The sequence below is a fragment of the Tenrec ecaudatus genome, chromosome 18, assembly GCF_050624435.1.
Source record: "Tenrec ecaudatus isolate mTenEca1 chromosome 18, mTenEca1.hap1, whole genome shotgun sequence".
NCBI classification, from domain to species: domain Eukaryota; kingdom Metazoa; phylum Chordata; class Mammalia; order Afrosoricida; family Tenrecidae; genus Tenrec; species Tenrec ecaudatus.
Window position 1 is genome coordinate 10,845,671 of NC_134547.1, and position 121,811 is coordinate 10,967,481.

General features: G+C 56.4%; 4 protein-coding genes and 1 pseudogene across 7 annotated transcripts; 4 read left to right on the forward strand and 1 right to left on the reverse strand.

The window, feature by feature from the left end:
* The first annotated feature begins 3,231 nt into the window (after positions 1 to 3,231).
* Positions 3,232 to 25,073, forward strand: NAPA (NSF attachment protein alpha). Its single transcript, XM_075536857.1, has 11 exons — positions 3,232 to 3,490; positions 13,132 to 13,211; positions 14,798 to 14,914; positions 18,851 to 18,897; positions 19,709 to 19,786; positions 19,887 to 19,942; positions 20,034 to 20,118; positions 20,706 to 20,810; positions 23,346 to 23,414; positions 23,709 to 23,759; positions 24,404 to 25,073. Exons 1-11 carry the CDS (start codon positions 3,393 to 3,395, stop codon positions 24,503 to 24,505), a joined length of 888 nt encoding a protein of 295 aa, XP_075392972.1. The 5' UTR covers positions 3,232 to 3,392; the 3' UTR covers positions 24,506 to 25,073.
* A 4,663-nt stretch (positions 25,074 to 29,736) lies between these two features.
* Positions 29,737 to 39,317, forward strand: KPTN (kaptin, actin binding protein). Its single transcript, XM_075537100.1, has 12 exons — positions 29,737 to 30,017; positions 30,373 to 30,455; positions 30,565 to 30,649; positions 30,729 to 30,783; positions 32,931 to 33,006; positions 33,111 to 33,184; positions 33,717 to 33,826; positions 33,919 to 33,996; positions 35,056 to 35,131; positions 36,887 to 37,022; positions 37,107 to 37,289; positions 38,963 to 39,317. Exons 1-12 carry the CDS (start codon positions 29,795 to 29,797, stop codon positions 39,065 to 39,067), a joined length of 1,284 nt encoding a protein of 427 aa, XP_075393215.1. The 5' UTR covers positions 29,737 to 29,794; the 3' UTR covers positions 39,068 to 39,317.
* A 2,216-nt stretch (positions 39,318 to 41,533) lies between these two features.
* Positions 41,534 to 83,483, forward strand: SLC8A2 (solute carrier family 8 member A2). The gene is made up of 10 exons (XM_075536278.1): positions 41,534 to 41,663; positions 46,103 to 46,793; positions 52,796 to 53,466; positions 57,540 to 57,962; positions 65,765 to 65,868; positions 66,023 to 66,040; positions 68,207 to 68,331; positions 68,840 to 68,939; positions 79,196 to 79,474; positions 81,718 to 83,483. The coding sequence occupies exons 2-10, from the start codon at positions 46,119 to 46,121 to the stop codon at positions 82,092 to 82,094; spliced, it is 2,772 nt and encodes a 923-aa protein (XP_075392393.1). The 5' UTR covers positions 41,534 to 41,663; positions 46,103 to 46,118; the 3' UTR covers positions 82,095 to 83,483.
* Positions 83,484 to 95,191: 11,708 nt separating this feature from the next.
* LOC142431365 (beta-enolase pseudogene) lies at positions 95,192 to 96,644 on the reverse strand (annotated as a pseudogene).
* A 2,697-nt stretch (positions 96,645 to 99,341) lies between these two features.
* On the forward strand, positions 99,342 to 114,961 carry MEIS3 (Meis homeobox 3). Of its 4 annotated transcripts, none has more exons than XM_075536301.1 (13): positions 99,342 to 99,804; positions 102,265 to 102,434; positions 102,767 to 102,926; positions 103,041 to 103,091; positions 105,317 to 105,367; positions 105,565 to 105,714; positions 107,697 to 107,808; positions 108,007 to 108,155; positions 110,279 to 110,355; positions 110,522 to 110,580; positions 110,680 to 110,763; positions 111,333 to 111,401; positions 114,519 to 114,961. In XM_075536301.1, exons 1-12 carry the CDS (start codon positions 99,793 to 99,795, stop codon positions 111,380 to 111,382), a joined length of 1,125 nt encoding a protein of 374 aa, XP_075392416.1. In that variant the 5' UTR covers positions 99,342 to 99,792; the 3' UTR covers positions 111,383 to 111,401; positions 114,519 to 114,961. The 4 variants fall into 4 exon arrangements, with proteins under 4 accessions (XP_075392416.1, XP_075392418.1, XP_075392417.1 ...); XM_075536303.1 differs by having other exon boundaries at positions 105,616 to 105,714; XM_075536302.1 differs by lacking the exon at positions 103,041 to 103,091.
* Positions 114,962 to 121,811: the final 6,850 nt, after the last annotated feature.

Sequence of the window (121,811 nt, forward strand, 5' to 3'; positions counted from 1 at the left end):
TACATTCATCAATTGTGTCAAGCACATTTGTACACTTGTTGCCACCATCATTCTCAAGACATTTGCTTTCTGCTTGAGCCCTTGGTATCAGCTCATTTTCACCCCTCCCTCCCCACTCCCTCATTATTGCTTGATAATTTATAAATTATTGTCATATTCTACACCATCTGATGTCTCCCTTCACCCACCATTCTGCTGTCCATCCCCTAAGGAAGAATCCACATGCAGATCCCTGTAATCGGTTCCCCTTTCCACCCCACCCTCCCTTCACCCTCTCACCATTGGCCCCAAAGGTATCATCTGTCCTGGATTCCCTGTGCTTCCAGTTCCTATATGTACCAGTGTACATCACCAGATTTGTACAGTAGAATTGGAATCATGATAGTTGGGGGGGGGAGGAAGCATTTAGGAACTAGAGGAAAATAGTATGTTTCATCGTTGCTACATCGCACCCTGACTGGCTCATCTCCTCCCCACAACCCTTCTGTAAGGGATGTCCCGTTGTCTACAGATGAGCCTTGGGTCCCCAATCTGCACTCCCTCTTATTCACAATGATTTGATTTTTTTTGTTCTTTGATGCTTGACACCTGATCCCTTTGACACCTCATGATTACAAGGCTGGTGTGCTTCTTCCATGTGGGCTTTGTTGCTTCTGAGCTAGATGGCCGCTTGTTTACCTTCAAGCCTTTAAGACATCTTTTGATAGCTGAGCATCATCAACTTTCTTTACCACATTGCTTATGCACCCATTTGTCTTCAGAGATTGTATCAGGAAGGTGAGCACACAATGATATGATTTTTCTGTTCTTTGATGCTTGAGACCTGATCCCTTTGACACCTCATGATCACCCAGGCTGGTGTGCTTCTTCCATGTGGGCTTTGTTGCTTCTGAGCTAGATGGCTGCTTGTTTACCTTCAAATCTTTAAGACCCTAGACGCTATATCTTTTGATAGCCGGACTCCATCAGCTTTCTTCACATTTACTCATGCCCCCATTTATCTTCAGCGATCGTGTCAGAAAGGTGAGCATTATGGAATGCCAGTTTAATAGAACAAAGTATTCTTGCATTGAGGGAGTACTTGAGTGGAGCTCCAATGTCCATCTGCTACCTTAATACTAAACCTATAAGTATGTGCACATAAATCTATTTCCCCATCCTCATATAGAAATATATTTACATATGTACATGCCTTTATTTAGACCTCTACAAATGCCCTTTGCCCCCTAGTTCTTTCCTGTACCTCCTTTTATTTTCTCTCTTGTCCCACTACCATGCTCAGCCTTCATCTGCATTTCAGTAATTCCTCTTGGTTACCTAAAATTTCACGATTTCCAGCATTCCATTCAGGTACATGAGTCACCTCCACAGGGTGTGCAGATACCAGCGCTACAGCCCAAAGTGTTCGCTCCTCGCAAACAGAAACTCCACACCCCCCAGCCCTCATTTCCCCAGCCACTGGCAACCACCTGGGTCTCTGTACATCTGACTACCCCAGATAGTTGAAAGTGGACTGTTAACGCTCTTCCCCAGCTATTTTTTTAAGTTTTATTGGCACATAGTCCACATATTATACAATTCAATAGTTCAGTCATATCAAGAAGAGTTGTACAGTCATTACTAAATCAATTTTAAAATATTTTGTTTTACTGTCCTTAGGTCTACACACACACACACACTCTCTCTCTCTCTCTCTCTCTCTCTCTCTCTCTCACCCCTCCCCTTGCCATACTCTCAAGAATTCAGTAATCTAGTTACTGTCTCTAGATTTACCTGTCCTGGAGCCCTGGCGACATGGTGGTTAAGTGTTGGACTGCTCACTCTTGAGGTCAGCAGTTTGAAGTCACTAGCCACTGCGAGGGAGAAAGATGAGGCTTTCTACTCCCATATAGAGTTAAGTCTCTCAAACCCATGGGGGAGTTCTATCCTGTCCTATAGGATCTCCATGAGTCAGAACAGACTTGATGGCAGTGAGTTTGGTTATTTTTGGATGTCATATACAGAAAACCATACAAAGACCAAAACAAAGTAAAACAAAAATCTCAATAGAAAAGAAATATTAAAAACTAGAACAACTTTGAACTGGCCCAAAGGGGAAATAAAATAATAAGTTGTCTAAATTTTAACCTAGTTACATCTTCCACAATCTATTTTTCAATGCACTCTGCATGATCGCAAGGGTATTTCCATCCTTGGTCTGTGGCCAGAAGGATTCACCTGAGTTTAATCCATGTGTATTCTCCTTCACTTTGAAAATATTATTTTTTTTCATTTTATTGGGGGATCATAGAACTCATCGCAATCCATAGATACATCCATTGTGTGTCAAGCCCGTTTGTACATTTGTTGCCATCATCATTCTCAAAACATTTGCTTTCCACTTGAGCCCTTGGAATCAGCTCATTTCTCCCCTCCCTCCCGGCTCCCCGCTCCCTCATGAACCCTTAATAACTTATAAATTACAATTATTGAAAATAATTTTAAATGAAACAACTTTTAAGTGGGTCAAAGGAAGATCAAATAAGAGATTACCTTTAACCTAATTATACCTACCATGATTGACCACAATGTTGATAACTCGACTATTCACATCCCTCCACGATGGTCAGCGGATTCGCCGAAGGCTTAAACTCTGTGTGGACCCTACAAACGGACCTTAGGCTTCCATTGTTCATAGCCATCTGCAAACAATATAAGCTCTGATACCTTCGCATCTGGATTCTATGATTTCCAATCCAATTCTCCCAAGTTCCATTTCCGGTCTCCCCCCCAACCTTTTTCAGCCGTCCTCGGTAGAGGGCGCAAGAAAAGGCAGGATGTTTTCTTCCTTTAACCCCACACGCCCTCCCAATTAAAGAGCAGCGCCGCGCTAATCTCTGCGCAAGACCACTGTGGACTGTCACGTGAGGGCCGGCGGTCAGCTGACTACAGCCCAAGGTCCCCTTTGGAGGGGCGGGGCCCGGCGAGGGCCGCTGATAATTGGTGGGGTAGGACCAGGAAAAGCACGCAAGGGGGCGGGGCCTTCGAGGCGCGCACTCCGATTGGGTTGCGTAGGTCACGTGACGTGGCAGGCGCGTCGGAAGGGGCGTGCCGCGGGCGCTGTACGCGGAAGTGTACGAAGGCGTCCCAGTCTGGGGCGGGCTGGGAGAGGCCGCGGATCACGGGGCCGAGTGCGGCGCCCGGCGGGGGCGTGGCCAGCGGGGCGCGCGTCGCGTTACGAGGCTGCGGGTTGGTCGGCGGGCGTCACGTGGTGCCCGGCCGTCGGCGGCGCGCGCCTGAGCGACGTCAACACATCCCGCTGAGCTGCCCCGACCTGTGTCCTGCGGCTGGGCGGGCACTGAGTCCTCCCAGGGCCCGGGTCGGACGGTTTGCCGAGTCCCTGTGCGGCCGCCATGGACAACTCCGGGAAGGAAGCGGAGGCGATGGCGCTGCTGGCCGAGGCGGAGCGCAAGGTGAAGAATTCGCAGTCCTTCTTCTCCGGCCTCTTCGGGTAAGAACCGGGCCGAGGGCCGGCCGGGACGTCGGCTGAGAGGGAGGACGAAGGTGTCAGGACCAGAGGCGGCGGGGCCGGCACGAAGGACTCGGGCCGACGGGACACGATCTGAGGCAGCAGGGGGACTAAGGGGCCGGCACCTGGCCGAGGCGACACCATCTTGAAGCGGCTTAGGGAACTTGGGCCAAACTCGGGCCGAGGCTTCGAGAGCCAGAGAAAGAGCTTCGGGAGCGCTGGGTGCACCTACCTGAAGGATCCCGGCCGAGGCCACCTGTCCGGGGTGTTGACCCTTGGGGGCCCGCGGTGACGGACTTGCTAGGCGTGGGGGACGGGTCAGGAGTCTGACACCAGGCCGAAGGGACGGGGCTAGTGGTCAGCCCACGACCGAGGTGTGGTGTGCAAGGTGCCTGGGAAGACGGGGTGGCGATCAGGCCAAGGAGATTGCCTGCTTGGGTGGGAGCTGGGCGGCGGGCGATAAATGATACTGGCCTGGCTGAGATAAGGGGACCAGAGAAACAGGAAGGAGCCGGAAGCTGTGTGTGTGTGTGTGTGTGTGTGTGTGTGTGTCTAAGGACAGTGGCTGGGGCAGGCTGAGAACAAGGCTCACAAGTCATTTCTAACACCTGGGCCATCACAGACGCCACCCATAAAGTTTACGGACTCTTAAAAGTAGTCCCCACCCCATCCTTCAAAGGATCTTAGTATTTTGGGAGTGTCAGAAAGCCCAGGTTTGAAGTGTGGTTCTGTCGCCTTATTTTCTGCCTGTGACTGCACCCATGTAAATAATGTGTGGGCACTCATACACACACACACACACATACGACACATAGAAAGCAGGAGGCGGTACATGGTTTGGGGAGATCCTGTGGGACGTTGTGTTGCACCCTATGGAGTCTCGAAGTGAGAACTGACTAGAGCAGTGGGGTTTGTAATGTGCGGCCATAGGGCTAGAGGAGCATGGCCTGGAGGACATCCCGGCCGACATATCATTAGGTGAGGAAGGCAGTTACAGAAACCGGGGTGGGGATGGAGAGGGGGATGAGGATCAAGGGCAGAGCTTCAGAGGTGGGGCCAAGAGCTCTATTTCAGGTAGCTTTTTCCTTCGTGGGTCCCGGTGTCTGGCCCCTTCCGACTAGCAACTGGGGCATTGCTGCTGGGTTGTCTTGGAGGGAACCGTTGAGATCAAAGTCCATGTAGTCGCTGTTGCTTCACTGGGAAGCAGGTGGTGGCGACACTGTCGAGTGGATTCTGGCTCACAGTGACCCCGCGAGGCAGAGCAGAAGCTGTTCCAGAAGCCGTAGTCCTGGGAGCAAGTGGTCAGGTTCTCTGCAGCTGCTGGGGCCTCACTGTGGTTTGCTTAACTTCCCCAGTTAGAGCAAAGCAAACTTGGGTGGGGTGACAGGGGCTGTATTACCCAGAAGCTGTGGGAACTGGCAGAAGGCTCTCTGGGAGGGGTTCCTGGGCAGAGGGACGGTCCTGTCCAGAATGGCGGAGCCCCCAGGTTGGAAGGGCAGGAACAGCTTTCTGGAGAAGGGCCTGACCCAGCTCCAGCGAGAGGCTAAGCAGGAAGCCCCAGGAGCTTAGAGCACGGATTGGGGTCGGGATGGGCACTCCAGGTGCAGGAAGCAAAGGCGTCCCCCGTGTCGTCACCATGTGTTGAGTTGATTCTGATTCATGGCTCAATGGGCCGGGACATGGGGACAGAAAGAGACGCACCTCAGTCTCAGAGGACCTGGGAAGAAAGGGCTGGGACGCAGGCAATACCGGAGCTCCTGGAAGCAGCTGTCATGGGGCTGGCCACTCCGAGCTGTCTTTGCAGCAAGCTGTGTGTGTGTGTGTGTGTGTGTGTGTGTGTGTGTGTGTGTGTGTGTGTGATTGTGTTTGTGTGAGAGAGAGAGAGCAGGTGCGGAGTGAAGGCTGGGGCTGTTGTGCGAATTACAATAATGATAGCTTTTGCTGAAAAGTTAGTTGTGACTCATCCCTCCTGCAGCTGCTGCGCCCCCCTCCACCCCCCATCCTCTAACACACACACACACACTCACTCACTCACTCTCTCTATCTCTCTGCAGTAGGGCTGCCCGGTAGAATATTTGGCTTACTCAGCTGCAGTCTTTCCAGAAGCAAATCCCCAGCCAGGTCTTTCTGCCACCGCTCTGCTGGATGGCTTCAAGCCACCACCCTCCAGGCCAGTCTCAACCCAAACCCACCCCACTGCCCTGCAGTCACCCTGACTCACAGCCACCCCTCCTAGGGTTTTGGAGACTGTGAGTGTTTACAGAGGGCAGTGTGATCGTCCTCTCCAGGAACAGTTGGTGGGGTTGATGTTCGGCCTTGGGGCTCACGAGATCAGCACCTCACCCTCAACACCACCGTGTGCACCGCCCAGGGACCTTCACAGTAAGACTGATGCCAACAAGCCAGGCCTGATGCACAGCTGCCTTGCGGGGCAGGACAGGGCAGGACATCGGGTTTCCAGGGCTGTCCGTCTTCACGGGAACCGTCTTGTTCTTTGGCAGAGCAGCTGGTGGGTTCAAACTGCTGACCTCTGGCTGGCATAACCAGTGTGCCACCAGGGCAGCCGTGTGAAGTGCTCGCTGGGACTCTGGGTCAGGCCAGGCCCAGGCATGGCACCTGACTTCTCTCCTTTCTTGTACCCTGCCATGGAGTAGTGGTTACGTGTTGGGCTGTGGTCCCCGAGGTCAGCAGTTCACAGCCACCAGCGCTCCTTGGGAGAAAGACGGGGCTTTCTACTTCTATAAAGAGTTACAGTCCCGAAATCTCGCAGGGGCGGGTCCACCCTGCCCTTGCAGGGCCGAGCTACCCCTAAGGGCTTCTCAGGCTGCAGTGCTTGTGGGTGGAGATGGCCAGGTCTTTCTCCCAAGGCGCTGCTTCCAGGGTTCTCCCTCCTCCCGTCCTCACAGAATCCCCCTGGAGGTTCCCTCTCCCGTCCCCGGTCCCACAGCGGAGGGCGGGTAGGAGATACAACCAGCTCTCCGCTCCTCCCCAGCCCTGTGCTGGACCTCTCAGCCCTTCCTTGTCAAGGCCCGCACCTGGGGGGAGGGGCACTGCATGGAAGGAGGCTGACAGCAACTCTATTGGGGAGCCCCTGTGTCTGCACTCTCCCCTGCTCCCCAGGCACCACTGGTGTCCCAGGTGTCTGAAAGGAGGGACTCAAGCCATCATATCACTTCCAGCTCCCCACAGGGTAGAGAGGGGCAGGGGTCAGCTTGGAGCCTCCAGCTCAGGTGCACCTGTGTCACAGTCTCTGAAACCCAAAGGGGCAGTGAGTTTGGTTTGTTTTTTGGAGGGGGCGTTATTGGAACTGGTTCCATCCCTGTGGTGGGGGGCCTTGGCCTGCCATTGGCCAGCCCCTCTCTGGATGGCAGCGTGCTGCGGCATCTCTGCCTTCCCCTCTGCTCCCCAGCCCGCAGCCCAAACGCTCCTCCCCAGTTTCCCACATAAAGACCCAAGAGACCTGCTGGGCAGGGGTTTGGTGGAGGGGGAGGGAGTCACCTGCACATTTCTCTTCTCCCTGCCCCGGGGGTCCTCCCACTCTGTCTCTCAGGGTCCTGCAGATTCCAGCACTGCCTCTGATCCCCATGGCCTTTTCTCATCTCCAAAATCCAGTTAGCTAGGACGCAGAAAGTGCCTTCGCCTGTGGAATGAGATTCCAAATGAGGAGTGTAACCGTGCTGAGGCGAGGCAAAGGGCCGGTGTTGGGACTTGGTAGGGTCCACGCCACTGTCGATGCTGTTACTCTGGGGTGTTGTCATTGGAAGTTGAACCCCCAGGAGTGGGGGGTGGGGAACAGAGATGACAGGGTGTTTGTTCTGTGTACAAACCAGATAACCAGGACAGGGCGGCACTCACCAGCCCCTCCGTTTCCCAAGCCTGCCTTCTCTATGAAAGCCGGCGGCTACAGCTTTCTCCCTCTGAGGGGCTGGTGGGTTTGAACCTCGGACCTTTCCGTGAGCAGCTGGGGTGCTCAGCCCCTGTGCCACCAGGCCTCTGTCGTGTGCACACTTACCCAAACAAAGACAAACTCCCTGCCCTGGACTTGATTCTGACTCACGGCAACCCCACTGGGCAAGGTGGGAATGCCCCTGTGGGTTTCCCAGGCCGTCACTCTCTACGGGAGAGGAGAGTAAGGGAGGCCAACAAAATGTGGCAGGGGGGCGCCCAGGAGAACCAGCTGATGCAGCGTGGAGACTGAAGTGGGTGTGAGGTTCTAGAACCTGCTTGCACACACGGGTGGGGTGTGTGTGTGTGTGTGTGTGTGTGTGTGTGTGTGTGGTGTGACCAGTCCCTGCTTGGTGGCAGCGCACTGTGATCCTTTACTGGAGTAGGCTGGTGGATTCAAACTGTTGATCTTGTAATTCGCAGTCCAGTGCACAACCACCGATGCCACCAGGGCTCATGGTAAAAGCCAGGCCTTTCAGTTAGCTGGTCTCTAACCCTCTCCAAAGTCAGGTCTACGGTCTCGCTCTGAGAGACGAGAGACTGAGGCCTGGAGCACCGGCAGCGCTGTTCTTTTCAGGTGACGGCTTTGCGCAGGCCCCGGGGAGCGCTGAGAGAACAGTACCTGGCCGTCACGGCTCAGAGCCACAGCTACATCGGGGTGAAGGGGTGGGCTCCCCTAGTAGGGACAGGTGACTGGTGTCATGGGGACCCTACAGCCTCACAGCTCGGGGTGTGTTGGCCCCCTGTGCCGGATGGACTTCGGGCAACCGGCAGCTTTGTGGTTTAGAGTTCGCTCTGCTTAATCAAGTCGGGGGTCGGTGAAAAAAGAGGAAGCCCCACAAGGAGATAGGGTGACAGAGTGGCTATGGCCGTGGGCTCAGGCATAGCCCCAATGTGAGGCTGGCACACGACGGGTGTCTGTTTCTGAGCCACCTCCCCGACCCCTGACGACAACCCAGTGGGGGCGCCATCGAGCCCATTTCCACTCGTAGGGACCCTGTAGGACAGGAGGACGAACCCATGAGGTTTCCCCGGCGGTCCCACTTCTCTGGCTCTTTCTCTCTGTGTTAGTGGTTTTGTTGTTGAAAACGTGCACAGCGAGAATACACCAGGTCAGCCGCTTTTGCACACACGGGTCAGTAACCCTGCTTCCATCTTTCAAAAGGGGCAGCTATTGTCGCCCTCCTCTGAGTTGAAAAGGAGCCCTGGGTGGCACCATGAATTAGGCTTGAGGGGCTAACCCCAAGGTTACTGGTTCAAACCTCCCCGCCAGTCCATGGGAGAAAGAAGAGACTGCTCGCCCCTATATAGGCGTTGAGTCTCTGAAGCCCTGTGTCGAGTCACTGTGAGCCAGAGTCCACTCCACAGCTGGGAGCTTCCGTGAGTGGAAGGGCCCTGGTGGCAGTGGAGGAAGTGCCAACTGCTGGCCTCGGCAGTTTAAGCCCCCTGGTCGCTCTGCGGAAAGACAGGGCATTTGGCTTCTGTGAAAGGTTGGCAGTCTTGGAAACCTGTGAGCGGCTCCTCTGCCCTGTCGGGTTGCTGTGCATTAGAATATTAGAATGGCATGATGGTCGTGAGGGAGGCAGGTTGCCAGCCATTTCTCCCTGGGCGCCGCTGGTGGGTTCAGATCACCGACCTCTCGTGAGCGACTGAGAGAGCACTCTGCCACTGGATCATCCGGGCTCTTTGTAGCAGGTCTGGGGGGGCCATGCTCCCTGAGTCTGAGCCAGGGGATCTGGGGAGACTGTGGTCGCTTCTGAGAGCTGGGGGCGTGGCTAGGTGGACCCGTGGGATGAGACCTAAAATGGGGAGGTACTATCTGCCTTGCTCTTTGAGGACTTTACCTCTGGGGACAGGGGTGGAGTGCATGTTCCTAGAAGTGAGAAGGGGCCCGGCGGGTGGAGGATGGAGGCTGCACCCAGGCCCCTCCACAGGGTCACCACCACAGGCAGCCCTCGGGCATGGGCAACGGAGCAGAGCTGTGCTGTAATAATAGCCTGCCCGACGCAGCTGGCCCAAATCTGCTCCCCCACAAAGCTGGGCGGGAGCGTAAGCTGAAGCAGCTGTGGGGACCCGCAGGGGAGGACCATCAGCCATCACAGCCACCTGGTGCCCTGCGCATGAGGATTGGGGCAGGAGGCAGAGGGAACAGTCTTGGTTTTGCTTGGGAGGGTGCCCCATCTGGCAGGAAACCCAGGAGTGGCCTTGGCCAGCTGTCCTGTGGCCAGGCGGCCTGCTGGAGTCCTGGAGGACTGTCTGCCTGGCTGGTCTCGTCCCCTGCTCGGAACCCTTCCCCTGGTCTCCACCCGCCTCTGATTCTGCCCATGCCGTGCCCTCTGGCTGGTCTGCCCATCATCCCTTTTCAGTGCCAGCTTTGTCAGGCGTGGCTGAGGTCTAAGCCCAGATCTCCAAGGAGAGCAGGGTCCTTGCTGGTCCCATTCAGAGTAGCGTCGCCCCCAGCATGACTCACTCCGAACTGCCCTGCCCCCAGCTCTGGCGCCCTGCCCTCCTCTCCTCTACCTGGTGCCCCCCCCCCTCTTCAGTTGTTTCTCCCATCTGTGGCTCCTCGCCGTCCTGGGGAACCCTGCTCCTTTCTTCTGAAGAAGTGGGGAATTCTTTGAGTGTGCCCCCTCTCTGCCCTGCCAGGGACCAGGAGGAGGCTGGCCTGGAAGCCCCCTCAATCTGCCCCCCAACCCAAGACGAGGCTGCTGCTGTCTTAGACCCTCAGCCCAGTGTCCGCTCCTCCACTGAGCCAAAACGAGCCCCGGCAGGGGCCACTGACCACTCGTCAGAGTGCCTGGTGAGGCGGGCGGACAGCATTTTGTTGTCCCCGCAGTGAGTGCAGGAAGGGCTGGTGGGTGTTTCTTGGTTGCTGCTTGGGCTTCCTGCCAGATAACGTCCCAGAGAGGGGCCTCTGGAGCAGCTGGGCAGCCAGACCCCAGCAGGGCACCCCTCCCATCCCGCTCCTCACACCCAGGTCCCAGGTGTGTGGGGGAGGCAGTCACAACTCATGGCCACTTCCTGGGGCATCCTGAGAGATGGGGTGGGGGGTGTCGATGTAGTCCCAGCAGGCAGCAGCTGCAGGCTTTCCATCAAGATAAGAACCTCCTTGGTCGCCAGCTCCAGGCCTCCTGATCTGCCTGCCTCTGGACGCTCTGCTGAAACCTGCGCATCAGCACACATCTCCATGGCAGATGGTGATGGCAGAGCTTGAGGGGCTCTGGCTGCACTTCACGCCGGACTCTGCCAGGTGGAAGGCAAGAATTCTACCACCCATTCCACCCAGCCCACAGGGCAAGCTCTGCCTTTCCAGGCGTTCAGTCACTTCCTCTCCTCAGCTTGTCCAGTTACTGGAACCGCCTCTGTTAAAAATTAGGCTCCCGGGCTCTACCCAGACCCCAGAGCAAGCTCTCCCAGGGGCGTGTGGCAGTCCCCTCCTGGGCCCCGCCAGACCCTGCTGCTTCCTGTGGGCAGGTGGCACGGGAGTGAGGGCTGGGACTGGGGACCCGTGTGCTTCCTGATTGGGCAAATAGCCTCTTTGTCAAGACACCGGGGATGCCGGTGAGCTCACTGGAACCCTGCTCCATGCGGTTCTCCTGGCTGCCATCTCTACAGGAGCAGATGGCCAGGCCCGGACCCCCACTGGCTGCTGGGAAGCTGCCAACCGCCAGCCTGTCCGTTGGCAGCCCAAGTGTTCCACCATCGCACCCCCAGGCTCCCTGGTCAGTGAAGAGAGACCCCCAAAGCTTGCCTGGTGGGACTCTGGGTTAGTGGGTTTCTGGGTGCTGGACACAAAAGGGATGGGTGACCGAGACTGGAGGCCCGGTGGCTTACAGGGGGTAGAAGGACCGAACAAACTTGTTAAACCCTTGTGGGATGGTGTGTGTGGTGGGGGGCAGGCGGGTTCCCTGGAAAATGGAGCTAAATGGTAATGGGATTTTCCCCATATCTTCGGATGCCCCTTGGTGTGCGTTTAAGGAGCCCTATGGGTGCTGTGGGTTAAGACTGGACTGCTAACCACAGCGTTCAAGGTTCAGGGGCCCCCACCCTCCAGAAAGCCGAGGTCATCCACTCCTGGAAAGACCCACAGCCTTGGACACCCTCCACAGGGTGCTCTCCGTCAGAATCCGCTTGAATCCGCTCACCGACAGCGAGGGTTTACTGTTGCGCGTGTGTAACTGAACAGACACATCAATGGATGGTTAAAGAACAGGTTCACACCGTGCACGCCATGGGTCGACAGTGCACCTCCAGGCTGGGCACCCTGTCCTGCAGTCCTGCAGACCCCCGATTGGGGGTCTCACCAGGGTGCCATGTAACACAAGGAAACCCGCCTGGTCCTGTGCCCTCCTCACACGCTAATGTTTGAGCCCATCACTGGGCTGCTGGGAGGGACCAGTCCCCCACCTTTCAGCTAGGCACCCACGGTTGACCATTGGCACCACCCAGAAACCCCTGTGGTGGCTCAGAAGTCTGCCATCGAGTCAGCATCGACGCAGGGCAACCCCGTCAGGTTTGGGTTTCGAGTTGGTGACTTTGTGGTCAGCAGCCCAAGGCGTAACCGCTAGGCCACCCGGGCCCCTCCTCTGGATGCTGGGACAGGGAAAGGGGGTGTCACAAGACTGGCAGTCGCTGGCTCCCTCCCTGGTCCTTTCCAGCCTGCGGGGCTCCAGGCCTTCCTCGGCCTCTTCAGGGCCTCCGCTGCCACTGCCTCTGTGTCTGTGTCTTATTTCCACAAGGACCCCGCTCCGGTGGGATCAGGCCCCAACTGGCCCACTAGGATCCCTGGGTTCACTGATAACTCTTCAGAAATCCTATTTCCAATCAAGGTTATCTGCACAGGCCTCAGGGCTGAGAGCTTGAACATAACTGTTTGGTGAGTTGGGCACCTCAGTCCAGAAGAGTCCCCCAGAAGCCCTGACCGGCCGTTGCAGAAGCTGTCCGAGCAGGACATGACCAGGGGGGAGTCATCAGGAGGGCAGTATTTTCCCCGAGCCCCCCAGCCTCCCCGCTGAGGGCCCAGCAGTCAGCCCACCTGACTAAGTAGAGAGCAGGGCCGGGGGCCCAGGTGTTAAGGTGCTTACCTGCTAGCCTGTAGTACGCAGTTTCACATGATGTGGACAAGTGTTCACTGCACATTGGTAAGTAAGCACCTAGAAGCCCTTGCTTACCAGGTCCTCGGTCCTTGTGTGGGTTGTGAGTCTGAAAAGAGGCTGTGATTCTGTAGGCGGGGGACAGACACCAACCAGACCTCACAGGTGGTAGGGACTTTGAAACAGTTTCCTCCTCTGCTCCCCCTTCATATCGGGTGGTTCTAGCCCCTGCCTTGGTGGCACTGTGGCTAAATAAGCACTGGGCTGCTAAGGGGAAGGGGGGCACTTGGAAGCCCCCAGCCACTGGGCAGTAGGAGGTGGCCACTGGCTCCTGGGAACCCTGTGGGAAGTTCCGCTGCCGTGCAGGGTCGCCATTGGTGGGCATCGACTCCGCAGCAGTGGACTTTGTCTAGGGGGTGGGACTGCACAGATGGATGCTCACCAGGCTTGGCCCCAGCTGGCCTCTGGGGGGGGGGGGCAATCAGAGCAGGGTTGGGGGTCCTCACGCAGCAGGGTACCTGTTCCCTCTCTGATCCCAAACTCCCCAGGCGTCATATCTTTTCTTGTTTTTCTCTATCCCCACAGAGGCTCATCCAAAATAGAGGAAGCCTGCGAGATCTACGCCCGAGCTGCAAACATGTTCAAAATGGCCAAAAACTGGAGCGGTACGTGACGCAGCTGCCACCCGCCCTCTCTCTCCCCCCCGACCCCACTCCCAAAGTCCTGGCAGTCCTCCACTGTGCATCCACTGGGGCTCTTACCGCCTGGGCCTAGAGTGGGGCCTTGGAGCTGGGCTGGAGAAAGCTTGTCAGCCCAGACAGGCCCTGGAGGCTTGGAGTCCTGGGTTAGCTCCCCGACTAGGTGCAGAATCGAAGGCTGTTCCCCACCCCCACCTGCTGCTCCTTCAGAGCCAGCTTTCTGGGCCGGTGGAGGGCATGAGAGGGCATCAGGTGGCGGTGTCTCTGGTTTCTGTCAGAGGGACCCCAGCCAAGAAGGGATTGGGGGTTGGCCTGTGGGGTTCATGGTGGTTCCACTCTGACACACGGTGACCCCAGACCTGTCTCTGAGTTCGAACGACTGGCGTTTCGGTGCACGTGGAGGGCTCCCGGGAACCTCCTGGTTGGCCCACAGCGAGCGAGGAGGGAGGGGCTCTGCCCAGCCCCGAGCCCGCCTCCCATCACTGCCCTCCCCACTGTTTAAGATGAGGGACTGAGGCTGGGCCGAGTTTGTCTTGAGTAGTAGGTGGTAGAACCAGGGGAGTGGATGGGGGGGCTTGTAGGGACTGAGGGCCTCAGCTCTGTCACAGCTTGGACTGGCTATGTGGCCCTGGGGACACGGCCTGGTTGACTGCCTCAGGCTGGCAGGGCCACGAGGTGGACTCCTGGCCCTTGGGGCTGAAGAGTGGCAGTGGCTGTGTGTGCCCCCTCCTCGTGGAAGAGGCAGGGGTGGTCCTGGTGACTGTCAGCTGTCACGAGTTGATATTGGTTCCTTCCCAACCCCGTGTGACAGTGCCCGGCTGGCACCTTATAGAAGCAGACGCCAGCCTGTCCTCCCACTGAGTGGGTTTGCACCGCCAGCCTTGGACTGAGTGCCCACCCCTAGGGGTTCCATGTGCCTCTTGGGGCCCAGCCCCTGCCTTCTGCACGCCTTGTGTCAGAGCCACGCCTGGGGCATCTCGCACCACGGGAGTCTGGCTACGGGGATGCACCCGGGGTCCTGCTGTCGGTGGGTGGTGTGTCGGGTGGAGACCTGGCTCACTCAGGTGCCTCTAATGCCCGTGGCTGACGCTGCGTGGAAACCCTCACACTAAGCCCACACGCAGGCAGCCTGTGGGTCAGTGCTCAGCACTACAGGAGCTCGGAACCAGCCAGCTGCGCCTGTTGAGATTTCCGGCTTGGGGCACCTGTAGGCCGAGCTCTTTCGGCCTCCAGGGTGGCCGTGCGTCCCCTGTGGGAACTGTTTCTGTGGGAAACCTGGGGCAGTGTCAGGAGGCTTGCTCAAGGACTTACAGCATGAGTGTGTTTGGGGGAGAAGCTGGAGTGTGGGGTGGGGGCTCAGGACAGCAGGTGTAAGGGCTTTGGGCCTGTCGATGAGCTGTGTGGCAGGAATGGCCTCGTGGTGGGGGTCCTGTTGAACTCTCACCTGTCTGTTTTCTCCCCGGGATTTGGGGCCTGGGCTGTGGCTCTAGATCTCAGCGGCATGCCTGACACCCACCCCATACACCTGGGGCTCACCCATCTCTTCCTTCCAGCCGCCGGGAACGCATTCTGCCAGGCGGCCCAGCTGCACTTGCAGCTTCAGAGCAAGCACGATGCCGCCACCTGCTTCGTGGACGCCGGCAACGCCTTCAAGAAGGCCGACCCACAAGGTGAGGCCGGCCAGCTGGAGGTTGCCACGCAGCTCCCTCCTGGGAGTGCTGTCCCAGGTACTCAGTGCACCAGGACGGGGCCACCATCTGTTCCCGTGGCAGAATCAACCTCATGCCTGCCAGGTAGCAAGTGCTGCCGGAAAGGGAGTGGAAATTCTCCCACCTGGCGTCTCTGTGCCCGGATGGAGGGGGATATCCGGGGGAACAGAGGCCCAGTCAGAGCTGTGAGATCAAGCAGCTGCCACCCAGCAGGAGCAGGGTGTGTGAGGGACGTAGTCTTTGCCCTGCTGGGCTGCATCTGAAACAAGAGCACGGCCCCGGGGGCTCCGACTTTGAGGTTTCTGAATCTCCTTGTCGCAATAGCGACGTGAACCACAGAGGGTGCTCAGTGATACACTCACTGCTCCCCTCCTGCGGTGCAGCTCCACTCGGCCGCGAGCTGCAGTGATGCAGGACATGATTCTTCAGCACTCCGGGGCCACGCTGAACCGAGGAAGAGAGGCCTGGTGATCGACTCCCCAAACCCAGCCTGGGGAAACCCTGTGGCCCTAATGGCCAGGGTGCACCGGGTTGGGCATGTGTCTCCCCGGGGTCAGGCGGAGGCAGCGAGTTGGGAGACCAGCTCCTTGGCAGCCAATGACACATGTCATTATCCTTTGAAGGGAGTGGTGGGAGGTGTGTGGATGTGAGAGAGAGAGAAAGAGAGACAGAGAGATTACAAGTTGCCTTCAGGTTAGTTCTGACTCAGCGACTGTGTGAGCCCAAGTGGGCCAAAGAAACAAATCCAGGGAGACTCACAGGTGTATAAGAAAGAGCTTGATATAAAGAGTAATTGTATGTCAAGAAAACATCCCAGCCCAATGCAGATCAAGTCCATAAGTCTGATATTAGCCCATATGTCGGTATTAGTCCATAAGTTCCTCTTTAGACTCATGCAGTGATGCCAAATGCAGGGAGATCACAGGCTAGGGGGTGGAAAGTCTTGTGGATCCATTGGCAGAAGCATCTCAACACTGGCAGGGGTCTCCACTTGGCTCCTCTAGCTCCTGGGCTCTGGCTCCATAAGCTAGCTCCATATGTCTTGTTAACCACGAAGTAGGGAGAGAGTATACCAGGCCCCCAGTGAGCTGTTTATCTCTGTGTTGCCTGCAGATGAGGTCATCAAGCAGCGACCTGATTGGCAGGCTTAACCCGCCCCTCAGAAAGTTGGCACCAGATGATGTAACTACCACAAGGGTGACCCCAGAGGGAAGTGCACTCCATAGGATTTCAAGGCTGCGCCTTTAGGGAGCGGCGGATCACCAGGCCTTTCTTACCAGGTGCCTCTGACTGGATTTGAACCAATAACCTAGTGGTTAACGGTCAGCACTAAACCTCTGTGCTGCACGGCGAGGCCTCACGAGGCATGATTTTGGGCTGAAGATCAGGAGCAGCCACGCGCAGCTGGGCACTGGGAACCATTACAACCTGGTTCTCAGGCCAGGACTCCAGAATGGCAGGGACCCGTGGTTCCCCCATGGGGACACAGTGGGGTCTGCCCTCCCAGGCCAGGCGGATAGCTCATACTGTGGCTGGGAGGGCCTTGGGTGGAGCTTCCCTGAGGGGGGATCTCCTGGCAGGCTGGGCCTCTCCGCCAACCAGGTACCATGGTGAGGACCCAGGGTGTCCCGGCTTGTTTTCTGCCCAGAGCCCCCTGGGAAACCTGGTTGACCTGGAGACGCCTCTGTGCATCCTGAGTGACCAGAAGGACTGGTTTCTGGTCTGGCCAGCAGAGCCCCTCCCTGTGACGTGTGCTCTTTTGTGATTTGGGCTGCCCTGCTCCGAGGTGACCCTGCGGGGACCTGGTGGCTGTGATGGTTGTCAAGGAGCAGGGCTGCTGCAGCGGGCACGGGAATGACGGCATGCCCAGGTGGCCTGGGCACTGTGGGCTGGTGGGACTGCCCTCTGAAGCTGCAGGAGGGGCAGGCATGCCAAGTGAAGAGCCTAATTTGGGCAGGTTGTGGCTCAAGTGGGGTGCCAGCCCCAGCCACCGGGAGCTCAGCCAGCCTGGGGTGGGGGATGGGCACCTTTGCACCAAGCGGTGGCAGCTGCTTTGTGTCCGAGATCACCCGGGCGTCACAGTGGAGTCTCATGGCAGCCCTGTGCTGGCACCTTCCGGGGCCTCTGCTCGGGGAGCAGCCGCCGCCTCTGAGGCCCAGGACTGGTGCAGGCCTTTCCTGGAGCCTGTTTGCCTACAGGATGAATGTTCCCAGAGGCAGACCTGGGCCTTGCCTCCTACCCCGTCCTGACTCCCAGTCCTCTGCCCCACCCCCTGGCCAGGAACTTTGGGGGATAGAACCTGGAGCCTGGGGGTGCATTTGAACTCCTCCCATGGCTCCACACATGTGGCTGGCTCCCCCAGGCCTGTCTCACCCATGCTGGGCCAGGGGGTGGTGGTGTCCTCCCTCTGTACCCACTCCTGTGCCCCTGCTGCCAGTTCTTGGGCACCTGCTTGCTGCCCCAGATGCTTAAAACCCAGAAAACCAAGCCCGCTACCATGGAGTTGATTCGGACTGAGAGTGACCCCAGGTGTACGACAGAGCAAAGCTGCCCCTGTGGGCTTCCAGGGCTGTGGGTCTTCATAGCGGCGGGCTGCCTCATCTCTCCTGCCGCTGGTAGGCTCCAACTGCTGACCTTGAACCCTTAACTGCTCAGCCACTAGGGCGCCTCGCCTCCCAGATGAGTAGCCTATGCTTTGAACCCATTCAGGTTTCTTGTGAGCCTCGGGGGTGTGGGGGTCACAGAAGGCTCAGAGAGGCAGGACCCCATTGCAGGGCAGGCCAGTGCCCTCCCTCCTTTGCCCAACCCTCTTGCAGGGTAGCTGGAGGAGGGGTGGAGCTGGGGTGGGGAGTCTGCCCCTCAGGGCCCTTTCTTGTGTGTCCTGAGACCCGAGCTGTTCCTGGGGTTTAGCTGCCTGGGCCCTGCCACCCTCCCACACACATTCAGGGTGTCCCCTCTGAGCAGCAGGGGGAGACAGGGAGCAGTGAGGGAGGGGGAGGCAGCACCTTCTCACCCCTCACACCCCACCACCCTCCCCACCTGCTGGCCCTCCACGCCTCAGAATGTGCTCTGCTGGGGCTGGGGTGAGGTGGTGTGTGTGTGTGTGTGTGTGTGTCACATCTTTGGGGCTTGACTTTGTGCTCACCCCCCCCACCCACCTGTGTTCCTTACCTCCGACCCCACTTCCTGCTGCACGCAGCCCCTCCCCCACCATACGTCAACATCACAGTCAGGACTGTGCACGTGCTCAGAGCTCCTCTCAGGCCCCACATTGGTCCCCTCTCCGCAGGATGACGCACACACCCAATTTGGGGGCTTGAGAATTAGGGAGGAGCTGTAAACCCAGCCCAGGCCAGCAGCCCCATCAGGTGTCCCAGTCATCTGAGCAGGCTCCAGACCTGGTGGCACCCCATCTCTGGGAGCCCAGTTGGGGGGGGGTGCAGTGCAGCCTCCCCCATGGCCTGCCCCCGGCGGTAAAACAAGCCTGCCTGAGCTCAACTCTGCAGGAAGATGCCGCCCACTCTGCCGTCTCTCCTCCAAATAATGTGTCAAAACCAGCCGCCGCCACCGCCTTCCAGATCAGTTTCTGCTGGAGGCTGCTCTGCCACAGGGCCTCCCCTTTCCCCTGCTCGCCCCCACCCCCGCTGCCCCGTCTGAGTAGTGACTTCCCACGGAAAGGGGCGAGGGGGGTGTGGGCTGGAGAGGTGGTAGCCCTGACCCTAGCCAGCTGCTCCGGGCCCTCCAGGGCAAAGAGGGGGTGGCCGGATGGCCCTGCCTTGCCCCTGCAGTGTGGGAGTGGGCAGCCTCCTGAGGCACCGACTGGCACCAGTGTTAGGTCAGCGGAGTCGTGATCCCCTCCCACTGCAGGGGCTGATCTCCTCCCTTTCTTCCCCCCAGAGGCCATTAACTGTCTCATGAGAGCCATCGAGATTTACACGGACATGGTAAGTCAGGGCACCAAGTGGAAGGGGCGGAGCTCCGGGACCCTCACTGGAAGCGCCACATGGCCTCCTGGGTGGTTTGTGTGCCCAGCACTTATCCCCACGCGGTGCCCCATCTGACGGCTCTGCGCCTCAACACCGGAGGGGGACAGGACCTCGTCTCAGACAGGAGGGCCCCTCCCTCCCACCCCACCCCCACCCTCCACTTCCAGCTCCTGGATTCCTGCCTCTCGTCACGCACACACAGTCACTCACACACACACCTGTCCGCACCCCTCTGCAGGGGCCCTGCCCCAGACTGTGCCCTGGTGGTGTGTGTCTGGGCTGAGGGATAGCAGTCGGGGCAGGTGCAGGAAGGGGTTGTGCTCAGGGCCAGTGGGGCTGTCAGTCAGCGGGCGCCCTCAGTGGACCAGCCCTGTGTGCAGCCCCTGAGGGCCAGAGGGATACAAACCTTCCTGCCCGTGAGCTGGTGACCTCCTTGGAGAAGCACTGGACACCCCTGGGGAAGGCCCAGCCATGTGGCCACCCGGGGACATGTGGGGACTCCAGCTCACAGTCCTATGCTGCCCGGTGCCTGGGCTGCATTCCACCTCTCGACGGCAATTGACCACTTCCTGTGGGCAGGCCTGAGCCCAGCCTGCCGGGGACACATGCACAGGCCGCCCTCCTCTCAGCCCTCGGCCGCTCGCCTCACCTCATGGGGGCTGTGGACCCCAGTCTGCCAGCATCGGGGGCCTGAGGGTAGAGGCCTCACTGGGTCAGGGCGGGCCTGCAGGTGTCACTAGTCACAATGCTGTGTCCGGTGTCCCTGCAGGGCCGCTTCACGATCGCAGCCAAGCATCACATCTCCATCGCGGAAGTCTACGAGACAGAGCTGGTGGACATCGAGAAGGTGGGGCCAGGCAGGCAGAGCCGGGCTAGGTCCCGGGCCCGAGGTGGGTGCCCCTCCCTCCCCGCTCCTCCACACAGCCCGCTCTCCCATGTCTCCCCAGGCCATTGCGCACTACGAGCAGTCCGCGGACTACTACAAGGGCGAGGAGTCCAACAGGTACGTCTGTGGCAGCCCCCGAGCCCTGCTGCCCCAAGCCCCTCGGGGGGTCGCAGGCCCAGCCAACACGCACCTCTTCCCCGCCCTACAGCTCAGCCAACAAGTGTCTGCTGAAGGTGGCCGGCTACGCCGCACAGCTGGAGCAGTACCAGAAGGCCGTGGACATCTACGAGCAGGTCCCGTCCCCCCGCCCCCTCGCCTCCCACTGCCCCCTCACCCAGCCTTCACGCTCAACCTGGCGTGACACCTTCTCCCCTGCCCACTGCCCTGGGAGGCACTGCTGTCACATACAGACACATGCACACCCGCCACCCCCACTTCCTGAGCCGCCTCAGTGAGACAGCGTTCCAGACCAGAGTTGGAAACGGCAAGGGTTGCCGAGGCCCGCGGTGGGTGGGTGCTGGGAGCAGGGCCCCCTGTCAGTCTGTGGGAAGTGGAGAGTATGACATGGGTGTCTGACTTCTCTTACTGCGTGGGGGGCGCTGGGTGGGACCAGGCAACCCCAGCAGCTGGCCTTGGAGGAGAGGGGGGCGGGCACCCCCTCACATGTTCCCAACACTGCCGCTCCCTGCCCACCAATATGCCAGCTTCCTGAGACCACCTGTGCCCACCCCGGGTGCTGGCTGTGTGGTGGAGCCGCCGTGCCCTGGGGCACGTGCTCCGGACATTGCTGACTTCCCAGAGAGGCCCCAGCCCAGGCTAACAGTTATCACCCCACCCCCCGCCCCACTGAGCTCATGGTGCCACCTCCACACGGCCACAGGTGGGGACCAACGCCATGGACAGCCCCCTCCTCAAGTACAGCGCCAAGGACTACTTCTTCAAGGCGGCCCTCTGCCACTTCTGCATCGACATGCTCAACGCCAAGGTGAGCCCCGCTGGGCCCCGGTGTGCCCTGCCTGCCACCCTGTGCCCTACCCTTAGCAGGGAGGTCAGCTCCCCCCAGCACCTCCCATCATCAGCCTGGGGTCAGGATGTGTGCTTAGGTGGTGTGCACGTGCCGCACCCCTCCCCTACCTGCCAGGCCTCGGGGCATTTGAGTTTGGGACCCTAGCTGGCTTGTGGCAGGCTCCGGGGCAGCATTTTCTCTGGGTGCACCCCATGCAGGCAGAGACAGGAGTCCCTGTGCAGGGCCCCTGGCTGGGAAGCTGCAGCCTTAAGGTTCCAGATCTTCCCGGTCCACGTCCATGGCCTTCTTCACGTCTGCATTCACACCCCACCTGCGCTCCGGGCTTCTTGTCTCCAAGGGAGGGTGGGGGCATGTCCCCAAGGGGAATGGAAAGGAAGATGGAGGAGATGGGACAGATGGTGGATGAGTTGAAGCAAAATGTGCACACACTGTTGAATGGAAACCTATGTCGGCCTCCAGGAGCGAGTGGACCCGAGATGGTTTTCAGTGGAGGTTGTTTTCGGTGCTGCCTCGGGGTAGTGAGAATGGCCTGGCGGAGGCGGCCAATGACTTGTAACTTCACAAGAGGGCGCGGCCAGCCCCCTCCCTCCCGGGACACCCTGACTTCTCTTCCAGGCCCATATTTGGTTGCTCTGGCCACACACAGCTTCCAGACAAGGTGGGATCTCTTGGGGAAGTCACAGGTCAGGATTCAGCCAGACTCAGGACACTTCTCTTCAGCTGGGACACCCTTTCCCAGCCAGGGCCTGTAGACGGTGCCCTCCCTTCCCTCGGGCCACGGGCCATCGAGCCTGTGCCCGTTTTGAGCAAATATCACAGAGCTCTCTGGGTACCAGTAAGTACTTGGTGGTACCCACTCTGCCAGGAAGCTCCAAGGGGCTCAGCCCTCTCGCTTCATGGGCTGGGAAGCCAGCCCACTGCGCACCCCCTGCGTGCGGGTCTCCAGCGTCTGCTGCCATCATGTTGTTTTGTGCTGTCTCTGGTGGAAACAGCTGTCTGTCTCCCAGGTCTAAGAGGTTCCCGGAGGACACACTCCACCCTTATCTCTTCCTGGGGTGGTAGTGAGAGCCTCACTGTCTTACTTTGGGATTGCCCATTTGAAGCCCAGAACTGACCAGTCCCCTCGAGAGGGCAGGATTCCACACATCCTGTTGGTGTGGGTGAGTGGGGTACCTCCCCACTCAAAGATGATGTACTTCACTGTGTCGAAAGGTTTCCAGGAACTGCGGGAGCCTCGGTGCCTGCAGGGGTCCCTGTGAACTGTCCCTGCTGTGTACGTGATAGAGTGGATGGGCCAGTCTTAGGACGTCGTTCTTAGCCAGCAGTCCCTGGTGCCGCAGTGTGAACGCACCACGCTGCCCAGCAGAGAAGGGCCAGGACGGCCATGGAACGCCCTGGGGAGCAGCATTCCACCCCGACACCCAGGGCCACTGTGAGGCAGGGTCTTGCCATGAATCTGTAGTTCACACGGGGGCTCAGCCTGCGTGTTGTCCAATCCTGGGGGTCCTGACAGATACATGCCCCATGCCTCCGTGTTCCAGGAACACACAGTCGTCTTGATAACCGAACGGGGTCCTGCCTCTCCCCTGTCCATCCCCCCCGCACTCCGCCGCCGGGGTCTGCACCGTCTCGGGGCTCTCAGTCAGTGATCCAGTGGGGTCCCCAAGCCGGCGGGCCAGGCCCAGGATCAGGGTTCCTGGATGCCCCCAGCACCACCCCCCGCCCCATACACACCCCCAGAGCAGAAGCGGGAATTCACCTGCATGCTCCATGGGCTGCTGGCAGAATGGTTTGGAGTGTGAGCTTGGGGTCCGGTCAGGTTCAAGTCCTGGTACACCCTACCTGATCCCATGCCTCCTGCAGGTCCATGAGCCACTCTGGGCCAGCGCCCCCACGGTTCTGTGTGACCATTGTTTGTGTGGAGGCTGTACGCAGTGGGGCATGCCCTCCCCCTGCAGGACACCCTCCCCTAGCCCCTCGATTCTGTCTGCCCTTTTGAGCTGCTGGGTTCACAGCGATCGCAAAGAGAGTTCTGGGAAGAACTCGACGCTCAAGGCAGACGGCCTCACTAGCGGCAGCCGCACGTGGCTGGTTCTCAGACAGTGCAGGAGGTGGTTCTGCTGCGAGGCTCCCCCCACACTCGGCGCTCCCAGGGCCCCGTGCACAGCCTGTGTTCTGAGGAAGCGCCCACTGTCATGCACCTGCCCTTCCCTGGCTGGGAGAGAAGGGCCAGCCCAGGAAACTCCCCGCCCCACCCCGCCCCTAGCTGTCTTGGCAGCCAGGGAGAGCACTGAGCTCAGCATCCCCATGGAGGTGCCTGCCAGGCACAGAGCCAAGTGACAGGAGGAGGCAGGGGAAGGCGAGCTGACTCAGGGCAGGCGCCCACCTGCGTCCCCAGGTCCCCTTCCGCAACTGCCCAGCGGCAGCTCTGGCATGGTGTGTCCTTGGTCAATAATGGGTCTCTCCCGCCCCCGCCTGCCCACCCACCCGCAGCTGGCCGTCCAGAAGTATGAGGAGCTGTTCCCCGCCTTCTCTGAGTCCCGCGAGTGCAAGCTGATGAAGGTGAGCGGGTGACGCTGGCACCTGGAGTTTGCGCCTCTAAAGGTTGGCAGTTTGGACACCCCTCCCCTGGTGCTGTGGAAGAAAGGTCTGGTCCCCCCCTCCCTGCCACAATCAAGATCCCAGCCAGGAAGGCTTCCACATGCGGGCTGCCTTGGCAGTACCTGGCAGCAGCAGGTGCCTGCTCCCTCCCTGCTGCCACGTGGGCATCCTTAGTGCGTGTTGTTAACCCACCAGGCGGGAGCTGGGCCCACACCAGGCCAGCCCTGACCCCCACCTGCTCCCCTTTCTTTGCAGAAGCTGCTAGATGCCCATGAGGAGCAGAACGTGGACAGCTACACCGAGGCGGTGAGAGTGCGGGGGCTCGAGTCCTTCAGGGACAGCCACTGGGCAGGCTCCCCTCTCAGATAGCACTCAGGGTGTGGCTGTGGGTACCCTGGTCTCCACCGGACCCTGGCCTTGATGGCCTTTCTCTGGTGGCCCCAAGAACTAAGAATGTGCCTTCCCCATTTCCTGGATGGTGACACTGAGGCTGAGGACAATGAGGGGACTCATGTTGGGGGCAGGACTGGCATGAGATCCCCACCTGTCTGTTTCAGAGGCCCTCTGCCCTCTGAACATTTCCAGAACTGGGCCGTCTCCGGCCTCCTCTCCTACCCCAGAGCGAGCCTGTTGGCATCTTTAGAGAGGACAGAGATGAGCCTGTAGGCTGTCCTGGGCAGGCAGAAAGCTTCTTTCCCAGTCCCCTTTCGGTGGGTCCTGGGACAGGCCTGTCCCATCTCTAAACCAAGGCCCGGACGTCCTGTGCAATCCGCAGTGCCTTCCTTCCCTGCAAGGACTCGTCGGCCAGGGTGCCCTGCCCGACAGCTGGGCTGCCTCAGGGCCGTTCCGACCAGAGACTCACGGAGCGGGAAGCTGGGCTCCGGGGCCTGGGTGGAAGGGCTGTGTCCTCCACATCCCCAACCCGGTCCGGTCCCCGTGGTGTGCCCCAGGTGAAGGAGTACGATGCCATCTCCCGGCTGGACCAGTGGCTCACCACCATGCTGCTGCGCATCAAGAAGACCATCCAGGGCGACGAGGAGGACCTGCGTTAGGCTCCGCCCAGCCTGGACCTGACTCCGCCCCTGCTCCTGGGCCCTGCCCCCACCCCGCTCCAGAGAGGAGCCAGTGGGAGACTTGGGGCCGAGACCTTGGCTCGAGACCACCCCTCCCCATCCCACCCCACCCCAACAGAGGGGTCTCCCAGACCAAAGCCGTGACCATGTGGGCTCAGGAGGCCAGGACTACTGGCCGGCGGTCGCTTTCCGCCCTTGCTTCACCCATGGCCCCTGCCCATTTATTTAAGCCTCCCTGGTGCCCTTCTCTAACCCCCAAAGCCAGCTGTACAGAACCTCCCATACAGAGCAATTTGCTGAGGGGGCTGGCAGAGCCGGGGATCAGCACCTGACCTCCCATTTCCAGATGGCAACCCCCAGCCGAGCTCCGAGCACCGTAGCTGCTGCCCTCCAGAATGGGCTCATGACTGCGCCCTGGACCCCTGCTCCCTTTAGCTCCAGCCTCTCAGGTTAGACTCACGAGGGTCCTCCGGTACCACCACCTCTTCCCCTAATGCTTGGAGGCAGCTGCAGCTCCCCCAGCAAGAAAATAAAAATTGGCACTTTTGCACGAGCCTCTTTGTTCTTCAGCCTGCGGGACCCTCGCTGATCTTGCTGCCTCCTTGGTCACTGCCCTTCTAGGTGCATTTAGTGGGCAAGGGAGGGCATTCTGAGTTTGAACCGCCCCAGGCCAGATCCAGCCTCTGTGGGAGCAGAGGCCCAGCCCCCCTGACTCCAGGCCCTGGGGTGAAAGCCCCGATGTACCGTAGGGAGACGGGGACCAAAGTCCCCATAATACACCCTACCCCCACTCCACAGCCACGTTCCCCCAGAACCAAGGCCAAAACCGCAGTGGCATCTGCCCCAGGACGGGCACAGCTGTTGGGCGGGTGGGGAGCCAGTGGATATGGAGGTGGACAGTGGGGGAGCACCGTGACAGGTCTGATGTATGTGCCACCCCCACCTCCAATTCAGAGAAGACGGGGGGAGGGGGGGAGGGCAGAGGAGAGAGGAGCAGCTGCCAGAAATCAAACAGGTTCCACCTCCCACTGTTCTGTTTGATTGGTAATGGCTGCCCAGTGCCCAGTTCTACGTCTCCTCCAAGACCTGAGATTGATTATCAATGTCTGCTCTGGGAACTGACTGGAGAATTACTCATGTGAGAATCACTACCTGCCCCTCATGACCTCAACGAGCCTTTCACCACGCGGGCTGCACTTTGAAATCATTAGAAGCACTCAGGCACGGGCCACCCGCTAGGAACTTGTTTTGAGTGAGGGTCCCCACCCTTGGGGGATTTTTCTCTGTAAACTCCACAGATGTTTCAAGTGTGTGGCTCGACTGCATAGACCGTTCGTTTTCTCATTTACTCAACACACATCGTGAGTCCGATGAGAGGTCATTGGACGGGGTGCAGGAGTCCAGAAGGACACAGCTCAGAGTGGCAAAACGGGATTCCGCGTTCCGTCCACTACGCGAGCACTTAACAAGTACCTACTGTGTGCCTGTGGAGGGCGCTAGACAGCGGCGGGGCCTTCCGATGCACCGCACGCTCAGCCCCCTGTGCTGCGGAACCGGTTTCACCAGAGCTTCCACAGGAAGAGGGACGAGGAATATAGGCCTGGTCACCCAGTTCCCCAAACCAGCCGGTGAGAACCAGATAGGTCATACCAATGTGGTCTCCGACTGACCAGGAGGGTGCCAGAGGACCGGGCAGGGCAGCGTTCTGTTCTGGGGCTCAGAGAGTCACCAGGAGTCAGGAGCTGCAGAGCCCTGCTCTGGGCCCCGGGACTGCAGGCGTGACACACACACCCAGGCACCAGCCACTCTCGCTACCTGATTCAGAATGCTGCCGTGGGCACAAAACTCTCGCTGCCTTCCTGATCCAATCTGCTTCTGCGGAACCTCCCTTTGCTTTCTTGTGTCCTGGGTGCTTAGCAAAGGGCCTGGGACAGCGGCGTGAGCTTTTAACACATTGAGTCTCCTCCTCGGGGTGGTGTGAATGTGTGTGTCTGCGGAGAGGGGCTGGCTGACAGGTGACTGGAGCTGGATCACTCCTGTTCTCTGGAAATGGTGCTCTGTGGGTGCACCAGTACCCCAAACTCCCCTGTCTTCTAGGGCCTTTGGAGTCAGAAGCACCCATTCACTTCCTGTCTGCACCCCTTCCTTTGTGTTATCGATGAAGGGTCTTACACTCGGGGAGCCTCAGTTTCATCCTCTGTCCATAGGGATAATCAACCTCTTTGTGAGACTATTTCAAGGATTATTGAGACACATTATGAAGGCTATCCTGGCACACAGTAAAAGCTTAATGCTGAATAAGTGGATAGGGGTGGGGTGAGGGGGAGGTAAGACTAGGTCACAAAGCGAGGAGGTTGTGAGGATCTCATGACATGTCGTAGGTGCTCCGCAAAGGTGTGTGGGATGCCTGCCCCACAATCGAATAGGTCCAACTGAGGGGCGGATTGAGACATCAGACAAGGCATGCCAGCATCCGCCTTCGAGGCCATGACGTCAGGAGCCAGGTCACGTAGAGTGTATTTCCAACCAAGGCTATTTACTCGGGGTGTTTGCAAGCCCCCTAATTACAGGTAACCACATATGTAACAGGGCTGTACCCTAACCCTAAAGGTCCCTAAGTACATTGGAGGAGTAACCTGACACCAGTGCGGCGGGGCAGGTAAGGGGGCGTGGCTGTCCTCGGAGCCTGGAGAACAGTAGCTCATGTCTGCTCCTACAGATAGCCATCAGCCCTGTTCTTGTGAGAGGTGATCTTAAGGTAGCACTATGATGGGAGGATATTATGGGCAATAATATTAATTATGAGAATGCGATTGGGCCTCACCTCCGACTCACAAAGGTGAAAGTCTCGTATCCTAGAAAACCCAGCCTGCCAGGCTTCTGAATAGCTGAGAATAAAGGATTCATCCGTATACATTCTCTTCCCATTCTCTGTCTCCCACAAAGGTGGTGACTATTCTTTGCCTGCAGTCCCTTGGTCCTGCAGTTCATAAGCTCTCAGCTGCCAACCAAAAGGTTGAAGGTGCCAGTCCAAATAGAGGCACCTCAGAAGAAAGGCCTGGCAATCTAATTCCAAACCAGCTATGGAGCACAACTGTACTCCGGACAGACAGCTCCGAGTGGATTCTGAGGCAACTGGGAATTATGGGGATTCTGACCCATGAAGGTGCCTAGGGGTTACAGAATCATAACCCGCAAGATCGCCAGCCTTTCTGAGACCTGCCAGGGTAGGCGGCTGGCCCTTTTTCTCTGAACAATGAGTGTACATGGTACCACTTGTGTTAGGCAGGGGTCTCCAGAAAAATGAAACCAGGACATTTATAATATAGATAGGTAGGTTTATACAGTGAGAAGGAATAACAGCTAATTAGTCCACACCGCAGTACAGAGGGCCCACTTCAACTCACATGGGCTGCTGAGTCCAAGGTCAAGGCAGGCAGAGTCTGCCCACAGGCAGCAAGCAGCAGGGTGAGTCGGCAACAGTAGCTCCGGAGCTTAGAGAAGCAGGTCAGGAAAGGATATCGAACACAAGCAATGCCAGGGTCCAGATTCCACCAGCCTCAAGCTCAGGCGATGTACACACCAGCAGCGTGGCAAAGCCTCAAGCGCCAGTGACACGATCCACAAGTTGGCCTGGCCCGCAGGTTGTGTAGCTCACGGGTTAAGGCAGAGAAGTAGCTACAGCAGCAGCGTGCACTCTCTACCCAACTCTATCACCAGAGAGCAAGGGGGGGGGGCAGGCCTTGCCGAGCCATTTATCACTTTGCCCTCCAATCAAACTGCGACCTGATTAATCCCACATATTCCTATTGGCCAGGTTGGCACAAAAACCTCCCGACCACACTCACCATTGTATCTTATATGGTTGCTCTCGTTGGTTTGCATGGTGGGTTAGGTGAGGGCTTACAGCGGAGACCATCAGGCTGACAGGCAACCACCCTGGCACATCCACTGCAGTCCCCTCAATGTTCTGTCCCTTAGCTCACTGCCTCCGTGGGGCTCCTGTCTCTCTCAGTCCTTTGAACTCTGCCCCTGGGGAAATGCTGCCCTTCGGATCTGAAATGGCGATGATTCTATCTGAGCAGCGAGATCCGTTCCAGACCTGGAGGGTGACAAAGGGCCATCACCTTAGGGGTTCCACCAGTCTCTGCTTGACCAGCAAGCCTGATCTCTTTTATGATTTTAGATTATATTTTTTATGTTTTCACCAGTCATTTTATTGGGGGTTGTTACAAATCTTATAGTCATCCATCATTCAATTGTTTTAAGCACACTTGTACATAGGTTGCCATCTGCATTTCCAAAGCCTTCCCTTTCTTTCTGTGTATCAGCTCCTCCTTTTTTACCCTCCCTCCCACCCTAGTGAATCCTTGATCAATGACATATTATTATTATTGTTATTTTGTATCTTACACTGTCCATTGTCTCCTTTCACCCACATTTCTGTTATTCATCCCCCTGGGGGGTGGGCTTAGTATGTATGCAAGCTTGTGACGGGTTCCCCCTTCCTCTGCTACCCTCATGATATCACTACTCCCACTGGGGGTCTTATCTGTCCTGAATCCCCTGTGTCCTGAGCACTTCTCTGTGTCCTGAGCACTACCATGATTTTAGATTGGGATCCACACCGTTCTCCTGTGCTATACAGACTAGAACTTGCTAGTAAGAGTTTTTCCAGAATAGTTATTTAAAGTAGCTGGGCACCATCTATGTTTTCTGGTCTCGGGGCCGAGGTTCGGGCGTGACATTTTAAAGGCGACATGGTTACAACGGTGAGTGTTAGAGTTATCTTGTTTGCATTACACCACCGGTCCTGCTTCTTTGTGATCCTGGGCAAATGACTTACCCTCTCAGTCCCTTCACCTGTAAAATGGTATGGGAAGAGTTCCTACCTCTTGCTGTGGGTGGCCTTTGAATAGCTGGCAGATGGAAAGCACAGTTCCTCGAACGTGAGCTTAATATAAACTTAATTGCGTTATATGATGATTATTACTGTGTTTCCTTTCGCACACCGTACAGCACCTTGTTGGGTCACCGCCTTCTACCTTTCGACCACAGCTCTTGGCATTTGGGACCTGGAGAGGAGACGAGGGGGAGTGCGCAGGCGCCGTGGGGCAATCTTGGCCGGGCCGCCGGGCCGGCCGCCATCTTTGAAAAGGGCAACGAAAGGGGCTTCACGACGTCATCAGTCTGCGCCGTGGGCGGGCACCCGGCGGTCGCAGTTGTTTTCGGGCGGCGGCGAGAGCTACAGAGAGGGTGAGGCTCGCGATGGGGGACGCGGCCGTGGCCGCGGGGCCTTGCCCGCTGCGCGAGGACAGCTTCACGCGCTTCTCGTCGCAGAGCAACGTGTACGGGCTGGCGGGCGGCGCGAGCGGGCGCGGGGAGCTCCTCGCGGCCACCCTTAAAGGCAAGGTCCTCGGCTTCCGCTACCAAGACCTCCGACAGAAAATCCGGCCTGTGGCCAAGGAGCTGCAGTTCAACTACATCCCTGGTGCGTGGCGCTATGGGGCTGGGGAGCTTTACCCCATCCCCCGCCCCCTACTCCCCCATGCATAGCGTTGAGAAGGCTCCCTCGGAGCAGGAGCTCTTAGGGGAATGGCATCGGCGTGTTCGAAGGACGTCAAGAATCATAAAAGTCAGAAGGCACTGGCATCAGGAGTCAGGGGTGTAGGATGCCACAGCCTCAGCTTAGGGCCCCAGACCTTATCAGATCATGCTAATTGCCGTGTCTTGTTCAGAGATTACTGAGCCATAGGGGTTAGGGGTCATGGGGACAGGGGAGGGGAGTACTCCGGGATCAAGAATCTCCCTGAAATAGAAATGTTGAACTGTCTGTCCCCTGGCAGTGGACGCAGAGATTGTCTCCATTGATACCTTCAACAAGTCGCCACCAAAGCGGGGCCTGGTCGTAGGGATCACGTTCATAAAGGTATGCAGGCCCCATGCCACCCATGGGATGTCTGGTGGCCCCTGAGTCCCTGAGCCTGCTCCCACCTGCTGCCCTGCCCCCCCCCCCTGAGGCCTCTCTCCTCCCCCAGGACTCGGGGGACAAGGGTAGCCCCTTCCTCAACATTTACTGCGACTACGAGCCTGGCTCAGAGTACAACCTTGATTCCATCGCCCGTGAGTGTGGCCTGGACAGGAGGGGCTGGGGAGGGGGCCTGCCAGGGTCCCCGACTCATGTGCCCTGTTCCCTTCACAGAGAGCTGCCTGAACCTGGAGCTGCAGTTCACCCCTTTCCAGCTGTGCCACGCGGTGTAAGTCCTCTAGGCACCCACAACCTTAGCGTGGGCGGCACCCTGGAGTCTCCCAATGCCTTGTCGCCCAGAGGGTATCACGGGGTCACAAGTTGGCTAGGTCGGCAGTTTGAACCCACCAGCCTGCGCTTTGGAAGAAAGAGGATGCAGTCAGCTCAGGAAGAGAAGCCACGGTCTCAGAAATGCTAGGGAGCTGTTCCCCTATAGGGCCCCTCAGGAATGGGAATGGACTCGGTGGCTGTGGGTGTGGTTTTCCGGGTTTCCTCACAAAGAGGGTCAGGTTCCTGCCTGGCAAATGAAGGCCTAGATCAGAGGTTAAAAGCAAAAATTGCTTGAGGAACCGGAGAAGCAGCCTGAGCGGATGCAAGTAAAGAGGAGGGAGGGAGGAAGGGCGAGAAGGGGGTGACAGCCAGCCTGCCCAACACACTCAGATTCATCTCTGTTTTAAACCCCGTTCTTTAAGCCCCAGTGATGCATCAGTGAAGTACTGGGCAGTTAAAGGCCAGCTGTGGGCTGTGGCAGCTCCGCCGGAGAAAGGCCTGGCTATCTACTCCCATAAAGGTGACCGTCTGGTGCATTTCGGAATGGCCTGATGACAGTGAGTGAGTCGAGTGTACCCCCGCTAGAATGCTGAGGCTCCAGAAGTTCCTCAAAGTGTGGAGATTCCACTGGATTCCACTAAAGCAGACTGACTGGAGAACCCTGAGTTAGCCGCACAGCCTGGCAAACTTCTTCCCGTGCAGGACCAAACCAACCCCAAACCAAATAAAATAACTCCCTGCCATCGGGTCGGTGCCAACTCACAACGACCATATAGGTCAGGGTAGAACTGTCCCTGTGCGTTTCCAAGACTGTTAACTTTTTTACGGGAGTAGAATGGACCAGGTAGTAAAAAGTGGGTCTTGGGGTGGGATGGGGTGGAGGAGGTGGGCCTGTCCTACAGCCTCCGCCCTCACTCTCCAGCGCTGCTCGTTTTGAGAAAGCAGGCGTTGTTAGCTAGGTGAAAGAGTGGGCACGGTGGGCTCACGAAACAAGGTTATTGTAGCAAGCAGGCAGAGGACGAGGGTTCTGGGGTCCGGTGACAACACACTGCCGATCTGCACCCCAGGATTTAGATGCCCACCGGTGCCTGAGCCTTTGAGAGTCCGTACCAACAAGCTCCTAAAGTTCTAATACTTCCAGGGCTCACGGTTTACCAGGGGGAATCCAGATAGAGAAGAAAGGCAGTAGTGGGCCGGTGGGAGAATTCTCATCTCCCACGCTGGAGACGCAGGTTCGACCCCCGGCCAGTGCGCCACTGCCTGCGATAGAGGCTGGGGATCTGGAGATGAGGCAGTGGGAAGGGAACCCTGTGGGATACCACGGTCTGATGCACCGCTGCCCGTGGGGATGGCTTGGGATCGGGCGGCATTTCGTTCCGCGCTGAGAGGGGACGCCTAGCTGGGAGCCTTCTGCAGTTGCTCCATCCTGCGGTGCTACAGTCCCGGAGCACGGCCCCTCCACTTCCACACACCCGGGCTGCCACGCTCCGCGCTTAGGACCGACGTGCTGCCTTTGCCTCTGAGTTCTCCCCATCTTCCCCGTAGCGCCGCGGTTCTCCACCTGGGGGTCGCGACCCCTTTGGGGAGTCATGGCCCTTTCACAGGGGTCGCCTAAGACCATGGGAAAACACAAAAATTTCACAGTGTACAATTGCGTATTGTTTTGTGATTGATCACTATGCTTATGTTTAATTATGTTCCCTTTGTAACAATAAAAATGCATCCTGCATATCAGATATTTGCGTGACGATTCATCACAGTTGCAAAATGACGGTGATGAAGTAGCAACAAAGTAATTTATGGTTGGGGGGTCACCACCCCCTGAGGAACTGTCTGAAAGGGTCGCAGCCGGAGGAAGGTTGAGAACCACTGAGAGTGTGCATGCTCAGGGTCCAGTGAGTAACTCGCTGATGTCCTGATTCTCAGGACCTCCTTGATCGCATCTGTAAAGAGAACTGAGCAAAAGGGGCACTAGAAATGGGGCAGGGGCGCGTTCTCATCGGAGATTCCAACCCTGCATCCAGTGTCTGGCTTGGGACTAACGCCCCCGGATTGTACCCCATTTGGGTTCGGCGGTGTTGGCGTTCTAGACGGCTCTGTTTTCAGGGTCCAGATTGGGGACCAGCTGGAGACTGTATTTCTTCTGAGTGGGAACAACCCAGCCATACATCTCTACAAGGAGGTGAGGTGGGGGAGGCGAGGGGGGGACCGCCCTTGGGGTCGCTGCAGGGCCCGCGCTGACACCCCCCTCTCCCCCGGGGTTCGGGTGGGTCTTGGTCTCTCCAGAATGAGGGGCTTCATCAGTTCGAGGAACAGCCCGTGGAAAACCTCTTCCCAGAGCTCACGAATCTCACCAGTAGGTAAGAGAGGCCGCTCCCCTCGGCCCCTCCCCACCCCCCAAGGTGGTCAGCGGGGGCCCAGAACATGCCCCTCCGGGTGGGGGAGGGACCTCAGGCGGTGCAGATGCCCTTGGAGAAATTGGGGCGCCGGGATGAGCTGGGGGATAATCAGACCACAGGTAGGACCGACCCTAGAGAAAATGGGGAGTGGGCGCAGAGAAGTCACAGGGCAGGATTGCTCGCCCCCCGCCCCGGCCCCCCCCCAGGCCAGGAAAATCGGACAGCGGGCATTTCTTCACAGAAATTGGGTGACGGGGAGCACATGTCAGCGAAATAGGGAGGGCAGCTAGGAGTTAATTCCCTATAGGGTCGCTCTGAGTTGGCAGTTGACTCGATGGCAGTGAAGTGGGGTTTGGGGGGGGCTTGGGGTTAATTTCCTCGAGAATGTGGGGGTGCTGGGGCCCCTGAGAGGACTCAGCTATGCCCTGGGGAGGTGGGGACGTGGCGATGTGAGCCCAGTACCCTCCAGCCACCCCCTCGGTCTGCTCCCCAGTGTCCTCTGGCTTGATGTCCACAACCTGCCGGACACCTCTCGACGGCTCACGGCCCTCGGCTGTCAGAACGGCTCAGTCCGCGTGGCGCACGTGGACCAGCAGAGTCGTGGTGAGGGCGGGGACTTGTAGGGGTGGGGCTGGGGCGGGGTCAATATGGGGGCAGGCCCTGAGTGCTCCCCCTCCCCTCCCACCCCCGCACAGAGGTTTTGCAGACCTGGACGATCCTGCAGGACGGCCCCATCTCCCGCGTGATTGTGTTCAGCCTTTCAGCCCCCGAGGGTGAGTGCTGGCTGTGGGTTCTGGGGCGCTGGGTGGGGCGCGGGGGGCTGGTACTCTGGAGCCTCAGCGCCCCCACTCAAGTTTCCATCCCTGTCCTACAGTATCCTGTGGTCTAATCTGCAACCTTCAGTCCCACCCGCCCCCCAGCTACACTGCAGTCCCACCTCCCCCTCCGCTCCCACGTCTGTGACCCCATCTCCTTGCCTCACCCCAGCTTCTCTAAAGCTAGGCGCCATCTCGTTATTCCCATTCGCCCCAACCTTCCTGACTCAAACTCCCTGCCATCAAGTCGATTCCACCCTCACACGGATGCAGACCCACAGCGCCCCGACAGAGCAGGGTGGAACTGCCCCTGTGAGTTTCCCAGACAGTAACCCTTCACGCGAGTAGAAAGCCCCCCCTCCGTCCAAGGAGCCGGCTGGTGGTTTCAAACTGCTGACCTTGTGGCTCGCAACCCAAAGCATAACCACTACACCACTAGGGCTCCCTCGGTCAGTCTTTAGACTTGGATAAATCAAAACCCAACCCGATGCACCCCGCCAGTCCATACATTGCGACTCTTCACGCCTGGAGCTCTGTTCCTGCCTTTTTTTTGGGGGGGGGCCTCTGTGGTCTGGCCTTCACCCCTCACCTTGTAATCTCCTGTGATTGCCTTCTTTTCAATCACAAACTGTGACAATCCGGGCATTCCTGTGGACCCCTAATGCTGTCCCTCCCCCGTAGGGGGGTCTAAGCTAACCGTTGTCCTCCACATGTCTCTGTTTTCTGCGGTCAGCCCTCGGTTGCCATTTCCTTGGCCCCTACTTCCTGTCCTCCTAACTGCGGTCCATCATCCATCTCTTGGGCTGGTCTCTCCCCTGCTCCCTCCCACCGTGGTCTAACCTCAGACTTTATAAATCCCAAACTGGCTCCTCTACCCTTTGTCTCACGGTCCAACCTCCAACTCTTTGCAGGTCGAACCTGCAGCCCTCCTGCTCTTAGAGCCCAGTTTGCGAGGAGACCCCCCCCCTTGAACTCATCTCCCGACTGAGCCCTCCCGGGCTGGTGTCTCTTTTTCAGAGACCAAGGAGCACTCACTGAAGGAAGAATACAGCGTCCTTGTGGCCAGCATGTTGGAGCCAGCGGTGGTATATAGGTGAGGAGGGGGCCTGGGCCACGCGGGAGCAGCCTAACCTCAAGACTTTGCCCCAGGGTCCAACCTTGACAGTCTCCGAAGAGAGTTCGTCTGAGGTGGGGGGTGGGTGTTGTTTAGTGTTGGGCTGGGAAGCGTGTGTGAGTGTTGTAGGTCTTTTAAGGGATTCGTAAGGAACCCCTTGAGGCTTTGCTATGTATGGGGACAGAGTTGTCCAGACCCCTTGGAGCAGGTGGACCTCAAAGTGAGCTGGCCAACAGTTAGTGCTGGGCTCTGTGCCAGGGAAAGCCTTGCTCTGCTTGTTTGTTTGCCAACGGTCCTGGTGGAAATGCTCCCACCGTAAGCCGCCAACTTGGTGTCGGCCAGCTGGCCAAATCGCCACGAATGTTACAGGGGCTTCTGGAGACCAGCCCGAGCTCAGTGCAGTGGGCAGTGGAGATGACCCAAGGCTGGCCTCAGCTCTCCAAGCTTCCTGGGCACAGCGTGGGGCTCTAGATACCCAGAAACAACAATGTGGGTTTGCCTTGGGGAGTGAGGTCATCCAGTCTCCGGGGGGGGGGGGGCGGCGTGGGTGCCCACAGGGACATAGTGAGGGTAACAAGCACCCAGAGCAAACACCCCACCACCCCTAATGTCAAGATGGATAGATGTCAATGCCAGGGAGATGTCAGCAGAAACACCTCTCCTATCCAGCTGTCCTACCTGATGGTGGCACCTCAGACGGTCGTTCTGTGCCTTTTCTAGTGGCCCCTTGGACTTGTACCTGGGTAAAGTGACCTTCCCATTTGCCCCCACTCAGTACCCCTCTGTAGCTATACTGTTTGAGGGAAGATATCGGGCTCTGCTGGGTTAATAGAAGCTACTTTGTGGTGCCTTCGATGGTGCCCAGGTGTCTCTGAGTGAAGTGAGGTTCCGTAGCCCAACACACACACACCTTAGATATGCCCCTGAGTGCCCATCTGGGGAATTTGGCGATTGACACCACCACTGCCACCCACCAGAAATGAGCCATCTGAAGGTGTCCCCATTGAGAGTGGTCTTGTACAGCCTTGATGAGCCCTGGTAGGATAGTGGGTGATGTGTTGGGCTGCTAACTGCCGGGGCAGTCATTTGAACCCCACCTGTTTCTCTGCTGGAGCCTCAGAAACCCACGGGCAGTTCTACTCTGTCCTAATGGGTCTCTGTAACTCGATGGCCACGAGCGCTTGGTTTTGCCTAGACTTCAGGAGGAATGGGTGTTTAGAATTAACAAGGGTGGCCCTGTGGGCACATGGGTCAGAGTTTGCCGAGAAAGATGCAAGCCTTCAAACCATTTCTTCCTGGTTTAGCCACAGCCAATGAAGTGAAGCCAGAAGGGACCTGGATTTTGTAAAACCTCCTCTCCCTCCTAGAAAGCAAGGGGAGAAAACATGTGTCGCATAGCAACCAAATCTCCTGCCAGACTGAGTGAGAAACAGTGGTGACCGGCTCAGCAATGGTGGCTGATCACATCAGTTGGCGTGTGTGATGTCCCTCAACAGGCCTGGCCCTAATTCAGCCTCCTGCATCTGGAGGCTCACGACCCCCCTTCCAAGTCTTCCAGTCCAGAGTTTCAACCTGTAATTTTTCCCCTTCTCGATGTCATTCTCCCATTTTGCAAATTTGAGTCTGTTCCGGTTTTACTGTATCAGCCGAGACGGAACCAGTTCAGACCAGCCAGGCACTGATGGTGGGCACTGGAATCTGACTTGATCTTCCTGCTTTGTTGGGGACCCTCAGGGACCTGCTGCACCGGGGTCTCAAGGACCAGCTTCTCCTCCCAGGAAGTGACCAGTTTGACAGCGTCCTCTGTGGCTTGGTCACTGACATAGATTTGGACGGGCGGCTGGAAGTTCTGGTGGCCACTTATGGACAGGTGAGATCTATGGCATGGGGCCACCCCTCCCCTGTCCCCCCTACTCTCACCACCCTGGTGACCCCTTGCCCTCGCCCTCTGCAGGAGCTGCTCTGTTACAAGTACTGGGGCCCAGAGTCCGGGCTGCCCGAGGCTGAGCAGGGGTTCCGCCTGCTATGGCAGCGGAGTTTCTCCAGCCCACTGCTGGCCATGGCTCATGTGGACCTGACGGGGGACGGCCTCCGGGAGCTGGCTGTGGTCTCCCTGAAGGGCGTGCACATCCTTCAGGTGACTGGCGGTGTGTGGGAGGTGGTATCTCTGAGTGAGGTGATGTTTGGTGGACCCCCCATTTTATTAAGGCAAGCGGGATGGGAAGGGGCAGATGCCATGCAAGGCTGTGGTCACTAAAAGTATCCAGTCTCTGACGGATCCATGGGCAGCTCTGGAGCATGGGAGTGGTACCACGGAGCATGGCTACCTTCGGGCAAGGGAGGGCAAACCCCTGTAAAAGTCAATTCATTGGCTGTGGACATCCCCTGGGGAAGGGAGCAAGTCCCAGGTGTTCCTGGAGGAGGTGGTACCTATTAGCCAAATTCAATTCTCAAGAGAAGGGGCAGCTAGGAGTACTTATAGCCGCTGGGGCTTGGGGGGAGACACCAGCTCGGAAAGGGGGTTTAGACTGGCTCACCACCTCCCTGCTCTCAACTTCAGAAAACCCTCCGCGATGTTGTTAGTTCATTTCTCATGCCTGCACCATGCCCGGCTCTACCCACCATGATCTAACCCCTGATCCCTCCACTAATACCTAACTGCGGTGCCCATGGCCACGTCAGATGGGTACCTCCCCCTTTCACGACAGCCAGCTCTCTCCTCTGTGTCTCTAACCAGCTTCCTTCCAGTTACGGACCAACCTTCCTCCTTCTGTTGTGGCTTCTAGCTTTCAGATGTCCCAATAGAATGGTCTACATCAGGGGTGTCAAACTGGTGGCCCACGATGCTCTGAAATAAAGCGAAAACAGGAAAAAAAAATTGTTATGAGGAAAATAGCGCTCAGCCTGTAACAATTTTTTTCAGTTTTCATTTTATTTCAGATCATCGTGGGCCACAAAATAGTACCTCGGGGGCCACACGCGGCCCACGGGCTGCTGGTTTGACACCCCTGGTCTATGTTGCCCTTTAATAGAAAGGGAGTTGGGCCACAGTAGATCAGGTGGCCAAGGTTTAAAAAAAAAAATAGCAACAGGGTTGCTTGAGCAACAGGGTTGGAAACAATGATGGCCGGCTCAGAAAGAGAAAACAAAGTGCCGTTGAATCAATGCCGACTCCCAGTGACCTATAGGACAGGGCAGAACTGCTCCTGTGACTTTCTGAGACTTAACTTTTTTTTTTTTAATTAAAAGATCACTTGATTGGGGGTCCTTACAGTGCTGATAACAATCCACACATCAATTGTATCAAGTATATTTGTACACAGGTTGCTATCATTGTTTTCTTTTTTCTAATACTGTTGGGGGCTCTTACGTACCATCATTGTTTTCTAAGTATTTACTCTCTATTGAGCCCCTAGTATCAGCTCTTCTTTTTTCCCTCCTTCCCAAGACTAACTCTTTTACAGTAGAAAACCCCATCCTGCTGGTAGTTTCTAACGGCCAACCTATGTGTGACCAGTACACCACCAGGGCTCCTTGTGCACCAAGGTTAGACAGAAAGTAAAATGGAATTTTTCTCTCTGCACTAGGGTCTAATGTCCTTTCCATCAGGGTCTAACCTCAGACTTCTCCACTGGTCTGAGCTCCACACCTTCTCGAGCCCCATTGTCCTTAACATTCTGTGGTCTGCTCGCTGCCCCCCAGCTGTGGCCGAGCCCCCAGCCCGAGCAGTTGGGGAACTGCCTGAGCCTCCAGCTCTGGCCTGAGCCCTGCTCTCCTCCTCCTCTTCTTCCTCCTTCCTGCCCCTCGCAGCACAGCCTGATCCAGGCTTCAGAGCTGGTCCTGACCCGGCTTCGGCGCCGAGTGGAGCAGAAGAGACGTCCGCATCATCCAGGCCAGGAGACCCCGGGCTCCTGAGGGCCTGCCACCCACCCGCTTCAGATCTCCGTCCCTGGGGTGGTGTCTTCTCAGAGTGCCCTCTCTGGCTCTGCCACCCCCCGATGTGCCACGTGGGCCTGGCTGACCCGCTGCTGCACCCGGTGCCTCGGTTGCCCCACTCAAAATCAAGATTGCCCTCAGCCGGCCGGACTCCACTCAGGACGAGAATGTGTCAGTGGGCCAATACGTGTACTTCTAGCCCAACAAAGCTTCCCCTGTTTCCCCCCTATGGTCTCCGTCCATTTATTCTCACAGTGTTTGTTAAGCACCAGCTCTGTGCCAGGCTCAGTACTGGGGCTTAGATTTGCCAAGAAGAACCGGGGCTGGGCCGGGGCCGGGATGGGAGTTTGAGAGAAGGGAATCCATGGTTAGACTCAGACACAGGACTGAGTGTGGACCCCAGAGGAAAGAAAGGAAGGGGGCTTCCAGCAGAGCTGCGTGAATTCAACCACCATGGAAAGGGCTATAGAGGAAGGACTGAGGTGAGGCCCCGGTGGGGGGAGGGGGGAATCTGTGGGGGGGAGACCCCCCGGGGGAGTCAAGTGAGGCTAGTGGAGATTGGGGATGGGGGGAATGGCCTGCTTTGGACAAGCTGTGGTTCTAATGGCCACAGAGTCAAAGACTAGACTCCCTAAGAACAGCACTGAGGTGGGGCCCCGGCACCCGTGACTGAAGTCAGACCTCGTGCAATGGGCCAAGGTTAAACCCCGGTAGAGAACAATTGAATTTAAAGCCCTTGTGGCGGTGTGAGTTCAGCGATGAGCAAAGGCAGCAGTTCAAACTCACGGGCTGCTCCGTGGGAGAAAGCTGAGGCTGGCCACTCTCCTAAGGATTTACAGCCTCAGAAAGCCACTGGGGGTGAGGAGTGGGGGGAGATGCACATGTAATTCTACCCCGTCCTGGGTGTCACTAGAAGACAGAACTGATGCTGGGAGTGGGTTTGGGCTAGACCCAGTCAGACTGGGTCTGAGTAAGCCATGCTGCAAAGATTGAAGGTTCGATGTGACCGGAAGCACCCAATATGGGGACCACAGAGTTAGCTGAGGTCTTCTGCCGGTGGGTGCTCCTGTCCCTGTGGGCCCCCTAGGCCATCCACAAGGAACACAAACCTTCATCCCTCCAGCCACTGGCGGGCAGGGACTAGGGGAGCCGTCCCCCTCCCCCAAGGCAGTCCAGGAATAGAATCCAGGTCAGGAGGGTTGAAGAGGAATTCCTGAGTGGTATCTAGGCTGGGCTGGAAGATGGTGTGACTCCTTAGGAGGGGGGGTGTAGGAGGTGGGCAGACAGGAACCCCATCATACTGGTCACCCCTCTGTCTCCTGACATGGAAGTCTGCCCATGAGTCTGACCACTGGCCTGGACAGTGAAGGTGGGGCCACAGATTCTCTACAATCTAATTTAGGGAGCGGAGCTTTCAGCCTTTCCCCACTCCTCCCTTCTCGCCCAGAACCAGGCCCCGGGCGTGGGAAGCCGCCAGGAGCTGGATCTGTGCCCACACCTGGCAGCGCGCCCAGGAGTGTGAGCCCAGGGCGGCGAGTGGGCAGGGCTTTGGCCACCAGTGGGACCTCCTCCTGCCCGCCCCCGCCCGCCCACCTGCAGAGACGGACCAAAGCTGGGAATCTCACCATATTCGATGACAGGGGTGGGAGGGGAGAATTCCATCTTCTGAGTAGTGGCTGGGCAGGGGTTTGGGGTGAGTGCAGTGGGGGCGACCTCTGGTACATGTGCCTCCCGGGAGAGGCTGGGACTCAGATTTGTGCTGTCAGGAGCCTGGTCCACCGCTCTGGCCTGGCCTTCCATCCAGCCTGGGGCAGTTTTTAACGGAGCTGGCCTGCGGGGACAGCCCCGAAGCAGCCTGAATTTCAAACCTGCTCCTGCCATCTCTGGCAAGCCCCTGGGCCTCGGTTTCCCCGGCTGCCACGTGGGGGTTGGTCATTGCAGCCTCCTCCCGGGGGCTCGGTGGGTGAGGGCGGTGCCAACTGCCCCTGGCAGACGGAAACATTCCTCTCGCCTTGCCTGGCACCACGTGGGAAGGGCCGCCTGCGTAGCATCTCTGGCGAGCAGGATGCTGAAGTCCGTCTGTGGTTGTCCCCCGGCTTTCTGGAGGAGGGCCTGTGCGGTGTGAGCCCGGCGGGAGGTCCTGCCCGGCAAATGGGCACGGATCTGAAGCTGTGTGCGCGCGTGCACACGCGTGGGTCGTGCAGGCACCGGCGCGCGCGTGCTGCCGCTGTCCCCGCTCCTGGTGCTGAACCGCCCGCAGGTCGGGTCGGAGGCGGGCGCCCGCGGGCTCCTCCCTTCGCCAGGCCCCTCCCCAAGCCTCCCGCGCCCGCCTCCACCTCCTCCCCTCCCTCTCCGGCTCCTCCTCCCCCCTCCCAGCTCGCCCCCGCCGCTCCCCTCCCTCCCCCGGGTCCCTCCCCCTCCGCCCTCCATCCCCTCTCCCTCCCCGGCTCTCCCTCTCAGTCTCCAGCTTCTCGGCTCTTTCCCTCTTTCTCCCTCTCTCCCTCTCCTTCCCGGGCGGAGTCGCCCACCACGGCCAGCCCAGTTCTGGGGGACCTGCTCCAGGCCGTAGCGGCAGGTAAGAGATCCCTAGTTTTTTGGGGGGTGTCGTGGGAGAAAGACAGGATTCTATCCCCCCTTTTCCCCCACCCCCCGCGGCCCGCCCGGTGAGGGGGTTAGAAGAGCCCTAGGGGGGGCCGCTCTTCCTTATCTCCTTGGGGATGGGTGGGGGGTCTGCGTATCCCAGACTCGGGTTCTAAGGCCACCCCCTTCAGTGGGGTGGGGGGGCACTTGCAGCCCCCAACATCTTCGGCCCCCTCCTGCTGTCCAGTGGGGTGGGGGCTGGGGAAGAAGGGGCTCCTGGACGCTGTCAGGGGGAGCAGAGAACACCCTGTTCCCACCACCTCTGAGGAAGACCCCACCCCACCCCCGCCTGCCGTCACCACCTTTCGCCCCCTCCTTCCTGTGTCTGGGGCTCATCTTTCAGGCTCTCTGGGGTCTCTCCTGTGGAGCGCTTTCCCTCCCTCTCTCCCTTCCCTGGTCTCTCGCTGCCCAGTCTCCTTCTCAGTCTCTCAGCCCCCTCATCAACTGTGTCTGCCTCCTCCCCATCTGCAAGTTGCTTTTCTCTCCCCTGTCTCCCTCGCTGGGTTCTCTTCTCGGGTCTCTGGTCTCCAGCTATCTCCATCTCTGCTTCTTAGACAAGCCTACAGACACTTCTTAGACACCTTTCCCTCCCCAGGGAAGAGGGAGAGAGTCAAAAGAAGATCCTCCCCCCTCAACAAACACACACCTACAGAGGACTCCCCAGGAAAACCTGGAGTCCCCCAAACTCCTCTCTCTCAGCTTAGTGTTCTCTGAGTGCACAGGATCCCCTCTCCCCTTGCCTGGTTTCTGGGATTCTAAAGCCTGTCCTTCTTGCAGGCTAACTAACCTGTATCCTTTGCTGCAGGGATTGGGCCGGTCCTTCCTGCGGTCTGACTTCCCTACCTCTTGCTGTTTGTCTGTTTCCTGGCTTCCATCATCCTTTTGACAGACATCAGGTGCCTTTCCTGTTCCAGGCCAGCCCTTCCTGCAGTCTCACCCCCTTCCCTCTCCCGGTGAGGCAGCGGTGAGGGTGAGGCGGGGGTGAGGTTGAGGGTGAGGCGAGGCTGCGGTGAGGCAGTGTGCAAGTCTTGAGCTCGGTTCCCAGTGGGGGAGTTTCCCTTCCTCTTGGGAAGTGCTACAAGAGGGCCCTGTCGGTCCAGAGGTCCCTGGACATGGTATCCTCTTCCCTGCTTGAGGACCAGGGGGGCTCCGAGAGGAGGGGCGGAGAGTTCAGTGACATGACAGGCCTGTGAGCCTGACAGCGTCTTGGGTGCAGGCTGCCTCCCATGAGTGTGCTCACCAACTCCAGGGCCCTGGACGAGGCGGCCACCACCCTGTGTGACAGTGCCCATGGGGGACTCCATTGGGCTTTGAAGCTTCCTGAGTGAGCAGCCCCTCACCTGGAGTTCCCACCTCTGAGCCCGCAGCTGTGTGGCTTCCCTGGACTTGTCCTCTCTCTGGGCCTCAGCTGACCCACCACGAGCCAGAGGTGTCCCTAGAAGTTCCGAACACGGAAACCCTGGGAGTGGGTGACCCTCTGGCCTGGGGACATGGCTGGGAATGGGCGTGTTTGGCAGCTTGAGCCCCCGCCACCTGGCTCAGGGACACTGGAAACCCCAGCCCCCACCACAAACACCGTCAGAACTGCCACCCATCCTCATTCCAAAAGGTGGCAGCAGCTTCAGGCATGGGATCCCACCTGGCACGTCAGACTGGGCCCACGCCTAAGCCAGAAGCCCCACTCCATCCGGAGGCCCCTCCCCCTTATTGACTCCTTAGGGGCAGGAGAGGTGGAACAGGGGCTCTCACCATGGACCCAGCTGGCCGTCGGGGCCCACCAGGCTGGAGGGAGATGGCTGAGGGAGATGTGTACACGTGTGCCATCTGCCCTGCCGGCTCTCACCCTGAGCTCCATCTGATCTTTTTGCCCCTGCATGCTAAACAGGGATTCGGTTTCAGGACTGCTGGTGGGCAGGCAGGAGGCTGGGCAGTCCCAGCTCCCTGGGGACCAGGCTCACACCTCTTTTCATAGACATTGATCGAATGATTTTTTTTCTCCCGAACCCCCTGCTCTGCCAAAGCCCCAGGGAGAGCAGGCTGGGTTTCTACCGGCAAAAATTGAGCTGGGCCGCCGGCATGAAAGTGCCCCATCCATCACTGTTTCTGCTCCTCTTCTTGGGGAGTGCAGTAGGAGGGACAGGTAGCTGGACTGGAGGGAGGACTTCCTAGGCCGTAGTCCATCCCAGAAATAGGTGTTCTTGACACCGAGGTGTTCCCGCCCATCCTACCCCATACCCTCGTGTTTCTAGAAAGCTGGGAGGCAGAGGGAGAAGCTGAGAGAGCGAGCAAGCAGGGAGTCTTTGCTTTGCATCCTGGTGGGTTTGTAATTATGCCTAAGTTGTTGCTAATTAGGGGGATGCTAATTAGATGTATCATTAGGGGCCTTGCTGAGGGGGCTAATTGTGTGGTGGCCCTTTAAGAATAACCCCCTCCCTTGAGCACACACACACACACACACCTCCCATCCCTTACCCCTTCCCTCTTGAGGAAATTCTGCCAACAATCTGCCTCTCGCCCCCACAGGAGCCAGCTCCCAACCTGCGGGGATGTGGGTGTGTGTACGGAGAAGGTTGTGGGTTAGACTCCAATAAGAACTTTTCAGACAGAAATGGGAGACGTGAGACTGGTGGTCCAGAGAGAGGTCCCAGAGGGTGAGAGGCAAACCCACTTCCTCTCTCTTCTCTTTTTAATTGGCTACTGGGTGGCCATGGCAACGTGAGGGTGGGACAAGAGGAGCTGGGAGTGGGGGCCCCCCTCCCCTCTTTCACCTGAGAGAAACTGGAAGGCGTGGGTTGGGTTTGGCGCTGTGTGACCTTGGACACGTTATTTCCCCTTTCTGAGCTTGGATTTTCTCAACTGCGAAATGGGCGAGGTCTTCCCTAGGGATGTGTGTGTGTGTGTGTGTGTGTGTGTACACGCACGTGTGTGCTTGAGAGAGGGTGGTCTGAAAAGGTTGCACTGAGTGACACCTGGAGACGTGGGGTGGGGGAAGAGGGAGTAGGGTTTGTGGCTGTTTGGGGAAGAGGATTTCAGAAACGGGCACAGAGCATGTGCAAAGGCCGCGAGGTAGGAACGTCGGATGGGGTTGGGGGAAGCCGTTTCAGTTCGGTTTCCTCTTCATCCTCGGTGCATGTGTGTCTGCAGAATCCAGAGTGGTGGGTCCCTGGGCCCGGAGAGCGTGGGCGTTTGCCTAGATGCACGCTCCCATCGGAGGGCCCCAGGGTACGGTGGTGCAGGCTGGGCACCACACGATGGTATTTCACACCAGCGGGCGAGCCAAGAGGGGCTGAGCCAAGGTTGGCAGACCTGCAGGTGTGGCTGCATCCAACGGAGGGTGAGCCAGAAAGGGTAGGAGACGGGGTCAGAAAGCGAGAGGAGGAACAGATAGGATGGTGTCTTGGGGACCAGGCTGGGGACTTGAGGGAGCATCGCAAGCCGGTGTGTTGTGAAGGGGAATGTAGAGGAATGGCTGCTCCACCCCCAAGACCAGAGCAGCGGGGAGCCTTGAGGGAGGAGAGACCCACCCCAGTCCCCAAATGGGACCGAAAAGCCAGACGCAGGGCCTCCTTTATCATCGCTGCTGAGTGATTGTACAACTTACAGAAATCTAGAAAAAGCCCAGATCAGAGACCCAGAAGATGAGAGACAGACAGAGACAGACAGACAGACAGACTGGCCACGATCGCAGAGAGAAATGCTCTCTCTGTGTGGAAGGGAGAGATCTTCCAGCAGCTTCTCTCCGTTCCACCTGTGAGATACGGGCACCCCAATATCCATCACAGCCCCAGGCAGGAGCCCCGAGAGGGCCAGGGTGGAACCCCCTGTGTCTATGTGGCCTCCAGCTCCCAGCCCCGCACAGGGCCGAGTGCAGTCTGTGTCTGCCTGTGCCTGGCTTCGTTCGCCCATCGTCACGCCTGTGAGAGATTCACCTGTGTGTGCTCCTGGGTGCATCCAAAGGCCGCTCCTTGTTCGCTGCTGTGCCGTATTCCACGGTGTGTCCCCACCATGGTGCTCCGTGCAGATCCATCCTTACTGCCTAAGCGGCGTCTGCTCGGAGAGGTGTTTCCAGATGGGAGGCATTAAAAATAAAGCTGGTATGAACATTCTTGGCTGCAGACTTTGGGCGGACATATGGTTCTTGGGGGGTATGTCCTGAGGAGCAGAATTGCTGGCTCACAGTGCGCGCCGCGGGCGGCTGCCATCGAGCCAGCTGAACTTTCCCTCCCGCAAGGCAGGAGGAATTCTCCCTCCTTCCGAATCTTTCTCACCTTCTCTCTGTCTCTGTGTCTCCCCCTCCATCCTGCCCTCCCTGCCTTGGGCCTCATTTCCCTCCTAGTCTTGACTTACCTTCCGCCACCCCCTTCCCCTCCACAGGACCCTTCCACGCTCCATGGCTCCCCTGGCCTTGGTGGGGGTCGCACTCCTCCTGGGAGCCCCCCCCTGCACAGGGATGGCCACCCCGACCCCCTCCCCATCGCCTCCCCCAGCCAATGACAGTGACGCCAGCCTAGGGACCTGCCAGGGATCCAACCGCTGCCAGCCGGGGGTCCTGCTGCCTGTGTGGGAGCCCGACGACCCATCTCTGGGTGACAAGGTGGCCCGGGCCGTGGTCTACTTTGTGGCCATGGTCTACATGTTCCTGGGCGTGTCCATCATCGCCGACCGCTTCATGGCGTCCATCGAGGTGATCACGTCCAAGGAGAAGGAGATCACCATCACCAAGGCCAATGGCGAGACCAGCGTGGGCACCGTCCGCATCTGGAACGAGACCGTGTCCAACCTCACGCTCATGGCCCTGGGCTCCTCGGCCCCCGAGATCCTGCTGTCCGTCATCGAGGTCTGCGGCCACAACTTCCAGGCTGGCGAGCTGGGCCCGGGCACCATCGTGGGCAGCGCCGCCTTCAACATGTTCGTGGTCATCGCCGTGTGCGTCTACGTCATCCCGGCCGGCGAGTGCCGCAAGATTAAGCACCTGAGGGTCTTCTTTGTCACCGCCTCCTGGAGCATCTTCGCCTACGTCTGGCTCTATCTCATCCTTGCCGTCTTCTCCCCGGGCGTGGTGCAGGTGAGCAAGGATCCAGGGACAGACACACACACACACAGACACACACACACAGTAGGGATTCCCTGGGCTTGGGGAGCTTCGTGTGTTTGGCCTCAACGCCGGCTGGCATCCTGGGGCTGCCAGGCGTGGTCATGCAGGTGGCGTGCTGCCCAATGGCACGGCGTTTAAAGAGGGCAAGTCAGGTCGAGCCAGGACAATCTCCCAGAGGCCTGTGCACCTACGGAATCCAGAGTGGGTGGGTAGGGAGGGGTCTCTGGGCTCCAGGTATTTGCACCCAGGCGTGCGCACCTCTGAGGGCCGCTGGGTGTGGTCTTCCAGGTCGCGCACTGTGCATTAATGGGGGCGAAAGGGTACCAGGGATGGTTGGCGTCTGGCGGGCGCTCACAGACCTGTCTCTGGATGTCAGGCCCTGCAGGGCTCCTCTGCACGGAGGGGCCGCTGCTTGCACCGTGCCCACTGGACCTTGGCACCTACCCACGCAGAAGGGCCGTCTCAGAAAGCTGACGATATAGAGACGCTGTCCTGCGTGTACAAGGGGGCTTCACGAAGTTCGGAGGGAGAGAGGAAAAAAGTCTCTTTTATCTGCTCCGTTTGTCTTCCTCTTGGAGAGGCCACCTGCACCCCACCCCACCCCCCTGGTCCCCGTGGTGCCCCCGTGACCTGTATGGTTCATGCTGTGCTGCATGTCACAGCCGAGCCGGGTGTTGGCCAGCGGCGTTCCCCTGTTTTTGCTATGTCGCGGTTGCCTTGTGCCTCATGTCTTCCCTTTCTGCAATGAGCCAGCATCCCCTCTCCTAATTCATCCTCCTACCTAATTCACGCTCTGCGCGCACCATCCTGGCAAGTGTTCCTTGACAGCGATTGGGTCGTTCGGTGTGCTTTGCATAATTTACCCACGGGCTTGGAGGACGACGCCAGGCCCACATCTGCCCCATCACCGGGCTCATTACCCGTCTTTGCCAGAGATGCGGCCACGGTTTGCATAATTCATTCATTACCCTGCCTTGATGGCCGAAGGCCGGATCGCCGATGCCACTCCGATGTCATTTAAACCCACATGTCCTCGGCGCCGCAGGTACAGAACCTGGTGGCCACTTTGCATAATTTATCCCTGTGAGGTTGACATTTTGACCCCGCAGCTGCATCATTTACACCTACATTTGCATAATGATCAGCCCCTCCTCTGTCGGAGAGCCTGAACCTGAAGGTGTGCATAGTTTTCCTTTAAAATATCTGCCCCGCCCCCCCCCAGTTATTTCCCACAAACCCTCCGTCTTTGCATAAAGTCTCGCATGCACATGGTTGGCCTCGTTCATTCGCCCACATGCGTAATTTAATGCAAGGGACGCAGGTCCCATTGGTGTGTGTGTGTGTGTGTCTGTGTTGGTGTGTGTGTGTGTGTTGGTTTCAGTGTCTGTATGTGTTTGTGTGTGTGTCTGTGGTGTGTGTATGTGTGTGTTTGTCTATGTGCATGTATGTATCAGTTTGTGTGTATGTTTGTGTTGGTGTGTGTGTGTTGGTTTCAGTGTCTGTATGTGTTTGTGTGTGTATAGTGTGTGTCTGTATGGTGTGTGTGACTGTGTGTGTTTGTCTGTGTGCATGTATGTATCAGTTTGTGTGTGTCTCTGCGTATATTTGAGTGTGTGTGTGTGTGTGTGTGATTCTTGCCTTTCTGGCAGATTTTTGCTAGTTATAGTTGCTTAGTAGGAAAGACCCGAAGCTGTAGGTATAAAAAGGTTTTGCAGATGAGACAATACATTAAGCCCTGGTCAGCAGATTGAAATTGCCAGCCAGCTTCTCGGGAGAAAGACAGGGCTTCCACAATAAACAGTGACAGTCTTGGAGACCCACAGGGGCAGGTCTGCCCTGTCCTATAGGGTTGCTATGAGTCAGCATTGACTTGATGGCAGTGAGGTTGAATTGGAAGGGATCTGAGATTCCAGGGAGGAGAGGGGGAGATAGTAGTAGCCCCAGAAGACGACTGAGAGAGAGACAGAAAGTTACTACATTTGATGCCTGGCTGTGGGCACTGAGCTTCATGTGCTGTTAAAAAGGACGGTGTTTGGATGAATGAATGAATGCTGTGAGAATTATAAACACCGTGAGTGAAAGGTGGGAATAGCGTTGGGGATGGAGGAGATGTTTTCTGAGAAGGAATTGTGGGAAATACAGAGAGAGAATAAAATGTCACAGCACCGGGTGGGGAAGCAGCCCCCCGGGGACCCCTCTGGGAGTCACATGGGGACCAGAACACATGAGACATTGTCCCTAAAGTCTTGGAAGAACTGGTACTAGACAAATTCACCTCACTGCCACCGAGTCATTTCCAACTCAGAGCAGTCCTACGGGACAAGGGTAGAACTGCCCCTGTGGGGTTCCCAGACTGTTGCTCTTTATTTCTTTATAAATAATTTTATTGGTGGCTCTTACAGTCTTCTAACAATCCATCCGTCCATTGTGTCCAGCACATTTGTCCATAAGTTGCCATCATCGTTTCCCAAACATTTTCTTTTTTTGTATGTATTTTTTCCAAACATTTTCTAACAGCTCCTCTAAAAGCACAAACTAATTAAAATTAAACGTCTATGGGAGTCGAAAGCCTCCTCTCTCTCCCATGGAGTGGCTGGTGATTTTGAACTGCTGATCTTCTGTTAGCAGCCAGTGCATAAGCCAGCAGGGCTCCCTAGATAAAGACGACCTGGAGGCAGGGCCCTGGAGGTGTGAGAGGACAGAAACCCAGTTCCAAGTTCTCCAGAATGGCTGTGTGGCCTTGGGCAAAGCCCTGCCCTCTCTGGGCCTCCATGGTCACACCTGAACCAGGATGGCGCTGATCCAAACCAGTCATCTCTGACTCATCCAGCCAAGGCCCTCTATTTAAAGCAAACGCATTGTTACGGCCCCTTTGCTCTCAGATACTCTGACGCTGAAATTCTTGGCCATAGAAGTCTTGAGTTCGATGCGTAGGTCTTGGCGCCAGAGGGCCTGGCTTCAAATCCCACCCACCTCTGCTGCTTACCGGCTAGGGGACCTGCTTACACGGCAGCTTCTCCTTGCCTCCGTTTGCCCATCTGCCGAATGGGGTCGCCACAGAACCGACCTCAGTCAGGAAGACTGCCGGGAGGAACAACCGAATGGCCCAGTGTGGAACAGGGCCAAGAACATAGATTCCCAAACTTATTGTGGCCTCCTGTTGCCTTTCAGGAAAAATAAAAATCACTCGGCAATCTCCTGGTGATTACAGACATTCATCCTATAACCCAGCATCTGGGATAAAGTGTAGGCATTTGCTTTTGCAGCCCAGCCCCTTTGGGTTATTCCAATGCCCACCCCCCACCCAGGGGGTGCTATCACCCACTCTGGGAAGCACTGGCTTAGCATGGCTTTCCTCAATGAGAGTACATGTTCTGTAACTAATCTTAGCATGGACGAACCTGTCTCTGTACCAGGGACCCTGGTGGCATGGTAGTGGGTTACAAGTTTGCTCCCACCAGCCGCTACTTGGAAGAAAGACGAGGCTGTCTGCTCCTGTCGACATTCACAGCCTCGGAAACCCACAGGGACAGTTGTAGTTTGTCTTCTGAGGTCACCGTGAGTCAGATTCTGCTCGGTGGCATTGAGTTTGGTTTTGGATACTCATGGCGGGGAGGAGTCCTGGTGGCGCCATGGTTAAGTGCTCAGGGACTAACCGGGAGGTCAGCAGTTCAAACCCACCAGATGCTCTGCAGGGAAAAGATGAGGCTTTCTGCTCCATCCAGAGACAGCCAGATTATGAGTCGGAATTGACTTGATGGTGATGGGTGTGGTGTTTGTGGTCTTTGAGGGAGGAGCCCTAGTGGCTCCACAGTTAAGCACTCAGCTGCTGATGGGAAAGGTGGGCGGTTTAAACCCACCCAGCGGCGTGGCTGTGCGCTCTGGTCAAGATGTGACCTGTTGCAGGGGGTCACTGCGCGTCTGAATCTCCACTCATCAGCCTCTCACAACAACAGTACATGAGTGAGTCCCAGGGTGGCTCAGATGGCTTCATCCTCTGTTTGAATTGACACAGAGGCGCTTAGGAAGAGAGGCACGCCCACTGATCCAAGGACCAGCCACTGAAAACGTTACGGAGTGTTTCAGGGGCGCCCCAGGTCACTGGCCCAAACATGTAAGTGTGGTGCTTCTGTCTGGTTCGTTGGATGGTGCCCAGGTCTTAAGCCTTATGAGCACCCCCTGCCCCCAGGTACACGTGACCTCTGTTCACCTGGAACAGCGGAGGAATAAAGAGAGTCAGGAGCAGGAGGGGCACGTGGCATGTGTGGCTCATTGCCCGCCTCCCCCAACAACTGCCTCCTTTGCCATGAGACCAGAAGAACTAGATGGTGCCCGACTACCCTTGCTGACTACTTTGGACGAAGATCCAATAGAGGCACCTTGATCAAAAGGGGATAAATGTAGAACACACTCTCATAAAAACCCATGAAGCTTAGACAAACCTTTAAACCCACAGTCTTAAAATCGAACCATGATTCAGCTTCATGGATCGGCATGGTTCTTTTCGAAGCGGGGTCTGAACTGGGAATGAACCTCCTCTTCTCTGTGAAGAAGCAGCCAGGCCAACGTGGGAGCCGTTTTCTGAGGCCGAGATGGGCGAGACTGAGCTTGTGCTTCTGTCAGGGTGGTCGCCTGATCGAGACCCAGGCCGGCCAATACTGTGGTTACTGGGGAGTAGCAGAGGAGGGGCTTTGGGAGAATGGAGCAGAGAGGGAGTGTGGGACAGTGTGAGCCGACACTGTGTGTGTGTGTGTGTGTGTGTCCGTGGCATAATGGAGGAGGGAGGAAACACAGAGGTAAAGAGATGAAGGAAGGAAGCTGGAGGTTGGCACTGCTGGATGGGGACTTCTGTCACTTGGTGGTGGCTGAGGCCATGTGGGTCCTCGGTGAGAGGTCACTCAGGAGCTAACACGGGCTTGCCAGGCTCTAGTGAGAGGAGCGATCTGCCAGGCTGTCTCACCAGGAGATAGCAGCTGCTGGAGAGCAACAGAATTTCACTTTTAAGAGCTTACAATGGGGGAGCGGCAGGCCGGGGGTACTTGGCAGGTAGCCATTGGTCTGAGGCAATAACATGTCCGTATATGGTCATGTGGGTCAGGTGAACCAGGCGTGGCAGGTTTGGGTGGCTGACTGCTGGAAACTCGCAGAAGCGGGCATGGTGCGTGGCATCCCCGTCATTCCTGTTCTGTCACTGTCACCCGGTGACATAAAATGTGGACGGTGGATGGAGGAAGAGCTAGCTCAAAGGGCAGGGGAAGCCCCAGCAGGGAGAGAGAGGTAGAGGTCGCTCTGGAGAGACGCGTAGTGAACGAGAAGAGACCCCACCGTGGAAGCAGCCGGAATCTACAAGAAGGTGCAACAGAAGGACACGGGGCCAGGAACTAGCAGTTTCAAGAAATGAGAAAAGGGGGTGGTGGGCAAAGAAGCCAAGGCAGCGGAGGAGGAAAGAGGAAAATGAGAGACAGAGGCAGAGACGGAAAGAGGCAGAGACACAGACACTCCCAGCCTGGGGGTGTGTGGGGGGGCAGGGGGAGACAAACAGAAACAAAAGGAGGGACACAGAGAGAAAGATGGGTGGCGGTCCATGGAGAGAGAGGCCATCGGCCAGAAGTGGGGAGAGGCAGAGAAGAAGAGACTGGAGAGGGAGGGAGGGAGAGAGGGAGACAGGTGAGGGGAGAGGGAGAGGAATGGTCAAGAAAGGGAGATGCTGAGAGCCCCCAGAGGCCTTGGGATCCAGTGGGCGCCCCTGCTGGCTGGGAGGAGCAGGTCCAGCGGGTAGAGCAGCAGGAGAGGAAGAGCGAGACTGGGCGGGGCGCAGACACTCCCAGAAGGCCGTGGGGGAGCTGGCGCCCCCTGGCGGCGGGGCGGGGCACAGACACTCCCAGAAGGCCGTGGGGGAGCTGGCGCCCCCTGGCGGCGGGGCGGGGCGGGCGCCCTCTAGCGGCCGGTCCTGACGCCGCGGCCTCCCGCAGGTGTGGGAGGCGCTGCTGACCCTGGTCTTCTTCCCGGTGTGCGTGGTGTTCGCCTGGATGGCCGACAAGCGGCTGCTCTTCTACAAGTACGTGTACAAGCGCTACCGCACCGACCCCCGCAGCGGCATCATCATCGGCGCCGAGGGCGACCCCCCGAAGAGCATCGAGATGGACGGCACGTTCGTGGGCGCCGCCGAGGGGTCAGTGGCCGAGCTGGGCGGCCTGGGCCCCAGCCCGGAAGAGGCCCGCGAGCTGGACGCCAGCCGCCGCGAGGTCATCCAGATCCTCAAGGACCTGAAACAGAAGCACCCGGACAAGGACCTGGAGCAGCTGGTGGGCATCGCCAACTACTACGCCCTGCTCCACCAGCAGAAGAGCCGCGCCTTCTACCGCATCCAGGCCACGCGGCTGATGACCGGCGCGGGCAACGTGCTGCGCAGACACGCGGCGGACGCGTCGCGCAGGGCCACGCCCACCGAGGGCTCAGGTGAGGATGAGGACGATGGGGCCAGCCGCATCTACTTCGAGCCCAGCCTCTACCACTGCCTGGAGAACTGCGGCTCCGTCTTGCTGTCCGTCACCTGCCAGGGCGGCGAGGGCAACAGCACCTTCTACGTGGACTACCGCACCGAGGACGGCTCGGCCAAGGCCGGCTCCGACTATGAGTACAGGTGGGTGCCGGGGCCCCAGCGCGCCACCCCGGGGTGGCTGGGCGGGGAAGGTTGGCTGTTGGCCAGTTGTGGGGTCCCATCATGCTGGTCCATCTCCTGGTTGCTCTCCTAACCTGTTTTTACCGGCAGTCTCCATTCATTCTTCAGGAGCAAATGAATCCATCTCCACCCACCTGGCTTGCTGGTTGAAGTCATCCTCCATCCTCCTGGGGCTTGGAGCCACCTTCATCTCCCACCCCTGCCCGCTGCCTCCCCAGCCGTCCTCAGGGGGCACTGCGGTGCGAAGGTCTTTGCTCTGCCATCAGTCTCATGGGGCATAATTGGCCAACCACCCATGCTCTTCCCTCACCACCCCATGTCTCCCTGCGGTCACTCTTCCCCCTTTCCCTAGGCCTAGAGGACCCTGGCCCTACCTTGAACTCTGAGCCAGCCTCTCATTTGACCTTGGGCCTGAGCTGTCGAGGATCTAGGAGTACCTTCTGCCTGATGGTGGAACCAAAGAGCTCAGGGAAGAGCTGCCCCCTTCCTAACTGTGCCCCTGCGCCCATCCCAGGCAGCATTCACAGGCCCTGGCATCATTGATCAAGGCGTCTGAGAGCTGGGTTCTAGTCTGAGCTTAGTCCTGGGTCCTGTTCGTTTGACTGGGCTCTGCCTCCATCTGAGCAGGTAGGGCTGTCATGAACAGCTGCTGAGGTTGTGCCCGGCATAAACGCACAGTAGCTCAGGAGCCTCTGTTCACAGAGTAGACAAGGTAGAAGAATTCCATGTCTAGGGGGACTCTTGGAAATGTCTTAAAGAAAGATACCTTTGGCTAAATTTACACCGAGGCCCCAGATGGGTTAGAGTGACCCTGTAGGCCTTCGTTTCTCCAGAGTAAGCATGATCTCAAACAGCATGGTGGTCTTAGGGCTCTTTGATTGAAGCCCCTAAGACTCTAAGAGACCAAGAGAGTTCAACATTAAAAAATATCATTTTATTGGAGGCTCGTACAACTCATATCACCATCCATCCATGGTGTCCAATTTGTACACAGGTCGCCATCATCATTTTCAAAAATTTCCTTTCTACTTGAGCCCTGGGGGGTCAGCTCCTTTCCCCTCCCCACCTCCCTCAGTTCAACATTTTGATTGCTTTACCAGGAGTTGAGCAGTTGGTGGTCCAAAGGTTCAGAGGCACCTCAAGACAGACCTTAACCTTTGCTCCAAATCCTTCACGTTGAAAACCACCTGGGGCAGTTGTACACACACAGGGAGGGGATGGGCCATCAAGTCAAGGGCAGCTAGGGACAGGATCAAAGACATTGTTGTTCTAACTGACCTCCGGCTTCGGGATCCTAAGCGTTCGTCTTCTCAGGTTCTTCGTGTCCTTGTTGGAACAGAAGGTCTGTCACTGTGACCCTAGCCTTCTTCTTGTTGATACCTGGCACCTACAATCCTCCATGTTCTTTTTCATCCCCGAGGTTCTATTTGGACTATTTTCCCACCGACAGCAGGCCTGTCAGGACCGTGTTCGTGGACCCCATGACTCCCTTCTCCCAGACTCACCGAATCTTCCCCTCTTGCATCCTCTCTCGCGTAGAGAAGAATACACGTGATCGGGAACCTATCTGAGAGCGGGCTGTGAACAGCAGGGCCCCTCCCCCACGGGATACTTGATTGTCCTCTTCTAAGAAGAATGACCAGCTCCTGCAGAAATGCCCGAGGGCGATCACGCTCCGGAAATTTAACAAAGCATCAATATGAACACTCAGTCCAGTCTTCTGTTCCCATGTCCTCGGCCATCCCACTGATATCCATCAGGGAAGCTTCTTCCCTCCCTTCCTCCTCCCTCCCTCCCTTCCTCTCTCTGTCTCCCCCTCCCTCCTGATTTCCCATCCAAGCTCACTCAGAACCTCCCTTTGCACTTGGTTGCCAGGTCTCTTGAGGATCCTTCTGCCTGGACCAACTCCTCCACGTTCCCATGGCTTTTGTGACCCCTGACCCTTTAGAAGATGGCAGGTCGGTCCCTTCGCCGACCAGTCCTCAACCTGGACTTGTCTTGTTTCAGGTGGGACCCTTTCAGAAGGACTCCTACAAAGCCATGCTTCCTCATTATGTCCTGGAAGCAGGCACACAAGACCCGTCGGTTCTGGTCTAAACCTCACGGCCCAGTGGTAGAATTCTAACCTTCCATGCTTGCACCTGGGTTTGATTCCTGCCCAGTGCACTCATGCCCAGCGTGTGTGTTTCATGATGCCCAACAGGTTTCAGCGGAGCTTCCAGACAGAAATGGACTAGGAAGACAGGCCTGGCCATACACACCCAAAGATCAGCCAACGCCTCACAAGGGTCCAATCCCACGGTGCATGGGGTCGCCCAAACACCACCAACAGTAATAGCAACAACAGTGATCATTTTGACCAATCAAAAGCACATTTAAGAAGCAGTGCTGAGCCCTGCTGTTCCTGGTGAGATGGGGTGGGGCAGAGGTGGGGGCAATGAGATTTCTGAGATTCACAAATGCCCAGAGTCATTTGATGCCCTCAGTGGTGCCCCGAGGAGTTCTCATTCCCCATCCCCTCCCAGAGGCTCACCCCTGACCGTGTTCATGTCACGGCCTCATCCTACCTCCCGGGAAGAGCATCCGCTTTATGCTATCCCTCTTAAAAATGGAAATCAAGTTCTATCATTCACTTGCTCAGGAGCCTCCCTTTGCAGGAAACACCGCAGTGCTCAGCAGGACCAACCGAGGCCCTGGAATAGCTGCCCGTGCCCTTTCTGACGTCCGCTCCCACCTCTTCTTGCTCTTCCCTCCCGAGCCACACTGGTCTCCTCTCTGTTGCTCCCACACTCCAGGCCTGCTCCTACCTCAGGACCTTCGCGTGGGCTGTTCCCTCTGCCAGGATCACCCTACTCCACACAGCCCCTTCCCCTCACTCTCCACGCCCTCACCTCCACAGCTCCATCTCCACCGGGCACCATATCACACAACTGTTTATGGTGCTTGATCAGAAGTGTCACCAGGGCAGGGGCTTTTATCTCATCCCGTTGGGGGGTCGTTTCCCCCAGCAGGACCGTGCCTGGCACCCAGCAGGTGCTCCTCCATCTCTGTTGGGTGAATGCACTAGCATTCAATCATCCTGTGAGTAACTGTCACTGATAGGACTTTCTGATGGGCCGTGAGTTCTTTGAAGCAGGGTCCTGGTCACATGGCTGGGCACCAAACAGACACTTGGGTCGTGTTTGTTGAATACAGGAATGATGTTGAGTTAGGGAGTGTGGGCTTTCTTTTGAGAGACAAAAAGCTTCTTACTGAGAGATGGGGTGGAGAAGTAACAAGGTCCCTTTTGTCTGCTATTCAAAGTAAGATCCACAGCCCCAGAGAACTCACAGCCCAACAAGCGCTTGTGAGAAATGCAGTCTAAGAGTTAGGGACTCAGATCTACATCTTAAAGAGACTCCCAGGGGTTCTTATGCCTGAGGACAGGGAGAAGCTCAGGCTGTGGAACTAACAGCCCAGGCGCTCTGTACCCTGAGAATTTGCATGCGCTGTTCCCTCTTTGAGGATCCCTGGTGGCAGACTAGTCACCGTGAGGTCAGTGGTTTAAAACGACTAGTCCCTTCGTGAGAGAAAGAGGAGGCTTTCTACTCCTGCAAAGAGGACGTCTCGGAAATCCACTGGGGCTGTTCCGCCCCGTCCCGTCCCGCCCGTATCGCTGTGAATGGGCATGAGATCAGTGGTGACGAATCTGGGGTTCTGGTTCCTTTTGCTGCCTCCAGCTGCCTTCTCCATTAAGTCTCCTCCAGGCGGTCTGCCCTGATCTCACCTTCGTTACCTGTTCCCTCCGCCCTCCTCACACATAAGCCTTCCTTGGTGGATGGGGGACCAACTCAGCCTCCTTTGCACTCAGCAGCCCCAGCCACCGGGAAGCTCACCTTGACTGGTGAGCATTCCCCTAACACCTGTTCACCCTCATCGCTGAGCGCTCCTGAGAGCGCCCCCTTTTCCAGGAAGCCTGCCGGGGATCTTCCTGCCTCCCCATACCAGCGTGCACCCCCTCACCCACTCTCCCCACCCGGTTGGTTCCCCTGCAGCGAGGGCACGCTGGTCTTCAAGCCGGGCGAGACGCTGAAGGAGCTGCGCATCGGCGTCATCGACGACGACATCTTCGAGGAGGACGAGCACTTCTTCGTGCGGCTGCTGAACCTGCGCGTGGGCGACGCGCAGGGCATGTTCGAGCCCGACTGCGGCGGGCGGCCCAAGGGGCGGCTGGTGGCGCCGCTGCTGGCCACCGTCACCATCCTGGACGACGACCACGCGGGCATCTTCTCCTTCCAGGACCGCCTGCTGCACGTGAGCGAGTGCATGGGCACCGTGGACGTGCGCGTGGTGCGCAGCTCGGGCGCGCGCGGCACCGTGCGGCTGCCTTACCGCACGGTGGAGGGCACGGCGCGTGGCGGCGGCGTGCACTACGAGGACGCGTGCGGCGAGCTCGAGTTCGGCGACGACGAGACCACGTGAGCGTGAGCGCGCGCGCGCGGGGGTGGCCCCGGGAGCCGGGGCGGGGCCTGGAGCCGGGGCGGGGCCTGGATGGGCGGAGCCTAGGGATAGGGTGTGGCTAGAAGCTAGGGACACGCTAACATGTGGGGTGGGCGGGGCCGGGATGGGGCGGGGCCTAGGGATAGGGTGGGGCTAGAAGCTAGGGACACGCTAACACGTGGGGGGGCGGGGCCGGGATGGGGCGGGGCCTAGGGATAGGGTGGGGCTAGAAGCTAGGGACACGCTAACACGGGTGGGGCGGGGCCTGGGAATGGGACGAGGCTGAGCCGAGGTGAGGCTGGAAGCCCGGGTGGGGTCTGAAAATGGGACGCAGGGAGGGGCTAGAAGCTGACATGCGGTGGGACTAGGACCCTAGGAGCAGCCAGGAGAGGGGGCGGGCCCCCAATTGGGCAGAGCCTGGAAATTGGGGGGTGCTGGTAGTCTTAGCACTGCTGAAAAATTGGGTGGGGCTGAGAGATGAGCCAGTGCGGAGGGGGAGGGTGGAGGGTGGGCGAGGGGGGTGTGTGTGCTCAGAGAGGCATTGCCAGTCGGATACATTGACCTTGAAATGAAGGATGGGGCCAGAGTTGAGTTGGGCAGTACCAGTTTGTGGGTGGAGTCAGGGGTGGTGCCAGGGGCGTGGGCGGGGCCAGAGACAGGGCTACTCGGTTGGCGATCAAGACAGGGCCAGGGGCATGTGGTAGGGCAGTGACTGTAAGGTAAATTGGTCTGGGGACCAGGCTGGGGGAAGGGCAGGGAGGGATGGAGTTGGACCTAGGGATGTTGTTGCTAGGTGCCCAACCTGTAGGATCCACCTCACAGCAACCTCCACGTACAAGACAACCAATCAGCGCTCAGTCTGGGGCCATCCTCACAATCGCGTTATGTTTGAGCCCATTGGTGCAGCTGTCATGTCACTGTCTCCTCGAGGGACTTGCTCATTTTCACTGACCAAGCATGAGGTCCTCCTCATCACGTGTCCAAGGATGTTTGATGACGTCTCACCTTCTTCACTTCCGAGGAGCATTCTGGCTGTACTTCTTCCAAGACTGATTTGTTCTTCTGGTTAACCACAACCAGAACCCCAACCAAACTTACCACCATCCAGTCCATGCGGACTCAGAATGACCCTTATAGGAGGACAGGGTAGAACTGCCCCTGTGGGTTTCCCAAGATTATAGCTCTTTTCAGGAGTCAGAGAAAGTGCTAGCTTTTCTCCCGTGGAGCGACTGGTGGTTTTGAACTGCTAACCCGGTGGTAAGTACCCCAGCACGTAACCATGATGCCACCGGGTCTCCTTCTGGCAGTTCATGGTATTTCAATATTCATTAGCATCACCCTGATTCAACAGCATCAATTCTTCGGTCTTCCTTCTTTGTCACCCAGCTTTTGCATACATGCCAGTCGACTGAAAGTATCCTGCTTTGGGATCAGGCACCCCTTAGTCCTCAAGGTGATATCTTTGCTTTTGAACTCTTTAAAGAAGTCTTTCGCTGTAGACTTGCCCAAGGCAACAGGTTGTCTGAGTTCTTCACTGCTATTTCCAGGGGCAATGTTTGTGGATATATATATAGTCTACCCTGATGTTGCTTGCTGGTCCAGTTGTGAGGTTTGCTGGTGGTTTTCTCTCAGCTGTGGTCTTGACTCTTCTTCACTAAGTGCTGCACGTCCGCTTTGCTCAAGGCGAGCAAGGTGACGCCACCTGCATATCGCGCAGGTTACTTGCTCTAAAGCCTCCCTCTAATCCTGCTACCACGTTCTTCACAGAGCCCAGTTTTTCCGAATATTTGTTCAGCATACGTACGGATCGAATAAGTGCGGCGAAAGGCTACAATCTTCCTCAGTGTTAAACCATGTAGTGTCTTCTTGTTCTGTTTGAACGGCAGCCGCTCGTTCCGCGGATTAGTTCCACAGGAGCACCATGAAGTGCCCTGGAGTCCCCATTCGCAACGGTGTCCAGAGTTTGTTAGGATCCACACAGTCCAATGCCTTTACACACTCAGGAGAACACCGGGAAACATCTTTCTGGCGGTCCCTGCTCTCAGTCAAGACCCACCTGACGACAGCAACGGTACCCCTCATTCTACCTCCTTTTCTGAATCCGGCCTGAATTTGTGGAAGATCCCTGTGGATGTTCTGCTGCCACTGTTAGTTTTCCTCATCAAAAAAAAATTTGGCTTGTGTTTGATATTAACGAGTTATTGTTTGGTCATTTCTATTGGGTCACCTTGCTTCGGAACGGGGCACAGACAGGCATCGCTTCCCCTTGGTTGGCCCAGGAACTGTCTCGCGGATTTCTGGGCGTAAACGAGTGAACGAGGGACGCCAGAGTTGTGTCCGGTTGCTGAAACCTCCCCTCTGGGTTTCCGTCCTTTCCTGGAGCCTGGTTATTCTCCGGTGGGTGCGGTCAGTGCTGCGTGGACGTATCCTTTCAGGACCCCCAGCGTTTATCACATTCAACCTTCTGAAATGGTTGGGCATCGACCAGTTCTCTTCCGTACAGTGACCCTGCCACCTTCTGCGGATGCTTCCTGCACCGTTCAGTGATGTGGCGGATCCAGGGCAAAAGAAGCCCCTTGGAGAAGGCGAAGGGAGAGGCTTGAGGGACAGGGCTGGGGGAGAAGGCAGGGCGTGGTCAAGGGGGGGGTGTTGAAATGGGCGGGGTTGGAGGCAGAGCAGGTTCTGGAGAGGGAGGTGGCCAGGGAGAGAAGAGGGGAGGCAGGATTAGGGAGTGGCAAAGGAGATGGAATGGTGGGGGCAGGGGAAAGTAGGGAGAGATGCCGCTGGGCTGGGGCGGAGGAGCAGGAGGAGGAGGAGGAGGAGACTGGGAGTCTGCGAGGGGCGTGGTCTGTTGGGGAGGAGCCTGTGGAGGGGGCGGGATCTTGGGAGGGTGGGGCCTGCGGACAGGACGCAGGAAAGAGGAGGGAGGGGAGCTGCCAGTCTGAGGGGAGTAAGACCGAGGGGGCATAGTTGGTAACTGGTGGCTCTGGAGTGTGGCTTTAGAAGGGGTCAGCCTCAAGGAGATGAGGGCTGGATGGTGAGGAAGTGGGTGGTGAAGAAGGGGCAGGACCTGGGCCACTAAGGAAGGTGAAGGAGAGGACGGGGCTAGGGAGAGGGGCAGGGTCTGAGAAGTGGAAATGGGGAGGGGGTCCTTATGGTTTGGGGGAAGGTCTTGGGGAAAGGGAGATTTGGGGAAAGCGCCCTAAGGGGTGTGTGGGCGAGGCGGTGGAGAAAGATGTCGTAGGAATAAGGGGGTCTGGAGAGGTGGGGGCTAGTGGCTAAAGGTGGGGTCTGGAATTCGGAGAGATGGAACAGGGGCCTGGGGAGATGGGGCGGGCTAGCAGAGACTGCTCAGGCTGGCCCAAAGATGCTCGCATTGAACATGCAGGGACCGGCAACAGGCGTGCACACACACACACACACACAGACTCGCGCCTCTTGGCTCACCCCTTTACCCAGATGCCTGTAGCCTCCCCTCCCCCGCCGGCCTGGAGCAGACGGCGCCCGCCCCCTGCCCGCCCGCCCCCGCAGGCCCTTCTGTCTCCCTCCTCCCTCCCGCCGCCCACGCGCCTCCCACCCTGCTGAGCCCCCTCCGCTTGCGCTCTCCTTCCCAATCCTCCTCCCCGCTTTTGACTGCGCTTCTCAGCCTCTCCATCTCTCCCCTCATCTCGGTCTTCCCCTCCCGGCCTTCTGCCTCTGTGTTTCTCTGCCTGGCCTTGGCCATGCCATGCTATCTCTGGGTGTCTACCCCTCCCACCCCACCCCACCCAACCCCACCCCCCGGTCTCCCTCGCTCTCTCTGAATCCCGTTAGATTAGCCGCAGTCACGGATTCGCTGACCCCCTCCTTGTTATCTGCCCGTGTCTCTGGCCTGGGCTTGCTGAGAATTTGAGTCCGAGACTGGGGCCACCATCCTGGTTGGGGGGGTGGAGTGGGGGGCCCATCTCTCACACCCAAGTCGCCCTGAGTAAGGGGAAGAGTGGTCTTTCCGCTTGTTCTGGTCCTTCCTGAAGGCCTACTTGCTTCCCTCCTGCTGAAGGGACCCCACAGGCCTGTCCTCCCACGCTCGCTCGCGCGGCTTCCCCAGGCTGGGACACCCTCTGTCCGCCGCCCCCGCCTGAGCCCCCAGCTGTGGCTTCAGGAGGCAGAAAACATGAGGCTAATTAACGTTTAGGGAACGTTTTCCTGCGAAACACATCCTTCCTCTGCCCGGCAGGCGCTAATTAGAGGAGCACCCGGCTGGATGGGGCAGCCCCCAAGGCAGCAACAACACAGAGATGCCGAGAGAGACCCTGAGAGACAGGCGATGTGGAGAGAGTGCGCGAGTAAGGGAGAGACACACAACAGAGGGGCAGGGAGACCATCTTCCTGAGGAGAGGAGACCGATTTGCTGAGATGAGGGAGAGGGAGACAGAAGCAGGGAGTCTGAGATGGAAACACAGCAAGAGAAACAAAAAGATGGGAGACACCCAGAGAGAGACCTGCAGGGAGACACGCCTAGAGAGCCTTAGCGATGGGAGCAGATGGCCAGTCTGACCCGATGAGTACCACTGTCAGGCTGTCATCCAAAGCCCACCAGATGCTCTGAGGGAGACAGACGAAGCTGTTGGCTTCTGTAAAGATGGACGATCTCAGAGACGCCCTGGGAAGCTGGACTCTGCCCTATGGGGTCACGATGAGTCAGGTTAGACTTAAGGGAGTTGGGGGTTTTGTCTGTTCGTTTGTTTTTCGGGGGAGCGGATTGCTAGGTCCTTCTCCCAAGGAGCGGGTTTGAACCTCCAGCCTTTTGGGGAGCAGCCCAGTGGGTAACCACAGTGCCTCTGGGGCCTCTTGACAGAGGGCAAAGGAGAAGGGGACCTAGGGGCAGAGGTGCCCAGCTGGGAGAGGGAGAGACAGAGAGAAACAGACCGGAGGTGGTGAGGAATTCTGGGAGAATGGGCAGAGGAGTCCCTTTATGCTCAGAGAAGAAGGAGGTGGGTGTCAGTGAGTCTTCGAGAGTGCAGGTGCTGGAGGGCAGCAGAGAGTCTGGGTCTGAGCTGACTGGTGTCCCCAGGCCCTCTGGCAGGCAGAGGGAGTGGACGTTCTTGATCAAAAGAGGAGGGCAGGGCATGAGCCTGACAGGATGTCAGGGCCAGAGAAGAAGCCTGCTTCTTGGGATCTCAGGAAGTCCTACCTGTGTCTAGCTCAAGTCCCTCTTGCTGTATTTCCCCTGCCGGCTGAGTTTCTCCCTTTCCTGGTTCTCCTGAGGGCACGCTCGCTCGTCAGGGAGTCTGTTGACGGGTGTGTCACTCACTGGGTCCCTGGGGTGTGCTTGGCGAAGGTGTGTGCGTGTGTGCATGTGTGTCACTCCGTGAGCCTGCCACCCTGTAGGCAGCTGTCTGCCCGCATTGGGGGGGGGGGCTGCAAGGCTCCTGTCCCCGGAGACCCACCTCCGCAACGCACTGGTTCAGCACCGAGGACAGTTCCGGGCCCACTCCCAGGATGGGGGCGGCCTGTTCTTGACACCCACTGAAACTTTAAAATATCCTGAGCGAGGGTGGGGGCGGGCGTGTGTCCCTACATGACCATCCTGTGTTTGCACCGGTAACACCGTGTCCCGGACGTGTCCCCATTGGCTACTGAGCCGCCAGGAGTGTGTTAGCTTTGGGTGTTCAGCTCTCCTGGGGCAAGGTGCTGGGAGGAGGAGGAGGCAGAGAACGCAGAAAAAACGGATCAGACAGAGATACAGGAGGTGGCTGAACCAGAGAGTCAGAGACACAGAGAGACGAGGGAGAAACAAGCATAGAAGGGAGGGCGCAGAAGATTGCACCCCCACCCCCCAATCCCCGGGTTCCTTAGGGAGAAATTTGGAAGGGTTTACGCAAAAACATGAAGTGCCCTGAAGGGCCCCTGCTCTCAGAGAGGCTCTGGGGGGTCTGGGAGTGCTGCCCAGGTTGGGGGGAGGGTGCCGTGCTGCCTGTGAAGTGGCTGTGGGGTGTGGTGCTGCGTGGGCAGCGCGGTCAGCAGCATGGGCTGGCTGTTTGAGTTACTGGATGCCAGAGCCGGGCCTCGTGGGACCACGCGGTCCCTACAGCTGGGGGGCTTGCTGGTGGAGCTAGTGGACATTCCGGGAGTGGGGGTGGGGGGCGATGGCAGGAGGTAGGGGTGGTTTGGGCCAGGCCGGGGAGACCCCAGAGCGGAGGAGTTGCCTGTCAGGCCAGGAGATGGATAACTTCTAGCCGCTTCCCCCTGCCAGCTCCTGGTTACCATAGCAGCGGGGATGCGGAGAAAATCAATTAGCACTCGGTTAACCCTCCCGGTGGGGTTGGGACAGAGGGCAGGAAGCTGAGGGCCTCCCTTCGGAAGGATACCAGTTGACAAATACTCGTGGATGCCCTGTGATAGGCCGAGCCCTGTGCTAAGTGCTGGGGGGGGGGATGTGATGGTGGAAGGGGACAGCCAAGAACACCCATAAGCAGAGATCTCTGCCTTGATGGAAAAGCTCACAGTCGAATGCAGAGAGGCAGATGGCAAACAACAGGGAACGAAGAACCTGTATTAGACTATGCATTAGATGAGATTGCCCCAGTAGGGGCAGTGGGCGGGCCAGGAGCACTGGGTGGGGCGGTAGAAGCAGGACAATCCTAGTACAGTGGTTGGGGTGGTCTTGGTGAAGAATGGAAGGAAGTGGGTGAGAGGCATTCTAAGCAGACAGAGAGCAGCCAGTGCAAAGGTCCTGGGGCACAAGGATCCGGTGTTGCACTGGTGAAGGGAGTGAGGGTAAAGAAGGGGGGGAGACCGAGAGGGAGGAGAGGGAGCAAGGGCCATCTTAGGGGGTGGGAGAGGCAGGGCTGGACTTTGATGTCTCCTCTGGGTGAGAGGGGAGCCAGGCAAAGGTTTGGAGCCCATTGGGGGTCCCTCGGGCAGCCCTTGGAAAGCAGGGCGGCAAGGGCCCAAACGTGGGGGTCCTTGGCACCACAGAGCCAAACATGGGGTGCAGAAACCGAAGGTTAGCAATTCAAACCCACCGAGGTGCCTCAGAAAAAAGGCCTGCTCCTGGAGGGTCCCAGCCGTGGTCCTGCTCGGGGAAGCACAGAGCTGGCTACGAGTTGGCATCAGCCTGATGGCAGGGGTGGACGGGGGGAAGGGGGAGATGGTGGCTGGACAGATTGGGGACAGAGGGGTGGTGATGAGTTTGGGAGAAGGCTCAGACTCTGACAGATAAACCCACACTCACTCACTGCCACCCCATAGGACAGCGTAGAACTGTCCCACGGGGGTTTCCAAGACCATCACTCTTGACGACAGTCAGCGACTCCATTTTTTTTTTTTTTGGCACAGCTGGTTTCAAACCGCTGATGTTGTGGTTTGGCAACCCGAGCCATAACCCGCGACGACACTGGGGCTCCTTTGCAATAGACAGGTCGAAGTTCAAATCCACTCTCAGCCTGGCTCATCTCCCACAGTGCCTGGGACGGTGTCAGTGCACAAATAGAGCTGAAATACCCAAACCAGCTACTGTTGGGGAGACTCTCCCTAGGGAGGAGGGAGCAGAGCCGGGCTTTGGAGGGTTTTCAACGGTTGACTTTCCAGAAGGAAGTTGTCAGGCCTTTACTCTGAGGAACCTCCAGGTTAAACCGAACCACCCACCTTCTGGCCCATAGCTGAGCACGTAGCTGTTGGTGCCATGCGGGCCTCCGGTGCTCAAGAAACTGGGTGTCTGATAGGAGAGTGATCTGGTGAGTTGGGGACGGGCTCTCGCACTGAGCATTCTCCCCCCTCCTGCTCACCCCCATCCCAGGAAAACTCTGCAGGTGAAGATAGTTGATGATGAGGAATATGAGAAGAAGGATAATTTCTTCATCGAACTGGGCCAGCCCCAGTGGTTGAAGCGAGGGATTTCAGGTAAGGGGTTTGTGTGAGCGGGCTGTGGGAGAGGCAAGAGGTCCAGGGTTGGGGGTCCCTTGGGGGCTCACTTGTGGGGACTCCTTCAAGCTAACAATCGGGGCACCCACCCCGGGAAGGATCTCACACTCTCCCTGTCTCTGTCTCTCCCCAGCTCTGCTACTCAATCAAGGTGAGTAAACTCACATGCCCTGGGGTTTGGGAGGGAGGAGGCAGCTGAGAGGGAGACTGGTCGGATCTCAAGCAGCCCTTCCATGTTGGGTGTGATGGGGGTGAGATGAGGTGAGGGCTGATTGGGGGCGGGGTGAGGAGTAGAACCAGCCTTGGAGTGGAGGGTATGATGGGGGAGAAATTGGGGCACACAGGTAGGGGTAGAGTCAGTGTGGGGTTTTGTTTGAGGCCAAGGCTGGGGGTGGGGGTAGAAAGCAAGTCATAGACTCAAGTCTGGGCTTTTGATGGGGTCAGAGGGAATCAGGTATAAGGGATGCCTAGAAGTTCCGGGGGGGGGGGCGGGGTTTAGGATGAGGATTAGGCCTACATCGAGGTTAGAGTTCAGATGGGCTTGTGGTGGGATCAGATGAGAATTGGGATTGTAGTTAGATAAAAACTGAAGTCAGGGGGTTGAGGTGAATAATAGAGTTTGTTGTTGGAAATAGGGCCAGGATCTCTAAGATCGAGGTCAGAATTGGGACCGAGGTCAGGCTTGGAGAGAGAAAGCATGTAGTTTGGGGAGGGGATAAAGATCAGGATGGGGTTGGAATGAAGACTGTGTTAGTTAGGATAAGAGATTCCAGCTGCTGTAACAGCCCCCCCCCCAGACTCCAACCCCCCAGGACTTAACACATGTTATTTCTTGCCCAGGCAAAGTTTTTATGACAGTGCTCCTGGTTAGTGGGTGGTTTCTTCTTCCACGTGGTCACCCCATCTTTGGCTTGCCATCCCCTGGTGTGTTGGCATCCTTGCCCAGAGCCTCTGCACCCCACTGCCAAGAGAGTATGGAAGCACATATGGGATGCACTGGCTGGAAGTACCATCTTTCACTGCCGGCCTCATTCTATTGGCCGTATCTAGTTACATGGTCACACCCAACTGCAAGGAAGGCTGGGAAATGTAGTCCGGCCAAGTGCCCAAGAGCAAATGGAAATGGTGCGGGTGGTGGTGGTTGGGTGTTCCTGTGAAATCCCACACAGAAGCTCTGCTTTCATGGCCAAGCCCTTTGTTAGCGATGATACCAGGGTCGTGGGGAGACGGGGGTTGGGGGCTGGGATTGGGGGATCAGGTTTAGTTAGGACAAGAATTACATCTGGAGTTGGAAGTGTGAGATCTTGGTGTTATTATTGGATCTGATTACAATGAGAGTTAGAGTGGGATTGGGATTTGGGGGCAGGATTGCATTAAGATTGAGAATTGATGATCCGGAGTCAGTGCTGAGGGCTAGGATGTGGACTCAGGGTTGGTGACAGCACGACACGCGGAGTCAGGCACAGTTTGAGAATCAGAGATAGGATCGAATTGGTATTGGGGTTGGAAAAAAGGTCAGTGGACTTTGGGTAAAAAAAAAACCCAACAACCCATAAACCTCAGGACTAGGTTTCAGGTGGCCCTGAGCTCAAGAAAAGACGTGTCTTTCCCTTTCCGCCCCACCCCAGACACACTCTGGAACATTTCCATAGTGCAGGAAGCAGGCCTCCACCCTCCGGATTTTGGTGGCAATGACACTGGTGATGGTTAATAAAAGACACCTAGTGAGAGTCTGTGTGGGCCAGACACTGTCCTAAGGACTTCACACGAATCAGCGCACTTAGCCCTCATAAAAGGTGTGCCGTGGTGAAGCACCCGATTGTGAACCGAAAGGACAGCTGTTCAAACCCACCAGCCACTCCACGGGAGAAAGATGCGGCAGTCTGCTCCCATAAAGTTCACATCCCTGGAAGCCCAATCGATAGGGACAGTTCTACTCTGCCCCATAAGACGCATGTTGAGTCGGGATTGACTCCGTGACCATGGGGGGGGGGGTTTGAATGTTTAACTCTCACGGCCTCCCCATGAGGTAGGTACTGGTATTGTTCCCATTTTACAGATGTGGTGGCTGAGGCACAGAGTGGCTAAGGCATTGCCCAAGACCACAGCCTCACTGCCCGAGCCCCGGAGCACACCATCTCAACTTTCCAGAGCAGCTCATTAGGGGAGAGGCTGGGGGAGCTGGGGGAGCTGGGGAAAGGCACCGAGAAGGCTCCCCAGAGGAGAACAGACAAGAGTTTTCTGAAGGGGAACAGGGAGTGAAAGAAGGGCCCAGTTAGTCCTGGCGGGAGTCTGACTGCCATCCCTCATGCTTCAGGGGACGGGGACCGGAAGCTGACAGCTGAGGAGGAGGAGGCCAGGAGGATAGCGGAGATGGGCAAGCCAGTGCTTGGGGAAAACTGCCGACTGGAGGTCATCATCGAGGAGTCCTATGATTTTAAGGTGACTCTCTTTTAGGGGTGTGGGGTGGAAGCAGCACTTTCCTGGAGTTGTTTCCTTGGGGAGAATCCCGGAGGGGGAGCAAGGGCGGGGAAACCATGGGCCTGATGATAGACAATCTTCGGAGCTCGCTGTCAGCACCACGGACAGCGCACGCCTTTGTCCTCGGTAAGGGCTCCCAGGTGGCGCTCACGGTATGCGATGCGATCCGATCCGCGGCGGCCCACCTACAGGCTGGTGGGTGAAACCCGCCACGCAGTGCTGCGGAGGAAAGGTCCGGCCACCTGCAGCCACACAGACCCCGCTGGAGCGCTTCTGCTCAGTCACACCAGGCTCTCCGTGGGTGGGAACCAGCGGGTTAGGCTTGGTGTTTAGTAGACTCTGGGGTGTGGAAGAGTGAAGACCTCTGAGGATGGGATCTGAACCCCCAAACCCATTGGGAAGCTTCCCTGGGGGGGAGCATGGGAGGCCCACCACGATCACTGCTCTCTCCCCGTTGCCTCACCCCTAGAACACGGTGGATAAACTCATCAAGAAGACAAACTTGGCTTTGGTGATTGGGACCCATTCGTGGCGGGAGCAGTTCTTAGAGGCAATTACGGTGAGCGCAGGTAAGTGGGGAGGGAGGAGAGAGGGGAATGGAGAGGGAGGGAGAGAGGGAGAGGCCTCCAAAGGGGGGTGGGCAAGGAAGGGCCGAGAAAGCATAGAAGATGTGGAAAGAGTGAGCAGGAGGCGAGGAGATAGATCATCAGAGAGGGACCGAGGGAGGGAGCGAGACTATGTTAGAGAGGAAAGGGGACATAAGGAAAAAGCAGGAGAGACATCGAAGGAAAAAATAGATAATGAAGTAAAAGACATAGAAGAGGATAGTGAATGAGTGAGCAGGAGGAGGAGACAGATCGTGGAAGACAGATGGAGAGAGAGTGAGAACTCTAAAGGGGGAAGGGATGAGGAGAGAAGACACTGAAACAGGTGAGGAGCAGGAATCGAGGAGGCAGATAATCAGATCAGGAGGCGCGCACACACACACACACACACACACACACACGAACAGCCAAGTACAGAGAACAGGAGAGAAACGAGGGTAGAGAAAGAGGTGGTGGTGGTGGTGAGACTAGAATTCCAAAGGGAGGGAGACAGGGCAGACAGACAGGCACAAAGAAACATGCAGAGAGAGGGGTGGGGAGGGATTTTCTGCAGTTTTGTTTGCATGTTTGGTTTGTTTTTCGCGCATGTTAGAGTGTATTTCAGAAGCGTCGTTTCAATGGAGGCCACCCTCTTGAAGCAGAGTGAGATGCTTTTCCGTTTTGGGCAGGGGTCTATGCAACTCAGGACAGATGAACGTATAAGAATAGCAAGTAGGTTAAGGGGTATGTGGGGGGCGAGGGGCAGTGGTGGAGATGGGGTAAAAGGGAGACATGTCAGGGAGCCCGTGTAGGAAAAAAGAATGCTTGGAAACGGATTGTGGGAGCAACTGTACAATTCTACTTGACATGATGGAAATATGGAATGATATGAGATATGTATTACATCCCAACTAATAAGAAGAAGGGAGAAAATGAGAGATGGATACCCAGAGAAAGATGGAGAGACATGGCAGAGAGACAGACAGACATCAGCGGGGCCCAGGAGAGGCATCTGAGTCTACAGAGAGACAGCCAGACGGACAAGCCTGGAGCAGAGGCAGAGGGCAGAGCGCAGAGAGCCTGGCTGAGGGGAAGAGGGGTTTTATCAGGTGTTTGGGGGGCTGGGGGACAAAAGTGAAATGGCTGTGGCCTTCCCAGACAGAACCTGGCTCCCTTGTTGCCACGGAGACAGTCTCCAGGGCGCTCAGTTCACTCCCACCTGGTGGAGTCCCACCCACCCTGGACCTCAGATGGTCCCACACTTCCCCCTTGTGGTCTGAGACACTACGGCATTTGGATTCACAGAACTGGCCGTGGTGGAAGCCCAACTAGGGTCCCTGAGGCTTGACGTCTAAGGTGGTTGGCCTGAGATCCCACACTCAGTCCGGAAAGTCGGAACGCTGGGATTCCCATCTTCACTTGGCTCATGTACCCGGTTTCGAGGCCTGGGGAAGACAACAAGCTCACCACAAAACCGAACTCACTGCCATCAAGTCGATCCTGACTCACCGCGACCCCACGGGTCAGGGTAGCACTGTTCCCGTGAGTGTCTAAGGCTGTACATTTTAACGGGAGTTGAAAGCCTCCCATTTCTCCCACAGAACGGCTGGTGGTTTCGAACCGCTGACCTTGCAGTTAGCAGCCCAACGGATGGCCACGACACTGCCAGGACTCCAGCTAGGAGAGGGAAAGCTCCGGAGGAAATGGGGTTGGAGAGGAATTGGGTGGGTGGGTGGGGTCTAGAGAGACCAGGCTTTGAGCAAGGGAGATGCCGGGTAGTAGCCCAGAGACACCAGGTGACAGGCCTGACAGCCTGACAGGATGAAGTACCTTCTCCCAGTGGGGCTGCTGCTGCTGCATTTTTTTTACGGTTTTATTGGCACATAATCCACAAATCATACAATTCAAACGTTCAATCATATCAAGACGAATGGTACAATCATTACCACAATCAGTTTTAGAACATCTCCTTTCCTTTCTCCCCCCTCCATGATTAAATCACCTTTCAAACGAGTTGTGTAATCACATTCCGTGCTAGTGCTCCCTGCCCCCTCCTGCCGTCAAGGTTTGCTCCTGAAATCCTCTCCTCCCACCCCCTCCTCTGCATCTGCTACAAAACCTTGCATCTGTATTGTGTCAAAGCATCCACTCCTGGGCTTCACAAAGGGTAAATCCAACAGAAACTGCAAAGAACAAACATGAAATAACGTGGCGAGCATAAAACAATAGCGACATAATAATACAGACAATGAGTAAGAAAAAAGGACCGGCGTCGATATTGAAGAAGCCAGAGGGGAAGTTTTTGTCATGGAACAAGCAAGGGATCCTTGCACTTAGAGCAAACGCAGGTCCGGCCTAGAGGAAGGTCAAGTGACCAAGTATCAAGCTTGACCCGGCCTAATCAGCATGACCATGATCTCTAATGGATAGTCAGGCTGTCCCAGACCTCTGGCTGAGGTCAGAGGGGATCTGCCAGCGGTTTCATCGGACTAGCTACTCTGCAGATGGGTTTGGGGTTTCCAGGCCCCTCCACAGCCTCCCACAAATTGGGTGTTCACGATTTGGGCCTGCTGCTTTTGATGTCAGCTTCAGCCCTGTGTGGAACGTGATGGTGACCAAGGCAGCCCTGGCCATGACCTCCCCTCCCCTCCGGAGGAGACAGACCCTTATCCTCCCAATAGTGATGATGTAGAATGGGGGGGGGCACCTGGAATTCAGTGGGGGCTGACTTCCTGAGCCGAGTCTTCAGTTGGGAACAGAAAGCAGCCAGGAGGAGGGGGCTGGCAGAGAGGATGTCCAGGCAGAAGGTGAGCCAAGAACATAAATCTAGGCCTGTGAAAACTTGGGGCATATTTAAGGAACCCTGGCGGTGTCATGGTCACGTGTTGGGCTGCCAACCGCAGGTTCTCTGTTTGCACCCACCAGCCGCACCGAGGGAGAAAGACTAGGCTTCTACGCCCGCCAAGAGTGACAGTCTCAGAAACGCACAGGGGCTGCCCTGACAGGGTTGCCATGAATCAGAATGGACTCACTCGATGGCAGCAAGTTTACTGGCAACCGCAGAACCCTGGCGGCTCCGTGGGTGATGCGCTGGGCCTGCGAACCACAGGGCCAGCAGTTCGAAACCAGCAGACACCGTTGGGGAGACAAAGATGAAGCTGTCTGCTCCCGTGGAGACTGACAGCCTTGGAAACGCGCAGGGGCAGTTCTGCCCTGCCCTGTAGGGTGGGCAGCAGCCTGGAGGCAGTGAGGTTTGGCGGTGGCACAACAGGGAGGGGCGTGGCCGCTCACTGAAAGGCCAGTGGCTGGGCGTACCCCGTGGCTGTGTGGGAGAGAAGGCTACCTCATCTGATGACTCCTGTAAAGACCACAGCCTCGGGAACCCAGGGGGCTGCTCTGCTCTGTCCTGTGGCGTGGCTATGAGTCAGAACGGGCTTGGCGACACCCTGCAACGGCGTGGCACATTTGGGAGAAAACGGTTGTTCTTGGGCATGGGGACGAGCCTGGTGGCCAGCAGGATTCAGAGGACAGGTCCTCACCATCCAGCCAGGGAGCTTTTGGAGGTGGCAGTCCTTCTGAGTGGGAGAGTCTCACGAGAGAGAGAAAGAGAGAGAGAGAGATTGATTCTGGAAGAAGGAGCCAGGGGGTAGACTGTAATATAAGAAGGGGCTGGTGGTGGATGGGCCACGTAGATGTGGTGGGAACTAGAGCTTTATTCTGAGCATTAGCAGGGATCTGGAGACAGGCCCTCTTGGGATGGTAGACCATTTCCTCAGGGGGTGGAGGCGTGTATTAGCAGAGTTAGAGGATGCCGCAGGACCCCAAAGAGTAGTCACATGAGAGTCAAACTACCTTTGGCGCTGCTGCCCTGTCCAGCGTCCCTGTTTCCTCTTTCCTCTCCCTGGGAACCTGGTCTTGATGGCTGGTGGTGTAGCAGTCTTGTTGCAACCATGAGGTCAGAGCGGAGGAGGAGCCTGGGCCCTTGATGACATTGCCCCTTCCTGCCCCAGCTTTATGCTGAGAGACACCAGGAAGCCGAAGAAGGGGGTTCTTGGAGTGTCAGAATGTGCACCTCCCACTGGGAGTAGAGGGCGGAGCCAAACCGAGCGGATGGGCATGATTTGGCCATGGAGGCGGAGCCTGTGTCTTGCAGCAGGTCGATGGGAACCAGGTGACCTGAGTCCCAGGAAGAGTAACAATAATAAGAACGATACCCATAACCATGTTGCTGATGAGGACGGTGATGAACGTGATGCTGGTGAGGGTACTGAGCACACCCCCGGGGTCTTGGCTGTCCCATCACAGGTGTGTGGCTTTTTCCATCACTGCCTCACGACTCTTGGTGACCTGGGCAAGAGGTTGTTTGGGGGACTGAGGACAGAAAGCAATTCTGGCTCTTTTGGCAAGTGTGTTCAGCTGGATCGACTAGAGACAACACATCCAGAGACGCTCATAGACGTCTAAGAAGGAGCTCTCTATCAAGAAGTAATTGTAGATCAGGAAAACAACCCAGCCCAGTCCAGCTCAAGTCCATAAGTCTGATACTAGTCCATACATCCCTCTTCAGACTCACGTAGTTGCAAACAATGATGCAGGATGCAGGAGCACCACAGGCTGGTGGGTGCAAAGTCTTGTGGATCCAATGGTGGTGGAAGCATCACAGGGCTGATGGAGGTCTCAGCGTGGCTCGTCAGCAGGAAGGTGATGGCAGAGAGAGAGAGAGAGAGAGAGAGAGAGAGAGAGAGAGAGAGAGAAGAGAGAGAAGAGAGAGAAGAGAGAGAAGAGAGAGAGAGAAGAGAGACTGACCCACCTCCAGAGAGCCTTTTATCTTGGTTGTACCTCCAAATGAAAGTCATCAAGCTGCGCCCTGATTGACAGGCTAACCTCCACCTGTGTCTTCTTACAGGTGCCATGTTGGCACCAAACCCCCCCCCCCCCAAACTATTGCAGCAGGTAAATCCTTTCCCATCCCACGCTTTTGGTCTTTTCTTCACCTCCCTTCCTAGGCTTGCAAGCTCCTTACAGCAGGCAAGCATCTTTGAATCTGCCTCCCCCCAAAAAAGGACCACCAATGATTTTGTTGCTCTATTGGGTCCCACCACGTCCGTCGGACTCATCACCAGCAACAGAAGGAACCACCCCCCCACCCCACCCCTAGCCTTCATCTGAGCCCATTGTTGCAGCCACCGGGTCAGGCCATCTCCTTGAGGGTCTCCCTCTGCTTTACCAAGCGTGCTGCCCTCTGCCGGGGATGGCCCTCTCTTCTGGTAGCCCTGGCCGGCATTTCGAAACCACGCATCCATCTGCAGGAGGACGGGCCTTTCTGTTTCCGTCGAGAGTCATTGAGTTGTGGCCGGCAGTGTTGCGGGCACCTCGCTCGGACAGAATCATTTCATCCTGACAGCTGTCTCCAGGGGTAGGTTCAGCGAGTCCGCCCCTCTCTCAGGGAAGCCCCCGGAGGCTCAGAGAGGTTGACGTGCCGATTCAAGGGTGCACAGCGGACGCTCTTGGTTGGGGCAGGGGTGACCGCAGACTGGAAAGCACAACCACCACAGGCTCCCCATGAAGGGAAGGAGCCGCAGCAGGGCCAGTAAGCAGGACTGGCTGTGCAGGTCCCTGGACGGCCGGTCCGAAGGCTCAGCTTGGGCCTGAGGACAGTGGGGAGTCACAGCATGATTGAATGGAGAGACCCCGGGAGAGTCCACGGGAGGTGGACCCCCATCCCAAGAGGGAGGGCTCCTCTGCCCTGGCCATCTGGGCCTTACTCCAACTCCTGGTGGCAGCATGGTGATGTGCCGGGCTGCTAATTCCAAGGCCAGTTGTTCGAAACCACTAGCTGTTCCACGGGAGAGAGATGAGACTTTCTATTCCATTAAAGGGCGGCTGTCAGAGGAAGCCAGCCTCTGACAACCACAGGGTCCTTAGGCGCAACTGTATGGTGATCATCGGTAAAAATTATAGTAAAGTCAGAAGATAGGAGGGACAGGTGGGAGAGAAGATAAAATAAAGGAGTCAGACACAGCTCATGGTAGCATGCTCCCCTCAGCCCCTCTTGGTGGTCCACGTGGAGGTGGGAAAAGAAAGAGGGAGTCTTTACTGTTTTGGGGTATCTATTTTAAGCAAGAGGGTAGAAATTTATTGGCGCCCATATGGGAAACCCTAGAAGGGCCCAGCACACCCTGCTGTGTAGGCATGTCCAGCAAAGGGTTATACCATTCACTGTACCCTCATGTCCCAGAGGGACTCCCCTTGAGCAAAGCCCCAGGACTGGCTGGGGGTGGGGACGTGTCTTGGGATATTTGTAGGTAGCCACAAGACAGGCATCTTCAGTAGTTACATGAGTCACAGGTGGGTGGTAACTACAGTAAGGTCCCTGAGCTCACAGGTGAGGAAACCTAACACCTGCATTGGGAGGAGGCCTGAGGGGGGATGGGTGACTCAGCGGGAGGAGATAACAAGACTGTCTGCTTCTACAGGGAGACAGACTGAACCACGTGCTCACTTTAAGGCAGCATGGCTGTTAGGGGAGAGTCTGTGGGAATGATATATAAAGCAGGATCATGGACTTAGACTTTATCTCTAACTTAACAAAGTGGAGGGTTTCCTACCATGGAATACCAGCTTTCCAGATTCCCTGTGATGAGTTAAGGAATAGAGTCCTCCTCCTATTTCCCTCAGCGTCAGTTTCCCACAGGCGACAGTCTCGGAAATCCACAGGGGCAGTGTGCTACCCTGCTCTATGGAGTCACTGTGAGTGGGAATCGGCTCGATCGATGGCGGCAAGTCTGGTTCTGAGTGTCAACATAGCTTGCATGGATACAAACCAGGAATTCGCGTGACTCCATTTACTGAAATATTTGCTTTACTGCGGGGGTCTCGGCGACCACTTTGGGGGGGTCGAACGACCCTTTCACCAGGGTCGCCCAATTCATAACAGTAGCGAAATGACAGTGATGAAGTAGCAATGAAACTAATGTTAAGGTTGGGTGTCACCACCACATGAGGAACTGTATGAAAGGGTTGCGGCCTTAGGAAGGTTGAGAACCGCTGCTCTCAGGGGAGCCGTGGTAGCATAGGGCTCATGCATTGGGCTGCCAGCCACCAGGTAAGCGGCTCAAAACCAGCAGCCAGCTCCTCGGAAGAAAGATGAGGCTCTCTGCTCAGCAAGAGTTTACAGTCTCAGAAGCTCCCAGGGGCAGTTCTGCCCTGTCCTATCCCGTTGGGTTCCACTCGATGGCAGTGGGTTTGGGGTGTTTTCTGGCTATCGGTGGCCTGACGTGTCTCTTCAGTGTCGGCGCCAATCTGCAGGTAGTACCAGGAGCCCTGGTGGCCTAATGGTTACAAGCTGCACTGGGATCCCCAGGCTCAGCGGTGTGACACAGCAGCTGCTTCACGGGGCTCTCTACTCCCATCAAGAGTGACGGTCTGGGAAACTAATGGGAAGTTCTGCCCTGTCCCATAGGACTGCTAGGAGTCAGAATTGACTGGGCGTGTTTGAGTCGCCTTATAGGACAGACTAGAACTGCCCCAGTGGGTCTCTGAGGCTGAAGTCTTGATGGGGGCGGAAAGTCCCATCTCTATCCTATAGAGCAGCTGGTAGGCACACCCTGCTGCCCGTGGGCTCAGCAACCCATCATGCCATAACCCAGCACACCCCCAAGCCCCCAAACGTACTGCCATAGAGTCGATGCGGTAGAACTGCCTCTGTGGGTTTCCGAGACGGCAACTCTCTCTGGGAGTAGAAAGCCTCCTCTTTCTCCCGTGGAGCCGTGGGTGGTTTCGAACTGCCGACCCTGCAGCCCAATGAATTACCACAGCACCACCAGGGCTCCCTACTCCACCCTCAAGGATCCCCCCACCCCCCAAATCATCACCATGACCTGCTAAACTGTCCTTGAATTTCTCCTTGGAATTTCCCTGGCCCAGCGGATCCTGGAGGCTGCTGTTTCTATTGGACCGTTTTGTTTTGTTTTGTTTTGTTCTGAACGCCCCATAAAGAGACTCAGACAAGTGGGTGACGGAGTGCAGTAGCCCACGAGGGCGAAGTTAGGCTTCAGCATGCTTTTCAGTGGAGGAACTCCTGTGTGTTGGGCGCCGGAAACCGCCACAGCAGAACTTGTTCACCGGCTCTGGGATTTCTTTATGGAGCTAAGTGGCTAAGAGAGGGAGAAGAGGGAGAAAGGGACCTCTGTCAGGGTCCCCCCTGAATTGGCCAGTGGATCTCGGCCACTAGGTGGCAGATCTAGGGATGTTTCTGGGAGAGGAGGGAGGAGCCCCACGGAAAGTGGCTGGCCAGGGCTACAATGTTTCTTCCCGATCTTCTGGACTCTGTCCCTCCCATGGCACACACTCGCCTGTTGCTCATTCTGGGGCCAGGCTGACAAAAGTATCTGTTGCCTCCCCTTGTCAGCTGACGGAGGCACAAGAGCTCAAACTCACATTCCCAACCCAAACTCACTGCCGTCGGGGCGACGCCGACTCACAGTGACCCTGTAAGACAGGGTAGAACTGGCCCCCTGCATCTCTGGGACGGGAGTAGAAAGTCCCAGCGTTCTCCTGCGGCGCGGCTGGTGGTTTAGAACCGCTGCTCTTTGGGATCGTGCCTATGTGTCCCCGTGACACCAGCAGGATTGCTCTATGCTGCTAGGCCCTAACTGAGTTCCCAGGGACGCGGTACCAGGGTTAGATAAAGGGATGCTCACAGCAAGCACCACCAGCCGCTCCTTGGGAGAACAAGGAGGCTTTTCTGTCCCCGTGAAGAGTTAGTCTTGGGGTCACTGAGTCAGCAATGGCTGGGGGCCAGGATTGGGTGTGGTGTCTGCAGTTGAGTTCACGAAACAGCGCCGAGGATGGAGCATCCACGATGAAGCCAAACGCACACCCTCATCACACCGCTCCCACCTCGGAAAGCCTGCTTGGTCTCCGCGCCAGGCTGAGTCCTGTGGCCGTCGCCACTGCTGCAAGGGACCCTGGGAAGGCCCGTGTTTAGCTGAGGACACAACCACCCCTAGCCACAAGGGGATTCTAGGAATGATTGTTTGTATCTGGGGGAACAACTGGCTCGAGCTGCAAAGGATTCTGGGGAAGCCAGGGCCCGTGGGCGGACCCCGTTAGCTGCGAGGGATCTGAGAATGTTCGTATTTTTAGCTCGGGGTAGATGGTGACGGCAGCAGCAAGGGCCTCTGGGAAGGAGGATATTTTTAGGCAGGGACATGGTTGTTGCTAGCGCCACAGGGTTCCAGAAAAGTGAGTGAGTGAGCGTGTGTGTGTGTGTGTGTGTGTGTGTGTGTGTACAGGGTTCTTACTCCGGATGCTCTGAGTGAACGTTTTTATTGGAGGACACGGCGCTGTCTAACTTGCAGGGTTTCCAGGAAAGTGACCATCTTTGGTGTTTAGCGACGACAAGCTACAGTGCACGTGAGAAATGGGACAGCTTCTTAGCTCAGCTCATGGCTGATGTTAACTTCGAGAGTTTCTGGGACAAGGAGGATTTTTAGCCGGAGGTGCGGCCACCTCGGAAGGAGTCCTGGTGGCACAGTGGGTTAGGCGTGGGGCTGCCAGCAGAATGGTCAGTAGTTTGAAGCCACCAGTGGCCCCGGTGGAGGAAGACTGGGCTTTCTACTCCTGCGAAGTTTCGTTTTCCCTCGGGAAAACTCATGCAGGACTCATGCAGGGTCCCTCTGCGTCTGTATCAATGCAATGACAGTGAATTTTTGCCTTTCTTTCCTTTTCTTTGATGACCCAGCTTCAAAGAGTGCTGGGAAAGTGACTTTTTTGAAGACCTGGCTGTTGCCAGCTGTAAGGGATTCTGGGAACGGGAGTATCTTTAGCTAGGCAGGCACATGGCTACCTTTAGCTGTGATGAATCTGAAAAGGCGAAGTTTTCTTAGCTGTATACATGGCTACTGCTAGTTGCAAGGGCTTCTGGGGAAAGAAATACATATATGTAAATACATATTCAGCCAGAGACATAGCCACTTCTAGTTGCAAAGAGCTCTGGGGAGCGTGGTCTCCACTAGCTTCAAGGCATTCTGGGAGAGTAAATATTTATACATACGCACTTAGCTGCAAGGGCTTCTGGGATAGCAAATATTTTTAGTGGCCATGCCCACCCCCCAAGGATTCTGGGAAAGCAGGGACCCTCTATGGGACACATGGTACCTGGGCACCAGACGGGGGCTCCGTGGGTAAGGACAACGGGAGGCTCGTGCATGTGTCCCAGCTGAGTCGTGTGCCCACAGGGGACGAGGAGGAGGAGGAGGACGGGTCCCGGGAGGAGCGTCTGCCGTCCTGCTTCGACTACGTGATGCACTTCCTGACGGTGTTCTGGAAGGTGCTGTTCGCCTGCGTGCCCCCCACCGAGTACTGCCACGGCTGGGCCTGCTTTGGCGTCTGCATCCTGGTCATCGGCCTGCTCACCGCCCTCATCGGGGACCTCGCCTCCCACTTCGGCTGCACCGTGGGCCTCAAGGATTCCGTCAACGCTGTTGTCTTTGTAGCTCTGGGCACCTCCATTCCTGGTAACCCCTGGGGTCACTGGTAGCTGTGGCGGGGTCCCCGGGGCCTTGTAAGCAAGGCCTAAGCGCAAGATGGTTGGGGAATATGAAGGTGCCTGGCAGAAGCCGTACAGTGGATGCCATAGAAATATGACTCTGGGTCAATTTAGGAATGAGACAGAGGGGCATCTCTTAGAAGCAACGTGACTGGCTCCTCCCTAGAAGAGACATTCTGATGGAATGTCCTGGAGACCTAAGGTGGTGAGGAAGGGTGGAAGCTGGACCAGGGATCCATCCTGTAGAATCTGCCCTTGAAGAGACGGCTGGTGGTGATGGTGGAGGTCCCGTAGGAGTAAAATGGGGAGTTCACAGACACCATCTGGTGGGTACCCACAAAACCGGATAGAAGATTCCCTGGAAGCATCCATATCGGTGGGGCATGACAGCGACCAGGCTCAGGAATCTCCAAGAACTAAAAAGATGGGGAGGGAGCCCAGGTGGCATAGCGGTGAGGGTGGCACTGCCACCCACAAGGTCAGTGGTTCTAAACCAGCTCCTCAGGAAACAGACGAGGCTTTCCACTCCCGGAAGGAGGGACAGCCTCAGAAGCCCACAGGGGCGGTCAGCCCTGTCCTATAGGGGCGCTAGGAGTTGGCATCCACTTGATGGCAGGGCGTTCTCTAAGGTCATGGACACGGGAGGAGGAAGTCAGTCGGCAGGCCTTCCGCAGGTGCACAGAAACGCACGGTCCCACCCACCTCTCCAAGCTCACCTGAGGGAGGGCCCCACAGAAACTAGGTGGCAGAAACTGCCATTCTTCATGCCAGTTGGGAGATGAGGCCGCTGGGGCCCGGCACCCCTGCTTTCTCTATCCATGTGCTCGGCAGGCGGTAAGGGGCCCTACTATGCCGCTCACTCTGAAAGCAGCAGTTCAAACCCATCAGCCTCCCCACGGGAGAAAGCAGAGGCTGTCTGCTCCCATGAAGGCTTTACTGCCTCCAGGGTGTTGAGAGGGGGTCAACTCTGTGGTAGTGGGTTTGGGTTTGGAATGAGAGAGGGGACTCAGAGAACAGCCACTGGGGACCAGGAGTCTGGGCCCTGGTTCTCTGATGCCCACCCACCATGCCGGAGCCTTGGGTGGGCACGATGTTGCAGGACTGGGCCACCAAGAACAGTCTGGATGCCTGAGAAAACGAAGGGATTGGGGGGCCTCGGGGCGGGGAAGGCACGGCAGGGGGCAGACACTAATCTTGCCCGACCAGGTACCAGTTGGACGGTGGGGCCTCTAGAAAAACAGACAATGGGCCCCACAGAAAGCAGGCAGTGAGCTCCATAGATCTCATAGGTGGTGGATTCCCCAGTGTGCAGACATCCCTCAGAAAGCCGCAGCGGGCCCCCTAGAGAGCAGCCAGCAGGGCTCACAAACTCAAGAGAGGAAGCCTGGTGACTTAGTGGTTCCATGTCGGGCTGCTAACCGGAAGGTCAGCGGTTCAACACCACCAGCCACTCCCTGGGAGAAAGAGGAGGCGTTATACTCCAATCACGGGCTTTATGGGATTGACACAGTGGCTGCCACCACGGGCTCAAATGTGAGAACCAGGCAGCGAGCGTTTGGTTCTGTCTACGTCGGGCTGTTGTGAGCCGGAACGGACTGGACAGCCCTCTGACGATGACACCATCCGGTCCAATGGCAATCAGGCAGTAGGTCCCAGAGACCGTAGCAAGCAGGGGCATCCAGAATGCAGACCGTGGGTCTCATCCAAATCAGGCCGTGCAGGTGGGGAGGCCCCCCAGGGAACAGGCTGCAGTCCCGGTCCCAATCCCCCCAGCGTGCAGAGGAATCCCAGAGAAATCAGGCGGAGAGTTGGCCCCAGACTTTGCCTGGGGCAGTGCAAACCTTTCATCAGCTCCAGGCATGGGGGTGAGGCTTTAGAAGGGACGCAGGATGTAGCTGCACTGGGTCTGGGTCATCTCGGGATCCTTGGTGACTGTCACGCCTGCAAACCACAAGATGAACAGTTCGAACCCACCAGCTGCCCTGTGGGACAAAGATGAGGCTGTCTACTGTCTACTCCCGTGTAGGGAGAGTTACAGCCTGGCGAACTCACAGAGCGGTTCTACCCTGCCCTGTAGGCTCACTGTGGTTCGACTCGATGGCCATGAGCTCCATTTATACTGTGGGGGTTGGGTGGGATGCAAAGCTGACCTCAGGGCGGGGCGGTTCTCCTGCGCTGCCCCTCTGAGCCCCTGTGCCCTTGTCCCCGCAGACACGTTCGCCAGCAAGGTGGCGGCGCTGCAGGACCAGTGCGCGGACGCGTCCATCGGCAACGTGACGGGCTCCAACGCCGTGAACGTGTTCCTGGGCCTGGGCGTGGCCTGGTCGGTGGCCGCCGTGTACTGGGCGGCGCAGGGCCGCGCGTTCGAGGTGCGCACGGGCACGCTGGCCTTCTCCGTCACGCTCTTCACGGTCTTCGCCTTCGTGGGCATCGCCGTGCTGCTCTACCGCCGCCGGCCGCACATCGGGGGCGAGCTGGGTGGGCCCCGCGGCCCCAAGCTGGCCACCACCGCGCTCTTCCTGGGCCTCTGGTTCCTCTACATCCTCTTCGCCAGCCTCGAGGCCTACTGCCACATCAAGGGCTTCTAGGACCCCCCGGAATCGGCCCCTCCGCGGAGACGGGCTCCCGGCGGACTTTACTGCGCTGGCTGTGGACCTGGTTGCCCCGGAGGCCCGGCCAGGTCTTGTCCCTGCCCAGACTCGGCCTGCGCTACACCGACCTTCCCTCTGCCCCTTCTCCCGAGAGTCACCTTCTCTCCATCCCAAAGCCTTCCCTCAGCCTGGGATTTAACCTCTGGCCTGCGCACTGAGCTGCTTACCCACAAGGTCAGCGGTTCGATTCCACCAGTTGCTCCGCGCAGGAAAGACGAGGCTCTTTGTTCTGGGGGCAAGATTTTCAGGCTCAGAAACCCACAGGAGCAGTTCTACTCTGTCCTTTAGGGTCATCATGAGTCAGAATCGATTCAATGACAGTGAGTTTGTTTTTTAAAAATAATCCTTTTTCAAAGGAATCCAGGTTGATATCAAGGCTAAGCTGTTGGCTGCTAACTCATCAGCGGCTCCAGGTAAAAAGATGAGGCCGTAAAGAGTTATAGCCTCAGAAACCCTGGGGAGCAATTGGACTCTGCTCTAGAGGGGCCACCAGGAGCCACAGCAGTGGGTTAGCTTTTGTCGGTTTCCCAGGAGCTCCTGGTGGCACAGAAGGTTTAATCGTCCTGCTACAAACCTAAAGGTTGGTAGTGCCAATGCACCCAGTGGCACCGCGGAAGAAAAGCCTGGAGACCTACAGCAGTTACAATTGCAACCCAGAAAACACCATGGTGCAGTTCCACTCTGTGCCACACGAGGGCGACACGAGGGTGGAATCAAGGCCACAGCGCCAATCAGGACCACCATCTGCCCCCTGGGTGTGCACGCAGCCTCGGGCCACCAACCCACCCAGAGGCACCAGGATATCTACTTCCGGAAGGTCACAGCCATTGGTAAATCTCGTGGAGCGCAACGCGGATGCACACGGGGTCTCCACGAGTCAGATACGGCTCCATGGCAACTGGGTTGGGGCCTTTGGTCTAGCCTCCCTGCTTGCATCCCAGCTGTCCCCCATTCTCCCCTGCCGCCCCAGAGGTGACCGCCTCTGTAATTCCAACTCTGAATTTCCCCCCTCCATACCCTCCCTTGAAAGTTCCTGGGGAGGGGGGGGCGGCTCTTCCATTCTGCACCCTGGACCCTGCTCCACCCCGTAAACTCCACTTCTCCTGGAGACACCCCCACTCCCATGACTGCCCTCACAATGGACCCTTTCCCGCCCCTCCTCAGGGAGTTCGTTTCGCCCCAAAGGGGGCACATTGGCCCCAATCTCTCCACTCAGGCTCTGGGAGCTCAGAGAAGGGAGGGGAGAAGTTGGGGCGCAGTCCTAAGACTTGGCGGGAGAGGCCGGTTTTGAACCTGCGACTTCTCACATTCCAGCAGCCCCCGCTCTCTCCCTCCACTACCTCTGAGAGCCCACCCACGCCTAGGAGGGAGGGGCCTGTGTGTATATAGTGTGTTTGGGGAGGGGGGCGCGGGAGGGTGCATGTCTTGGGGGAGGGGAATGACAGACTTTCCTTCTGAGAGGGCAGCAGGCTCCCAGGTTCTGAAAATCCTTGGGAGCCCCACTGATCTCCCCTGACAATCTAGAAGGTTCTTTTGCCTTCAGTGCCAGCCAATCCGGGCAGAATCCTTGAGGAGGGGCCCAGAGGACCAATGCTACAAGCCAGCAAATGCTGCCACATCTCTGCCTGGCGGGTGGGGGCAGGGTAGGGGTGGGTGGGACGGGTGGGCCTGGGTCCAGGGGGTCTGAGTGGGCATTTTTACCTTCGGAGGCCACCTGTGTGTTGTTGGCCATCTGCGTTTTCTTACTGTTGACGTTCCCTTCCCCGAGGACACGCGTGGGGGCTGGGGGTGTTGCCCACCACTTGGGATCTAGAGGATGATCCAAACACCCCCGTAGCATCCCTCTCTCCACGGCTTGTTAGCGTCCTTCCGTCCAGTTTGTGGATCTGCCCCGACATCCCAGGCCCCTGGCCCTTCTCTGCCCTGAGCTCATCCGCATCGGTCGCTGTCTCTTCTCTTTCTGTGATTTCTGAAAAGTTGCCATAAAACTTTGAAATTCTGCCTGAAAAAGTCTTCCAGTGGTAAGTTGAGGTTCAGGAGGGGGGGGGGGCGAATCTCATGAAGTTCCTGGCTCAGTGAGATTTGTGAGCGAAAGCTGGCTCTCTGGGTTTTTCACATGCCCATGTCCAATAAGGGATGCCCCCCACCTGCTAGTGCACCGCGTGTCCAGGGAGCCCCGCTAGCCAAGCCCCCACCCAGCCAAGAGGCTCACTAGCCACGTCCCTGCTCCAACAGCCAGGCCCTCCCCCTAGCCGTGACCTCGCTCTGTCAGCTCAGGTGGTCCCACGAGCCCTGCCTCCGCTCCATCAGCAAGGAGCTTCATTAGTCACGCCCCCACCCAAGTCAACCCCTCCCACCCACTAGCCCTAGCCCTACTCCATTCGTCAAGAGCTCTACTAGCACGCCCTTGCTCAACCAGGACCACCTATTAGGCCCGCCCCCACTCTCAGCCAGGGGCTCCCACTAGCCACGCCCCCTCCCCTCTGCCAGGAGCTCCTGCCAGCTAAGACCGCACACCATCAGCCCAGGTCGTATGTCTGTCTTCCTAAGACATCCGGGGAACACATCAGGGAGGACCCCGATTCTGCCTCAGTCGGAGAGCAGGGTTGACAAGGATTTCCTAAATAAAGCGAGTGACGTTCCTGAAACAAGGAGCGTGTGAGTGGGTGTGTGCACGCACACACAACGTGTGTGTCGCTCTGGATAGAGGGGACACGTGTAATCATGGCTTTCTGGGGGAGGTTCTGCAAAGGGTTAGCATAAATGGGGTCCGGCGCGCTTGGGTGTGGGGAGTGGCGAGGACTTGGGGTATCAATGACAGGGCCGCTGGGCAGCTCGTGTTTCTGAAGAGCCAAGTGGGGACTTGGAAGGGATCGGAATGTGTGTGAGTGGGGTTAGATGTGGTCTGATGTCGTGTTTTCAGAGACTCCTTGGCCACCCGCGAGATGAGAGGACAGGGAGGAGGCTATGAGGTGGAGGGGGGGTGGTCGGGGTAGTTTAAAGAGCGAATGGACAGCCCAGGGGATGAGAGTCCAGGAGAGGGCACTGACAGGACCCTGTCAGGAAAGATGGGATATAGCTCAATGAAGTCATCAGGAAGAATGGATTGACAGGACTTTAAAGGGCTAGCATGAACTAGGGGGAACTCATTTCCTTCCGTGCCTGAGAACCTCCTGCACAGTCACCGTGGGTCCCTCAGTGGGGGCTTGTGTGTGGCCAGGACGCTGAACAGGTTTCAGCAGAACCGCTAGTCCAAGGCCAACTGGGAAGGCAGACCAAGCCTCCTCCTGAAAAACAGCCAGGGAAAACTCACGGATCCCAACCGTGGCGATGGAGCAGGACTGGGCCATGTGCTGTTCCATGGTGTGTGGGCTTGCCTTGAGTGAGAAGCCACCCTGGCAGCAGGTAACAGCAACAAGGGTTGGGCACAGACACTCTTGTGACAGGTGCAGGCAACAGGGGAGCAGCCACAGCCAAGGCTCGAGGGGAGAGCGGGGAGAAGAGATCTTGAGAGAACCATAGCTGCAGGCATGGCATAGGAGAGGTTGCTCTATAGAGGAGCCAGGCCACTAGAAGAAAGCAAGCCTCCACCTCCTTCTCCTCCGGCCCCCAGCATCCTCTGCCATCTTCCCTGGGCTAAGCCAGAAGGCAAGGGACCCATGCAACCCCCATGTTGGCCTCTCCGGGCGCAGGGCAGGAAGGATGGGCAATGGGTCTGGTGGGGAGGACACACCCTCAGTGCAGAGGGCGAGGCCACCTTGGGCATGGGCGGATCAAGGGGAGGGGAGGTAGGGAGAAGAGGTTGGGGAAGATGCTGAATTCCAGTGAGGTGCTGGTGGGATGGGCGGTGCAAACGGTGACTGGGATCGACTGCGGCTCATGGCAAGGCTGGAGGGTCAAGTCTACCCAGAGGTGCCTTGGAAGAAAGGCCTGGTGATTGACTTCTGAAAAGGCAGCCACTGAAAACCCAGTTCTACTCTGGGGATATCGGGAACTAGAGGTGGTGGGCTTGTGGGTGTCCTGAAGGGACCGCAGGGACTTGGAAAGGGTCCTGGGACTGGGGTTGGTTAGTAGAGGATGTCACCGACCCCTGGGAACATCCATGAGCTACATTCCGACTCCACCAGGTGAAGTCTCTCAGGAAGTGTGTAGGGTGAGAAAGGACCCTAAAACCCCACAATAAAACAAGCAAACCGCAGAGTTGTCTGATTCTTCTTCAGGTCTGGGAACGAGCTTACTCCCATGGCTCAATTTTCAGCCAAACAATGTTGTCCTGACTCATAGCGACCCCATGTCCAGCAGAAGGAAACACTGCCCGATGCTGCACTGTTTTCACAACTGTTTTTAGGTTGTCCATTGATGCAGCCTCTGTGTCCATCCATCTTGCCGAACGAAGGGCCTTTCTCTTTTCCACTGCCCCTCCACTTTACCTTGCACGATGCCAAACAATGGGCAGGGACCACTAACACCTGACACGCAATCACACTTTGGAACCACCAGTCCTTTGAGATCGAAAGGACAGCCTTTGCCCAGGACCCAAGTTCAGAAGGCAGGAAGGGTTAGGAACGAAGGAGGAACTGGAACAGGAAACACAGGGGAGGAAGTGGTGTGAGGGAGGTTACCTCGTGGAGGTGGCCATCAATGACCTGAAACAAAAAGCATATGAACTTTTGACTGGACAACCGATCCGCCCTGTGAGCCTTCGGCCAATTCACAATAGAGATGTAAGAAAACAAACAAAAGCAGACCTGCTGTACAGGTTGAGACTTTTGGGCTTCAGTGTCCTGAGCTACTGTTCAAATCTTGGGCTGAAACTAACCCCTGAGGTCACCCTGAAGCTACTTAACAGCTAAAATCAAAATAAAATGGAAAAGAATATCCTTGGTAGGTGCTGTCCCTTAAGAATAAAAGGCAAAAAACAAACAGAACAAAAGGCAAAAACACTACGAGGAGACCAAACATCGAATAAGGGAGACCGAAGAAGAATCGATGTCTTTGAACGGCGGTGCTGGAGAAGAATATTGAGAGTACCAGAGCCAGTAGAGGCAAAGATGGCGAGACTTTGTCCTCCCTACTTTGGACATGTCAACCAAGAGAGCCCAGTCCCTGGAGAAGGACATCGTTCTGGGTAACGTGGAGGGGCAGTGCAAATGGGGAAGGTCTTCAAGGAGATGGCTTGGCACCGTGACCCCAACAATGGACTGGGCAGGACTTCGTTCGGTTGTGCACGGGGTCGCTATGGGTCAGAATGGACTCATTCCTAACAATCACAGCAACACGAGACCAAATGAGACATCGGTCTCGTTGAGACAGTCGGGAGGTGGGGCAGGGAGACTAGATGAAAGGAGAGGAGACCACCAGAATGAAATACTGACCCGGGTCACATACGGTGAAAAAGGTAACCAAGGTCCCTGAGCAATGTATGTGGGCATTGTTGAGTGGGAGACTTTTAACTGCTGTGTAAACATTCACCAAAAGCACAACAAAATATTATTTTTTGGAAAATGAGAGGGAGGCAAGAAGATTTGGTGACAGTAGGAGTATTGGCTGTGGAAATGAGGTTGGAGTGATGTAAGGACGTGGCCATGAGCCAAGGCATGTGGGCAGCCTCTGGAGGCCAGAAAGGGCAAGAAGACACATTCCCTGCCCTAGAGCCTCCAGAGGAATGAGGTCCTGGCAACACCTTGACCTTTGAGCCCCAGAAATATAAAGTTGTTTTGTTACAAGGCACTGGGTCTGCGGTGGTTATAATTTCTCGCAAGGCTATGTGTCGAGGGGGGTGTTTCTCCAGTCCCCGTGGAATTGGCCCAGGTCACTCATGTGAATGTGTTCATCTGGAAGCTTGGCTGGGACTGGTCTGCATAAGGTGGCCTCACTCAGGTGCTGGTGAGTGGATTTTCATTGCAACTATTGCACCAGGAGGCTAGCCTGGCTTCCTCAGAAGATGATCCAGCAGCCACCAAAATGCAAAACATATGTTTTATTTATTTGTTTGTTTATTCATGACATTTATTTATTTATGACATTGATTCATAAATGCATCGAGAATTCTTTATATGTATAGTGCATGTTTAGGTACCTTGCATAACCGCATGAGTCCATATTGCACAACACAGCACAATTAATTAATTAACTATGTACATTTTTTGTCATGACCTGAGTTTACTCTGATGACTTGCCCTGAATGGAATGAGCCAGGGATGCCTAGTCTGGACTGTAGCAGCTGACAGCCAGCCTCAATCACACTTGCAAATGATCGTCAGTCCTGGTGGAACGGGACATGGACTTAATGATCTTCACATGGGAAAAGGCTGACTCACATAAATAAGTAGGGCTGAATACTGCAGTCAAGGGGGGAGCACATTTTCGCATGTTTGGGTACTTTCCCTCTGTGAGTAAGTTCCAGAACTGTTCATTTGCGCATGGACTTCAGCTGAATGTCGGCTTGAAGTGTCAAAATCTCCCACTCCGTATGAAAGTGATACGTTTTTGCTTTCTTACTTGGTCCCCCCGCTCATTTCAATACCCTTTCTTACGTTGAAGAGATAAAAAACTAAGGTCTAAAAATTGGCGATAACTTAGCTTGTTCGTTTTGCTGTCCTTTGCGCATGCGTTTTACACCTACGCTTGCATCTGATTGGCTGCGCTGGATATCAATTAAGTGACGGGATTGATGATAGGCTTACGTCTATTTTTTTAATGCATGCGATCCACCCACACTACATTTGCCATCGACCTATTGAGCACCGCTGCCCTAAAGAGCAAAACAAAACAAAAACAACAACAACCAAAAAGTACAGTCCACGGGGCAGTCTGGTCCGGCACATAGGTGGCTGTGAGTTGGAATGAATTCAAAAACAGAGGGGACTGGGTTTAGGACCCCTGCATCCTGGCATGGCCTCATTAACCTAGGTGGAAATGCCTACTTTCAAATAGGATTTCATCTACAGGTGCGACGGATGGACCTTCCACACATCACTGTCAGAGACACGGATTGATCCGTATATGACAAGGAGGAAACCGCCAAAAGGTAGCTTGTCCCCTGAGGCAGTGAGGGACCTCCTGGAGACGGTAACCTGCCTGCCTTGAGTTGTCCCACTTGAGGGTGAGGAAATGGGGGTCCTGGTCCACTAACTGTCACCGGCATGGTTGAAGGTGGTTTCCAGAGCTCTCTGTTTCCCAGCCTGAGACACCCTGCTTTCCAATGGAGAGCGACAGGAGCCTGTGGGTGAAGCTGCGGTTGGGCCATGAAGGATATAAAGGGGGCATCAACGGCCTATGTTCTAGTTGGTTACCATTTGGAACAGGAAGCTCACTACCTTATGCCTCCACTGGAAAAATGCTTGTTGAATGCCTCCAGGTCCTTCCTCAGCACTTTCAGGCATTCAGTTCCTCCCAGGAATGGGGATGGGAGCCGGCCTCCCGCTATTCTCTTAGGACTGAAGTCAGACTCAGGGGACAACTTCCAGACACACAAGGCTGGGGAAGGCTCCGGCTGGGCTGAGAGGGACTTCCCAGTGCCCCTTCAAGGCACCTGCCCTCTTCCCTGCCTCCAAGTGCAGTCCTCTCCCAGAGTCTGGGAGGGAAATGTCAGGGATGATGGATTGAAAGGGGCCTTTTGGGGTCGGCTAAGGAGGAACCTGGGGCAGGGGCTGCCGGGAAGAAACACAGAAAGGAGGGAGTGGAGGCCACAGAACAAAACCTGGGAAGGAGGTATGACAGAGATGAAGTGGAAGCCCAGAGACTGGAAACGCACAACATTGGAGAGAGAGAGATTCCAATCAATCCTCCAGTACACAAATGCAGAGACATAGGCACCTGGAGGCCAGAGGGGGAAGCTGAGAGAGATGGAGGGAGGGGCTGAGACAAAGATGCAGAGACAAGAGGTAGAGACACAGTGAGTGACAAAGGCATAAAGGGGCAGCACGCCGGGGGGGGGGGGGGAATGGGGAGAGAAAGAGAGAGAGAGAGATGGACTGACAGAGAGACAGAGAGAAACTGGGAGACAGAGCAGAGTGATCGAGATACAGGATACAGAGACGAAAAGAAGCAGAGAGATAGAGAGACCAAGATCTAGAGATAGGTAAAGCCCTTGATAGGGGCAAAGATTAGAGAAACAGACAAAGGAGAGACACAGAGGCAGAGACAAAATCACAGAGACCTCTGAAGAGACAGAGAGCCAAACGAATGGAAAGAGAGGTCCTAGGCAGGCCTGGGAGACGCTGGGGGAGGCGAGGCGGACCAGGCCAGGCGGCCCGAAGTGCCTCCCAGGGTGGAGGAATGGGAGGGAGGGGGGTGCGGGGGTGGGAGTGGGGGGGAGGGGCGGCCTTCACGGTGACAAACGAGCTGCCACTGCCTTTGGTGATGGATGTGCCCAGCGGCTGAGGGAGGAGGTGGAGAAGGAGGGGGGTTGGGGACCCACGAAGACAAATGCTTCCTTTGCCTGGAGTCCTGGCCAGCAAGGGGGAGGCCTTGGGGTGTGGGCCTGGGCTGAGGGGGCGGGGGACCAGAACACCAGAGACAGAGGGAGACACAAAGATGAGAGAGAGCCAGAGGCCTCCAGAGAGCGAAAGAGATATGAGGGGGTGGTTGTGGGACTCAGTGAGAGACAGAGGCCAAGGAGACAGACAGACATAGACTGAGGGAGAGACAGAGATAGGCAGAGACCCAGAGACTGAAGGAGAGACAGAGATAAGCAGACACAGAGTGATACAGAGATAAGCAGAGACAAAGAGAGAGACAGGGTGAGAAGAGAGACAAAGATCAACAAAGAGGCCAGGAGACAGAACAAGACAAAGGGAGAGGAAGAGCAGAGACAGAGAAAGAGAAAAAGATGGAGGAGAGATAGAGCTCCCCCCTCCCCCCCCTGCACACACGCACAGAGAGAAACACAGGCCTGCTGCCAGAGACCCAAATGCCACACTCACCTGGGCAAGCCGGGGGCACCCCCCACTCAGGGACCCCAGGGACAGCGGGCCCAAGGGCTACTGAAGGGGGGCAGCTTGGAAGAGGAGTCCTGAGCTGAGAAGGAGGGACAGTGCGGGCGTGTGTGCACGTGCACTTGTTTGAGTGTGTCACACCCAGAGAGAGGCCGAAACAGAGAGACAGAGCCTGGGTCCCTCCTTCCCGGTCCCCCTGCCTCCTCCATCAGTCTCTCCCACTGACGGATCTATTTTTCTTTTTCCAACATCTTGTTCTTTCCCTTCATTAAAAAGACTGATTCTCCCTCCCCCTCCTACCCTCCCTCCCAGTCCAAGCCCTTCCTCCTCCTTGTTTGGAGGGGTGTGTGTGTGTGTGTGTGTGTAGGTGGGGTGGGGGTGAGGGTGAGGAGCCAGAGTCATGGGAGAAACAAGTCCAGACCCTTTCTCTGGGTCTCTGCCTGTCTATCTTACTCTCTCCGTCTGTCTGTCTGTCTCCCTCTCCCTCCCTTCCTCTTACACACACACACACACACACACACACACACACACACACACACACAGTTTCCAGCCTGGGAGCCCAGACCCCCCGGGGTCCTACACCAGGAGTCCCAGCAGTAGTGGGGAGGGGTGCAGACAGCAGAGTGTTGCATGCGTAATTAGAAAGTGAGTTAAATGAACTTTCTGCTCCCAAATGTGAGGACACAAGGGGTAGGGGGCTGTGATGTGTAGCTGCTGACACCCGCCTCCCCCACCCTCATTCCACCATTCCCCTATTAGGGGCAGGGTCTCCTAGAGGGCCTTCAGGAAGTGCTCACTCTTATGGCCATGGCTCAGGGGCCTCAGGCTCAGCCAGCGTCACCAGGGTCCTGCCACATTCTGGCTTAACTGTGTCTCCACACTGCCCCCCACCCCACTGCCCATTGAGCAGACAGGAAGACTAAGGGTTGAACTGAATGGGGAACTAAGGTCCTTACTGAGTCCCTGAGATGGGCCAGGAGGAGGATCGGCACATGTAAGGGCAGGGGGTGGGGTGAGGGGCCAGAGAACAAAAGATTGGGGTCACAGAGGGAGAAAGGACAGGTGAGGGACACGGGACAGGTGTCTTGGGTGAGACAAGGGGAGAGGATGTGAGAGAGAGACACACACAGACAGAAGGGGCTAGAAACGGAGGCAAAGGGAGAGCTGGGGAGATCCAGTGACGTGGAGCCCTGAGTGGGGCCGGAGGGGCTGTCCTGTCCCTGGGGGGGCGGGTGGTGGGTGGCCCTCCCTTCACAGCCACCCCTTCCCACTTAGCCCGGAAGTGCTGCTGCCTCTCTGACCCCAGTCCCTGATGCCTGAGCTGCAGCTCCTTTGGCCACAGGTAGGTGGCCCTAAAGGGGCAGGGATGTTTATGAGGGTCCGGGCCTATATGGATTGCCTGCTAACCACAAGGTCGGTAGTTCAAAACCACCAGCTGCTCCGTGAGAGAAAACCTGGGGCTTTCTCTTCCCGTAAAAAGTTATAGTCTCAAAAATTTTTTTAATTAAAAAAAAAAAGAGTTCTAGTCTCAGAAATCCACAGGGGGCAGTTCTCCCCTGTCCTGTAGGGTCACCTGTGAGTCAGCATTGACAACGGTGGAAAACATGCTTGAGAGAATTCAGCAGAGGCCCCGCTCCTTCTCTCAGCTGCCCTCTGTGGGTCTCTGCCTCCCCCTCTCTTTAGGTCCCTATCCCCCCCTTCTCTGGGTCCCCACCCTCTCTCTAGGTCCCTGTCCCCATCTCTCTAGGTCTCTGCCCCCCTCTCTCTGGATCTCTGTCTTCCTCTCTCTGGGTCTCTGCCCACCTCTCTCTCTGTTTCTCTGTCTCTATCTCTGGGTCTCTGACCTCTTTCTCTCTAGGTCCCTGTCCCCCTTTCTCTGGGTCTCTGTTCATGTACCCCCCTACCCCCACCCCTGTTCCCCGGCCATCCTGTTTCTTCTCTTCGCTCTGGGCTCGCCCTCTGAAGCAGTGCTTTGTAACTTTCCAGGGCCAGAGGGTCTCTTTATGGGGACAAGACACATTCGAGGGGGCTGCTCCTTGAGGAAGCACACGGGAGCCACAGACCCAGTCTTCAGAGGCCTCTAGGGAAGCACACAGATCTCCTGACTCCCCAGCAGGGGGAGGTTAACAGCCCCCCAATATCCACAAGGCTCCGCAGACAATTCCAGATGTCTCCCTCGGCTGAACCCCCACGCCACCCCCACCCTCGCTGGGTTGCTGCAGGGCCTTTGCACCTGCTGTTCCCACCTGCACACTCTTCCCTCAGATGTGCCCATACCTCCCTGGGGGGTCTCTGCTCAGGTGTTAACCTCCTCTCAGAGCTGCGCCCCGCCCAGAACCCCAGAACCCGCATGGCTACATCCAAAAGCCCTGCTGCTACGGAATAGCAGAAACCGTTCTTAAAGGAAAGCAGCGAGGTGTGGAGATGCTGTTTCTTGAAGTAACCTCCATTTAGGTCCCTGCGCCTGTGAAGAGGCCACGCCCATCTCTCTAACCCCGCCCCCGCCGGCCCCCGCCCCTCCTCAGGAAAATTCCTCTAGCTCCCATCTTTTACACCATGTCAAAACGGGTCTGTTGGGGCATCCTGACAGGCTCCAGTGTGTTCTTTTGACTTCTCTTGGACTCGGTGGGGGGTCATAAAGAAGCTGAAGGTGGGGGCGGGAGCAAAGCTAGAGGGAGGTGGAGAGAGGTGGATAGGGTAAGGTTTCCCAATAGCATGCTCATAGGACAGCCCTTGGTGCCTTGCAAGAGGCAACAGGTGCTTTGGCCTGTGAGATACTTAGAGTTTATTGTGCCAACCTGGCCAATAAAACACATGTGGGGTTCGTTGAAGGGCGGCGAGATTCAAAGCCTCGCCTTTCTAGTTCTCAGGTCTCTTGCTCTCTGATGGTCGGACCAGGATGCAGCTGCCTTAGCCAGGTCCCTGCTTCAGCTGGCAAGGCTCACTTCCTGCAAGACATCCCCGAGGAGAAGCTTCATGGACCTACCCCGATGCAGCCCTAGGTGCTGGAGCAGCCATGTGGAGACCCCTGCCAGTGCTGAGATGCTTACACATTCACTGACTCAGCTTTCCTCCTGCAGTCGGCGTCATAGTGAGTGTTTTGTGAGATGGAGGAAGACTTTGTGGATTGGTGTTGAACATATGGGTTAATGTTGGACTTGTGGGCTTGGGCAGCACTGGGTTGGGATGTTTCCTTGATGTGCACTTACCCTTTATATAAACCTCTCTCTTATACATATGAGTTTCTGTGGATTTGTTTCTCTAATGTACCCCAACTAACACAGCCAGAATGGACAATAAAAGTAATTCCTTGGCATAACTTTCCTGGGCCTCAGTCTCCCTTACAGTCTCCCATTGCCTGCACACTTCTTCCTGGTCCGCCTCCATGATGGTCCTGGGTCCTTCGAGAAAAATCTATCAAGATGACCCCTCTAGAGGACTCCCTCCCCCCCCCAAAAAAAACAACAACCACAACAACCAAAAAACGGTTCCCATAACCTCCTGAGCTGGCCTCACTGTCTCACTCTCTTAAAATCGACTGCCCTAGCAGATCCACCCTCCCCCCCCCCCATGAAAGCCTCTGTTTTCTTCATTGGACTTTTATATTTGAATGTTTAAAATAAAAACGAGCCCAAGACAAGCGTGTGACTCAGAGAACATCTCTGTAGCACCCGTGGATCACAGCGGTGGTGGTGGTGGTTTAGGCACCAGCAAGTCAGTCCCAACCCATAGCGACCGTGGGCATCACAGAAGGCGACCGCCCTGGTCCTGCGCTATCCTCACCACGGTGCCCATTTCTGCAGCCGCGGTGCCCCCCAGCTCCTGAGGGCCTTCCTCTTTTGGGCTGCCCCTCTCTCCTACTTAACACGACGCCCGTCTCCAGGGGCCGGTCAGTCTCTCCCGACAACGTGACGGAAGCATGTGAGACGAGGCTCGCCATGCTTGCCTCTGAGGACCACTCTGGCCACGTTTCTTCTGAGACGCTGCGGTTTGTCCTTGCGTTGATCCGTGGGGCCGTGAATGGTCTTCACCAGCACCACAATTCAAAGGCATCGATTCGTTCTTTTTTTTTCTTTTTCTTTTTTTTTTGTTGGCACCAGTGTTTATTTCAGGGGAAAGGCTCCAGGGCCTGTGTCTGTCCTGGGGTGGGGGTGGGGGGGTGGCGCCTTGGGTCTCCAGCTTCTCACTTGGCCTTCGGGTTACGGAACTTGTGTCCAGCAAAGACAGCCTTGTCCCCAAGAGCCTCCTCGATCCTCATGAGCTGGTTGTACTTGGCCAGGCGCTCTGAGCGGCAAGGGGCACCAGTCTTGATCTGTCCAGTGCAAAGTCCCACCACCAGGTCAGCGATGAATGTGTCCTCAGTCTCCCCAGAGCGGTGGCTCACCATCACCCCCTAGCCATTAGACTGAGCTAGTTTGCAAGCCTGAATGGACTCCGTCACAGAGCCAATTTGGTTGACCTTCAGCAGCAGGCAGTTACAGACAGGCCTTCTTCTCAACAGCCTGGGCAATCCTCTTGGGGTTGGTGACTGTGAGGTCATCTCCCACAATCTGGATGTCGACTCCCTTGAGGAAGGAGGTCCAGGTGGCCCAGTCATCCTAATCAAAGGGGTCTTCGATGGAGACAACAGGATAGTTCTTGATGAAGCTCTTGTACAGCTCCCCCAGCTTCTCCCCAGTAATGTGCCTTGAGGGGTCATCGGGCGACTTAAAGTCCAGGTCGTATTTCCCACTGCGATAGAACTCCGACGCTGCCACATCCATGCCAATCACGACCTTGTCTGGGTAGCCAGCTGCCTGGATGGCCGTCTTCAGCAGCTCCAGGGCCTCGTTCTCCAGGATGTTGGGTGCAAAGCCGCCTTCGTCACCCACATTGGTGGCATCCTTCCCATACTTGGACTTGATGACCCCCTTGAGGTGATGGTAGACCTCCGCACCAATGCGCATGGCTTCCTTGAAGGAGCTGGCTCCCACGGGCAGGATCATGAACTCCTGCATGGCCAGCTTGTTTCCCGCGTGGGAGCCCCCATTGATGACATTGAAAGCAGGCACTGGGAGAACGAGATCTGGGTTCCCAGCCAGGTCTGCGATGTGGCGGTAGAGCGGAACCCCCTTCTCGGCTGCTCCCGCTTTGCACACGGCCAGCGACACGCCCAGGATGGCATTGGCCCCAAACTTGGACTTATTCTCAGTTCCATCCAGCTCAATCATAAATTTGTCCACTTTTTCTTGATCGACAACACTTAGTTTCTTTTCCAGCAGAGCAGGACCTAATGTCTTGTTGATGTGTTCTATGGCTTTCAGGACTCCTTTCCCCAGGTAGCGTGATTTGTCTCCATCTCTCAGTTCCAGCGCTTCGTAGATCCCCGTGGAAGCTCCGCTGGGCACAGCTGCTCGGAAGCGGCCCTTGGCTGTGTACAGGTCCACCTCAACAGTGGGGTTGCCCCTGGAGTCCAAGATTTCCCGGGCAAAGATTTTCTGCATGGCCATGACTCTTAGGAGTTGCAGGGAAGGGGCTGCAGATTGGGGAGGGGGGTCTCACCCTCCTCAGGAGTATACTTCCATCTTGAAAGGTTAAAGAGGAACGAGTGACCTCGTTCTCCTTTCTTATCTCGTCGAGGTCTAGCTGTCGTGACCATAGGAGGTCATAGACAATGTCAGGGTCTGGGTCAGAGCACCTCCAGCCCTCAAAGTAGCAGCCTTGGTTTGGGGGATCACAGAGACATGTGGAAACACACACTGTTTGGGATGAATCCATACAGGGATGGAAGCCAGGGAGCGAGATTTCTTGATGGAGCCTTGTACTAGTCTTCTCGTCTCTGCTCTGCTCTTCCGTGTACCTATCATGGCCAGGAACTGTTCTATGCTTACACATTTAAGATTTTCACACAACTGTTCTCTCAGCCTCCTTCTCCGCCCCTGTGTGACAGCCAGGTGCTCACCTGAGACGATGTCTTTTATCCCCTGCTCTTCTAGCCCTGGAACACTGCCCGGCACCTAGTAGGTGCTCAATAAAGTTGTTGATGCCTACAAATCCCTTTTTACTTCATCATGTGAAGACTGCAGTTGGAAAGCTTGTCTGGGTTGAGGATTAAGAGTGTAGGGGTGGAGTCCAGCCAGGACATAGCCAATGAGGCCTCTGTGTGGAAAACCCTCTGCAAATTCAGGCTCCCTCCGCGCGTCATGAGGTTATCTGCCGGCTTCAGTTGTGCAGACTTTTGAGAGTTTGAAACACCGGCGACATAGCTGCCAGGGTCAGAGCGACATCCAGGCCACCACGGTGGGATAAAGTGCCTGATAGGTAGTGCCCCCAACACACACTAGTACATTGACCAACTCAACCCAAATCCGTAGCTTTGGAGTCGGGACTGACTCAGAGTAATGCTACTGGACAGAGCTGAATGACTCCATAGGGCAGGGGTCCTCAAACTACAGCCCGTGGGCTGCTGAGGATATTTATCTGGCCTGCCGAGCGGGTGCTTTTGCCCCGTTTTGTTTTTTTACTTCAAAATAAGATATGTGCTGTGTGCATAGGAATTTGGTCATAATTTTTTTTTAAACTGTAGTCCAGCCCTCCAATGGTCTGAGGGACAGTGAATTGGCCCCTGTTTAAAAAGTTTGAGGACCCCTGGCCTAGGGTTTCCAAGGCTGTCCACCTTGACAGAAGGAGGCTGTAATACCAGTGACTGGTGGCTTCAAACCCTGTTAGCGGTCGGACACATAAGCTACCAGGCCAGCTGATATGGATACCAGGCACAGAATTCTGCCCTCAAGTCTGGGCACTCCGATACTGAAGACAGCAAACGGGCCTTCAGGCTAAGAATCTTCTAAAAGGTAGGATGTGAAAGGTTTAAAGACAGACAGACACGCGCGCACGCGTGCACACACACACACAACATCTCCATGCCCTAGGCAGACACACACACACTCATCATGTTGAGAGACAGAACAACACAGTTACCACACACACACATACACACATACACACCCACACACAGGCATGCCTGGGCACCCCTGGAGCACAGTTGGACAACCAGACACACAGCCAGGGACACCCGGGCACACAGATGGCTGCAAACCAGACACGTGAGTCTCCTTGTCTCCCAGGGAGGTTGGGAGAGGAGCCAGATGAGAAACTGAAATAAGGGGGGGGGGTTGTGTCCTTCCTGCCTCTTGCTCTCCTCCCGATTCTGTGTGTGTGTGTGTGTGTGTGAGTGAGAGAAAATACCCCCTGATTCTGTGTGTGTGAGGGGCACACACACACACACACACACACACACACACACACACAGAAGATTGAGGGGCACAGACAGAGGTAGAGAGAGCCAGAAAGACAAACACAGGGAGGATCCCCCCTTATTCTCATTCTGTGTGTGAGACACAGACACAGAGTGGAGAATCCCCCCTGAATCTGTGTATGAGAGGCAGAGAGGATCCCCACTGATTGTGTGTGTGTGTGAGAGAGAGAGAGAGAGAGAGAGAGGAATCCCCCTCTGAGTATGTGTATGTTGAGATGGGTGGGTGAGACTGATAAGAGGGGCACAGTGGGGGACAGATTGGGAAGGAGGGCAGGAGGGCAGAGAAAGACCGAGAAGGGTGGGGGCAGAGACCAGAAAGGCAGTGGAGGCAAGAAGAGAGGGGGAATGGGGGCCAGGGCAGAGCGAGAGAGGCAGGGAGAGACAGGAGCAGTGAAGGGCAGAGACAGACAGACAGGTTGATGGTCAGGCAGGGACAGTGACCCAGAGACAGACAGATGAACAGACAGGGACAGTGCGGGACAGAGATAGATAGACATGTTGCCAGGTAGGGACAAGGACACTGAGAGAAGGAGACACAGACCACAGACAGGGAGAGCGAGGGCCAGTGACAGAGACAGACAGGCAGGAATAGCCCTGGGCAGCAGGGCAGTGATAAAGAAAGGCAGGCAGGGGCAGTGACACAGAGAGAGACAGACAGACAGACACAGTGAGGGGCAGGAACAGGGAACCAGGACAGGGGACGTGGGTAGAGGCCAAGAGAGGGCAGCGGGCGACAGGGACCTGTGGCAGCCGAGCGGGGCGAGGGGGCGCGGCGGGCGGCGGAGGAGGCCGGGATGGGCGGGGAGCACCCGCGCGGACACAAAGCCGACCCCCACAGCCTTGGGGCCTGGGGGCGGGGCCGGGGCGGGGCTTGCTCGGGCCCCGCCCCCCGCCCCGCCCGCGCCGCCGGCGGACAGCGGGTTAAGCATCTCTGATGTGGAACTTCCGGATGTGACCGCAGAGCCAGCCGAGCCGAGCAGGGGAGCAGGCGATCCGGGCCGCCAGCACCCGGCCCCCTGACGCCGGACCTCCAGCCGGACTGGGGCGCCCCCCCACCCCGCCCTGGGCCCCTGCCGGGCCGCCCCCAGTCCCTCGCTGGCCTCCAGCGCTCGCCTGTCTATCTGTCTGTCTGTCTGTCCCCGGTCGCCTAGATCCTCTGGGACCGGGGGAGGGGCGGGGAGGGGGGGGCCCCAGGTGGGGGTGGGGCCTCGGGCGACCCCACGCGCCTCCGGCCGAGACCCCCCGCGGAGGAGCACACTCGCGGGTCCATGCTCACCGCCCCCTCCCTGCCCGGTGCTGGCCGCTGACGGCAGGGTGGGGGGCCCGCGCCCCCATCTGCCCAGCCCCTGGCGGCCGGCCCGGCGGCGCGAGGACCTAGGAGCTGCGACGGCCACGGCCCATGGCCGGGAGGGTAGGTCCGAGGGCGGCAGCTGTGTCCAGCCTGCCCGCGCGGCCGTCCCCCGCCCCTGTCCCTCCCGGGGCCCACTCAGCACTCAGAACCCCTATCTTCTCTGCCTGTCGCCCTCGATACCTCTCAGCCCCCAACTCCCTGACCCTAGGCCTCCCCTCTCTCTCCCCTCCACCCTTTGCCCTGTTTCTGCCCCGGGGTCTCAGCCTCTCTGCCCTCTGTCCCCCCTCCCCTGCTCTTGACCCCCCCCCGCTGCTCCATAACCCCCACCCCGCCTTAACCCCTTGTCCTTTCTGTCTCTCTCTGTCCCTCTGCGCTCCCCGCCCCGCCCCCCGCCCCATCTCAGGCCTTTTATCGCTCACCCCAGCCCCCTCCCCTCTCTGCCCTCTCCATCCTCCCTGGTCTACTTTTGTTCTGAGCCCACCTCTGGGCCGGGGATGGAGACAGCTGGACCGGCTGGGTCTTGGGGGTGAGTCGGAGGAGGTATAAAGAGACAGAAAGGGGGTCGAGGGCCCATCTGGGGCGGGCACAGCCCCCCAGTTGTGAGGCTACCCCCCCCCGCAGTGGGGTGTGCGCAGTGAACCGCCGGGGAGCAGGTCTGGGCAGGGAGGCGGCTTCAACTTCAGGGCTCAGGAGAAGTTGGGAGAAGAGGAATGGAGGGAAGAGAAGACAGACAGACATGACAAGCTAGTAGCCTGCTGGCGCGCCCCCCCCCCCCCTAATGGTCCTGGCACTCTGGTCCCCTCCCTCCCAGACCCCTGTGCCTCTGAGTGGCTGTCCCTCCCTTAGTACTCAAAGAAAGCGTCTTGTCCTGGGTGGTGTGACTGTCCTCCCAGCCCAGCGCCCCTCATTCCCCCCCCATCCCACACACACACACACACACACACACACACACACACACACACGTCAGATGCTCTCTCTCAACCAGTTTCTCTTTGGGCCTGACCTTTTACCTGAGTTTGGTTCTGCGATGCATCTGTGCAGTTACATGGGCTAATTCTATTCTTCGTGTTTATTGATTTGTGCTGGGCTCTGTGTTACACGCCTTGTTCACTCACTCATTTTTGTTGCTTCATTTTCGTACTTGGGTTATATGTCCCATTCCTTCCCTCAGGGCTCATTCACTGGTGTGCTCAGTGTCTCATTCATTCATTCATTCATGTGCTCCATGTCTTGTTGAGTCATTCATTCTTGAGTTGAAAGTCTCCTTCACTCGTTCACTCACTCACGCACAAGATGTCTTTCATGCATTCATGCACTCAATGTCCCATTCATTCATTCAAAAGGTCTTATTCATTCATGTATTAAAGTCTCATTCATTCATGTGCCAAATGTCTTCGTCATTCTTGCTGTGTTAAAAGTCTCATTCACTCATTCTTGTGGAAAGTCTCACTCATTTATATACTAAGTGTCCCAAATCACTGATTCATTCCTGCAGTAGATTCTCAGTCATTTGTTTACGTAACCCATCCTTCTAGCCACTCTTGTGCTAAGTGTCTCAGTCATTCATTCACACGTGTGCTGAATGTCTCATTCCTTCACTTGTGTACTGAATGTCACATTCGTTCAGTATTCCTGAGCCTGCGTGTATATGTGTGTGCGTGTGTGTGTGATGTGTGTCAGGGTGTCTCAGGTGGTTTGTGGGGACAGCTAGCACTCAAGTCTGTATATGGCACGGGAGGGGGGTCAAGGGGTGTGGCCTGCAGCGTATGCATGTGTAGGTGGGGTGTTTGGGAGTGACTCACTCATGGGAATGTGCATGTAGGTTGGGGTCTATGGACTGTGGCTCTGTGTCTGTGGTGCACACACGTGTGTGGGGTGCAACCGAAGCAGTTAGGGCACTCAGGGGTGCATGTTTGATGCAATGAAGTTGCAAGAAGAGTGTGCAAACAAACCTCTGTGTGTGCACAGAGCAGTGCCCTGGGGCGAGAATCTTTTTGTGTCTCGCTGTCTCCCCCTCTTCAATGTCTCTGTCTCTCTTTGTCTCCTCCCTCCCATGTCTCTGCCTCTTTCCTCTGTTTTCCCCTCTGTCTCCTTACACCTTCCCCTCTATCTCCCCCATCCCTGTCTCTGGGTGCCTGTCTTCCCACATCTCCCACCCCTCCTCCATGCCTCTCTAGGAATCTCTCCTCTCCCCCTCCTCCCTCTGGGAGGAGTTGCAAGATGCCCACCACCAGACAGCACCCTGGTTCCCGGCCCCCTCTCAGATCTGAGACCTCTGCTGTCTCTCTCCTCCGGGTCCTCCTCAGCTGGCCACACAGCTGAGACCCCTGATGAGACATTTGTCACAGCCCCAGGGGACCAGGGAAGATCTGAGGTGGTGGTGGTAAGGAGGTGGGGGCTCAGACACTTCATAGGCAGGGAAGAAGGCTTCCGGGGGCAGGTGGTAAGGAGGTATCTCAGTAGCTGCTAACTCTTGGGTTCTCTCCCTCTGCCCACCTCCCCCCACCCACCCGGTGCCAGTACAATGAGCTGCCCCACTACCCCAGCATCGTGGACGGCCCTGCAGCCTTGGCTGGCTTCACAGAGGCCACAAGAGCCCCGGGGCCCTACAGTGCCCACCGTCCTCCTCAGCCCCCAGCCCCACGCTTGGACAGTGACGGGCTGAAGAAGGAGAAAGATGAAATTTATGGGTAAGTGGGGACAAGGGTCCCAGGGGGGGCTCGGGGGAGGTGCCTCTGGCTTTTCCCCGTGTCTCTCTGTGTGCCTGCCTTTATCATCCCCTTCTCCCTCACCTTGTCTCTGCCCATCCGTGTCTCTGTCTCTCTCTGCTTTTGTCTCTGCCTCTCGATGTCCGTCTCCGTGCCTCTACCTCCACAGCACTACTTTGCTACGTCTCCATCTCTCCCTGCCTCACTTTAGCTCCATCTTTCCATGTCTCTCTACCTCTTCTTGTCCCTTCTCCAAGTCCTCTGCCACATGCGGCCCCTTCCCCTACAAACTCTCTCTTTCCTGACCTCCACAGACACCCCCTCTTCCCACTCCTGGCCCTGGTCTTTGAGAAGTGTGAATTGGCCACGTGCTCACCCCGAGATGGAGCCGGGGTTGGGCTGGGCACACTGCCTGGCGGGGACGTCTGCTCATCGGACTCTTTCAACGAGGACATCGCTGCCTTTGCCAAGCAGGTGGGCCACCCCTTCACCCCCCTCCCTCCCTTCCCCCTTCCTCCCCTCAGGAGAGCCAGGTAGGAGGGGCGGGAGCCTGGACTCGCCCTCCTGGCCTCTTTCTCCCCCTCCCAGGTCCGCTCCGAGAGGCCTCTCTTCTCCTCCAACCCTGAGCTGGACAATCTGGTGAGAGCCGGGCCCTCCCCAGGGCCCCTCCTCCACGGGTCCCTTGTCCCACCCTCCATAGCCCCCCGGCCTGGGTGAAGGAGGAGGCCACCTGGTCTCCCTTCTGCAGCGTCTCAGTAGCCCTCCAGCCTGCCCTGACTCCTGGTGACCTCTTGTGTGTCAGAGTGGACCTGGGCTCCACTGGGCTCTCAGGGCTATAAGCTCTGGAAAAGAGATCCCACCAGGCCTTTCTTGTGAGACGCTGAGTGAAGGCCGAACCACCCACGTCCTGGGTAGGGCCTGAGTGGGTGAACTGTGTACCCTACCCAGGGGGTCACTGAAGGACTCCTGGCCCAACTCTCGGCGGTGATTATACCCACCCACTTGCAAGGCCTCGGGCCTAGAGCGTGAGAATGTGAATCCCGGGGCGGTCTGAGTTGGCTTCCCAGTCCTGCCACTTCCTACCTCTGTGAATCAGGACCTGTCGCCCCACCTCTTTCCTCACCCGCAAAATCTTGTTGTTGTTAGCTGCCGCTGAGTCAGCTCTAACCCATAGCGACCAGGCGAGCGATAGAGAGAAACGCCGCCCGGCCCGGCACCGTCTCCCCAGTTGTTCTTGTTTGAGTCCGTCCATGCAGCCACGGTGCCAATCCACCTCGTCCAAGGGCCTGGCTCTTTTTTGCTGCCCCTCCACTTTCCCACGCATGACGTCCTTCATCAGGGACTGGTCTCCCTGGTAACATGCCCAGCGTCCTAGAGACGAAGTCTTGCCGCCCTCGATGCCAAGGAGCGTTCTGAGCGTGCTTCTTCCCAGACAGACCCGCTTGTTCTATTGGCAGTCCGAGACCCTGCCGGTATTCTTTGCCAGCACCGAAATTCAAATGCACCGATTCTCCTCCGTGGGTCTCCTGTATTCAAGGTCCAACTCCACGTGCCTACGGGCAACTGAAAACGCCAAGGGCTGCCGTCAGACACACCTTAGTCTTCAAAGTGACCTTCTCAGTCTTCAACCTCTGAAAGAGGTCATGCGCCGGCGGCTTTGCCCAAGTGCAATGCATGGTTGGATTTCTTGATCACTACTTCCACGGAGTGGGGTGCCTGAGCAAGGCAGGATCCTTGACCACGTGAATCGTGGATGTGGTTTCTCGGTCCAGGTCTGAGGGTTGTGGTTTCCACTCCCTTGCAAATCACACTGAAGGTTGCCGTCCGCGGTGACGGTATGGGGTGTTGTATCTGTCATTTCCTGCTGGAGGATGACCCAGAGGAGTTACGGAGCCGGTGCAAGGCCAGCATTCAGTACACTGCCGGGCACAGATCAGAACTCCATGAGCCCGAGCTGTTACATCGTCCACGGGCTCAAACGTGGCGGACACTGTGGAGATGAGGCAGGGCTTGGCCGTGTCTCCTTCTGTTGCCCAAGGGGACTTCAAAACCAACGCAAGAAAGCAGGGTGGGGGAATGGAATGAAGAGTCCATGGATTTTTAGCCGCCCCCCCCCATGAATGGTTTTGAAGTTCCTTCGTAGATAAAGTCACTGGGAGATGAAAACAACTCCAAAAAATTAAAAAAAAAATTTTTAACGTAACAACTCCACGGCAACTAACAACAACAACAACGTTCTATCTGTCAGAACAGAACCCGTAAGAAAACAAGCAGCCAAGCTGTCGAGGTGTGGGGGTGTCGAGAAGTCAACGGGAAGCAGAGGCAACCTGAGCATCAACATGTCAGGAAACCTCTGCTTACCCCCCAGAGAACGAGAGACCGGTGGGGAGGGGAGGGGAGGGGAAGGGAAGAAGAAATACCTGGTTTCTCCCCTTGCTGGGCTCCCAAACTCCCACCAAGACTTCCTATTGGCCAAGCCTACTGGCAAAGGACTCTGGGAAGCGTCGTTTGCAAGGGGAGGGCAGGGAGGCCCCAAAGGGCAAACAGTGGGGCGTAGAGGGAGCTGCCTCCGTGGCTCACTCTTGTGATGACTCTTTTTCTGGCCTCTTTGCTTTTTCTCTGCCTCTCGATCTCATCCTCTCTCTTTTTCTTAATTCTGGTCTCTATCGCTCGTTCTCCCTTCCCCTCTCCGCCCCTGTGGCGTTGTCTCCTAACTCTCTCTTCCCCTTTGCTCTGTCTCTGTCCCTTGTGCTTTGTCTACCTCTTTGGTCCTTCTGCCTCGGTCTTTCTGTTTTCCTGTCTGGCTGCTGGTGTTCGCTCTCTCTTTCTCCGCACCTCCGCCTCGATTTTGTTGCCCTTTCCAGATGATCCAGGCCATTCAGGTACTCCGGTTCCATCTGCTGGAGTTGGAGAAGGTGAGCGCTTCACTCTTCTCCTCACACACTCACCTTGTCTCCCGGTCCCCTGCCTCTCTCTCTCTCTCTCTCTCATACTCTCCACCCCTCCTCCGGGCTCTCTCCCCACTGGAGTTGGAGCAGAATACCACCCTCGTCCGTGTACACCCCAGCCCTGGCCCCCGGGTGGCCCCCCAAGTACCCCGGTGCCCCCCCAGGTCCATGACCTGTGCGACAACTTCTGTCACCGCTACATCACCTGCCTCAAGGGAAAGATGCCCATCGACCTGGTCATCGAGGATCGGGATGGTGGCTGCAGGGAGGACCTTGAGGACTGCTTGTCTTCCTGCCCCAGCCTCCAAGACCAGGTGGGCCACAAGATGCTCTCCTTCCATCAGAGCCGTGATCAGACATCGCTGGGTATAGCACTAAGTTGCACACATGCACCAAAGCACACGGCCTCAGACACGGGCATGATTAGACGGCCTGCCCACAGGGCACACAAATGCACACATCATTCACACCTCAACTCTGCGACAGTGACACAGGGAAGGGTCTAGAGTGCCATGTGCTGGTGCACACTCACACTCACACACACACACAGGTACACTAATAGATGGGACGGACAGTAGAAGTGTGGGTGAGGGAGACAGGGGACAGTGTAAGATATGAACATAATAATAACTTATAATTTATCGAGGGGTCACGAGGGTGGGAGGGTAGGGGAGGGAGGGGAGATAAAAGAGGAGCTGATACCAAGAGCTCAAGCAGAAAGAATATGTTTTGGAAATGATGATGGCAACCTATGTACCAATGTGCTGGACACAATGGATGTTGGAAAAGAAAGGGCAGTTTGTCGAGAGCTGAGACCTCCCCACAGTCAACCTATGGCAGTCACAGGGACAAATAAGTTAGCCTCACCCACACCCTGTTTTGCTGGTGTCTCCTAATGATAGACTCAAACCTTAGAGCCAGATGACAAGGAAGTTCTAATTATCACCATGTGGGTGAGTCATAGGTCTCCCAGGGATGCAGTTGCCTAGCATTCAATCACTAACCTAAAAGTGGGTGGTTCAAACCCACCCGGCGGCACTGTGGAAGAAAGGCCTGGCCGTCAGCTTCCATAAAGATAGCAGCCAGGAAATCCCCACAGAGCAGTTCCACTCTGTAACACGTGGGGCCGCCATGAAAGGGAATCTACGCGATGGTCACAGGTTGTCTGTTTCGCCATTATGGCCAGGCCAGCCTGGGACACGGAGCAGGGGCACAGAGTGAACCCCACGTGCTGTTGGGTTCCCAAAGAGTGTGGTAGAGTTTAGAGAAACCACCACCCCGTCCCTGAACCAAGATTCTCTTCCCTGCACTTTGGAGATTCCACAGCTTCTGCACATGGAGTGATTTTTTTCCCCCCTTCTCCTTTAAGTTTAGTGTAAATTCATTTGGAACCAAACCTGACCTGAACTAATGTGAGGCTATTAATAGCTTTTATTTATTCCACTTAGTTAAATATCCATCCATTTGGCGGCAGAAATGTTAAATGGGTCTGATGACGAGAGGTCATAGCCCCAGACCCTGCTCGAGGCATTAGGAAATGCACAGTAGACGCGCTGATGAACTGTCTGCAAATTCCAAAGATGCCGAAACACATCCAGCCCCTAGGCTTGCAGATAAGGTGATCTGGGCTGTCTTGCGTGATGCCATGTGTCTTCCGGGGGCCCTGGTGCTGCCGTGGGTTACGTGTTGGGTTGCTAACCACACAGTCAGTGGTTCGATCCCACCAGCCACTCTGCAGGACAAACATCAGGCTTTCTTCTGCTCCCGTAGAGATTTACAGCCTCAGAAATCCACAGGGGCCAGTTCTACTCTGCCCACAGGGTTGCTATGAGTCAGAGTGGACTCAATGGCAGTGAATTTTATGTTTCTGTTTCTTTATGCCACTTGGAGTCCCTGGGTAACACCCTCAGTTAAGTGTTTGGCAATAACTAAGGGTTGGTGGTTTGAATCCCCTCAGCAGTGCCTCAGAAGAAAGGCCTGGTGGTTTAATTCCCAAAGATGAACTGTAGGGAACCGTAGAGCCAGTCTGCTCTGAAACCATGAGCTGAAATCAACCCCGTTTGGTTTTCCATAAATTAACTCATTTAATCCTCACCGAGAGCATTGCCACCCTCCATTTTCCAGTTCAGGAAACAGAGACGCACAGAGGTCAAGTCACGTAGCCAAGGTCACCATCCAGGAAGGAGGACAGCCTTCACACCCAGGCGTCATCCCAGTTTCAGAGCTCGTGGTCATAACCACGCGTGATAAATTGTGCTCCGAGTCTCGGCACCAACTTCCAACTCCTGTTTTCCAGAACAATACATGGATCCGAGACCACGAGGACAGTGGATCTGTACATCTGGGGACCCCGGGTCCATCCAGTGGAGGCCTGGCCTCCCAGAGTGGAGACAACTCCAGCGACCAAGGTGAGAAGCCTGAGAGTCGGAGGACAAATGTAGGAGTCAATCAGGACTGAAGTGAGCTTGGAAGTAGGGCTTCTGGAGGGGGTAAGGAATGCTGGGGTGTGAAGGGGTGTCACGGTGGAGAGTTCTGGGCTTCTAGGGTCCACACTGCCCCCTCACTGTCCACACACACACACACACAGCATGCCTGTCCCCTCTCAGGAGATGGGCTGGACACAAGCGTGGCCTCCCCCAGCTCTGGTGGAGAAGATGAGGACCTGGATCAGGAACGGCGGAGGAACAAGAAGAGGGGGATCTTCCCCAAGGTGGCCACCAACATCATGAGAGCCTGGTTGTTCCAGCATCTCTCGGTGAGAGCCCCGTAGCCCTCGGAGGGTTGGCTGGGCACAGGGAGATGGTGACGGGTGGCCACACGGAAGCTGAGCCCCGTGAGGAATCAGAGGTGGGGAGGCGATTGAGGGAGACTCTTCAAGCAGTGAGCACTGAGGAGAACAGATCCCGGAGTGCTTGCCGTGTGTCAGGGCCTGCTTGCAGCATCTATAGCATTTTTGTTACTTTATTTTAATTTTCGGTGGAGATGTAAGTGGCACAAGCTAACACACCAGCCCACACTTGTCTACACGTGCAATTCGCTGACACCAGGGTGGCGTTCAAGTCGTGGCTCCCTTCCTCCGTGTCCTTTTCCAAATCATGTCACCATGACCCACACAGACTCACCGCCCCCAGGCTCCTCATCTAGTCTTTCAAGTTGCCAAAGCCAAGTTGACCTCACAAAGACGGCGAAAGCAGATGTACTTTCCTAATTGAAACAAGCTATTGAGGAGTTTTGACACCAAGAAGACTTCATGGGGATGGTTTTGGGTTTAAGATTGAAAGATGAGCTCAGGGCCATAGTTTCTTTTCGCCTCCATGAATCCAGGAAGTCTGGATTCCATGCGGACGTGGAAGTCTGTCCTGTATGCTCCTCCCTTTTGATCAGGATGCATGTATAGAACCGTTGATAAAAATATTCAGTCATGGTGACTGGGCACCATCCATCGCTTCTGGTCTCACGGCAAAGGAAGCCCTTGTCCATGGAAGCAGCGAGGCAGTTCCTCGTCCAGTCCTGGACCTTTCCTTCCTCAGCTTCTCCAGGAAAAGAGAGACTAGTTACTGGATCTCCTAAGGCCATTCTCAGCTACTTAGGGTTATTTAGCTCACTCGTTTCTCTCGACAGTCTACCCACCCACCCATCTAACCACACTCTGTGAGGGATGGGTTGAGTGTCTCCTTTTTGCTTGTGGGGAGACTAAAGCACAGAGAGGTTGGGGGTGAGGGGTGCTCAAAGTCACACAGCCAGAAGTGGGTTAAACACCACGGTGTGGCCTTAGCCGCTGCCCCGCACTGTCTTGGAGAGGCTGACAAGTAGAGATGCGGACAGGACTCCGTCCGAGCAAGGCAAGAAAGAAGCGCAGAGATGCGTGGAGAGAGACAGGCACACAGAGACAGAGAGATCAAGGGGAGCAAGGCAGAGACACACACAGAGACAGAGCTGAGGGAGAAAGACAGAGAGACACAGGCGAGAGGCACTGAGAGAGTGAGAGAGACCGAGAGAACAAAGCCAAGCCATTGCCTTCCAGCCGATGCCGACTCACTGCAACTGAGGGACAGGGCAGCACTGCTCCTGTGGGTTCCTGAAGTCGCACGCCCGTCTCTCTCCCACGGAGTGGCTGGTGCTGAGCTTGCAGCTGTCAGCCCAGTGCATCCCAGGGCTATGCCACCAGAGTCTGAGAGCGACGGAGAGATAGAGGGAAAGAGACACAGAGAGATACAGAGACCCACAGACCCATCCACCGGGACAGAGGAAAGGGGGCTGTGAAAGACAGACAGAGAGGTAGGGAGAGAGGCCCAGAAATACAGGGACAGAGATAAGGAAAAGAGACAGGGATAGATGTAGGGAGAGGAGACAGAGAGATAATGGAGACAGAGAAGTGCAGGGAGAGAGACAGAGATAAAGGCACAAGAGACCCAAAGAGAGAGAAAGAGAGAGAGAGAGAGTGAGTCAGGGTCGGAAGGAGAGCAAATGAGATACAGACAGGGAGAAATTAAGTCAGAGAAATAAACAGGGATGGACTCAGACAGACTCACAAGGAGAGGGTCGGGGTTGGAGCCAGAGGAAGGGGGTGGGAAGCATCAGAGAGAGGAAGCAGAGACTCCCTAGGGACCCTGATGGGGGTAGCCAGGGCTTCTCTTCTCTCGCCGGTGGGTGGGCAGCCCCCTCCCCAGAAAGCTCCCCGCCCCGGTCCACCATTATCTTCTAATTGCTGGGGAGGCGGGGCGCCAAGGGCGTAATTGGCCGGCGCTGGAGAAGCTTCCTCTCCGCCGGGTCCCCGGAGAGACCCAGGTGCTCCGCCTCGTTGGCTTCCCGGCCCGGCGCACCTGGGGGACCCGGCGGCGGGCGAGCAGGCCGGGTGACTAATACCGGTCACCCTAGCACCCGTACCCCTCGGAGGAGCAAAAGAAACAGTTGGCGCAAGACACGGGACTCACCATCCTGCAGGTCAACAACTGGTGAGTGGCCGCGCGGGGCGCTGTCCGCGGTGCTGAAGGCGGCCCGGCTCCCTGGAGGACCCTGTCTTAAGTCCCCAGCTCGCTTTGTCTGTCTCTCGGTCCGCCTCTGCCCGGGCCCCACTTCCCCCTTACACACCCGCCCTCCGTATCCACGACCCCCACTCAGGTTCATTAATGCCCGGAGACGAATTGTACAGCCGATGATCGATCAATCCAATCGCACAGGTACAGGGAGAAGCTGGGGAGGCAGGCTGCCCAGGGAGGATTAGAGACAGGACTTGGGCATCTTGGGGCTCAGTCTGTACCCCTGAACCCCCTCCGCAGGTCAGGGTGCAGCCTTCAGTCCAGAAAACCAGTCCGTGGGGGGCTACACGGAGACTCAGTCACATGTGACCGGCAGGCCACCAGGTAAGGCCCCGCCCCTGACTTGCCAGGTCCTACCTCTAAACCAAGATTCCCACCCCAACCCCCTTTCCTGGGATGAAGTTCATGAATAATGCAGGATCCTCGTATGCATAAGGGGTAGGCAGAACCAGGTTCAAAGTCCCCTCTCTTCCTTCAAAGACCACTAGGGGCAGTGGGGGCTCAGTGGGAGAACTCTCCGCCTCCCACATGGGAGATTCAAGTTGGATCTCAGCCAGTGCCCCCATAAGGAGCCACCACTGTCTGTGAGCGAGGTCTGAGAGCTGCTGTGACCATGGGCAGGGGTCTGCAGAGCTTCCAGACCAAGACAGACTCACAGCAGCCAAACCACCACTGACCAGTGGGGACGGCACAGGGGCGGGCACTGTTTCATCGCATTGTGTCGAGGGGTCCCTCCCCTGGTAACTGAAAACAAAAGACAGCCCCTTTGAAAGGTGTCTCCTTGAAGGAAGAGATGAGAGGGTGGGGATGGTGGGAGGGACATAGGGGCCAAAGAGGGTGTCTGGGGAAGACCCACTACCCCTTTTGTGGATGGAAATACCTTTGTTTTCCAGGATCGATGGGAATGAGTTTGAACTTAGAAGGAGAGTGGCATTATCTATAGAGGTGGATTCAGGAAATGTGTGAGTGTCTAAGGTCTGGGGCAGGGTGGGGTGGGGGTGGGGAAGGGCGTGGGGGCTAGGCAACTCTCAAATCTGTAAGATCTCCACATGCCAGTAGTGGATCCATCTTGGGGAAGATTTGGGGATTCATCCATCTATCCATAATCCATTATCTATCCTCCATCCATCTATTTATCCACCTATCTATCTGTCAATCTACCCATCCAACTATCCATCCATTTATTCATCTACCAGTCTACCCATCCATCCATTATCTATCCACCCATCTATCCATCAATCTACCCATCCAACTATTCGTCCATTTACTCATCAATCAGTCTATCATCCATCCATTATCTACCCATCTATCCATCAATTTACCCATCCATATGTCCATCCATTTATTCATCTATCCATCAGTCTACCCACCCTTTCATCCATTACCTACCCACCCACCCATCCATCAGTCTACCCATCCATTCATTATCTATTCATCCATTCATTATCTGTACACTCACCTATCCATCAATCTACCCATCCATTTATCCATCCATCCCTTCATCCATCTATCAATTTATCTGTTTATTGACCCATCCATTCACACACTCACCCAGATATTTATCCATCTATCCGTCACCCACCTATGTACAAGCATACATCTACCCACCCATGCCCCTACCTCTACACTAATTCATCCACCCACTACATATCCATTTCTCCATCCATCTTCCCACCCATATGTCCATCAATAATCAGTGCATCATCCTCCTGTCTACCCACACAGCCTCCAACCATTCATCCATTCTCCAAGCATGAGCTCAACCCTCACTCCATCCCAGGATCAGACATGCATCAGGGAGGTCCTACTCTGAAGAAGCTTCTAGTCTTGTGTGGAAAGAGTTACTGGAAACTGGTGGGGCTACTGAAACAATAAGACATAGTTTACCCAGAGGAGGGGCCAACCATGGGCACCAAGAGAAGATATCTTAGAAGAAGTGGCCTCTGATAGGGGTACTGGTGGGTGAATAGGAGTCTGTCAGGCAGAACTGGGGGAGAAGGTATTGGGGTACATTCTTCTACTCTCCTAGGTCTTGAGACTTTTCTTTAGCCTAGACTTTGTGGCCCCACTTTTTAAGAGCATCCATGTGGTCTCCACCACAACATAAGAGAGAAAGACCGGTGCTATTTGCATACATACATCCACTCACCCATCCATTTATCTATCCATCCATCTCTTCATCCATCCATCCCTCCATCCCTCCATCCCATTTTGCAGATGATAAAAACAGAAGGAACAGCACTGAGTCAGGCTAGACTTTCTAAAGCACAGATCACACCTTGACACAGTATCATTTGGGGCTTTTTGAAAACCCGTGGCTCCCTAATACCTTTGTTTTACCATGTCTTCATTCATTCATTCACTCATTCATTCATTCATTCAACACATGGTCTCTGAGTCTTATCCCTGTGCTGGATGGAACCTAGGATCCGGCGTTGACCATGACAGCCTACATCTGCCCTCACAGAGCACACAGTCTAGTGGAGATGGCAGACTCACTCCTGGACAGTGATGACCCAAGAGTGGGCGGGATGGATTTGGGGCACCCCAGAGGGGAATGTCTAACTCAGCAGTCAGGGAGGGCTTCCGGCAGGAGGGGGCATCTGAGGCAGACTGGACTGGTGGGTTCAGGGAAGGCTTCCTGGAGGAGAGGGCGTTGTAACTGAGGCGAGGAGAGTGGAAGGATGGAGGCAGGGGCAGGGTATCCAATAGAGGGACCAGCATGTGCAAAGGTGCAGAGTACCTAGGAATCACGGGACTCTGAGACACACCCACCACACACAGATGAGTTGGGAGGTCTTGGGCTATCCCTGGACAGACTGGGTGAGAGAGAGGAGAGTGGATCCCTGGGCCAGCGCTTACTGGTGGTGGGAGGTGATCGGTGTCTGCCCTGGGAAGAAGCTTGGTGGGCACCTGGAACACTCATGTCCACAGTGACCGATCGCTGTGACCAGCCTGGTCTAGGTGCCAGCTGGCCGCTGGAGTGGGGAGTTACAAGGTAGTGGGGACTTCTCAGGTGACTTCCCCAACCCCCATTCTCCTTTCCTTTCTCTCCCTCCCCCTCTGTCTCTTTCTCTCGTCATCTCTCCTCTCTGTGTCTGTCTCTGGAGACAGCCATCTTTCTCTACACCACCATTCCTCACATTCTCGTGGTAAGGACCCCCAGGGGGCACCATGGTGAAGCACCCAGCTGCCTACCTAAAGTTTGGTGGTTCTAACCCAGCAGCTGCTCCACAGAAGACCTGGTCGCCAGGCCCCATAAAAATCACAGCCGGGAACCCCCTGTGGGGTCAGCCCAACTCTGTTCTGTAGAGCTGCTGCGGACCCGGATCCATATAGCAGCATGTAGCAGCAACGGCGTAAATAACCCAGCGCCGTCGAGTCGATTCTGACTCACAGTGCGTGACCCTCGTTGGCGTTTCGAGACTGGAGATCTTTTCAGGGAGCAGACAGTCTCTTCTTTCTCCCTCGCGACGGCTGGTGGGTTCGAACTGCCATTCTTGGAGGTTAGTAGAGCAGTGTGTCACCCACAGCGCCGCAGGACCCCCTACAATGAAGCACATGGAAACAGAACATTTGCCTGTTAGGGCTGTGACTCTGTCTCTCTCTGTCTCTACCTTGATCTCTGTGAGCCTGCTCTCCCTGTCTCTGTGCCTTTGTTTCTCTCCTTCTCTCTGTCCATCCCCTCCCTTCCGTCTGTCGTCTCTGTCTGTCTCTTCCTTAGTCTCTCTCTGTCTCTATGACTCTGGCTCTGTGCCGTCTCTTCTCTCTTCCTGTCTCACTCTCTTTCCCTTAGTGGCTCTCTCTCTGTTTCTATGATTCTCTCTTTGTCTCTGTCTCTCTCACTCTCTCTGTGGGTCCCATTCCCTCTCCGTCTTTCTCTCCCCTCCCCCCCCACATTGTGGCTCTCTCTAACCTTCTCTCTGCCCCTGTGGTTCTCTGAGAATCCCTGTCTCTTCTCTCAGTCACTCTCTGTCTCCATCTCTCTGACTTTGGAGCCAGTAGAGACTGCTCCCAGGGGGCTGCTGTGAGGTGGACCTCCTCCCCTTCTGACTCAGCCTCTCCTCCCCTCTCCACAGACCCCAGCCTCCAGACTGTGATCTGCACCCGGCCTCAGTTCCCACCTGGTCCTCTGGCTTCAGGACCCCCGCCTCTGAAAGCTCCTCCCCCACTCAACGCCTACCTCCCTGGGGCCCCTGCTGGGACACAGGGCCCCCCCAGTGTTCCCTCAAGGGCCTCTCAAGGACAAAGACATGGCCTCCAGGCTGTGAGCCTCACCTCTGTCCTCCCCTCTGCCGGCCTGGACCTGGGGCTTCAAAAGATGGCGACCAGAAGTCCCATCTCCAGGACAGAGAAGGGACTCGGGTGGGCTGGGCTGTCAAGGGAGGAGGGCCAGGATCCGACAATTTGGGGAGATTCCCTTCACCTTCCCACCCACTCCCCATTCTCTCTCCCCACCCCCTTCTCTAATGTCTTCAACATTTTTTTTTTTTAATGATAAAGTCTTAAAAACAAAAAGCCACCCATCAGAGCCCCTTGTCTCTCTCCGGACGTTACCTTCTCATCAACCAATCGGAAGCGGACAAATCATTTAATGAGAATGATCAGGGAGAGTTCTTTTCCCTGGCCCCACCCAGGAACTCCGTGTCTCAGTTAGCTACTGCTGCGTAACAAGTCTGATGCAAAACCACAATGGCACCTTTAGCTCGTGGTTCCTGAGTTTGGTACGTTATTCCCAATCAGGGAGTCAACCACGTCGGCTCCTTTGGAGGCTCTGAGAAGAAGGTTCTGGAGATTCCTGTTAACCTTGTGGTGCCCTTGGCTTGTGGATGCATCAACCTCCGTCAGCAGATACCCAGCTCCCCTTGGCATCTGTGTCTCTTCTCTTGTATAAGGACTCCGTTCAGGTGGGAGGAGGACCCGCCATACTCCATGGAGTTCTCATCTTCCATCTGGGAAGCCCAGGTTCCATTCCTGGCCAATGGCCCCTAATCCCTGGCCAACCTACCTCCTGCACAGCCAGCACCCATCTGTCCGGGGAGGCTGTGTGTTACCGGGATGCTGAAGAGGTCTTAGCAGAGCTTGCAGACAGAGGCAGAGTAGGAAGAAAGAAAGGTCCAGCTGCCTACTTTAAAAAGTCCCCTGGACTGTATGCGAATGGATAATATCGCCAAAGACCCAACTTCCAGGCAAGGTCATGCTCAAGGTCTTGGGTGAGGACTTGGACATAATCCTTTTTGGGGGGATAGGGGGTACAATTCAATGCTTAACGGTCTGGGGTGACAGAGGCAAAGGGAGTGTGCTCCCCACCTCCCAACGAGACTCAGTCTCTAAGGTAGTGGTTCTCAACTTTCTTAATGCCACAACCTTCTCATCAAGTTCCTCATGTTGCGGTGACACCGCCCCCCCCAACCATTAAAATATTTTCATTGATACTTCATCGCTGTTATTTTGCTACTGTGATGAATCAGGTGACCCAATGAAAGGGTCGTTTGACCCCCAAAGGGGTCTTGACCCACAGGTTGAGAACCGCTGTTCCGAGGTATTTGGCTCAGCCGCCATTTGCCCAGCCACGATTTCCATCCACTTCCAACCAACACCAGGGTCCAGATGAGCCTTCAAAACAATGGGACTAGAAGAACTAGGTGGTGCCCAGCTACCCACAGAGGCTACGGCCATACACCAGGCAGACACGGTCCCCCAACCCTCAACTGACCCCCCAGACGCTGCCGCGCTTTGAGACTCAACACAGCTCTCTGGAGCCCGCGCCATGGCACGTTGGATACTTGTGGGTGGAGAAGGACAGCTCGGTCCCTCTTCTTTGAGGGCCTTGGCTCTTCACTTTGTCCCCGGTGCTTTCTCCGGCTCAGAGGCCACTTCTTCGGAGAAGCGGAGAAGCAGGGGTCTCCACACCAAAGTACTGCCCCCACAGTCACTCTCACTCATCGCCCCACTTCTGGTCCCCCCAGCTCCTCCCTACCATGCAGACGACTCCCAGTCACTCCTCTGTCCTTCCTTGTTGCCTGGAAACCTCGCTGCTGCGAGTCCTGGTGGGCAGTGTGCCTACCCACAGTCCCCGGAGGTAGGTACAGTCACTAGTGCCATCCGTATTCCAGATGGGAACACCACGGTACAGGGAGGTGATATTCTCCAGGAGTCCCACAGCCGTTAAGTCTACAGCCGGATCGGAACCAGCAGCCCGGTTCCGGATGGAGCTCCTAAGTTCAGGGATTTCGACCCTAGAGGGTTTCCCATGCTGTAAATCTCCCACCACCCCACCCACCAACCCCACACAGCACATGACTTTTTTTCACTTAGATTTTATATTGTTTTCATTGTGAAGAATGTGCGCGGGAACATATACACGAATCCGATCGTTTCTACACCTACACTGTAAAGACGTGGATAGCATGCTTTGAGTCGCGTAACCGTTTCCACCTCCTTTTCTGACTTATTCCTCCCTCGTTGCTATAGATTCACCGATTTGACGGTTTTTAGCCTTTGAACCCATAGTGTCAAAAGAACAAACAAATCTGTCTTGGAAGAAACACAGCAAGAATGCTCTTTAGAGCGGTGGTTCTCAACCAGTGGGTCTCGACCCCTCTGGGGTGGAATGATCCTTTCACAGGGGTCGCCCGATTCATCACAGTAGCAAAATAACAGTGATGAAGTAGCAATGAAATTAATTTCATGGTTGGGGGTCACCACACATGAGAAACTGTATGAAAGGTTCACGGCATTAGGAAGGTTGAGAACCACTGCTTTAGAGGCAAGACTGGTGAGGCGTACTTTGGACATGTCAGGACAGACCAGTCCCTGGGGAAGGACATCGTGCTTGGTAAGGTAGAGGGGGAAGCAAAGGAGAAGACCCGGACTCAATATGATGGGCGGATACAGGCACCGATCCTAATAATACAGTTCAACTGTGAATGTAGAAGGGGCGTGGGGAGGGAAAAAAACTCTAGAGTTAGAGGATACAGAAAAAAATACAATTGTTACAAATAAAGAATACAGAGTTCCAAAAACCCCAAAAGCCACACCCCCAACAAACCAAACGCTGTAAGTGCTCAGAACTGACAACACAAAAAAGAAAAACTCTCTGCTGACCGGTATCTTGGCCGTCTGAAACAGTGCCAAACAGAGGGAGGGTGGGTTGGAGAGGGGGAACCGATGACAAGGCTCTACATGGGATCTCCTCCCTGGGGGATGGACAACTGAAAAGGAGGTGAAGGGAGATGCCAGACAGGGCAAGATATGACAAAATAATAATTTATAAATTATCAAGCATTCACGAGGGGGGAGCAGGTAGGGAGGGGAAAGAAATGAAGAGCTGATGCCAGGGGCTTAGGTGGAGAGCAAATGTTTTGAGAATGCTGAGGGCAATGAATGTACAGATGTGCTTTATACAATTGATGTATGTATGGATTGTGATAAGAGTTGTATGAGCCCCCAATAAAATGATTAAAAAATAAAAAAACCCTTTATGATATTTAGATAACATACTAAATAAACTCATTAAAAAGTTAAAAAAAAAACAATGCCAGAATTTAGAAAACAAACACACACTGAAAGCACACACACACACAAGCAGCCAACTCCAGGTAACTATTTTGGATTGTGAACAAAGATACATTTAATGTTCAAACACTCTGAAAAAGTTACCATTTGGAAACTAGAAAGAAAAAAAAAGGTGAACCCTAACAGTATCTGCATTAGTAGGTTCACACAAGAAAGCTGATGGTGTCCCGCTATCAAAAGAGATAGTGTCTGGGGTCTTAGAGGCTTGAAGATAAACAAGCAGCCATCTAGCTCAGAAGCAAGTAAGCCCACATGGAAGAAGCACACCAGCCTATGTGATCAGGAAGTGTTGATGTGGTCAGGTATCAGGTATCAAAGACCCAGAACAAAAAATCATATCAATGTGAATGAGGGGGGAGGGCAGAAGGGAGACCCGAAGCCCATCTGTAGACAACTAGACATCCCCTTACAGAAGGGTCACAAGGAAGGGACAAACCAATCCAAGGAAGGGACAAACATACAACTTTACTCCAGTTCTTTAATGCCCCCACCCCACTATCATGACCCCAATTCTACCTTAAAAATCTGGCTAGACCAGAGCATGTACACGGGTACAGATCAGAGCTGGAAACACAGGGAATCCAGGACAGATAAACCCCCTCAAGACCTATCATGAGAGTAGCGATACCAGGGGGGGGGGGGGGAAGGTGGGGGGAGAAAAGGGGAACCAATCACAACGATCAACTTCTATACCCCTCCCAGGGGGATGGACAACCGAAAAGTGGGTGAAGGGAGACAGTGGTTGGTGTAAGATATGAAAAAAAATTATAAATTATCAAGGGTTCATGAGGGAGGGGAAAGGACTTGATCCCAAGGGCTTAAGCAGAAAGCAAATGTTTTGAGAATGAGGATGGCAACAAATGTACAAATGTGCTTGACACAATGGATGGATGCATGGATTGTGATAAGAGCGGTAATACCCCCAAATAAAAAAATTTTTAAGGCCAATTTGGAGGATGTCATAGGGGGAGGGGAAAGGGAAAGGAGGAGGGTCTTGGAGAAGAGGGAGAAGGACCTCTCCCCCAGACCCCATCATTTTTTCTCAGCTGCTAGAAATACCTCTGACTGCATACTCTTTAATTAAACCAATTGGCCAGGCCACCAGGGAGGAAGCGAAGTGGGCAAGAGGTTAATTGTGTCTAAAAATACCATCCACCTACTTCCTGAAGTAAGTAACCCGGCTGGATGCCCGAATTCTGGGCAGCGAGGAGGGAGGAGGAGTCTTGTGAGGAGGGCTGGGAGGGTGCTGGGGTGGTGTGTGTGTGTAAAGGGTGTCTGTGGCTGATGTGAGAGTGGCCTGTGACTGAGTGTGGGCGTCACTGAAGGGTGGTTGTGTCCCTGACACTGTTAGAGACGTCTCAGGTGGGAAATACCTTGGTTCTGGGCTTCGCACGACAAAGAGTTCACGCCGAAGCCTGGGTCGTGATCCAGGTGGGTTTTTTTTATAAAGGATGCGAGAAGTTTCAGGTTTTACAGCCTCAAAAGAGCACGTGCTATTCCAGGGAAGCATGCCAACCCTCGAGCGTGCGCCACGCTGGGGCTCCCCACTGAACACGGGCAACCTCGTGGGGGGACTGTGCACCCACACGTGGGGGCCCAAGGCCAGAGAGACCATGGCAGGGTCCAAAAGGGAGAGGGCAGAAGGCTGGAAAAGGGTTCAAGGCCGCCTGTCTCAGCTACTATGGTATTTAAAGCCTCTGGCTGGGCGGCATGTTCGAAGGTACTGGTTGACCCCATTGACTGAGTTAAGCATAGCTGGACCTAGTTGGGGCTGCCCAGGTGTACTGCCCACGTGGCTTGCGGGGCTTGGAGCATGCCCAATTAAAGGGTTCTTATAGGTGCTTAATGCCTGCCTGATTTTTCTTCCCAACTGAGATAGCTAAGGTTTATTGTGTCAACGTGGCCAATAAGCACATGTGGGAGTAATTAAAGGGCAGAGTGCTAAGTGGCTCCGTGAGCCTCACCTTGCTGGTTCTGGGATTTCTTGCTCTCTGATGGTCAGACCAGGATGCAGCTGTCTTAGCCAGTTCCCTGCTTCAGCTGGCAAGGCTCACTTCCTGTGAGACCTCCCTGCCGAGAAGCCACAGGGACCTACCTTGATGTGGAACCCCCTACCAGCGCTGAGATGCTTACACCGCCACTGGATTCTACCCACTGGCCTGTGATCCTCCTGCAGTCAGCGTCATTGCGTGTGCTTTGTGAGTCTGAGGACTTTGTAGATCGGTGTCGGACCTATGGGCTAATGCTGGCATTTGAAACACCAGCTTTCAGCCGTCCAGCAACACGCGACTGACTGCAGCCCGACCAACCAACAGACAGGTGGGTAGAAGTACTCTGTAGACATGACCAAACTCCTTCCAACACTGGGCTTCTGGGTTTGAAGACTAGGACAGTGGGAGGGGAAAACGGAGACGCAGAATGGGAGATAGGATTTAGCCAAGAATGTGGACTTGAGAAAGATTTTATTGCAGCAGGGAAAGAACTCCTGGGAACAGGATGGGGAGCATCTTGAGCCCCCCAGTGGGTTCTGAGACCCAATGAGTTAGGTCAGGGAAATCACGCCCGTCGGTGGGGCAGTGGGATAATTGTAGGATTGGGGTCACGGAAATAGGCAAATAAGGGGAAGAGAGCTGCTGGTGCTTGAGCCGATAAAGGAGAAGGGAGGCTTCCTGGTGCTGCAGCTGCAGAGCCTGAGCCCTTCCCAGACCAGCTTCTTGGAATGTGGGGGAGAGGCCGCCCAGTCCAGCTCTGGCCTTGAGAGGTGGGGTGGGGGAGGTGTTGTGTGGATGCTCCCCGGAGAGATAAGCTTCTTGGAGTGCTGGAGGCAGGGACTGCAGAGTCCAGCACACCATGCGTCTTTCTGAGAGGCTGGGGCCAGGGGCTGCATGGTCCAGACTTGGCCCAGACAGTGGTTCTCAACCTTCCTAATGCCGTGACCCTTTAATACAGTCCCTCATGTGGCGGTGACCCCCCCCAACCATATGATTATTTTTGTTGCTACTTCATCACTGTCGTTTTGTTACTGTGATGAATCGGGCGACCCCTGTGAAAGGGTCGTCTGACCCCCAAGGGGGTCATGACCCACAGGTTGAGAACCCGGCTTAGGACCACAGCCCCGTAGGGTTAGCACTGTCAATCGATCGGCCTAATGTGGTTCACAAAAAACCCCGAGTAGCAGCCCAGTGTCCTGTACAGCGTCTTATCTATGATGCAACTAAAGCTCTCTGTTCTTTAGCAAAGAAACAGTAAGGAAATGAGCAAAAACACAGGACGGGGCCAATGAATTATTCAATGCGCTCTTTTTTACTTCCAGTCTCTCTAGCTCCCACCAAACCACCTTTTTCCTATGTGGGTCTGGGCAAGAAGATGGGGAACGACACTGATAGGATTCACCTGTGAGTCACTGTAAACAGGTTCCCTAATGACCTCCAGCCTATTTGAGAAACGGGTGGATCTCACTACCAGCAAGAGCCTCTGGATCCCGAGGTCCCTGCACAGTGAAGCCCCTGGATCCCGAAGGGCGGCGGCGGCAGCAGCAGAACCCAGAGTCACAGCATGAGACAGAGCAGTGGGCTTCCCAGTCCACGCAGTGAAGTAAAGCTGAGTGCTTCGGGGCAGGCAGCTGGCTTGTGGGGTGGGGTGTCACTAGGCACTTAATTTGGGGAGCTGGGCTTACTGACCTAGGGAGGTGGGGCTGAGCGCTTTCAGGTTGTGGCTTACTAGAGTAGGGTGCCTCTGGACACTTAATTCGGGGTGCTGGGTTCGCTGACTCAGGGTGCTTGAGCTGAATGCCT

Coding starts and splice junctions, on each gene's coding strand:
- NAPA (XM_075536857.1), top strand. CDS start 3,393: ATGGACAACTCCGGGAAGGAAGCGGAGGCGATGGCGCTGCTGGCCGAG. Junction 14,915..18,850: donor CAAGAAGGCCGACCCACAAG/GTGAGGCCGGCC, acceptor TCTTCCCCCCAG/AGGCCATTAACTGTCTCATG. Junction 18,898..19,708: donor TCGAGATTTACACGGACATG/GTAAGTCAGGGC, acceptor GTGTCCCTGCAG/GGCCGCTTCACGATCGCAGC.
- KPTN (XM_075537100.1), top strand. CDS start 29,795: ATGGGGGACGCGGCCGTGGCCGCGGGGCCTTGCCCGCTGCGCGAGGAC. Junction 33,827..33,918: donor CGTGGACCAGCAGAGTCGTG/GTGAGGGCGGGG, acceptor ACCCCCGCACAG/AGGTTTTGCAGACCTGGACG. Junction 33,997..35,055: donor CAGCCTTTCAGCCCCCGAGG/GTGAGTGCTGGC, acceptor TCTCTTTTTCAG/AGACCAAGGAGCACTCACTG.
- SLC8A2 (XM_075536278.1), top strand. CDS start 46,119: ATGGCTCCCCTGGCCTTGGTGGGGGTCGCACTCCTCCTGGGAGCCCCC. Junction 46,794..52,795: donor TCTCCCCGGGCGTGGTGCAG/GTGAGCAAGGAT, acceptor GGCCTCCCGCAG/GTGTGGGAGGCGCTGCTGAC. Junction 68,940..79,195: donor GGCAATTACGGTGAGCGCAG/GTAAGTGGGGAG, acceptor GTGTGCCCACAG/GGGACGAGGAGGAGGAGGAG.
- MEIS3 (XM_075536301.1), top strand. Junction 105,368..105,564: donor ATCTGCTGGAGTTGGAGAAG/GTGAGCGCTTCA, acceptor GTGCCCCCCCAG/GTCCATGACCTGTGCGACAA. Junction 108,156..110,278: donor GGTTGTTCCAGCATCTCTCG/GTGAGAGCCCCG, acceptor CGGTCACCCTAG/CACCCGTACCCCTCGGAGGA.